We start from the raw sequence: 122,311 nt of genomic DNA, 5'->3' as shown, positions 1-122,311 counted from the left end.
CTGGCACCTGGTTCACACGGACCCTTCTCTGACCCCCCAAACCTCATGCTCCCCACTTGCCCTTATCGGCCTGCTCTCCCAAGAACAGCCCACTCGTCCTTTCCCCAGCCCTCTTCTGTTTCTTATGGGGCCATCTTGGCCTCACCATCCCCACATGTGCCGCTGTCAGGTTCATTGAAATACCTCAGATTTGTAATTGTTGATGTTTGAGTCTTCAGGAAGTATTTGCATCTCTGAAATCTTTTTTATATGTGTTTTGCTGACTTTTGTTTTTTTATTTTAAAATTTTTATTGTTGTTGTAGCACCAAAGAAATGAAAACAGATCACCCCCAAAGTCAAGCAAGTGATTGGGTACCCCGGCCCCTCTGGCCCTTCCCTCAAGCCCAGTGAGGAGGCGGGTGGAGGCAGGCAGGGGAGACGACTCAGGGATCGCGGGGGCGGGAAGGTGGAGTGGAGAGGCCTGCTCTCACGCTGGTTGGGCCCTGAAACCACACCAGTTCTGAAGACCGTTTTCTGCCACACCCCCACCCCCAGCTGACCAGGGAGGCAGCAGGACATCTCCCCATCACTCAGCATTCCCAGCTCAGGGCACAGGCAGGCTGGGGTCCTTGCTGACTTTGCCAGAGGTTGAGCCGCCCCAGGGTATGAGGAGATGAAGAACTCCACAGCTCCTCCTGAACCCTGGGCGGGAGCAGGCAGCTCCTGTGCTATAAAGAAAAGGCAGTTCTTATGTGCGGCTCACCTCAGTCGAGGAAGCCCTGGAATGTTCAGCAGAACACCACCACTGGGACATGGGGCTGTGGCAGTGGGAGACACCACACATGGCGTGTGTGTGTGTGGCGGCGCAGCTTGCATTCAGTCCTGTGTAGGAGAGGAAAGGGAATCAAAAGCTTGGGCACAAACAGATACCTCAGCCTGGTAAGCTGCAGCTCTGCTCAACTGCGTCTTCTCTCAGCCCTCCACACACGGTCACCCCCACTCCCACACTCACACACACACGCCCCCCATTTCCCGGGGGCTGACCTCGTCTAGCCTCAGCCCGCAGGGTGTGGGCAGAGAAGGGCATCTGGGACCTGGTGCCAGTGAGGAGCCCAGTTGGCTGGCACTGGGCCCATGTGAAGGTGTCTCAGACATTTGGCCAGTATGTCTTTCTCAGGGGTTTGGTCACAAAGGATGGACTCTTCCCATCCAGAGGATGCAGGGACAACACACTGTGTCCTTCTGGTCACTGGATCCTCTCGCTTTCCCCAGGCAGCTCGCCTGGCCACACCGTTGGAGTGGACCCTCACTGCCCTCAAGGACAACAGCAGGGTCTCACCCAGAGCGTGATGGGGGGTGCCAGCAGGTACCCCCAGGAGTGGGGCCTTGGCCCAAGCAGAGCTTTCCCTGAAGGTGCCATCAGCCAGGGCAGCTCTGTCCCCTCCCTGCTCCCCATCTTATGTGTATTCTAACCAGAAAAATGTGATAGCACATGGGTAGCCTAGGCAGTGAATAAATACCTCAGATGTCCTCCTGCAGCAAGTGTCTGTATATGTTGTGGTTATTTTCTATCTTACATGTTCTCGAATGTTTATATTTCAATAAACCTCTACCTCTTCACACAAGCAGGTCTCTCTCAGTTGCTTTGAGTGGCCCTTCCAGTGGACAGTACTGGGGAGAGGTGAGCTCCTTCAGAGTGAAAGGGGACTGAGTGAACTACTCCTGTCCCCTTGATTTGTCCTGAATCTTCTCCCATTCACTCACCCCTTCTTCAAAGGGAAGGCTCACTGAGCTCACTCTCAGCTTACCTTCTGTGTTAGCAGGGTTCTCCGGCATTACCTTATCATCAGAACTGACTCCAGTGATGTCACATCAGTGTCCTGGCAGGCACAGGGCCAGCGGGTCACCTTGATTGAGCCCCTGTTGAGCTCCTGCTGGGTCAGACGATAAGGGAGGACCCACAGGGTTATCTAGACGGAGATGGATTCTTTAGACTACAGCATCACTGGGACTGAACAGCAGGCTACCACTGGTGGGAGACAGAAGCTGCAGCAGCCACAGAACTTCTGGAAGGCTTTCCACAGGTGGTAACGTTAAAGCTGGAAGAGTCAGAGTTTGCACCTGGAGACGAGCAATTCTTGCAGAGGAATACATGCGTGCATACGTACATATGAATACATACGGAAATGCAGTGGCATCAAAGGACCTGGCATTGGGGAACTATGGCTGGTGCCTTGGGTCAGTGGGTGGAGGGGAGGGGAATTGGGAAAAGGTGGGGCCAGGATTAATGGATTTGGGGGCCATCCTCTGAGAATCAGGATGTATTTTCACCAGGGCATGGGCTTAGAAGCTTTTCTAGAAAGGTGATGCCAGGCGACCTGCTGGGCGTGGAACCCTGCGGCACTGCCAGTGGAGCTCAGGCCTATCCCCAGAGCCTTTCTCTACCATGATGCACACTCCTCTGGGCATACTCTGAAGATGTGCAGAGAGGCAGGCCTTGTGTGGACTGGTAATTGCCTCCGCCATCCTTGACAACGTACTGACGACACCTGTTTAGGTAACCACGTGAAGTCAGGCTAGCAGGGTTTCCTATCTGGCGTTTTTTATTTTGTGTGTGTGTGTATACATACATATATATGTGGTTTTGTTTTGTTTTTGAGACATTGTCTTGCTGTGTCATGCAGGCTGGAGTGCAGTGGCACAATTATAGCTCACTGCAGCCTCAAACTGGGCTCAGGCGGCACCCATTTCAGCCTCCCAGATAGCTGGGACTACAGGTGCATGCCACCACGCCTGGCTAATTTTTTCTTAAAAACTTTTTGAAGAGATGAGGTCTTGCCACGCTGCCCAAGCTGGTCTTGAACTCCTGGGCTGAAATGATCCTTCTGCTTCAGCATCCCAAAGTGTTGGGATTACAGGCGTGAACCACCACACCCAGCCTCTGGCATTTTGAAATGCTAGAAAAAGAGGGTGACATTGGGACAGTCTTGAGCGTCCATTGCTGATTTTTTTTAATCTTGTGAAAAAAAAATGGTACTATAGTACTTCACTGGTAACCACTCATTGGTATCACACTTCACAACTTCTGGCCACATGGAAATTAAAAGGACGCGTCTAGGAGGGAGCTGAGTGATGAAGAGCAGAACCAGGCCCAGAGGCATTTGAGATGGAAACAGCACGCGGTGGCTGGTGAGGCGGGGATCCTGGGAGACTTCTGGCAGAAGTGGCATCCAGTAGAAATGATGAATCTCCGATCCTTTTCAAATTAAGAAGAAAATATTGGAGAATATCTTGACCTTAAGAATTTCTCGGCCGGGCGCGGTGGCTCAAGCCTGTAATCCCAGCACTTTGGGAGGCCGAGACGGGCGGATCACGAGGTCAGGAGATCGAGACCATCCTGGCTAACATGGTGAAACCCCGTCTCTACTAAAAAAATACAAAAAACTAGCCGGGCGAAGTGGCAGGCGCCTGTGGTCCCAGCTACTCGGGAGGCTGAGGCAGGAGAATGGCGTGAACCCGGGAGGCGGAGCTTGCAGTGAGCTGAGATCCGGCCACCGCACTCCAGCCTGGGCGACAGAGCCAGACTCAGTCTCAAAAAAAAAAAAAAAAAAAAAAAAAGAATTTCTCAAGCTAGACCCTTCAATTAAATTAAAAGCTGGATTAAATGAGTGGCTGGGTGCGGTGGCTCATGCCTGTAATCCCAGCACTTTGGGAGGTCAACGCGGGAGGATCACTTGATGAGTCTGAAACCAGTCCTGACAACATAGCGAGACCCTCCTCTCTACACAACAAAATTTAAAAATTAGCCAGGTTGCCGGGCGCGGTGGCTCACGCCTGTAATCCCAGCACTTTGGGAGGCCGAGGCGGGTGGATCACGAGGTCAGGAGATCAAGACCATCCTGGCTAACACGGTGAAACCCCGTCTCTACTAAAAATACAAAAAATCAGCCGGGCGTGGTGGCGGGCGCCTGTAGTCCCAGCTACTCGGAGGCTGAGGCAGGAGAATGGCGTGAACCCGGGAGGCGGAGCTTGCAGTGAGCCAAGATGGTGCCACTGCACTCCAGCCTGGGCGACAAAGCGAGACTCCGTCTCAAAAAAATAAAAAAAATAAAAAAAATAAATTAGCCAGGCATACTGGTGTGCACCCAGCCCATAATGATTTCTTTTTAATGCTTATTCTTAAGACAAAAGCAAAAAGTAAGAGTTAGGGAGAGGGAGTAGAGTCACAAATAGATGTTTTGTCTAAGAAAATACAAATGGCTTGACCTCATTCGTGATCAGGGAAATGGGCAAGAAACCACCTCACACTACTGGATAGACACAAAAGTCATACTGTACCAGGTCCTGGCAAGGATGAGCAGCAGCAGGACCTCTCACACTCTTGGGCTAACCAATTTGGAAACCACTTTGGCATTACCTAGTAAAGCTGATCATGCACTTGGCCCTAGGGCCCTGTAATTTTACTCCTACTTTTGTGCCCCAAGAGATGGGCAGGAAGGTTCACACAGCACTGATGACTGCATAGTAGGTTGGCTGTGAAGCTACCAATTGAACCTGGTGTGGTGAGGTCCCACAGCTAGGGAGCGGAGGAGCTGGGGCTGTAGTTCAGTGGCTGCAGGGCCCAGAGCCTGTGCCCTGAACACAAGTGCTAAGCCCTCTATACAAGTTATCTCACTTCATACTCTACCCACAGCTCTAAAAGGCAGGTTTTTTTTTTTAATTATTTGATATAAAATTATAGAGACGAGGTCTCACTATGTTGCCCAGGCTGGTCTCAAACTCCCGGACTCAATCGATCATCTCGTTCCGGCTTCCCAAAATTCTGGGATTACAGGCGTGAGTCACCGCGCTCTGCCAAGCTAGTTGTTTTGTTCATTTTTCAGATGAAGAAACAGGAATAGAAATGTGCTGGAAGTCATATATCTAGTGAATGGCAAGGCTGGGGCGGGACTCCAAAGCGGGTGCTTTTAACCTCTCCCCCAAGTCCTCCCCTTCAGGGAGGGGAAGGGGCGAGGGAGGCAGAGGTTGTCTCCCTCTGCCTCCCTCCAAGAGGAGAGGTGCCTCTCCCTCTTGGGGACAACCTTGGTTGTCCCCAGGATCTCTGCTATGCTACGCTGCGCTCAGCCGAGGATCCCCGGACAGCCTCCAGAAGCTCCTAGAAAAGCTTGCCCGGGCCGGGGGCGGTGGCTCAAGCCTGTAATCCCAGCACTTCGGGAGGCCGAGACGGGCGGATCACGAGGTCAGCAAATCGAGACCACCCTGGCTAACACGGTGAAAACCCGTCTCTACTAAAAAATACAAAAAACTAGCCGGGCGAGGTGGCGGGCGCCTGTAGTCCCAGCTACTCGGGAGGCTGAGGCAGGAGAATGGCGTGAACCCGGGAGGCGGAGCTTGCAGTGAGCTGAGATCCCGCCACTGTACTCCAGCCTGGGCGACAGAGCGAGACTCCGTCTCAAAAAAAAAAAAAAGAAAGAAAAGCTTGCCCGGCTACAAGCCACAGGCCCCACCACGCCATTGGCCAGGATTGAGTCACGTGCCATCCCCAGAGCCAATGGGAGCGAGCGGGCAAGGTGACCGGGAATGACCTTCGACTGCCCGCGCTGCGCGGAGGGAAACCCACTACAGGCTGCGCCTCTCCCCCAGCGAGGGGGTACCCCTGGGTCCCTGGGAAACGGAATCGAGGGTCTTATGGAAGAGAAGGTTTGGAACCACCGCTGGAGGGAAGGGGAGAAGGAAGCAAGCAGGAGTTGCGGGAACAGGAAGGGACTAGGGATAGAAGCCGGGCTTGGAGACAGTGAGGCACGAACCCCGGCAGACACAGACACATACAAGGGGTGCCGATCTCCTCACTGGGCGGGGTGGGCAGGAAAAGGAGCAGAAGCTGGAGCTAGGGTGAGGGTTGCGGGCGGCGAGTGTATACCCGGCCTCAGGGAGGGGCTTCTAGGAGGACAGGGGTCTCCTTTGGAGCAGCACCTGGGACGTTTGCTTGGCAAGGTTTCTTTGTGCCAAGTAACCGAAGCCAGTCAGGCCAATGGCGGCAGAGAGGAAAGGGATTTATTATTGGAACCAGGGTGTGCGGAGGAGCCTTAGGGCAGCTGGACCTGTGTTGATGTCCCAAAGGGCCCGGAACCCGGGAAGCTCTGCCCGCGGAGGGTATTCCTCTCCTTCTGAAGACCACCTCAAAGCTCAACTTTACCACCCACGCATGAGACCGCCCTGGGCTGAACTAAAATCTCACCATCCCAATTCGAGTTTCTGGGAATTGTCAGCTCCATTCGCTCTCATTTAAATCCAGCTTTTTTCACGAGGTGAATAACAGGGCAGTTGACAGTTCCCAAGTTTTGTGTGTCCAGTCCAGTCCTGGAGGAACTCTTCTGCTCCAAGTCCAGCGATCCCAGGAGGGGGCCCACTGGTCCAGTACGGCTCAGTACCCAGCTCTGGATCCACAAGCTGAGGCTGGAAGGAGTGGTCATGAAGAACTCAGCATGAACGCAGCTGGGTACGAATTCCCAGAGGTGTCCTGTCCCTCCACGGTACCAAGGACCCCTCCTTTGAGAAACTGCTTCACTGAAGGCGCAGATGGAGGGAGGGGTGGGCAACAGAGTTGAGAAGGGTTCCGGGGACACATGGCTCAGCCGGAGGAAGCAGGCTGGGGAGGGGCATTCAGAATGGCCAGATGACCTCGAGGGGAATGCCAAGCCTCAGCCCACTTTGCCTGTGGCTCCTGAGGATGGTCATGCTGTCAAGCTCAGAACAGTTGAGAAACTACCTTTCTGGGGCAGATTAGGGGACCAGCGGGCTTAGTTGCTGGTTTGCTGTGTGACCTATGACAAATTCACTGGGCAGGCAGTCTGTGAAATGGGGACTCTAGTGTGATCAGAGACACAAGTGAATGAGAACTCTTTGAAATGTCTAAAGCACAGTGCCTAAGGCCTTCCCTGGCAAGACAAGGAGTCCCTGGTAGGCACTGTCCTATGGCATTAGGGCAGTAATTGGGCCAACCAAGCCTACAGGCCCGCAGCACCCCCTGTGGTGCTGGGCACTGCCTGCCCAACTCTACTCTTAGCCACAGGGTACCCTGGGAAAGTGTCAGGTGGTCTCATCCACCAAGAGTCATATAACATGGACATTTCAGGCCTGTGGCAGGGAGGGGACAAGGAGTGGTTTCTGCCAGGGAGGCCTCTCTGACTGCAGTTGCCTATGACAGGCTCCAGGTCTCAGGTCTCATAGAAATCCTGGCCTTGGGGGCTTAAGGCACAGCCAAAGGGGCCTCCCCTCTTCCCAAGTCTTTGCCCAGCCGCGATTGGCTAAGGCCTCTTTTTTTTTTATTTTGAGACAGAGTCTGGCTCTGTCCTCCAGGCTGGAGTGCAGTGGTGCGATCTTGGCTCACTGCAAGCTCCGCCTCCTGGGTTCACGCCATTCTCCTGCCTCAGCCACCCGAGTAGCTGGGACTACAGGCGCCCGCCACCACATCCGGCTAATTTTTTGTATTTTTAGTAGAGACGGGGTTTCACCGTGTTCACCAGGATGGTCTCCATCTCCTGACCTCGTGATCTGCTCGTCTCGGCCTCGGCCTCCCAAAGTGCTGGGATTACAGGCTTGAGCCACCGCGCCCGGCCTTTTTTTTTTTTTTTTTGAGAGAGTCTCACTCTCGCCCAGGCTGGAGTGCAGTGGTGTGATCTTGGCTCACTGCAACCTCTGCCTCCTGGGTTCAAGCGATTCTCCTGCCTCAGTCCCCTGAGTAGTTGGGATTACAGGCACGTGCCACCACACCCAGCTAATTTTGTATTTTTTAGTGGAAACAGGGTTTCCCCATGTTAACCAGGCTGGTCTTGAACTCCTGGCCTCAAGTCATCCACCTGCCTCAGCCTTCCAAAGTGCTGGGATTGCAGGTGTGAGCCACCGTGCCCAACTCACTGAGGCCTCTCAATTCAGCCTGTCTATGCCAGGACCCTTCAGCTCACTGGGCAGAGATGCAGGGCCTGACCTCAAGCTCTTGTGCTGCAGAGTGAGGCTGTGAATCTGCCCCTGGCTGACTCGGCACAGTCTACACTGCCTGGGCACTGCCCCTGGCTTCCAACTTTTCTCAGATGCCCTTCCTTGGGCTCCAGGGCTGTGGCTGGGATCTGGGGGCAGATAAGACAGAGGCTGATACCATGGGGGTCAGAGAAGCAGGGCAGGGGGTAGCTTCCGCTCTGTCCAGGGACAGGAAGGCCAGCTCAGGAATCCATTTAAAACCAGTAACAGCCTGAGCTGGAAGGGCCTTTCTAGCCTTCTATTTCCCCTCTACAATCTGCAGACGGGAAGGCCATGGGACAGAAAGGAACTGGGCAGAGGTCACTCCCCACCCCATCTAGAGGCTCCCCATATGCTACCTTTCAGGGGCTGTGAAGTGGAGATGGCTGGAGGCTCCTGTCCTCCTGGTGCTGCAGCCCTTGGTGCTCAGACCTGCAGCAGGTCCCACTCCCTGAGGACATAATTCTCAGCTTGAGAGTCAGAACTCTTAGGGTCTCCCAGACGCCATCGGTGGCTCTGACCCTCTTTTATGAAAGCCTCCAAAGAGCAGCTGAGGCAGAGGACAGCATCCCCCACCCTACTGAGCTCCTCATTGCAGGAGCTCAAAGACGATGACCTTGGTCAGAATGAAATGGTATTTAAGCATAAGCCAGTAGCTGTCGCCAGCCTGGGAATGTGCTGTATTGTCTGTCACTGGCAGCTCTGCATTACATCAAACTATTTCCTGAATATCCCAAGAAGTGCAAACAAAGCCTTGCAGATTGAACATTGCATAAAATAGGCTTTGTGCTGGGCACGATGGCTCATGCCTGTAATCCCGGCACTTTGGGAGGCCGAGGTGGGCGGATCACCTGAGGTCGGGAGTTCGAGACCAGCCTGACCAACAAGGAGAAACCCCATCGCTATTAAAAATACAAAACTAGCCGGGCGTGGTGTGCATGCCTGTAATCCCAGCTACTCAGGAGGCTGAGGCAGGAGAATCACTTGAACCCAGAAGACGGAGGTTGCAGTGAGCCAAGATCACGCCACTACACTCCAGCCTGGGGAAAAAAAGCAAAAAACCACATCACAAAAAAAAAAAAAAAAAAAAAAACACTTTGTGACTAAAGCCCATATGCAGCCACCCCTGGGCACATATATGTGATTTTATGACTTTGGTACTGACTCAGCCTAACTGGACCCCAGATACAGGAGAAACCAAGGAGGACGGAGAACATAGGCACGGTCCTCGGTGCACTGTGTCCCATGTCATCCTCACATCAATCCCACGTCATAGGTACTGTCTGTGTTCCCATGTTACAGAGAAGGATACTAAGGCTTAGCGAAGGCAAGACTTGCTCATGCTCGCCAAGCTCGGGAGTGGTGGAGAGTGAAGTGTAAGACTTCTCGGTTCTATGGCCACTCTCCTTCCATCCATTGCTCCAGGTCCAGGGGCCCATATGGCCTGATTCCCTGTGCCCCACAGCCTACCCTGCCATACCCCTCCTGCTGCTGCTTCCCCTGGCTTCCCCTCTTCAGAGAGAAGGCAGACCAGGAGATAGATCAGGCCTCAGGCTGCTGCTCAGTCCCACCCGTCCTAACCCCTGTGGGGATGAGATGGCAGCCTCCACAACATGTCCCTAAATGCCTCTGCCCCCCTGCCCCAGGTTCTCAGAGAAGAGGGAGAACTGTGGGGGCTGAGGAGTATCTGGGAGGGAGGGTGGGGTTTCTCCCCCCAGAGCCCCTCAGACGCAGGCACCCATCACCCTGCGGTCATTGCTTCTCTACCAGCTCCTGTTCAGCTGCTGCTGCTGCAGCCTCAGTTTCTCAGGGAGACTCTCCACCAGCTTGGAGGTGGGTGGGGGGAAACAGTGAGTACATTCCAGGCTGAGCCCTTCCCATGGGCAGCGAGGGCTTGGGAGGAACTTGAGTGACAAGAGTGTGAGGAAGGGAAGGTCAAGGCCATGGTAGGCACCATGTGGCGGGCACCAGGGATCAGGCATGGGGGAGCCTGTGGGAGCCAGTCAGAAGCACACTGCAGGGGGACAGCTGCTGAGCACCTGGTCCTGGACAGCCTCCAGGACCCACTGCTGAGCTCTCAGCTCGGAGTCTCAAGCTTCCAGCACACTGCAGACCTTCTCGAGCTCAGTCCGCATCTCAGCCAGCTGTAAACCCATCTGTAAAGAAGTCTGGGATGTAGGAGGGTGGGGCTGCAGCATGTCTGGATCTGGGGCCTCCCCAAGAACTTTACTCTCCCTTGGATTCAGAGCTCCAGCCTCACAGGGGCCTTTCTAGGGACTGTGCTTCGCCCCAAAGAGGCCCCCATGGCGGTATCAGGTGCAGTGCTGATGAAACAGCACCAGGGGAGGGGGCAAGAGGGCTCACCTTCCCCTCCAAGCTGTGCAAGTGACTGAAGTCCAGAACACTTGCCCTGAACCCCTAAATCCTTCACTTCCCTCTTACCCTGATTCCCGCAGCACTCCCCATACGGCTAGTACTGCCTAGCCCAGGAGCCCCTGAGCAGGCCTCACATTGCCCTCCATCTCCACATCCTTCCCAGGGTCACCGTACAGGTTCCCTGCACAGGGCTAGGCCCGCAGAGCCTTGCTCCCCAACGCACTTGTTTCATCACCTCCATTGCTGAGTCCACCCTGCCAAGGAGTGATGCCTAGTCCCCTCTCAGGGCCACGCTGAGGTTGTACGAGGACAGGGCAGCCGGGGTTCCAGGCCTGGGATGAATCTACGCTGAGTCCTCGGTGCTCAGTGGAGAACCCCCAACCCGATTCATTGGTTCCAACAAGCCAAGCTCCCTACACCATCCCCTGCCCTGCCCAGCCCAGGCCCTGTCTTCACTTCACATGGCCCCTGTCTCAGCTCCTCCAGCTCTTGGAAACAAGGGCCCAGTGTGGTCCCAGAGGGCCCAGTCCACATGGCAATGGGAGACCACAGCCAAGTTCTCTGCCTGGGAGGTCCCACTTCCATCCAGCCTGATCTCAGGGAAGGCAACCAGGGCTGCCCCACACTAGCTCTCACCGCTGGAGGGGGCTGTCCCAGCTCCACCCCAGTCTGCCCTTGAGCTCACCCATTGGCCTCTGGTAGAGTCCACACTGCAGACTCCAGTTCCTTGGCAGACCTGGGGTCCCACAGCTCCTGGGGTATGGGAGACAGAAACGATGCTGGGATGTGGCAGGGACAGTAGGACCCTGTCCCCTTGCCCCACCCCGTTCTGTGCATCATTAGCTCCACCAAGGCCACTGGGCAACTCAGCTGGGGCACAGGCACAGTTCTATAGAGCTGGGGAGACTGTGACGCAGGGACAGTGACCCAGTGAGTAAACTGAACAGGGTCATAGGATTACTGAGTGTCAGAGCTTCCAGAGTCCCCCAGGCACCACACCCAAAGTACAGATGGAACCTGAGCCCCAGAGCAGTGAGGGGCTTGGCTAAGGCCACTGGCCAGTTTGTGGCAGAGCTGGGACTGGAATCTCCATTGGTGTTTGTGGAACCCCTGTCGCTTGACCAGCCAGTGAGGATTCCCAGTGGCTCCACCCACAGGCTGTGGGGCCGGAGGTGTGTGGGTGGGGCTTGGCTGGTGCCCACTCAGGTAAATACCTGTGTAGTACCCAGGAGAAGCCACAGTGGGCTGGGTGGTGCAGGGGTGAGGTGAGACCCACCTTCCCTTTGCAGACTCTGGAGCCTGGCCTGGGGTCTCTGCTGGGGTCTGCCCTGTGGGAAGAAGGCAGGTGGCTGCCCTCCCTTCAGGCTGGCAGGATTGTCCAGATTCTTTGTGTGTGTGTGTGTGTGTGAGAGAGTTTTTGCTCTTTTTTGCCCCGGCTGGAGTGCAATGGCATGATCTCGGCTCACTGCAACCTCTGTCTCCAGGGTTCAAGTGATTCTCCTGCCTCAGCCTCCCAAGTAGCTGGGATTACAGGCACTTGCCACCACGCCTGGTTAATTTTTTGTATTTTTAGTAGAGACAGGGTTTCACCATGTTGGCCAGGATGGTCTCAGTCTCTTGACCTCGTGATCCACCCACCTCAGCCTCCCAAAGTGCTGGGATTATAGGGATGAGCCACCGCGCCCAGCCAGGATTGTCCAGATCCTTATGTACCTGTCCTTGGGTGGGCAGGCTCAGGCCACCCTGACCTGGGGGCACCCAACCCTCACCCCTAGCAGCTGGTGCTGAGGGTTCTGGTGCCAGTGGCAGCCAAAGTCCTGCTCCTGCCCACAGGCACCCAGCTCAGGCTGGAGGGCAAGGCCCTTTCTGTTCATGGACAGATGGGCCATAGTAGCCCTGGAGGCCCCACACCCCTGGGCCTGAGCACCCTGGTACTCAGGGCCAGGGTGGGGAGCTTGGGACCCATTAAACACACAGGAAGCTGAGGCCCCATGAGAAGAGCTGTGGCTGTGGTACAGCCCGGGCCTCCACTTTATTGCACAAGTCCCTGACTTCAGGCTTGGGGAGGGCTCTAGGGTCCTCAGGAGGGGTTCTTTGGGGGCCCTGACTGTAGGTGGGGCCACCTCACACCACCCCAAGCAGCCAGCTCCTGCCTACCTTTCGCCTCTGGATCCCAGCAGCCATCTGGTCGTTCTCCCTCTCCAGAGCCTGCATCCTGCTCCTGTGGCTGGCCAGGCAGGGGCAGGCTGCATTCCCATCTAGGGGCCCTGCTACCCCATCCTCTCATGCCTGCAGAAACCCTCACCCTGGTTCTTGGGTTTGGGCAGGTCCAGCCTGCAGAGGGGAGCGGATCTCCTCCTGGGCCCTGGCCTGCCCTCCCTGGCTGGCGTGTGGACTAGGGGCCTGGGGGCTCACTGGGTGGTGCCCACCCAGACTCACGGCAGCTCCTTCAGCACACACTCTGGCCTCTCTGCAGCTGCGTGAGGGTCCTGTGGTTACATGATGGGAAAAGCAAGAGGGAGCAGCTGGGGGCCTGAGGTCCCAAGTCACACCCAAACCAAACCACCCAGCCAGGAAGGTAGCAGGAAGCAAATTGGAGGCGTTCTGGGTTGAACTGCATCCCTTGCAACAACAAAAAAATATACTGACGTCCCCAATACCTCCTAATGAGACAGAATCGTTACAGAGGTAATCAGACTAAAATGAAGTCAATAGGCTGGGCTTTCATCCAAGGTGACCAGTGTCCTATACCAAGGGGAAATGTGGACACAGGCACACACACAGGGAGATGCCACACAGACATCCCTTGCCCAGGAGGAATGTCAAAGACTGCTGGCAAAGCACCAGAAGCTGGGGGCAAGGCCTACAACAGACCCTCCCTCACAGCCCTCAGGAGGAACCAACCCTGCCGACACCCTGACGTGAACTTCGGTCTCCAGAACCAAGAGACGATGAATGCCTGCCATTGAAGCTAGCATCTTCAGCACTTTATTACCACAGCCCTAGCAAACTCACAGAGGGTAAGTGGGATCCAGCCCCATGTGGCAGCTCTCTGGCCCCAAAAGGACCCTGATTTCGAGCAGAACTTTCTCCTCAAAGCGGCCACACCGCAGCACCAGGAAGTGTGCAATCAGTGGCTAATGCTTCATGACTGAATACCATGTGTTTTCACATGCTTGTCAAATGTCACCCTCTTAGGCACCCATTCAGGGAAGATAACTGTTATTTTCACTTTTACAGATAAGGCCCAGAGAGGCAGAGTAACTGCCCAAGGTCACACAGCTAGTATATTGTGGAGCCAAGATTTAAACCCACAATCTTAGCCACTAATCTGGGGACAGTGCAGACTACTGAATCCTGGGATTGAAGACAGACTGAGGTAGAGACCCAGAGAGGGTTGGGTGGAGGAGCTTGAAGCTGGGGATGGGACTGGAGGTGGAGTGTACCAGAGGCCCTGGGAGCACTGGGTGTCGAGCCCTCAAACCCCCTGGCCAGCCGGACGTTCATGTAATATGGCTTCGTCCAGACCCTATCCAGCTGCTGCCCCATCTCTGAGAGCCTCACCCTGCTGGAAGCGTGCTGCTAGTCTGGTCCATCAGCCACTCTACACAGGACCCCTGCCTAGGACCCAGGGTCTGCATTTTAGGCCATCCTCACTGGATAGGCCCAGAGCCCAGGGTCCCCACCTGCCGGTAGATGAATCCTGGGTTGGCCTTCTAGGGGTCCAGGGAGGGAGCAGAAATGGCCTGGGCAGTCTCTGAGGGGCTGGAAGGCCCTACACATGGGGCCCAAATTGGCACTGGCTTATGCATCATGTGCAGGCTAAGTGCATCTGGCTCACCTAGCACCACTTCCTGCTAGGAGACGAATCTGCCGAAGGCCCAGCCCTCTGTCACTCCACTACCTTCTCACTGACACCGTCCATTGCAGATCCTCAGACTTGACCAAAGAATATAGCTCATCCAGGCCCTGAGGATATATCCTCTGACCCTCAAGGGTCTGGTTTGAGAAATAGACAAAAAACAAAAACAAACAAACAAACAAACAAAAAACCTGAGCTTTTCTTCTGTACAAATATATAATGGCAGACTACACTTCTGATTTTAGGAACAGCCCCCTCTGAGCACAGCTGTGTACCTGTTTGAGCTACACTGATTTAGACCAACTCAGCCTTTTCTGAGGCCCAAGGCCAGCTAAACTTTCTCTCCTTTTCCTTCCACTGCGATCAGCACATCAGCTTCGGTCGGGGGTCTTGTGGCAGTGTGTGGATCCCACCTGGGGTCCTTAGAACACTACTTCCCTGTGGCTCCCAGGCACCTCATTGCAATCATAATGGCTAATGTCTGTCTCTCTCTCTGTGTCTGTGTGTGTGCATATCTGGGGGTGTCTGCACATGTCTGATGTATCTTGGGGGGGTATATGTGCATGCATGTCTGTGTGTCTGTCTGCCCATGCATACATACACTTGCCCAGGAGATTTACGGATGCTGACCAGGAGAAGGCAGCCACCAAGCTGGAGTTGAGTCAGATGGACAGGAGCTGGGACATCTAAACCCTAGATGTGGCCCCTGTCCCATGTCCATAGTAACCCCTGCACCCACTCTCCTCCTCATTTGGATCAGGGACTATTTACAACACTCCTCACCTGTCTCTCTGGGTGTATGCGCATGCAGTTTCCTCTTGCTGAAATGCCCTTCATTCCCTCTCTCCTCCTGGAAATGCCTGTCTATCCTGTGTGAGGGTTCAGAGGCTCAGAAACCCCTTCTCTGGGAGGGACTCTCCTATCTGCCACCCCTTAACCAACTCCCATTGTGCCTCTTCCCTCATCTGGCACATTAAATTATCATTGCTTACAAAATAGGCACAGTGGCTCATGCCTGTAGTCTCAGCACTTTGGGAGGCCAAGGTGGGAGAACTGCTTGAGGTCAGGAGTTCAAGACCAGCCTGGGCAATGTAGTGAGACCCCCCATCTCTACAAACAAAAACAAAAACAAACTTAGCCAGGCATGGTGATGCGTGCCTGCAGTCCCAGCTACCTGAGGCAGGAGGATCGCTTGAGTCCAGGAGTTCGAGGCTGCAGTGAGCTATGATTGCACCACTGCACTTCAGTCTGGGTGACAGAGACTGTGATGCAATCAATCAATCAATTATAAATCAACCAATAATAAATAAATAATTGCTTGCTCAATTACCGGGTGCCCGCAAACCATAAGCTGTTGAGGACAAGGAGTGATCTGATTTGACATTGCTTCTGCACACAGAAGAGGGCCAAGCATGTAGCAGATGCTCAATAAATGCATGCTGAACACATGGATGGAGAATGATGAGGCATGATGAGGAAGAGCCAGAAAATGGGAAGGAAGTATAGGATCAAGATGGGGGCATCCTAACGAGGGGGTAAGAGATTAGTTGGTTTGTATGGGAAAGACTGGGCAGTGGGGAAGACAATGGGGAGAACAGGGTTGTGGGGGATGGAGAAGAAGGAGAGAGACAGAGAGTGCCCACCTGGGGAGGCCAGGTCCCACTCTGCCTCTGGAGTCTCTGCAATTCCTCCTCTTTAAATTTCAGGGCAACTGCCACCTGGTGCCAGCGTGTCCTCCAGTACTCAGCCATCTCCTCATGAAGCCTGGGATGTGATTCTTGTGCTTCTAGCTGTTTCCTGAGGGGCACTGGTACCTCCGGGACCTGGAGTGTACTGGAAGAAATGGGGCAGTCCAGGTATAGCATGGACCCCAGATCACTCCCACCCCACTCCCTTTCAATGATTATTATGTCTTATGAGCTAGGACAGGGAGTGGGGCAGAGATGCCTCTTTCATGGCTCCCTGAACACACAGAACCCCTCTGTACTGGGCACTTCCACTCTCAAGCACCCTGACTTGCACCCAGCAGCTAAGGTCATCTCACCCCCACCTCCCACCTGCCCCTGGGCCAGCAGGAGGGGCTTGGCCATGTGTAGGCGAGACAGGACTTCTTGAAGCTGAAAGATTTCCCACCCCATAAGAGTCAGAATGTGAAAACCAGGAGCGCTGATACCTGGGGAAGGAAGACTGGCTCTGGTCAAGTGATTCCGCGTTTAGGGCTCTGGGCCATTCCCCCTCAGCCAGTTGGTGACAGAGGCTGGCCCACCGCCTGCTGAGAGGGCCATCTCACCCATGGTGAGAACAGAGCACCCACCCCAGCCTGGCTTGGACAGTCTGAGGATGGGCCCAAGCAGCCACCTACCAGACCTCTTGGCCCGGGGCCACACCCACTACTGCTAGCAGCACCACCTTCTCCAGAAGTAACCAGGTGCGCTCTGCCTCCAGGGCCTGCACACAGCCCCCCAACACCATCTGCTCTCCCTACAGATGCTGCAAATGCTCCAAGCAGGCCCCCAGTTGCTGGGAGCTCTGGCCCAGCTCTTCTGAGAGTCTCTTGTTCACCTGGGGAGACCTCTACCCCACCCAGTTGTGGCTCAGCCTCCACCAGGGTTGTGGGGCTCCAGCCTTTACTCATGCAGCCCCTTCTTCTCTTCAGAGGCCCCAAACTCCACTTCATCTGGGTCTCAGCCCTTCCAGGAGGCCTCTCTAACCACCCTAGCCCGCAGTCTCCTCTACACTCCAGGCGATGACTCTGAACCAGCGCCTGGCTGCACACTAGCAGGGGGGCCAGTTATGTGAGGACGAGGATGGTGCTCTCTGGAGTCTCACTGTGTGGACGCGCTGCTAGAATCTGTCTCTCCTTGTCATTCTCCTTTCCTCTGTGCCCCTAGATCCCCTCGCCCTACATTGGAATCCCCCAGGAATGGGGCCCAGGCTCCCTTGCCTCTGCCCCCTGGTACAGATGGGCATGGCCTGGATCAGCTAATGCCCAGATTCCCTTTCCTGTGGGGCTGCCCCTGCCAGCTGTCTTGACCAACCTCAGTGAGCATCAGTAACTGTTCCTGCAGATGGACTGTGTCCTGAGCCTGGGCAGGGGTCTCAGCTGCTGGCATGGAGACTCTGTCTGGGTCCCAAAGCTCCTGGGCCCTGCCTCCATCCCAGCTCTGCTCTTGGATCTGCAGGCCTGGCACCAGCATCTCCTGTGGATACACTTGGTCCAGAATCCTGGGGTCTCCTTCCAGCTTCCAGACCACACTGGGGTAGTCTAGGCAGACCCTTGATGCCTCAGGGCATGTTGTGGCAGGGTCCTGGCCCCAACTCAAGTTATGACTCTGAACAAGCTCTCCTCTGCCCTCTGGTCTCAGTTTCCCATCTGAACCAGGAGGGAAGTCACTGAATGATCCCAGGGTATTCCCAAATGTTGGAAGAGGATCCCTCTCTGGGCTGGACTAAGCCCCTGTGCTGCCCTCCTTCTCCAGATAATGCTCCAATAATGAGGACCAGAGAATAAAGTGTAGGGCAGGGTCAAAGGTATGGCAGGGCCAGTGCTCACGGCCTGCCATGCACCCACTTGGGGTATCCCCGGGCTGGGCTCTGGGCCAAGAGGCTGTTGGGTCATCTGGTCCAAACGCCGCTGGGCCTTTTCCACTTCTGTCTGCAGCAGCAGGATCCTGTGGGTAGAAGGGACTGTCTGCCTGTTCCCTGCCACCCTACCCCTCCCCCACAGCCCAGCCCCACTCACTTGTCTTCTATGTCCTGGTCTGGCCTCCTCCACTCAGCCTGTCCCTGGGATCCCTGCCTTTGGTGCCTCTCCTGCTCCAGGCAGGCCAGGGAGCACTCCACCTGCTGGGAGGAGGCTGAGTGGGAGGGTCAAAGGCAGCACAGAGCCTCGGATAGGTAGGCGTAGCTTCCCTGCCTCCCACCAGGCAGGGCAGTGTCTGCAGCCTCTGATAACACAGGCGGACTGGCAGCCAACAGCCCAGCTGACAGCCCAGCATGGACTCGTGCCCTGGGGCCCTGAGGGGCTGCTTTCGGCTGTTATCTATCAGGACACGCTCCAGCTGTGCATCCTCTGCTTCCAGCTGGGCCCGAGATACACTGCCTCTCCAGCTGCTCTCCAGCTGCTGACGGGTTTCAGGGTGGAGGCCAGCAGAACTGCTGTGGCATGCTAAAGGGCGGGCAGACATGAGGTTGTCAACTAGGTCCCAAGGGTCCCCCAGGCCTAGTAAGGGAGCAGTGGCTCCAGGAGGGCCAGCTGTGAGCTAAGACACGGAGTCACTGAAGGCTTGGGTAACTGGGCCATCACACGGTCCCTTTCCCTCACACGAGGTAGGGATGTCCCTACCCTCACACGAGGTAGGGATGCTGGTAATCTTCCCAAGAACCCTCAGCCTGCACAGTCATCTCCCCCTCTCTGGGGATCGCCTGTTTCACTTGGAGAGATTGCGCTTCTAAGGAAGCTCTTCAGTCTATGGAGCTAAAACCAGCCCCTCCCTCCCTCAGATTCTCCCTGGGGGGCCACAGGGACCCTGGCCCTTCCTTCACCTCCAGCGCTGTCCCTAGCCACCACGAGCATATGCCTCCCAGGCAACACCCTGCATCCTTCCAGGGGTACCATTCAGAGACATCTCTGTTCAACACCGCAGCCTTGCTGGGGACTCCATTTCCCTTCCTCTGGGTGCCCCAGACCCCGGCAGGCCTCCCTGAGAATATGGCACTAGATGTGGACACCGGCTCTGCGCATTCTGGAGCTTTCAGCCTGCTAAGGACATCTTGGTAGCTCAGGGGACCTCCTTTCAGCTACAGAAAGCCCAGGAAGAAGGAGTGGGGGAGGACAGGGCCTCACTTTCTGCTTTAGGACCAGCTGAGTCCCAGCTCATGCTCTCGCCTCTGCAGCACAAGGGCTTGCTCCGAAAGGGCCTCCAGCACTGCCCGAAGATGGTTGGCCAGCTCGGCCCTCTGCCGCCTGCTGCCAGCTGCTCCCACTGGTCCTTCTCTGACTGCCTCCAGTCCTGCTCGGGGGCCCTGTTGGAGCATCTGCCAGGGAGAGTGGAGCCAGACTTCAGCCCAGAGCCAAGGGAGCTGCCGTGCCCAACTTCCCTATGCTCACCTGCACCCTTCAGTGGGGCTTGGTGGGCAGACATGGTCCAATGCCCCAAAGAAATAGGAGCTCTCTGGCCGGGCGCGGTGGCTCAAGCCTGTAATCCCAGCACTTTGGGAGGCCGAGGCGGGTGGATCACGAGGTCAGGAGATCGAGACCATCCTGGCTAACATGGTGAAACCCCGTCTCTACTAAAAAATACAAAAAACTAGCCGGGCGAGGTGGCGGGCGCCTGTGGTCCCAGCTACTCGGGAGGCTGAGGCAGGAGAATGGCGTAAGCCCGGGAGGCGGAGCTTGCAGTGAGCCGAGATCGCGCCACTACACTCCAGCCTGGGCGACAGAGCGAGACTCCGTCTCAAAAAAAAAAAAAAAAAAGAAATAGGAGCTCTGGAGACAGCGGGCAGGGCTGGGCATCAAGTCCATAGGCTCTGCCTCAGTGGGCCCTGATAGCAGGACAGATCAGGGGCAGTCCTGGCTTCCCAAAGCACCAGGCTCTGAGGCCTCTTCTCAGACTCAGAATTGAGGCAGTGTGGCTGAGCACGCACTAAAACCCTTCAACCCTGATCCTCTGGCCCGAAAGTCTCCTGGTGATTGGAACTTCACTAAACACCAGCCTCAACTCCACTAAAGAGTTCTCAATTCCCTGTGGTTTCCATGAGCTGTGGGTGCTGCCAGGGGTGGCCACTTGCTAAATAAACACAAACCCCATTATCCTCACAGCAGCAGGTCTGGGGAGGTGGAGGAGGCACTCCTGAAGGGAAGCTGGTGCCCAAGTTTGGCAGGGAGTCCCGTGAGGAGCTGCAATTCCCACCCAACACTGTCTGCACCAGAGCCCCATTCCCCCTTCCAGTGTGGGAGTCTGGAAATGGCAGGGAAGCATTTGGGGGACCCCACAGTTTAGCTATGATGTGGGTGTCAGAGCCTTTAAGTCAAGTCACTGCTCAGGTACCTCTCTGCCTTCCATAGCTTCAGCTGTAAGATGGAGGCCCTGACGGATCTCTCACCCACCAGCTTGGTGAGGGAGGTCAGAGGGTAGACAGGGGCTGTTCTGCCAGTGTTGCCATCCCTACACCCCTCACCATCACCCTCCTCACCTCTAGGGTCTGGGCCCAAGTCCACTGCCTCCCGACTCCCAACCCTGGGCATGAGGCACCCTGCCCAGGCTCTGAAAGTACACAGGCGTTGTCTTCACCTAAGCAGTGGGTACACCTGGCACCTCTACCACCCCCACCCTGACCTCCCCACTCCTCACATTCCCAGGCCTTCTCCACTCAGGATGGCACCATCACCCACTAGGCCTTCTCCCCACTGGACAGCTTGACTCTCCTCTCCCCTTACTCCAGGCCCAGGCTCCTGCAGCCCCTCCAAAATTGCCTCCCCTCCAAAATATCACTGCCACACAAGGCTTCTCTAAGATGGACCATGAAGACTGGCCCTGCCCCCACCTCCCGTACTGGGCACAGTTCCCACAATGCCACTGTGCCTAGGCACTGTCTTGCCAGTCAGTAGTGACGGGTTTTCCATGGCAGCCCCCTGCCCTTAGTGAGAACCTGAGCTGTGCCCAGCTTGGTCTGGGAGGGGCTCATGGTCCACAGAATGGAGTGCACATGCAGGCCAGATTGTCCTGAGCAGGGGGGCAGGCCAGGGCAGCCCCAGGAAGGCTTTCCAGGGAGGTGACCCTGGGGCCAAGGCTCAGAGGTGAATCAACTGCCTCCAGAGAAGTCATAGTCAGATGAGGCAGACAGAGGAGAGAGTAAGGACAATAGGACAAGGAGGGCATCAGAGCAGCTGGGCCTGGCAGGCAGTGAGCTGAGCCCTAAGCTCGGTGGAAGTGGAGGTGGGGGGCAAAAGGGAGACCAAGAGGGGTGAGAAGAGCTGTGGGGTTTGGGAGGATGCAGGGCAGCGGCACCTCCCCAGGTGCCCTTGAGATATGCTGCAGTCCTCACCTCCACAAAGGCTGAGGACTGAGACAGGAGCTTGGGCCTGAGGGGCAGTGGAGGTGCAGCAAGCCTCTTCTGGGGTGGGGATGGGAGAGGAGGAGTTACCCAAACCTCACCTGGGGGCACATCTTTCTCCAAGTGTCTGAAAGCTGTGAAAGCCACAAAAGAATGAAACTCTAAGGGTAGAATGCCAGGCAGGATGGCCTCCAGGCTGCAAAGTGTGGAGAGGGAGAGAGCTGGGAGATAGCTTCTTTTCCACCTCAGAAAAAGAGAGTTGCTTCGTGACTGGGAGGCAGGGACTCCTGGATTCTTAATGGTAGGCAGTTTGGTAGGAAGGTGACTAACTTACCCCATCAGAGCCTGGAGCTCAGGGCAGGGCTGGGGACAGGAGCTTCTCTGAGAACATCCATTCCTCAGGGCTGGTATCCTGGAGCCATGGAAACTCAGGCAACACTAAGTGGTGGGAGGAGGAGACACCACAGAGGCCTCCCACCTCATCTGAGCTGATGAAACCCTGGGATGGAACCTGGCTAGTGTGGCTGAGGCCATGGGGACCAGGCAGGAATGGCATCTCAGACAGCCTGGGATTTTTCAAAATCTTCAGCTTTTGAGGTAGGACCTTATGGGGCAGGACCTCAGCAGCCTATCTGGGTCACCCACTGTACACCGAAGCGGCTCCTGACTTTCTTTTTTGAGATGGAGTTTCGCTGTTTTGCCCAGGCCGCAGTGAAGTGGCCTGATCTCGGCTCACTGCAATCTCTGCCCCCCGGGTTCAAGTGATTCTCCCACCTCAGCCTCCCCAGCAGCTGGGACTACAGGCGCGTGCCACCACGTCCAGCTAATTTTTGCATTTTTAGCAGAAATGGGGTTTCGCCATGTTAGCCGGGCTGGTCTCGAACTCCTGACCTCAGGTGATCCATCCACTTCAGCCTCCCAAAGTACTGGGATTACAGGCGTGAACAACCGCGCCTGGCAGATTTTTTTATTGTTTTTTGAGACAGGGTCTCGCTCTGTCGCCCAGGCTGGAGTGCGGTGGTGTGATCACAGCTCATTGCAATCTCAACCCCCTGAGATCAAGCGATCCTCCTGCTTCAGTCCGCTGCAAGGGGCTGGAACTACAGGCACGCGCCACCAAGTCCGGCTAATTTTTGTAATTTTTTGGAAGGGGACCTAGTTTTGAATTAGCGTCTATTGTTTACTTCCGGTAGCCGTGGTGGAGCTGGCAGAGATTTGGGGGATACTAAACACCCCTACAAATCATGCTGTGAGATCCCCCGTTTCAGGGAGAGCCGCTGGCGAAGGACTTGAAGCACAGTCGCAGCTTGGAAGGGGGGCCCCCCTGCGACAGCGTCCCGCGTCAGGGGCGGGCCCAGCCCCGCGGGGGAGTGGGTATGGGCTGGGCAGCGGCTGGCCGGCCGGTGGGGAGCCCCACGGTGGTGGGGAAACCCTTGGCGCCCCCGCGGAGCGGTCCCGAAGAGGGGGCGGTGCCTGGAGGGATGGTCCGCCCCGACTGAGGGTTTCTAGCCCTCGCGTGGCGTGGGGACAATTAGGCACCACGCCCCGTCGCTCCGCTGCACGACGCTCACGAGGCCGGGGACGCCACTCCCAGACCGGGAGGGACGCGCACGCTCACAGTGAGGTCTCTCAAAAGAGCCCCACCTCAGTTTTCTCATCTGCAAAGTGGGGCCTCGTAATCCTGCCCGACCTGGCGCAGGACAGTAGGTGTCAGGGATTTTGGTGACCTCACGCTCGAGGCCTCTGCAAAACGGGGCTGTCCAGTGGCCCGGAGATGCGGCTGGCGGGGGTTTTGTCTGGCGGGGGAGTCTTAACGGAGAGGCCACGCAGGCTGGCAGGAAGCTGCTCCACCCGAGGGGGCTCAAGGAGAGGGGACCTCCTCCCCGCCAGACCCCGGCCCCGCCGACAGGCCCCGCCAGAGTAGCTCTAGGGTGTCTTCCCAGCAACTGCCCCGCACGCACTGGCTAGCTGGGAGCCCCACCACGGCTTTCGAAAAACCCGCACACACCAAGACAATGTGTCGTTCGCTCGTTTCGCGCAAGCGGAGTCGCGTCCGCCTTCCCGAGCCCCAGCGCACAGACCTCAGGCCGCTCTCGCGCTCTCCGGGGCCCCGAGAACAATGCCCGTCCTCTCCGCGCGCAGAAGGGAGTTGGCGGACCACGCGGGGTCGGGGCGACGGAGCGGGCCCAGCCCCGCGGCCGGGTCGGGGCCCCACGTCTCGGCTCTGAGAGCCCAGCTGGCCCGGGCCGCGCACCTGTCAGGTCGGGGAACCTACGTGCGCCGCGACACGGCGGGAGGCGGGCCGGGCCGGGCCCGTCCCCTTGACCCTCCCGGAACTAGTCTCCGAGGCCGCGGCGCCCACCGGAGCGGAGAGGGCTGGTGTCCCGGAGCCTTCGAGTCGGGGGCTAGAGCGGCCAGGCCTCCGAGCCGGGTCGAGCCGGGGCTCGCGACGCCTGCGTCACGCGAGGGGGCGGGGCCGCCACGGGCGGAGGTCGCAGCCGGAAGCGGAAGAAGCGCTCGGAGCGGGGAGTGGGGCCTAGCTGCAGCCGGAGCCTGGGAGACGGTAAGTGTGGGCTGGGGCCCGCGGCGGCGACAGCGGTGGCGGCGGCCGGGGGTGAGTCGGCGGGGCAGGCGCGCTGGTGCCATTCGGTCTCGGCTTACTCCCTTTCTTTCTCCTCTTCGGCCCACCTCGGGCCGCGGCCTCGACCTCTCACCCCTGACCCGCTGCTTCTGCCCCGGAGGGCGGTCACTGCAGACCCTGACCTCGATTCCGCGGTGTTGAAGGCGGAGCCTGAACGGTCTCTGGGGCCGCTCAAGAGTCCAGTTTAGGCTTTGTGCCTGCCCGCGGAATGGGGTCGGGTCCGACGTGGAATAGCCAGAGACCCTTCAGACACCTCCCCTACCCCTGGCTTCAGACTTGGTCCACAGACGACTCCTCCCTTGGCGGCCTGGAGTTTGATTCTGGCCCAGTTCGGCTTTGCCTCTGCCCCCAGGTTTCCCCTCGGCGCCACTGGTGGCGGTTACAGGAGAGGGGACTCTGAGACCCCTGGGACCTGGCGCGGCAGGAAGGGACGCGAACTATAGCGCAGGCCCCCTTGTGTGTTTTGTTGTGGTGATGGAGCCGCTCCAGCCCGGGGGATGGGCTAGGCCAAGCTGACAGTACAAATCCCCTGGCTGCTCCTCCGTCCTGCCGGGAGTCTCTAGCTTTAGTTCCGGGTGTGGGTGCCCTGATGTGGAGCTGGGGTGGAAATTGCCTGAACCAGGCCCCCAGCAGAGGCGGAGTTGGCGGCCTTCCAGCTTCCCTCCTTGATGTCCTTGAAAAGAAGAAGCGTTTCACCCGTTGGTGGTGGAGGCTTGCTAGGTGGCAGGTTTGAGGTTGCAGTGGTAGGGCAGTGCCAGCCAAAAATAACCATGGGTGCTGGGGTGGCTGGAATCTGGGAGGGCAGCCGCTGACCTGGCTGGCTGCACTTCTAGTCAGCCCAGTTCTCTGGCCAGGAACAGCAAATGAGAAGCCGACAAGGCCTGTACTCAAAGTTGACATCCCTGGCTTGGTTTCCTTCACATCACCATTTTCCTTATTGTGCAGAGCAGAGCTTCCCAAAGCATAATTGTGGCCTTTAGCTGCTTTTTAAACAAGCTGTTTGCTGAGGTTTTAGAGAATCAGAAATAATTGAGAAATAGGCCCTAGAGCCCTGGCTGGAAGGATAATATCTGCTATTTCCAATATTTTACTTGCCTAGAATGTGTTAAAGGAAGGATACTCTTTATTACTGCTTTGTGTGCGGTACCTTATAACTCTCATACTTCTCAGCTCTTTTGCCAGGCTGGGAAATGTTATCTCCGTTTTCCAGGCATGCTAACCAAGGCCTAGAGTGCCTTGTCTAAGGTCATGAAGCTGGTATGTGACAGCACTAGGATTTAGTTTAGAGTTTTCTGCCAGAGCTCTCTCCTCCCAGTTTCCTTGGAAGGGACTTATAAAATGTCTGTAAGGCATTTAACACACCCCTGAAGTGTTACCTGGAACTTTTAAATGATTCATGAAAAGCTGCCACTAGTACCTCTGTGGGCACAAAGCTGTGCTAGGCATTTCACTTACAGGACAGACATATTTTATCCTCATAGAACCTTGTAAGAGATTACTATTCCCTTGATGCAAGAGGAAGCTGATGGTCAGAGTAGTGTAATAATTTGTTCAAAGGCACACAGCTAGAAGTAGCATGCCATGATTCAGATGGACATCTATAAGACTCTGAAATTGTGCTCTCCATTGATGTGAATATGTATGGACATAAGAATCTTCTAGGTCCCAGGAGGGAGTCTTTGACCTGGTGTGACCGTGACCATGTCCTCCAGTTCTGGTGTTTGTCTGCCCAGTGAGGATGGGCAGGATCATACTTGCCTTATGGCATGATATGTGCCCTGGCCAGTGGAGCATCTTCTGGGTCAATTAGTGGGATGTGAGTTACTGCTTTCATTCCATAACTTGGGCACCTGACCCAGAGTAATTGCAGGAAAACAGTGAAACATTAGTCAACTGATTACCAAAACAACAAATCTAAGCTTCTGGGGAGGTGATTTTACAAAATGTTTATCTCCAAAGACTTCCCAGGTAAATGGGGGAAGACATGTTAGCGGGGAGATGGAGGGCTTTCTTAGGGACACAGAGAGGCTCCCAGGGGTGTGGTCACATAGGCCTCACTGTCCTGCTCATGCATGGGGAGCTGTTCTATGCTGATCTCCTCTTGACGGACCCTGCTGATGAGATGGGGCAGCCTCAGTGGGTTTGTACAAAATGTGCTTGGCCAGGCAAGCTCAGGACTGACCATGACTGGAGGTTGGCTGTGGCCAAGTGTGAGTGTTGGGAAGAAGACTGGCTCCATGGAGGCAGTCGGGTTCATGTATGGGTGGAGCAGGTTGCTGGCCTCACATAGCCAGCTTTCTCCGCTGGTGGCGGATCCAGCCTGGCAATTTCATGTGGTGGATATAAGTCCTCACTGAACAGGGATAGTGAGGCAAGGCTCTTTTACCTGCCAGACGACTAACCCTCTGGCTATTCTGAGATAGGCGTAGGGTAGGATACTAGAGCCGGAGAGCTAGAAGAAGGGACAGTAATGGTACTGGAGGATAAAGGCAAGGCACCTGGCAGGGCACTGTGGTGGTGTAAAAGGGTACTAAATGGGCCTCTGGCAAGAAAGTTGGATACTCTGAGGACCTTGGCATCCTACCCAGTGCTGAGACCCAGGATGAGCCAGCAGGGGCTGGACAGACCCCCTGGGTCCACGTCTCCTTGGGTAGACCCTCAGGAGGGCTATGGAATGTTCCTGAGGCCTGTGTGCCTCTTTCTCCAAGGGCTGCTCTTCTCGTCTCTGTTGTGGCTCCTCATGCTCACTTGTGGTCCTTACTTCCTTGAATGGGGTCCAGTTCAGGGCCTCAGCCAGACAGCGTTCAGCTTCTCAAACTTGAGGTCTTTGAGCCCTCGCCTCCCGTGTGTTGGCTCCATGCCAACAGCCCTTTACCTGGCCTCTGGCTTTATAGAGCATTCACTTCACGGGACTCCCCAGGCAGGAGGGAATGGAGTGCAGGAGGCTCCCCTTTCTCCTGCCTTTGATCTCCCTGCGGTAGTGTTCACCGTCCCAGGGTTCCTGCCTCAGTCCCTGGCCCTGGCTCACCCAGTTCCCTGAGCACTCAGGCCACCAGGCCAGTGATGCTCTGCTGGGAGGCAGCTGTTTGTTTGTTCACTGGCAGAGAAGGTTGTTTCCCATTGTCTGCTGTTTGACCAGTGTGACCTCAGAGTTCTTCTTGCTTCATAAACCTCTGGGAGGGGCCACCTCCAAACAGAACAATGGGCCTCTTCAGGAGCAACCGGGAAGCCCCAGGCAGCCCCATGGCTGGAGGTGGCTGGCTGTGTATTTAGCAGGGCTTTCTGTTCCTCGTGGTCTAGATGCATCACTGTAAGCGATACCGCTCCCCTGAACCAGACCCGTACCTGAGCTACCGATGGAAGAGGAGGAGGTCCTACAGTCGGGAACATGAAGGGAGACTGCGATACCCGTCCCGAAGGGAGCCTCCCCCACGGAGATCTCGGTCCAGAAGGTGAGAGGAAACTAGATAGGAGGGAAAGTCTCCTTCTGTCAGCTGGGCTCAGCTGTGGCAACTCCAGACTCCTTGAGATGACTCCATCCCCACCCAGCTGTCCTTGGATCCCTGCCCTGTCCTGTTTGGGCTCCTCCACTAACCTCACCTGCATGCCTTGGCCTCAGCAGTAGCTGCCTTCCTTGTCGCCCAGTCTTTCTCTGTTTTGGAGTGCCTTTCTCCCTACACATTCCCCCATTTTCTAGGCTGGCAACTCTCCTGCTTAACCTCCTAAGCCTTCCTCGGTGAGGATTAGGAACATAACCTCACCCCTGGAAAGGTTGTTCCCTGGGCCTATCTCAGCCCCCAGGCCAAACTTAAGAGTTGCAGCAGACCACAGGGAACTCTGGAGGGTGTAGAACCCTTGGAGGCCCTCTACCATACTCCCCTTCCCCTGTACCCCTCCTCCTATGGCTGGAGGATGCTGCTGTTGGACAGGGCTCTGGAGGGCAGGCTTAGTACCTTTGCACCCTCCCCTCTCAGCCATTTCCCACCAGTCTGTATGCTTTTAGCACAGGCTGTCCCCCTTCAGCCCTTTACAGTGGCCCTACCACAGGTCTCTTGCCTGCTAACAGCAAGGACCCAGCTGACCAGCATCCCCATCCCCCTTTTGGCAGCCATGACCGCCTGCCCTACCAGAGGAGGTACCGGGAGCGCCGTGACAGCGATACATACCGGTGTGAAGAGCGGAGCCCATCCTTTGGAGAGGACTACTATGGATCTTCACGTTCTCGTCATCGTCGGCGATCGCGGGAGAGGGGGCCATACCGGACTCGCAAGCACGCCCACCACTGCCACAAACGCCGCACCAGGTCTTGTAGCAGCGCCTCCTCGGTGAGTGGTAGCCAGAGTGTGCTGGCTGGGGCTTAAAGGCCTCATCTCTTCCTAGCCTTCTCTCAGGCTGGCTGGTCCGGGTGAGTACTGCCAGCCCTGTGCACGTGCACTGGTGTGCGTGCATGTGTGTGTGTATGTGTTGTCTGGTCCAGGTGCAGGGCTGATCACAGGGTCCTGACCCCTGTGTCTTTTGGCCCCTTCCAGTGGCAACTATAGGAACTCTGGCTCCGATGCTGGCTGGCCTCTGGCCTGTCTATGTCTACACAGTGCTCTAGACACAGACCACGTGGTGCAAGTGGCTGGGGACACTTCTTAGGACACTTCTTAAGGATCCTAGTAGAGTGGCTGGTATGGTGGTCTGCAGCTATATGGCTTGGTCCTTCCCACCCAGAGACTGCCTCCTCGTGTAACTGAGTGCTCTGATGTGGACTGCATCCACCTCTGCGTCTCATCTGCATACCCCTTCCCAAAGGCCCCCAGTCTGGAGTGCCTCACAGGACGGGAGGATTTGCCTGTCAGCCAGCTCAGACTGGGAACTTCCCTTCTAATCTCCAGCCAGGCCCTCTCCAGCCGAACCTCTTTATGAGGGGCAGTCGCGGTTAGGAGGGGCAGGTGCCTGTGTGATGGGGCATGTGAAGAAATGGTGGAAAGGCTGCTGCCCCAGGCCTTGTCCAGTTGCAGGCCACATGCCCAGAGCGGGGCCTGGCCAGTATTCCTAGCACGGAGGGTTGTAAGGTCTCTGGAGCCCTCACTGCGCTCAGTTCCCTGGGGAAGGAAAGCCGGTTGTGTATTTCTGAGGTTACGTGCGGTCTTCTCTTCTCCCCCATCCCTCTTCCCTGCCTCCCCCCTGCCGGCCTTGAGGCCCCTGAGGAGCGGTGGAGAGGCCAGGCGTCTTCTCTGCCCAGCTCTTTCTGTGACTTCTTTGAGTGGCCACAGGTTGAGGGTTGACTGTGCGGGCGATTGCAGCATGGCCCTTTGGCCTCTTTGCACACTGCCACATGCTGCCACAGGATGGCAGTGCAGGTCTGGCTCTGCTTCTCTGTTTGGTGCCCTCTTATCGATCGTCGTGAGGCTTGGGATGGGCCTAGATTGTGAGCAGCACAGGTGCCAAGGCCAGGGCAGGAGCTGGCATGGGGCCTGTGTGGGCCATTGTGGTAGGAAGCCTTGCAGTTGACCGGCCCAGAGGATCCAAGGCTGCTTTCCTGCTTGAGGCTGGTGGCAGGAGGGCTGCTGACGGAAGGCTGTTTCTGGTAGTGATGGTGAAGTCTGGCCAAGGATGCCGTCTGGAGGCAGGTAGCAGCTTGGCTCTGAGTGGCAGCTGTCAGGCATGTGCAAGTCTGCGTGGGCGAACAGAGGCAGGCAAGGACAGGCTGGGCATTCTGCAGCTGAAGCCGGAGCAGCCGCTGACCAGTCTGGATGGTTGGACCCAGGCGGGACCAGCTGCCTTCTTGCGCCACCGTTCTCACTGCATCTTCCGCTCTGGCCAAAGCCACATGGGAGGGCCTGGGAGGGAGAGACTCGGAGGAGGAGGAGGAGGGAGTCGGGGCGATGGCTCTCCTCACAGCGTGGCCCTCAGCAGCAGAGGCAGGTCGTCTTCCTGAGCGTTTGTGGCGCTCCTCTTAGAGATAATGTCCGAGTTTTCTTTACATACCTGTAGCTGTTTTTACTTTTCTGTTTTTGAAGTCAGTTTGTGTCTTGACGTGTCCCTTGCAATATCCCTATCGTTATATATGCTGTGTGCCTTATGAAATGCTGGGATCTGGAAAATCCAACCAACCAACCCACCGGCTCCTCACCGTCTCCACCTCTGCCTTTGACTGACACCTCAATCTGTCAATCGGAACCGCCTACCATGCGATTGGTCGGATGGCGTTTCGGGGGGCGGTGCATGCAGAGAAGCCAACAGAGCAGTAAGCGCAGCAGCCGGAGTGTGGAAGATGACAAGGAGGGTCACCTGGTGTGCCGGATCGGCGATTGGCTCCAAGAGCGATGTACAGCCACCTTTCGTAAAACTTTACCTCTCTACTTTCTACCCCCCTTGTTAGATGAGACCTCTCCTGCCTGGAGGGGCCTCTAGTGCGCGTGGTGCCTTAGCGGGGCCACCAGTAATTGCCTGAATGACACAGACACTAGCAACTTCCATTTTAAAGAGTGTAGCAGTGAGAGAGAAACCTTTTTTGTTTTTGAGAATTTGAATGCTGTGAACTTGCAGGAGCTGCCAACTCCCTGCCCTCCAGATTCTCATGCCCAATTTCTTTTCTCTCCTAGATGAGATTGTGGGGAACCTGGGTGAAGGCACCTTTGGCAAGGTGGTGGAGTGCTTGGACCATGCCAGGTGAGCGAGCTGGGGCAGTACAGCTGGCTCTGGATGTGATCTTCCTGGGAAGAGCTGGCCTGAGTTCTTGAGGGTGGCAGCTATCAGAGCTTAACTTTTTTCTTTTTGAAGGGTGGCATCAAAGTAGGGTTCTGACCTGTCCATGTTGGGGTTTTGCTGATCCCCTGTAATAAGGGAGAAATTCTTGGGTCCTGCAGGTATGTGGCAACACTGCCCAAGAATTGTTGCTCAGTGAAAGGTTCTGCTCTAATCTCTCTACTTCTCCAGGACTGTAGTGGTGGATATCAGAACAAGACCAAGGCCCCAGGTCCCCTATGGCTTGGAGCTGCCTCTATAGCTCCCCTATGGCTTGGAGCTGTGATAACTTTTAGGTTCTTGGCCTGGCAAGGGGCTAGGAGTACCACCAAGCCCAGCCCTAAGGGCATAAGTCCCATCCCCTGAGGGTCTGCCTTTGAGGCTGTGCAGATCTTAGTCGAGAGAAACATGACCCTGGGCTTTCTCACCAAGCAGGCCGCTGCCTTCTTCAGTGTGGCTAGGGTAGTGTGCGGTCTCTGCTGAGTGTGCCCAGGAGAGTGGGGTATACCTATGTGTGTCATGCTGCACCTCACTCTCTCCCAAGCCCAACAGTGCAGTAGTTTTGTTCCTTCACCATTCCACAAGACTGGAACATTTGCTTCCTCTCATATAGGTCTGGGTTGGGGAGGCCACCTCCAGGGAGTCAGTTGCCTCCCTGCTGTAGGCTCTCTAGTTGGTTTGGCACTTCAGCTACAAAGTGCTCGTGTCCTCATTGGAGCCGCGTGCCACCCGTATGTGGCCCTCTCGCTGTTGCAGAGATGAATAAACATATTCAGGGTTTGCCTGCATCATACTCCAGTTAACGGCAGAGTTGGCCACCACTGCGCTGTAGTGCTCCTACATTAAATGGGGTACTCAGGTCATTCAGACCCAGGCATCCAGCCTTTCCTGTGGCCACAAGGTAGACTGAGAGGAAGTTTCCATTTGCTCCAAGTTTCCATGCAAATGCCTGTATGACTCAGTGCGGCCCAAGAGGTTAGGGTTGGGACCAGTGGGTGGAGGGACATGCACAGCTATACCATGGCCAGGTGGAGACATGGCAGACTCAAGTAGGCGGTCTGGGCTGCTCCTCTCTGAGGAGCTGGAGGGAAAATGAGCCTCTGGAGTTACTAGGGGGCAGGTGGAGGGTCTGGGGAACCTTTACTTTCACTCAAAGGACTCAAAGGGAGCCAGGGCCAGTGGGGGTTGTCATGCGGAGGCAGAATTCAGCTCAGTGAAAGGCAGGGTCTTATTGTAAGAGCCATGCAACTCTGGCAGGGCTGCCTTGGAAGTGATGAGCTCCCTGTGCTGAGGACTGGGATGCCACGGAGGGACCCTGTTTCAGGAGGAGGCCGGAGTGCATGACCTTTCCCCTGAGAATCTGGGAAAATAGGATAGGGAAAGAAAAGCAGGGGATTCTCTAGAAGATCCCTTTACCCTGGGCCTGTGAGCCTTAGGCACCACCGTCAGCCTCCCTGAGGCCTCAGACATGCCCTTCCAGGCTAGGGCTGTCTCACTCAAGTTCCCCACTGGACATCTGAATTCTAGCGGTCCTTTCCTGACAGGGCCTGGCAGCCAGACCTCAGCAGGTTTCCTTCTCTGCTGGCTCCCTGCAGATGGCCTCCTGGGGTGGGGTTGGGGGTGGGAAGCACAGAGCAGGGACTGTTAAAATCTTCTCTGGACACTTAAGAAGGGTTCCTGGCATTTTGTGGTCACTGATAAACGCTGTGGCAGGTAGGTGCGGCGGTAAAAGGAGTGGCCCTGGACCCCACAGTGAGAGGTACCCTTGCTGGTACCCCTACCTCTTGCCAGATCTTTACTCGATCCTGGCACCCCCATCCCTGTTGGCTCAGACTTGCAGACAAGCTCAGGAAAGTCAAGAGGTGCTGCAGGAGGGCCCTGGGTGGGATAGCCTGGCCAGGGTTGGGGCTGCCTGGCCTATAGGTTAGGTCACTATGTGAGCTCTTGGGCTGGCGCTGGGTAAGCAGGATTGGCCTCTACTCTCCCACACTCCTTTGGGAGCTGGCAGTGGCCGAGAACATAAAAGCCTAAGGCTGGCATGGATGCCAAGAGCATTAACTCACAGATGTCAGGGAGCTTGCTGTTGGGTGGGCAAAGGTCTGGTGTTGCATGGGGCAGGCTGGGCATCCAGTATCTGCTTTCTTCAGTGCAGGCTGCTCCTGGAGCAGTGTTTGTTGGGAGTTGCTGGATTGGGGTGGTGGGTGGGGGAAGGACTGGGCAGCTGCTGATGAGAACCTCTGTTTCCTTCCCGGGTACCAGAGGGAAGTCTCAGGTTGCCCTGAAGATCATCCGCAATGTGGGCAAGTACCGGGAGGCTGCCCGGCTAGAAATCAACGTGCTCAAAAAAATCAAGGAGAAGGACAAAGAAAACAAGTTGTGAGTGTCTGCAAGGAGTGGGAGGGAAGCCTTCAGTGGGGCTGCTGGACCCCCAGGGGCTTAGTAGTGTCGCTTCACCTGTCTGCACTGTGCCTTCTCCCCACACTCAGAGCCAGGGGAGTGTGGCAAAGGTCTTGCTGGAAGCCTTTAGACTGCAGTCCAGGCTCCACCTCAGCTGGCTCTGTGGCCCGAGGCAGGCCTCCCAGGCCTGCATTTGTGAATTGGGGAGCTCACTGGGTTATGTTTGGCGTAAGACAAGATAAAAACATGAAGCCATTTGGGGCTTTCACATAGTAGGAGATACCCAAAGGAGGGCCTTTCTGTGGCAAACACACTGAGCACTCTCCTTCACACATTGTGCTGAGTCTGGGCAGATGGGTGAATCCAGCACACCCTCACGAAGCTCAGCAGAGTGGGCAGGTCGAGAAAAGCAGCACCAGTCCTGCAGAGTGCACTAGCACTTTCCATGTCTCCCTCAGCAACTCTGAGGCAGGGCTTCTCCCACATCGTAAGTAGGGAAGCTTAGAGGGCTTGGACCAGAACTCTCGACATCTCCCCTACCCACTGCAGGAAGCTTAATCCTTGCCCAGAGCTCATTTGGGGATTGGGTGATGGCTGGTGGGGAGAAGTGCTCTTGCTGTGGTTCTCTTGCACTGTGTGTATCTGTGTTCTGGTGTGTGACCCGGTGGCCTAGGAGAGAGTTGGGAACTGTCTTCATCTGTGAGAGGGGGTGAGGCAGGCCCCCAGCACACAGCCTGAGCCCTGCCCATCTTCCTCCTCCAGCCTGTGCGTCTTGATGTCTGACTGGTTCAACTTCCATGGTCATATGTGCATCGCCTTTGAGCTCCTGGGCAAGAACACCTTTGAGTTCCTGAAGGAGAATAACTTCCAGCCTTACCCCCTACCACATGTCCGGCACATGGCCTACCAGCTCTGCCATGCCCTTAGATGTAAGTGTCCACCCTCAAAAGAAGCATGGGCAGCCACATGCCTACAGCCAAGTCATCTGGTTACTTGTCCCCATTCATTCCAGCACGTTACTAACCATTCTCCTGGGCCTGAGGGACACCAGATCCCCTTTGGCGGAAAGGCCTGTCTTCAGGTGGGAATCTCAGTGTGAGAATGGAAAGGTTAGGGCTCCCTCCAGGGACCGCCGGACCAGCCTCTCTACCCCCAGGCACTCAGGAAGAAAACAGAAAAGAACTGCTCCAGAATTGGCCTAACCACCAACCCCACCTCCCTGCTTCATGCATGGGGTAAAAAGGTAGAAGCCTGACCTGACAGGGCCACAGGTCCTGCCCACATGGAGACCCTCTGTGCAACCCTGACTTGTCATCTCCCTGCCAGCCTTGAAAAGCATTTGGTGGTGCCAGGGCTCAGCACTGTAGGATTTGCAGTGGTTGCAGCAGTACAGAAAGGCTCCTTGGTGAAGTTGGTAGACCTTGAGCTAGAATATAGAATAGCTCAAGGTAACCCTGCATCGCTCCCCTACCCTGAGCACTGCTACTTCGTGATAGGCTGCAGGCCACTGGGGTGGGAAGCCCCACATGGATGAGAAGACGGGTGTCTTCCTCCTCCCACAGAATTTGCAAGATGGGACAGGGACAAGGTTTCCAAGCAAGGGGAACAGCTTGGTGAGGCCTGGAGCCTGTTATGGGCTGAGAATTGGCTCCAGTGGAATAGGCTATCATTGGGGAGTCGTGGGCCACACAGTTGTGAGGGTCTTGAGTGCCAGATGGGAGCCTTGAGCTGAAAAGTGACTACAAGCAGGAAGCCACTGTCAGAAGGGGCTGGACGGGAAAGGCTTCCCTGCTCATGACTAGCGATGAGAGGCGGGGCTGGCTTCCTGGGTATGCAACCTATGCACTCAGTCACACAGGACCCTGTGCTTGATTCTTAGTAACTTGAACAGGGGACCTGCATTTTCATTTTGCAAAGGGCCCTGCAAATTATGTAGCTGGTGCGGGGAAGAGGGAACCAACTCAAGGCTGTTGCTGTAGCTTTGGTGAGAGACAGGTGAGGAGGCCTGGTCTCTGCAGAGGAGAGGTGGAGGGAGGTTTTTCAAATGGCAAATTTCTTTCCCACCCCCCTGCTAAAGTATCAGAACCCTCCAAGGCCTCAAGTACAGAGAACTCTTGAGAGAGAGGCCAGCACAGAGGCAGGCTGCAGTCCAGCTCCCTGCTGAGGTGGGGGTGTGAGGAGCTCTGGCAGTTGCTGGCATTGGAGGAGGGGTCTGGCCTAGCGCTGGCAGGAGAGCCAGCTTCTCATTTGCCTACTTCCCCTTCTTTCCCTGCTCCCTTAGTTCTGCATGAGAATCAGCTGACCCATACAGACTTGAAGCCAGAGAACATCCTGTTTGTGAATTCTGAGTTTGAAACCCTCTACAATGAACACAAGGTATTGGTGGGGGTAAGGGTGAGGCCCTGCTCCAGGGGTGGGTTACCCACTGGTGTGGACTCCTGACCTGGCAGGCCTGCCTTGCTTTTCAGAGCTGTGAGGAGAAGTCAGTGAAGAACACCAGCATCCGAGTGGCTGACTTTGGCAGTGCCACCTTTGACCATGAGCATCACACAACCATTGTGGCCACCCGTCACTATCGCCCACCTGAGGTGATCCTTGGTGAGTGACTGTATGGCCTGTGACCTCGTCACACTGGACTGTTGGGAGGGTATAAACAGAGGCAGTGGCATGCCTGGCAGTCTCTGCCACCCAGGGCAGGCAGAGTTTCTCAGACCAAGACGCCAGTGTCATGAGACACAAGTGACTGACCTGGTTTTATCTGTCAGCCTTACTGAGAGGGCCTTGTAATGGGATTTGGGCAAGAGTCCTGCCAGCCAGTGTGGTGGCTGCTCTGTGACCTCCAGGCTGGAAGCATAGGGCCAGATCTCACAGCCTCTCCCCATCTTGGCTTTCAGAGCTGGGCTGGGCACAGCCCTGTGACGTCTGGAGCATTGGCTGCATTCTCTTTGAGTACTACCGGGGCTTCACACTCTTCCAGGTACAGCCACCCCACATCGCTCCCCTACCCTGAGCACTGCTACTGTGATAGGCTGCAGGCCACTGGGGTGGGAAGCCCCACCTGGATGAGAAGACAGGTGTCTTCCTCCTGCCATTAGTCATCATGTGAGATTCAGAGTCTTAAGGATGTAGATGCTAAAGGGAGTGCACAAGTCAGGGGAGCTAGAACACTCAGAGTAGTCTTATGCTAGGCCGTCGAGGATGGAGGATGGGCAGGAGGTGACCTGACCTTCTAGATAAAAGGCACAGATGAATAAAGGCATCAGGATGGGCTGGGACAGGGCATGTTCTGGGCAGGGAGCGAAGAGCTAACCAGAGGGAAATGCAGCCACAGCCCAGTCTACCTCCACCCACAAGGGCTGAGGAGCCTGAGCCTGAGCACAGGCTGGCAGGAGAAGCTGGGGCTGCCACTTCATTGGTAGGTTTGCATCTCCGGGGGCAGTGAGGGCACTTGCCCATCTTTCTTGTTCCTTATTCTCCTTGAAGGGGCCAGAGCTAGGACTGACCCCCTTGCACTGTCCCTAATCTTCCACAGACCCACGAAAACCGAGAGCATCTGGTGATGATGGAGAAGATCCTAGGGCCCATCCCATCACACATGATCCACCGTACCAGGTAAGGACCCCAGTAGCCCCCCTCAGGGTTGGTATAGGGGCCTTTCTCTTCTTGGCTGTGGGTCAGCAGGGTACTGGATGTGGTGAGTCTTTGTTGGACAGTCCATGGGTCCCAAAAACCTTCCCTGTGTGCCCCTGCAAACCTGTTGCCCTGGTTCTGCTGCTGTCTTGGGAGCTGCTCTTCCCCACCTCCCACCAGAGGCTTGTCCCCCTTCTACTCCCACACTTGACTCCACCCCCTTAATTTTCAGGAAGCAGAAATATTTCTACAAAGGGGGCCTAGTTTGGGATGAGAACAGCTCTGATGGCCGGTATGTGAAGGAGAACTGCAAACCTCTGAAGGTCAGTTTCTGGCTACCCCCAGCTCAACTCATGCCAAGGAGAGACCCCAGGCACTGGGCAGACATACAGCAGAGACAGGCCAGGCCACTAAAGGCTGCCTCCTCGATCCAGCTCTATGGGAGGCGGCACCCAAGACTGCTGGATGCTGGCAGTGGGGCTTCTTGCATACTGTCCCAGAGGGGCCCTTGGCCCTACCCCTTCCCCATAGGGTGGCTATGAATGTAACTGGGGAACACCGGAAGAGCCAGATGTCAGAAACCCTGCTGCTTCCTGTCCCTCTCTCTCCGCGAAATTTTGGGAAGGACTAGGCAGGACTGAGGTGAGGGGGAGGGAAGACCTAGACATGGCCAGGAAGCCAACTGCATTTGGTCTGTGTCAACTGCATTTGGTGCTCGGGCAAGTCAATTTCGCAGAGGTGATCTCTACCCACTTGTCAGGACTTTGCATGTGGGGGCAGAGGCATCAATCCAGCAAGACATCTAGTAGCCTGGCAAGTTCCGAGCAAAACGTTAAACACAGGCATGAAAGGAAAGGAGCTGCTCATTGTCCAGGAGGGCGGAAGTAGAGTCCTCCAAGGAGGCAACACTGCCTCCTCCATCCAGTCCAGCAAGGCGTCCCAGAGGCAAGGGGACCTGCTGTGGCTTCCCACGATCCTGCCGTCACACTGAGGCACCTTGTGTCCCTGAGCAGAGTTATATGCTCCAAGACTCCCTGGAGCACGTGCAGCTGTTTGACCTGATGAGGAGGATGTTAGAATTTGACCCTGCCCAGCGCATCACACTGGCCGAGGCCCTGCTGCACCCCTTCTTTGCTGGCCTGACCCCTGAGGAGCGGTCCTTCCACACCAGCCGCAACCCAAGCAGATGACAGGCGCAGGCCACGGCATGAGGAGATGGAGGGCGGGACTGGGCCGCCCAGCCCCTTGACTCCAGCCTTGACCACCAGGCCCCAGGCCAGAGCCACCCAATGAACAGTGCAATGTGAAGGAAGGCAGGAGCCTGCAGGGGAGCAGACTTGGTGCCCAGCTGCCAGAAAGCACAGATTTGACCCAAGCTATTTATATGTTGTAAAGTTATAATAAAGTGTTTCTTACTGTTTGTAACCCCTGGTACCAGTGTGTCCATCTCCAGGCTCCTTGCCTTCCCCTTACCTGACCTTATTAATAAAGTCTTTCTTAGCAGTTCAGCTTGTGGAGAGCTAAGTGTGAACTGGGCCAGGCACAGAAGAGCTAGGCAGGGGTAAGACCAGAAGTGGGGATGTCCTGAGCCCAGGCTGCTGAGCAGTCCTAGACGGCACCTCTGCCCTGCTGGCTCCTGTACCTCTCAGCCCCAGAGAACGTAATGGAATCAGCCCACTGTGACTAGCCAGGTGGGGTCTGATCTTCCGCAGCCTGCCAGTCCCATTACTGGCTGGGACTTTAGGCTGTATGTGCCCAACAACTATGGTCTACTGAGGGCAGGAGACAAGTGGGGCGGGTTCCTAGGCTGGAACAGGCAGCACCTCATGACAGCCTACAGAGCAATTCACACGCCACAGGACTCAGTCATTCAGCTTTATTTCAGTGCTGGTTTTTGGTTCCCTAAGAGCTGCACGAGTGCTAGGTTTCACCACGTGACTGGGGGCCCCTTGGGAACTAGGTACTATGGGCAGGATGCCCCTGAAAAGAACTGAAGATGGAGGAATCATACTTAATACCTCTGGGGAAGGCCCAGGCTAAGGATGAGGGCAAGGACCAGTCCCAGTGCCCCCTGGGGAGAGAAGAGGGAGAAGCTTGGGCACAAACTCCCAGTGGCCCCGCAAGGCTATCATCCCTGGATCTTGCTGGAGTGGGCAGTCTCCTGGGCCAGGGTTCTTGTAGCTTGTTTCTCACTGTACCTAATCAGGGGGCCTAACTGCATTAACAGGCAGCCAGAACCTGCCTACCAAAATGCCTGTAACCTAGACTGCTCTTCGGATTGTGGCCAAGAGAGGGCTCCGGCTTGGGAGCTGCTTGGCCCTGAGAGTGAGCAGAGGCTCAGAGAATACATAGCACAAGGGTTACAGTCCCTGGCCTCTTCCCATTGCTGGAGACAATTTAAGACTGAAGGGAAGATGAGAGGAGGGGCCAGCCCTCTACCCTGGCTCATCTGCTTCTGGCTATGCTCCTACAAGGAAAGTGGTAACAGCCTGAAACCCATGGTACCAGGGCCTACCCTGTGTCCACAATCCTCAGTAAGCCCTTCTGCCCACCCATCCACCCGCTCAGCCAGTCTGGGCAGACACAGCAGAAGCAGCCTGAAGCCCTGAAGCAGGCTTAAACACAGGTTCTTGGCAGGAATCCCTGCCAGGGTTCCAGGCATAGATCCTGTTCTACCAGCCTCCAGGGCCTAGGGCTTAGCACCTTAGGATTTGAGCATCAGTGTGTTCCTATGGTTGGAACCCACACCAGCTAGCTCATCCAGAACTAGCCTCATTTTGCCATCTTTGAGACAGGGTGCTGGCCCCAAGCCTGTTCATCTAGACTGGACAACTGTAAAGGGTTCAAGGCCCAGATGTTTTAAGAGCTGGGGTGGAGCTCAAGCAGGGGAGCCCATGTGCCCTGCTCTGGGATGACAGCTGCAAAGGACCATTTCAGGGGAAGGGCAGAGGGGACGAAAGAGTAGGTGGGGCATGTATGTGCGGGCAAAGGGCTGGAGGAGTGGTGGCCTAGGACAGAAGCACCAGGAAGCCTCTTCTGGCTCAGCACCAGGCTCCCCCAGGGATATCCCCATCTGAGGGGTCTGGCCCCAGACTAGGCAAAGGCTCAGCCTGCTCAGTTTTGGGGGTGGGGGCGGGCACTGCTGGCAAGATGGGCACTGTGGTTCTACAGTAATATAACCTTATACTACCTGTGCTGAAGACGACAGAACATAAAATCCCAATACAGTAACACCATCCTAATGCCGCCCCCTTCCCTACCTCTGAGTGATGGAGGGAAAAGGAGGGAGAGATCCTTGGAAAAATCAGCATAAAACTTGGATCAGCTCAGGAGTAAGGGTCAAAACCCCCCAAATCAACTTGTGAGGCTAGGGGAAGGCCTGGTCTGTCACAGCCCTGGAAATGAATGGAGAGTGCAGGTCTGCCCTCTGGTGGACAGCTGCCACGCAGCTGGTTCTACAGAGGAAGGGCTGTCTGCATGGGGAAAGCAAGGGAGACACAAAGCCACAAGCTCTGAAACAGAGCAGGTCCAGGCCCCCAAACAGGACCTGGCCCACTCCTCAATGCATGTGCCCAGGCCCAGTGGCTGTAAACCTGAAACACAGTCTTAGAGAGCTGCCTACGGCTGTAAACAAAGGCCCACCTGGCCGTGCAGGGGGCTGAGGAGCTGCTGCACGCTCAGCCTGCCGCCCAGCCCGGAACCCAGTGGGAAAGACTTCCCTGGCTAAGAGCAAGTGACAGGTCAGTTTTAAGTAAGTTCTGTTCTCTCACAGAAGAAACAAACCCAAAAGGGAAAAAACTTTAACAAGGTCCATGAAGCTTCATATCCTTAAGGCGTTCGTTATCAGAGCAGCAGGGGACAGCAGGGTCCTGCCTGCGCAGGAACCCTCTAGGCAGAGTGCAGTGGGATAACAAACTTGCAGCCAAAGGGCGAGTGGTAGTTGATGCCCACCTCCTGGAAGACCTGCTGGGGAATGCCAATGTCGCACAAATAGATACGGCCTGCGTGTTCCCCCAGTGGCAAAGGCAGGCCCAGTGCCAGTGACCATTTGGCATCAATGCCCTGTTCGACTTCATGCACGGGAGGGTCTATGCTGAGTACTGGTGCCCGGTTCTGGTTGGCCCAGGCCACAGCAGCCTTGTACCAGGGTTGATCCCGCAGAAAGACGTTCTCAGGGCAATCCAGGCAGTTGATGACCAGGTCCACAGGGCTAGTGGGCAGATCTGCAGGTGGAAAGAGTGCCATCTGAAAATCCCTATAAGCAGAGAGCAGCCCAGGCTGGGACTAGGGCCCAGGTCGTCCCAAGGGTATCTCTGTTTTCCAGACACCACTCCGATGCCTCTCCAAAGGCTGGCCTTCTTAAAGCTGGGCCAGGGCACAGGCCCTAGGAGTTGCAAGCTGGCTGGGCTGAATGCTAGGGACCAAGTTGCATGTCAGCCCAGCAGACCACTGCCCTCCTGGAGTTCTCAGGATGAACCACTGTCCTGCTCAGTGTGCAGAGCTTCTCAGGGCACAAAGCCCTCACCTCCTTTGCCTTCTCAGGCACGCCTCTGTTATATTCAACTAATGCCCTGGGCACCTTATGACCTCTGGGAAGGCAGAGTCCACTGTCAAGGTGGCTGTCACAGGGAAGCCCCACTCAGGCCCAGCAAAAACAGGAATTGATTGCTATCTGCTGACTGACCCAAGAAGGGTGAGCAGGTGAGAGCATGCTTATTCTATTCCGGTTGGCCTACTCATTCTACTCTAGCAAGCCTGTCCTCTCTCGTACTCATTATCTCATAGGAATGGGTTCCCCACTCAGCCCAACCTTAATTAAGAATTAAGAGAGAACCTCTCCCAGGCTCCTCTGCTCTAACCAGGCCTCTGGAACAGTATTAGAAAGGGATGTCTCACCAAGTATATAGATCCTGTACTGGCCTAAGAGGTTAAACTGAGAATAGCAGAAATCAGACCAAACTTAATTGTTGTTCAGACTTGTGTCTGGGAGCAGCTGGGATAGGAAAACCTTTGGGCAGCAAGAGGAAGAACTGCCTAGAAGGGGGCATCATGTTAAAAATTACAAGAAGGGGAACCCATACCAGGCCCCCTTCCCAGCTCTCAGCCTAGAGTAATATCATTTCTTAGCTAGAGACCCACAACTTCCCTGCTTAGAATGTGCCGTTGGGGGCAGTCCCTGTGGGTGATGAGGCTCTCAAGAGTGAGAGTGGCATCCTATCTTCTGTGTGCCCACAGGAGCCTGGCCTGAGACTTAGGAGACAAAGGTTCTGGTCCAGGCTTTGCCCTTGACTCACCATCTGACCTCTGGTGAAGTCCTTTCTCTGGGCCATATTTGCTCTCTCCAGTTCTTCCCCCTGCCATTCTCATTTAAACCCATTCCAATCAGACTCTATCCCTACCACTCCACGTGAGACTACACTCGTCAAGCTCACCAGGAGCCTCCACAGAGATGCTAAATCCAGTGGTCGATTCTGTCTTCCTTTGACCTTAACCTAGAGCGTGGCTTGCTGACACAGCTGATGACATGCTCCTTTCTTCACTTGGCTTTCAGCTACCATACTCTCCTGGTTTTCTTTCGCCCTCACTGACCATTCCAGTCCCATCTCCTTGGTTAGGCTCTTTACTCCCTGACTTCTAAATAAAGAGCTCAGTTTTCCAACTTCTGTATCTACTCTCTTCCTATGTGACAGCATATCCAGGCTCCTCATGGCTTAAATATTCCCTATGGCTTGTAACTCTAGGCTGAATCCTTTCACTTCAGATTCATATAACTCCTTCCCTATCAACATTTCCACCTGCATATCCAATAGGTGTCTCAAGCTGAGCTTCTGCTGTTCCTCCCCAAATCTTCTCCATCAAGCTTTCCCATCTCAGTGATTGCACCTCAGTTACTGAGGCAAAAAACCTTGGAGCCATTCCCAAGTCTCTTTTTCCCACCCCCATACATCCAATCTGTGGATTCTATCTCCAAAACTGATTTAGAAACTACCTTCACCACCTTTGGCACTACCACTCTGTCTTAGCCACCATAATCTCTCTCTCCCATAATCACAACAGCATCCTGACACCTCTGTGTACTCCTCTGTGTAGTCTACTCTCAAATAGCACCCAGAATGATCATCTGGAACCTAAATTTGATTATATCATTTCCCTACTTATTCCTTCAATGATGCCCATCTCACCAGAGTAAAAGCCCAAATCCTTGTAGTCATCCCCAAGGCCCATCATGACCTGACCCTGAAATGTCCAAGTCTCCTACTCTCTACCCAGTCCTCCAACATGCCTCCTTTCCCTGCTTTACTTTTATTCATATCTCTTACTACAACTACACGAGTATGTTACATACTGTTTGTACCTCCTAACCAGAATATAAGCTCCATGGAAGAATGGATTTTAAAATATCTGTTGCCATATCCCTAGCATCAGGAAGAGTGCCTGTTCAACAAATATTTGTGGAATGGACCAATGGGTCCCCAGCTTTTCATCTGAGTAGTGGGAGAGGGAGAAGAGTAAGGGGATGGAAAGTAGTATATTACTGTTCTAAGACTCCTTAGAGGCAGAGCACCATCCTTACACACATGGTGCCTTTCCACCTGTCGCCACTGGGTGGCATGACGAGACCATCAAACTGCTAAGGAGGGAGGAGGCCTTCAGCCCAGCCCTGCATAAGTGCTCACCTTTGAGGCTAGACACTTGTTGGCCTTGGGTCTTGCTGAAGAGCGACAGCTCGTTGGTGATAGATTCCAACATCTTGACAAAATTGGGCAGGAAAAGGATGACCTGGACATCATGGTTGGCTAGGTGCCTTCCACAGCTGATACCCTGAGCCCCCTTCACATGAGGTCCACACAGTAGAGCCACTGTAGGCCTCTGGTGAACATTTTTGGGATTCAATCTGGAAAAGAAGGTGAAGAAGCAGTATCAGCTACAGACTTGCCAATCCCTTGCACCCTATACCAGACAATTGCCTGTAGCACCTATTGGTCTCAGATCTCTTACCCACTGCTCACCAAGTCCCAGGCTCCAGAGGGGGACAAAATCCACTGCAGGCCAGGTCTATAGGGTGGCATTCCCGTTGTCCCAAACCCCAGCCCCACGTCATTGCTGGGTCCTCCCACTAAGTGGTTCACCCAGATCCTGCGCCACACAACGCTGTTGCCAGAACACTGCTTTGCTGACCCATGAACACTCAGTAGTTCCTCTGCAGCCTTCTCTGCTCTTCAACAACGTGTCTGCTTCACTCCAGCAGTGCTGGTCTCATTCTCTCCTGCACTTGTAAGGCTCTTTCCTGCTTATGCTGAAACTACGGCCCCTGCCCAGAAAGCCTTTCACATTCCAAACTCTGACCCGCCTTTTCTTAGAGATCCAGCTTAAGGCTTACCTCTGCTGGGATGACTCTGGCTCATGACTTTACCTCTCCTCAACTCCCTAATAAGCTCACAGCAAGTACCATAGCCCTCAATTCTCCTCAATCAGTTGCCAATCCAAGTTCTCTTTACTGAGCTTAGTAGCTTACTGAAGCTAATGAAAGCAATGCTGCAGGCATTAACAGTACCTATTTCATAAGATGCTGTGTGGATATTGGATGCCCAGCACTTAGCAGTGCCTAACACAAAGAAGGTACTCAATCAGTGCTGACCATGGAGGAGGCAGCAGGCTAAGGGTTACCTGGCCTCCTATGCTAGCAGCTGCCTTGGATGAAGTAGTCACTTCCAGTTTTCTGCTATTCAAAGCTCAGACTCCTTTGGACTCAGAGAAGTCACAAATAAGGAGATAAAGAGGATTAGCCCCGGAGCTGTGCCGAACTCATAGGCAGCACAGCTGGCTCACGGGGCGGCAAGGCAGGGAGGAGATGGACGGCAGGGCCATAGGTCCCTGCCTAGTGGTGGAGCAATGATTGTCACTTACCGGTTTCCCAAAGGGAGAAAGATGACAAGATGTTGTCAACAAGCTAAGAGGAGCTTCGTAACTGCCCCCATTCCCAGACACATTTTGGAGAATTTAATAATCTACTCTACCTTCTAGACACCAAACCATTCGCCTTTCCATTTCTGCATTTAGAGGAAATATGATGAGAACTGCTCCCTTCAGAGGATGCTGCAGAGTTGTGGAATCTGACTCACTTTGTTCCCTAAAAGGGTTCTTCCTCTCAGGGAGAACCTGTCCCACCCTCAATCAAAAGAAGCAGAGCACATCATTCACACACCCAGCGGCAAGGCGAAGAGTATATGGGCACTGGAAATGGACCTATGTGGATTAGAGGCCTGGCTGGACTGTGTACCAGCAGTATCATGTGGGCAAGTCCCTCAGTTCTCTGAGCCACAGTGTTCTCATCCAAAAACACAGGGCTATTATTTAGCTTTGAGGCGAAGTTATGAGGACCACATTAAATTATGCTGTGAAAGCACTGTGGAACACTGCATGGCACTTGATATACATTAAACTTCAAGATTACTAACTACAGGTTTGTTTTCTCAACATCAGCAACTGCTACAAAGGACAGGAGATAGACCTTTGGACAGTTCAGACACTAAGAGAAAAGACTGGCACAAGAACAGCCAGCCCCGAGAAGCTGGCTAGAGAGGAGTGTGATTTGGTAAGGACATTCAGCTCCTGCCCCAAAACTACTGTTCCTGGGAAGCCACTTAATGGTCTCAAAGTGCCCCCAACAGTGGCTCTGGGAGGAGGTGCAGGAGACACCCGACCCATGGGCCTGATGCTCTTTCAGAGGGTACCTCACACTACCCCTTCCTACAGGCATTTCCCTGACTCTTCCCTGGCACAGGAGAGCCCAAAGATCTAACAGCTAGGAAGCAGGCCTAAATCAAGGGACAAGGAAAAACTAACACTCCAACCCCCAACTCAAATAGGATGAGGGAGATGGAAATCTTACATCTGGGTTGGACTAAGCCTGCTTGAATCAAGATCACTTCAGAATCAGGAGATGCCTTCCATCCAAACACATTATCAGGCCCAGAGAATGAAAAGAGGCTGGAGTGAGGAGCTACAGGATTTATCTGCAATATCAGTTTTCTGGCAAGGACTCCCAAACACCATGGCTGGAAGCACAAGCCAAGGACCAGGTTCCATTTCGCAAATAGGGAAGAGGCCCTGTGGGAAGCAACATCCTATCATGTAAGGCTTTGGATCTGTGAGTGCTGCTCAGGGAAAAGAGGCTTTCCTTGCCCCACTGAACCCAGATCTGCCCTGCTCCTTGGAAGCCACCTCCCCACTCCAGACACCAGTCTCCCACAAGGTTGCCCACATCCGCCTCTTTACTGACAAAGCCAATAGGCACTTGTCAACTCTAATTTTGATTCATCTCTCAGCAGTACCACTGCCAGCCATTCCTTTTGACTTCAAATACTATTTCCTTGGTTCTTACACGCTACCCTCTTGGTTTCTTACCTCTCTTGCTTTCTTCTTCATCCTCCTAACTGTGCCCTACATGCCGATGTTCCCCAGAATCCCACCCTAGGCCCTTTCTTTTCACACCTTCTCACATGATCTCATCTACTCTTACACCATCTACAAGCTGACAACTCTCAAATCTCTAGCATCAGCTCAGACCCTTTTCTGAACTTCAGACTTTTCTTTTTTTTTTTTTTTTCTGAGATGGAGTCTTGCTCTTGTTGCCCAGGCTGGAGTGCAGTGGTGTGATCTCGGCTCACTGCAACCTTCTCCTCCCAGGTTCAAGCAATTCTCCTGCCTCAGCCTCATTAGTAGCTGGGACTATAGGCACCTGCCATCACGCCTAGCTAATTTTTATATTTTTAGTAGAGATCACCGTTTCACCATGTTGGCCAGGCTGGTTTTGAACTCCTGACCTCAAGTGATCTGCCCACCTTGGCTTCCCAAAGTGCAGGGATTACAGGTGTGAGCCACCATGCCTGGCCTAAATTTCAGATCCTTATAGCTAAGAGACTATTTGGATATCTTACAGGTATTCCAAACGCAACACATCCAAAACAAAACCCACAATCTCTCTCAAACCTGCTCTTCTTCCCATGTTTCCTATCACAGTGAATGTGTACCATCATCCAATCACATGTCCAGGCTAGAAAGCTTGAAGTTCACTGATTTCTGACACTATACTTTCCATCACCTCTAAAATCCATTCAATTACCTTGTCCTGCTGAATTTACCTTAACAACAAACCCTCATCTGTCCACTTCTCTTTCTTTTTTTAAAAGAGACAAGGTCATATAAAAAAAAAAAGAGAGAGAGAGAGAGAGACAGATAAGGTCTCACTATGTTGCCCAGGCTGGCCTCAAACTCCTGGGCTCAAGCAATCCTCCCACCCCAGCCTCTGGAGTAGCTGGGATATAGGCATGCATCACCAAACCTATTTGTACACTTTTCTGATCCCTGCTTCCCTAGTTGGGCCACCATCATTTGGGCCCTGGCTCAGTTTTCTAAGTGTTGCAGTCTTCTACCTGATCTCACTGCCTTCAGTCTTGCCTCCACTGAATCTACTGTCCTCATTGTAGCTAAAAATCATCTTTTTAAAACACAAGACTAACCATGTCATAGCTCTACTGAAATCTCTTCAGCAGCTCCCTACCACTCAGCTATACTGAGGCCCTACTTTCCAGCGACAGAGTAACTTACAGATTGCCAACAATTCCATGGTCTCCTGATTCTCTCTGCCCTTGGCACATGCTACTTCCTGTACTTAGAATACCTTCTTCTTGGCCAGGTGCGATGGCTCACACCTGTAATTCCAGCACTTTGGGAGGCAGAGGCGCGCAGATTACCTGAGGCCAAAAGTTTGGGACCAGCCTGGACAACATGGCGAAACCCTGTCTCTATCAAAAACACAAAAAAATTAGCCGTGCATGGTGGCACATGCCTGCAATCTCAGCTACTTCGTAAGGCTGAGGTGGGAGAATCAATCAAACTCGGGAGGTGGAAGTTGCAGTGAGCTGAGATTGTGCCACTGTGCTCCAGCCTGGGTGACAGAGTAAGAACCTATCTTAAAAAAAAAAAGAATGCCTTCCTCTTTCTTGCTTGCCCCTGCTAATCACCCCTTGTTCATCAGGGCTCCGCTTGGATGCCAGTGCTCCAGAAGCGTGACTGGTTTCTCCAGCCTGCGGCAATAATATGGCTTACTGGAGAATTTTGTTCCCTCTACCACAGCACTAGACTTTCTAAGAGACCTCACTGGGCTACTGGAGGAAAGGTGCAGTATTTTATTCTTCGTGTCCCCAGTGTCTAGCAGGAGGTCTGGCACCTGGTATCAGTCTGTCCACAAATAAGGCACTGCCCTTGATATATGAGCATAAGGGGCAGGTGGGAAGGTGCCAAACTCCAGCTCCCCTACTCAGTTGTCAGTGTGGTTCTGGAAGTTCTCAGATATGGAGACTGATTTGCATCCCAGCCACGTAAAGTAAATGATGAGTGCCAAAGGCCAGGTCTCCGAAGGTTCCTAGAAGGAAGGCTTCTGATAGTTAGCAGGAGTCTCAGGCCAGATGGCGGCTATCAGGAAACAGAGGGTCAAAAGGCAGTTTGCCAGAAGAAGAATGAGGACATCTAGGAGATGGGTCTAAGGAGGGGCAAAGAAACCTCGCAGCATCCAGGAAAGTGACTTCAGAGAGATACTCCCATCAGATGGGCAGAAAACTGCCTAATGAACTCGTCTGTGTGTATGGGAGGCACTGTGATGGTGGCCAAGCAGAGCATCCTCACTCCACATTGAGTCCCTGCCAGTTTACAGGCATTTACCTGTTGGGTCCTCCGAGGAGGGTCAGTGCCATCTGACTGGCACACACACCTGTCATCTCCAGTCTCCGCTCCAGGGTCAGCCCATGCTTCTCAGCCACGGACAACAGCTTTTTATGTAGCTCATAGGAAACACTTGGGACAACCAGGCCAGAGTCTGCAGTTCAAAAGGAGAAGAGAAAGGGAAAGTGACTACAGAAACCAGGTCCAAACTGGGTATACTCTATCCAAGATTCTGCAAATGCCAACATTTTGCCATGGACCACCCTCTGGCCCATCCTGTTCATCTTCCAGGACTAAGGCACACTCTGAGTAGTGAATGGTGAACCAAGTAACAACTTGTTCCAGGTCACCACAGAGTGGGGACAAACTTAAGCTCCCTTAGCAGTTTAGCTTTAGACCACGAAAGCCAAATCTACCAGGATATATTTAGTGCTATCGAGACCAGCACACAGCCGGTAATAGCAACCTATCAGGCACAAGAGAAGAGAACATGATTTTCCCAAAGTGGGGGAAATGCCATCTTGGGCAGCAGGGTTTCCTCACAAGCAGGTGCCTTGTCCTTCCTGAGAAGTGGAACAGACACAGACACTAGCTAACCCTGATGGCCCTCTGGTCCCTGCTGTTCTCCTCAACTGTAGGGCAGGAGGACTTGTTCCATCTGCTTCCCTCTTCCTCTTCCTTCTCTATTCTATTTACCCTTCCTCTTTGATTAAGAAACTCAGCTAGCAAAGTTGTTTTCTCAAATAATTTGTCATTTTCTCCCCATCTGAGTTGAGTGTAACCCAATACTCACAAAACAGGGAAGGAGTACAAGTTAAGTAAGCTATGGCTGGCTTTAAGCTACTTTCACCATTAAAAAAGGGCAACTTTTACAAAAGTTGGGGAGAATTAGTCACTGAAAGTACACTATGGAAAATACTTGGCTTTTCAAGGCTCAAAGCCAATATCTACAGCAGCTGATGTATGTGAATAAGTCCATAATATTATTATATGCACCAGTGTCAACATACCAGGAAAGAAACAGCAAACCCAAAAATTGTGATCTGCAATGGACAGCTCTTACCTTGACAACCAAGGTATTGCTCTCTCCAAGAAGCCAATGCTGTCTTACAAATGCCAAAGCCACTGGGCTGAGCAGCAGACCCTTTCCCAAAGAGCCCCATTTGGCTTCACTGGCCAATGGACCAACAAATGCAGATTCTAATTAGCAAGTCACTGTGGGACTGCATGTCACTAGCTTTGTCCAGCTAGATCAGATACCTTTTTAGATCCTGTGTCCTCAATTATACTGGACTGTCAACTGCCTGAGGTAAGGAAATTAATCTTTTACTACTTCAGCCTTCGCCTTCTCAACTTGTTCCATGTACACTTATCAACAAAGCTGAGTTCTTATCAGGTACTCAGACATACAAATTATGCAAAACTAGTGCCATTTCTGGTCTGGTCTAACTCTAAGGTAGAAGAGTTAGGGAATAAAAGTTAATAAATTTTTCAGTACATTTATCTCATTGCATCGTTCCAGAGTCCTGTCTAGAAAAATCTGTTTTCTTCACTGGTCATGTCAGGAGAAATCTCTTGAGGTTCTATCAGGTCCAGTCCTACCTGCATAGATTCTTAAAACCACACAGAATGAGGCTATAGCTTCATGTTTTAGCAACAGGAAACCAAGCACAAAGACTGAACCTATAGGACCCAGGTCTGTATCCTCTCAGGGAAGGCAGAATAATGTCATGTAATGATGATGATAAAAAATGTCTAACATATCAAATAAACACTATCCTGTTGGCTAACTGAGCCCCTCTACCTGTCCAAGTCCTATTCCTGGGCTGGAGAGAGGCAACAAACAGTGCCATTAGGAGCACTGAGTCTCTCCTCCCACCTCTTTCTGAAATGTCAGTCATTGGTATCTCAGGTGCCAGTGCTGGAGGCTGCAGTCTGACCTTGCATGTCAACAGCTGATTAAAACAGCCATTTTTATGGCCTGCTTCAGACACGCACATATTATCAGAACTAATTAGGCTGAACAATTTTCAAAAGTCCTAAGCCACTAACAACTCAAACCTATCAGACAAGTCACGCACCTGACTACTTCAAACACCCTCTTTACCTGCAGAGTCACGCAAGGCAGAGCTTTCACTCATCTATGCATTCCTTCACCTATTTATCAGAACTCTTTCTGTTAGATTTGAAATGGGTCAGGGCAGTGAGTCTTGGGCCTGCTACTCCACAAATCAAGCATTCTTTCTGGGTCTGGCTCTTGTGCTATGTGTACAGGCAGGCAGCCCCTCCCCTGCCCCCTCATTCTGAGGGCTCTCTGGGAGCAGGCAGAAGCATTTTCTGCTAGCTGTTCCCTCACAGTGTTTAAGAGTACAAAACTTAATGGTACAGGAGAGGAGACACCGGCTGGCTAGATGCTGCTGCTGGAAGCTGTGAGTCGCTTACCATCTCCTCACTTATCTGTGTTGGGGGAAGGGGCACTGTTGTTGAATCAGCATATTTTTGCAGCCTAGAGAAAGACAAAGCCAAGAGCCTTTCTGCTCAGAGTCTGGCAGTTACAAGGTCTAGAACTCTACTCTGACTTTCCTCTGAAAGGAACGTACAAACACCACAAAATGTTCCTTTTAAACGTTTATACGCGTAAGTCCAACGAGTTGGACTGGCTTATCAGAAACAGACCAAGGGAATAAAATAAATTCCAAAGGAAAGGAACTAAGAACATAGCGTGTAAATTGCAAACAACAACACTGCTACTGCCAAAGCCTGAACATGGGCCAAGTCTAATTATGTTTGAGTTGGAAGGTAGATCTTTATTGTTCAGGATTCAAGGCAGTAAAATCAGTTGGTAAGGTTTCTTTGAGTATTAATATGTATTTTATAGCTGCTGGTGAAACAAGAAAGGAAGAGATAATTATAACCAGTTCGTGACAAGCACTTCTTAGGATCTGATTGACCTTAGGGTATCAAGGAAGACAACAAGTACACTCAGTACAGGCCAGGAAAGAAAACTCCTCCTTGCACACCTGCTTTCTACTGCAAGAGGCTGAGGCTGTCTCTTCGGACCATGGAACGCAGTGGTCCAGCATGCATGTGCTGGCTGCAGTCTGCCCCTTGTCAGGTCATCACTTTGGCACTGCTCATTCCAGCACACAGCATTTCAGGCCTTTCCCTCCCTTATGGACACATATGCATGTCCACACTCCCCCCTACACAGACACCCTTCAGTACCATGTCCAAGGTTCCTATCTCCTTCAGACCTGCCCAGTCTTTCTGTTGTGTAACAAGGCTCCCACAACAAAGTGTTATCTCAGATCTAACTCAATCCTCTCACTGATTGGCCCTTTAATTGGAAAGGCTGCATGTGTCCCAAGTCTTATCAATAAGGAGCACAGCTCATTTATAGGCATGGGATTTCTCCAGGACTATGACTTCTGATTCTATTCTGTGGCAGTCACAAAACTGAGTGCTGATGTCACACTCGTTCCTTTAGGGATATAAATCCACTGGTAAATTTACACCCCCTGACCAGCAATGTATAGACAGTCCCTGGAGATCTACACTAAAGCTACCACAAACTGGTAGTAATGCAATTTAGTGTCAAGTGTTCTCTGAAGGAAGGATTTGTTATAAGAAACCTAACTACACATTCACAATACTCTTTATTATGACCCACAAGACCTGCTGTGATCTGGCAACCTTTACCAGATACCCAAGCTGCACCCCAGACACCTTGGCCACCTTCTGGTTCCTAAATTCTCCAAGTTCCTTCTGGCCTCAAGAGACAGTTTCCTTCACATGCTTTCTCTATCCCAGCACTTTATTCTCTCTTCTGGGGCTCTATTCTCTCTTCCAGTGCTATCCCTACACAGCGGGCTCCTCATCTGTCAGGTCAGCGCGCTGCTTACTTCTCTTCATTGTATTCAATACATCTGACTCCACTCTTAAGTGGGAGTTGAACAATGCGAACACATGGACACAGGAAGGGGAACATCACACACTGGGGCCTGTCGGGGGGTGGGCGAGGGATAGCATTAAGAGAAATACCTAATGTAGATGACAGGTTGATGGGTGCAGCAAACCACCCATGGCACATGTGTATACCTATGTAACAAACCTGCACATTCTGCACATGTATCTCAGAACTTAAAGTATATATATATATATATATACACACACACACACATACATCTGACTCTTTCCCCACCTCTTCCCTTCCCCACTTACAACTAGACCACCCCCGTGTCCACACTGGACCTCATTCCTTCATACTGGAACAAGCTTTGAACTTTAAGAGGCAAAGAACTGCTCAACAAGAAACTTACTAATTATGAAGGGAAAAATTCTCTTTATGAAGAAGAAATCTGGTGGTCAACACCTTACCAAGTGGTCAAACAGCCCCAGTGATGGGACAAGGAGATACAATGTACTCCCTGATGTGACTCCTTGAGAAAGACACAGCCCTACCAAAATCCTAGAAAACATGTTTAACATGAATCAGATAAAGGGAAACAAACAATACATCAAAACTACGAGACATTCTGCAAATCAACTGGCCTAGATTCTTCACTAATATCAATATCACAAAGGACAACAAAAGTTGCAGGAACTGTTCTAGTTTAAAGGAAACAGAAGAAATATGACAGCTGAATGTAGTGTGCAATGGATGATTAAAAATACAGCTATAAAGGATATTACTGGGATAACTGGAAAGTTCTGCATACGGAGTATATTAGATAATACTTTTGTAATAATTTCAATTTTGCTGAGAGCAATCTTGTAGTGTGCTTGTGTAGAGCAATATATATATATATCACACTGAATTTATGTGCTGTGGAAGTATTTAGGGATGAAATCTAATGATGAGTACAACTAAATCTCAAATGGTTCAGAAATATGTGTGTGCTCGTATGTATTTATTTTATATAAAACAAATGTGTCAAAATGTTAACTGGTGAATTTAAATGAGGGGTATATGGTTGTTTGTTATACTAGTCTAGTAATTTTTCTGTAAGCCTGAAATACTACTGAGGATAAAGAAAAATCTGTTGCCAAGGCTGCTACAGAACACAGTGTCTGCATATTAAATTAGAAAAAATGACCTCCCTAGTCCTTTCCAGACTTTTTTTTTTTTTTTTTTTTTTTTAAAAAAGACACAGTCTCTTTCTGTCACCCAGGCTGGAGTACAGTGGCGCCATCTTGGTTTACTGCAACCTCCATCTCCTGGGTTCAAGTGATTCTCCTGCCTCAACCTCCCAAGTAGCTGGGACTACAGGCATGTGCCACAACGGATAGCTAATTTTTATATTTTTAGTAGAGACAGGGTTTCACCATGTTGGTCAGGCTGGTCTCAAACTCCTGACCTCAAGTGATCTGTCTGCCTCAGCCTGATTGCTGAATTTCAAGACGATGGTATATACATAGAAATCAAACTTCTTTCTCACTCTATTTAGGCACCTGTGGCTCTGGAATGGCAAGAGGGCATATATTAGCAAAGCAGTCACATTAGCAGGGACCAGTGCATTTCTGGAATGACCAATGGGCAGTTTCATAAAAACTCAGATGTCAGGCTGTAATGCACTAGGCTCCAGATACTCTAGCCCTTGGTTTGAGCTTAAACTCTTGGAAAACATGTAAGAAGCACAATGGTTCATTACTGTGCTAGGAGTCCAGTCAAAACACCTATCTTAACAGTACTGCTCTAAAACCTCATGAGATCACCAATGATCACAACCAAGCCCTTCAAGTCTATGACAACCATCCACCTGATTACCCAGGTCCAGGAACTCTGAAGGATTCCAAGGTAAAGAAAAGGACTGATAAATTCTTCCACTTCTGGCACTGAAAGATCTGCTACAGCCTGATGTTCCCCAACTCAACCAAGTCACTGTTAAGTAAGTCTGCCTGCCGGAGACACAAATTCAGAAACTAGGCTCATTAGCTCTGTTCAGTGAAAAGTTGTGACACTTCATAGAGGAGCACAGGATTATCCAGTGCAGGTGTTCTGTCCAGAACACCACCCAGAATTTATTTCCTGATGTCTCCCAGTGGTTCTCCCTCAGAATGACATCCTTGTGGCACCTGATCTAATCCATACACATATAGTCGGGGAATGAAGTTGGGGAGGGGGTTATGGGGAGACAAGGCAGGACCCTGCATGGGTTGGGTCTATGGGTGAGAAGGCAATGAGATGCTGACCAGCTCCATGGTGGCAGACACTTGATTCTCTTAATGGGAAGAATTCTCTGCAAGAGTACAACAGCTGCCAAAGGAGACCTCATTACCTCCAGGGTAAAATTCTTCAGTGGCACTTCTAAACTCCAAGATTTATTTCTTCCTGAATTCCTTTTGAACACACATGCAAAAAAATCAAAACAGATTTCTTGACTACCTATTTTTGGGGAGATAAAAACACTGCTGGTCTTGAAAGCCTTAGACTACTTCTAGAGGGACTCTTGGTGACAAGAAGCAGAGGAAGGCAGCTACGGCTCAGAGGCAGGAATGGAATGCCAGCTGTGAAAGAGACAACTGCTAGCCTGGAATTTTCTGAAAGCCAAACTTGTCCTGAGAGCTAGATACATCCCCACTAAGACTCAAAGACTTAGCCATCCAGGGTGAGAAGAGTACAGTCACAAAGCATCAGGAACAAATCACTTGTGACTTCACCAGCTGCCTCCCTTCCTAGCAGATACCAGAACTGCCTTTTCCAAAAGAAATGTGTATTGGTAAGAGGTGCTCGAGCTCAGACCACAGCACCTCACTCAAGCTTAACTGGATCCTTTTTAAGACAATAAATAGGAACTCTAGTTCAGGTCATCCTCACATACTTGCTGTTCCCTAAATCTCGGCACACAGTGTGGAGGTGGATCATCCTTCAGGCAAAGCTGCAGAGATGCCTGCACCAAGAGCACCCTACTGCCTCCCATCTGGGCTTTTATATACTTGAGGACAGAAGAGGCTGCACAGTAGAAAACAAATGGTGGAGGTTAAAGAAGTCTACCCAAAAGGAAAGGCTCATGAATAAAGAATTTATTACAACAGAGGGAAGGAAGAATTCTAGTCATTTTTTTAAAAAGTGGAGATAGGATCTTGCTATGTTGCCCAGGCTGGTCTCGAACCCCTGGCCTCAAGCAATCCCCCAACCTGTACCTCCTGAGTTGCTGGGACCACAGGCACATACCATCACACCCTGGCTAATTTTTTATTTTTATTTTTTGTAGAGACGAGGTCTCATCATGTTGCTTAGGCTGGGCTCAAGCGAGCCAGCCTCCTGCCTCAGTCTCCCAAAGTGTTGGGATTACAGGTGTGAGCCATGGCAGCCGACTACACTTCTGTTATTAGTATATTTACATATTTGGTTTGGTTATACTCAGAGGCCCTAAGGTGATGAACTATGACTTACCCAGAGTATCTAAAACAGTGTCTGGCACATAGTAGGTATTCTACAAATGTTGATGCTTTGAAATAATCTTACTGAGGTGGCCTTTGCAAATTCACATTTGAAGTCAAATATTTACTGAATAATAATTACAAATTGGGTATTGTGCTAGCTACATTTCCACACAATCTCATTTAATCCATAGTATTAGCCCACTTTATAGATAAGGAAACCAGCTTAGTAGCCTCTCTTTGGCTACACAACTTTTAACTTCTTATTAAAGCTCTTAATAACCAATAACTCCCACATCTCCCTATCCCTCATTGTAACAACTCTCACCTTTGCTTTCTCTGGGCTCAGGCACAAAGCACTGCAGAAGGGGGAAAAAAAGCGGGGGGGGGGGGGGGTCACAAAACCATGTAGGTTTGGCCCACTACAAATTCATGCAATCTAATGATAACTTGACTCGCTGCCATTCTTCCTGCCTCATGGGTTCAATACCTCCAAATCCTCCTGTTCACTCAACTCTATTTTCAATCATCATAGCCTATCAACTTGCCCTCTGTCGCTTCTCTCAAATCTCTGTGTTCCTTTCCATTCAATGGTCCAAATCCCTAGTATGTAAATTATATCATGAGCATGACTGGTCCTGCTCTGGTCTCTTCTCTCCCCTCTCGTTCCACCTAGAATCCTACCACAAGACCAGTCTTCCTAAAAGAGATTTGGTTCATGTCATTTTCCTATCCAAAAGCCTTCAGTTGTTCCCTATGACTACAGGACAAGGATAGTACTGGCACACAAGGCCCTCTGTGCTCTGGTCCAAAGCTGTATTTTAGTTCCTTCCAATCCCCAGCACAAACTCTCTGCCCTGGCCAAGCCAGCTAATGACCAGTCTCCCACACAGCCCTTTACTCATACTATTCACCTGCACCTGCCTAGCCTACCCACGAATATCCTCCTCTTTCTCTCTGCCTGGTGAAATCCTGCCCATGTTTCAAGGCTTCCATCATGAAGCCTTCCTTGATGCAACCTACAGGACCTCTCCTGCCTCTCAACACCTAGTGGCACTTAATGTCCACATTTTCACTGGACTCTGGGCATATATGGAATCTTTCCATCTCCTATTATATTTTCGTAACTTAAAGGCAAGCATGTCTTAGAGTCAGTTACATATAATAAACATAATAAACACAGTGTTTTGACTGACCCAAACTGTCTTAAAATATTTCCTTTAGAATATCATGAGTGTTAGGCTGGGCATGGTGGCTCATGCCTGTAATCCCAGCACTTTGGGAGGCCAAGGTGGGCAGATCACCTGAGATCAGGAATTCGAGACCAGCCTGGCCAAAATGGTGAAACCTCATCTCTACTAAAAATACAGAAATTTGCCAGGTGTGGTGGTGTACGCCTGTAATCCCAGCTACATGGGAGGCTAACGCAGGAGAATCACTCGAACTCAGGTGGTGGAGTTTGCAGTGAGCCGAGATCGCGCCACTGCACTCCAGCCTGGGTGACAGAGAGAGACTCCATCTCAAAAAAAAAAAAAAAAAAAAGATTTTTCTCTGAAGCCTTACCACTTTCCTAAGCAGTATTCTCTGGGGAGTTCTCACCACTGAACATAGAGTGCTCACACACATCTAGTGTTTTATATTTAAACTTAACACATGCACATAGAATCAGTCTTCAAAGAATTTCAAATTACAAGTCTGGATCTAGAAAGACCCTGGCCAATCCAGAGTGTGATCACTGGACACCATTATTTAGCAGGGCAGGGCCAAGCTAGAGAAATGTCTGATGATCCGTGACTGCTGGAGACAGAGGCCCTGCCAAAGAACCTGAAAGGACTTTCCAGAGAGAAAAAATTGGGGTTAAACAAAGAGCTAAATTTAGTTGCTTCCTGAATGTGTTTTCCCAATCAACAGACCTAAAACAACACTGTACCCCATCACAACACACACAGCTGGCAAAGAGTACTGCCAAGAGGAGTAAAAGCAATTAGTGAAAAATAGCTTATGTACTTGGTTGATACCACTTAGCATGAAGTCAATATATAGGGCACCAGCAGCAAGCTATCAGAATCCTAAATCCCAAGCCATCACCAAATGAGCAATAAACATGTTCTTTTGCTACAGTGGGGATTAGTAGAAAAGTACTTGGTATTCTAGGATATGAATGCCACAAGGCCAGACTGTGGGAGCTCTCCAAGTTACTTCTGTAAACTGATGGTCTATTCCTGAGACAGTACAGTACTAAAGAAAAGACTACAGAGATGTCCCTCAACTTAAAATGGGTGTTATCCCAATAAACCCGTCGTAAATTGAAAATATCTAAGTTGAAAATGCATTTAATACACCTAACCTACCAAACAAACACCATAGTTCAGCCTAGCCTACCTTAAACCTGCCCAGACCACTTACATTAGCCTACAGTTGGACAAAATCATCTGGCAAAACAGTACACTGTAGAATACTGGTTGTTTACTCTCATGGCTGCATGGCTGACTACTGTGGCTCCTGCTGCTGCCCAGCATTGGAGAATATCATACCTGCATATTGCTAGCTCAGGAAAAGATGTCAGTTCATAATTTGAACTACAGTTTCTTTCTTTTTTTTTTTTTTAGACAGAGTCTCAGTCTGTCGCCAGGGCTGGAGTGCAGTGGCATGATCTCGACTCATTCCAACCTCCACTTCCTGGGTTCAAGCGATTCTCCTGCCTCAGCTTCCCAAGTAGCTGGGATTACAGGCGCCTGCCATTACCAGCTAATTTTTTGTATTTTTAGTAGAGACGGGGTTTCACCATATTGGCCAGGCTACTCTTGAACTCCTGACCTCGTGATTCACCTGCCTCGGCCTCCCAAAGTGCTGGGATTACAGGTGTGAGCCACCCCGCCCGGCCTGAACTACAGTTTCTACTGAATAAGTATTGCTTTCACATCATCCTAGAGTCAAAAAATAAGTCTAACCATTGTAAGTTGAGGGATCATCTGTAGTCTATTTGCCATTAAATTGCCCTTCTCTTCTTATATTTTTGCTCATTTTTTATTCACATTTAGAAGAGAAAAGAAGATGTGATAGGTAAGGTTTTCGTGGGTTTTTTTTGAGACAGGGTCTGGCTCTGTCATCCAGGCTGCAATACAGTGGCATGACTTTGGCTCATTGCAGCCTCAACCTCATGGGCTCAAACGATACTCCTACCTCAGCCTCCTGAGTAGCTGGGACTATAGGCACATGCCACTGTGCCCAGTTAATGTTTTCTATTTTTTTGTAGAGACAGGGTCTCACTTTGTTGCCCAAGCTGGTCTTGAACTCCTGAGTTCAAGCAATCCTCCCACCTTGGCCTCCCAAAGTGCTGCGATTACAGGAGTGAGTCACTGCATATGGCCAATGGAAAAGCCTTTACCAGCCGGGCACGGTGGCTCACGCCTATAATCCCAGCACTTTGGGAGGCCGAGGCGGGTGAATCACGAGGTCAGGAGTTCAAGAGCAGCCTGACCAATATGGTGAAACTTCATCTCTACTAAAAATACAAAAATTAGCTAGGCATGGTGATCCCGGCTACTCACAAGGCTGAGGCAGGAGAATTGCTTGAACCCGGGAGGTGGAGGTTGCAGTGCGCTGAGAGCTGAGATCATGCCACTACACTCCAGCCTGGATGACAGAGCAAGACTCTGTCTTTTAAAGAAAAAAAAAAAAAAAGGCTTTACCTCTCTGGGCCTCATGTCCTCATCTGTAAAATGAGAAAATTATACTAGGTGATCAACTAACACTAACATTTTATGGTCTTAGACTGTTTCCCTATATAATCTAGTTTGCCTTTTTTCACCCAAACATTTGGATAGCAGATCCAATGGAGAAAGATCAATGGAGAAACTGCATTGACTGACTGCCCCTCAGTGAAAACCTGCTTGAGGATTGTGCCTTGGAACTGGAACACAGAGAAAAAACCCCTGTAGAAGAAGCTCTCAGTAAGATAACTGCCTGCTTGCTCTATTTCCAGCACAGACACTGCTTGGCAAAAGGGCTTCATTTTCACTCCTTGTCAATGTTAAGAACAAAGAGAAAAACCAGATGGCATAAAGTTGCTGGGCTTCTTTCCCCCTCATTGAACCAGTGGAGTGCAACTGGTCACTACATACCACAAGACGCCACACCCAAGTTTATGGCTAAGGACCAGCACATGTGGTTTGTAGTACGTTTATTGATAGGAAAACAGTTTTATATGACAGAACTTTTCACTTCAGTCATTAAAAACAAAAGAGGTGTGAAGATCAAGTTGGGGAGCCAGAGTGTGCAGTAGGAAAAAATTTCTACCTCTGCTTTTGTTCACGTTAGTAAGTATTTTCTCAGGCTCTGTTAGATCTGAGAATCCTCCCTGATTCTCACTGTTATTCTCACTCTTAGCCACTTGACTCCAGGGCAGATCATAATCTTCCCAAGTTCAAAAAATCCTGAAGTGTAGGGCCGGGTGCGGTGGCTCATGCCTATAATCCCAGCACTTTGGAAGGCCAAGGTGGGTGGATCATGAGGTCAGGAGTTCAAGACCAGCCTGGCCAATATGGTGAACCCCATCGCTACTAAAAATACAAAAAAATTAGCTGGGCATGGTGGTCCCAGCTACTCGGGAGGTTGAGGCAGGAGAATCGCTTGAACCTGGGAGGTGGAGGTTGCAGTGAGCCGAGATCGCGCCATTGCACTCCAGTTGGGGCAACAGAGTGAGACTTCATCTCAAAAAAAAAAAAAAAAAAAAAAAAAATCCTGCAGTGTAAATAGTTTCAGGGAAATCACACACTGCATAATCCAACAGCCTCAGCAGTAGCACTTGGACTACAGATACAGAGAGCTAGCAGCAGGAGCAGCTTTTTTTTTTCACAAAGATGGCAGTAAAAAAAGGAAGCAGTCAGAGGAGGATAGTTGGCTGATCTGGAGGAATACCAAACTTAACAGATGATAACTGCCTTTGAAAGGCTTAAAACCTAGCAATTTAAATTAAACCCGATTCCGAGCTAGGCTGTTTGCCTTTACACAGGTGTTAAAAATGAAAGGACTTTGGCAAGTTACACTGTCACTGTCACTGCCACTTAAGGACACCACCTTAGTAAACAGGCATGCCTACCAGAATCTGCCAGCAAAGACTGACATAATTCAGCAGTCTTGGTTTTTTTTTAGCAGTCTTTCTTAGCCTGACAGTTGGCCTATTTTTTTTTCACATGGAAAGCACAAGCAAGCTACTATACTCAGCAAAACCAAATACAACAGAGTCTTACTATTACCTATAAAAAAAGCCATGTCTGACTTTGCTCCAAATGCAATTAGCCACATCCACTGTTCTCCTTATAGCAGCTACCAGCATTCAAGATTTATATTCCTTATATTCCAAACTTTAAACCAAAATAAAAATATTATACTCAATTCCTTCTCTACTTACTAAAATGATTATGACTTCCCCTTTAGCTCTTAGATCATTCAATAACAACAATTTTCAAACCATATTCCAAGAAGCCCAGTTGGTAATGTGGTTTGGTGGGAAGGGATGGGACAGGGATGTGGTGAATTACCTCTCTCACAGCTGCTTTAATCTGTTTTCTATGCCATGGGTTTGAAGAAAAGGTTCTAACGCTAAAACAAGAAACAATAATCACTGAGGTAACAGAACTAGATTGTCATCTACAGTGGCCTACATAAGGTACTATACTGTTACATGAAATTAGCCAACTTCCAATATCCTGGGCTAATAGGAGATAAGAACAGCATAGTAAAGAAATGTAATTTATTAAAACTCTATTTTTAGCCAGTGATTCCAATCATCCATCTTAAACTGTTTTTTGCAACAACAAACACTTAGTAAAACAGAGTTGAAGTCTGGTGAAATATATGGGCAGTAACAGGGAAGCCAAAGTAAAAACAGATCTGAATATTTGAATCTACATAGCAGGTCCTCTGCCTGTAATTGTTACTCACAACATACTAAGTAAGTAGTAGGTCAGATCCTGCCAGATACAGGATATACACAGACATCTAGAGAAATTACCCCCTAACCATGGCAGAATGCTGTTATTGGCTGCAGTCCCCAAGAGACAATAATACTGGGCCAGCCACCAAGCCACTTAAATGAATTCCTAGTGTGAGATTCTGACTCAGAAGCCAGGTCTTTCTGTTTTAAGCACAAGAGAAAGGCAACAGCAACGAGCAGGATGTGGGACCTGGTGCGACTCACCCGTACAGAACTCCTTGCTCACGTTGTGGGGCACTGTGATCCGTCGGTAGACAATGGGCTCTGACTCCAAGATGTTCTCATCATGGCGGTACCGAGTTGGCCTTTCATTTGGGATGCCCCGGGAACGGGTACCACTTCTCCTTTCATAGGTATCAATCTCCTCAAACACAGCTGCCTTGTCAAAAAGAGCCAAGTTTCCTTCAAAATCAAAATCTGTGTCTGGGATCTCCTCAATATCATCCCCGAAGCACTCGTCATCTTTATTCTTCATCTGGCCATTCTTTAAACCACTCTTCTTTGGAGTTGCCTGATTTGGGTGCCTGCTACTAGATGACCCTGGAGAAAAAATAGGGACTAAAGTCAGTGTATCCACAGAAAGCACTAAGTGAAAGTGGAAAATACAGTACATCAGTCCTTTGTGGAGAGCGTTACAGGAACCAATGTGAAAATGGTAAAGGTAAGTATTGCAAAATCATATTAAGTAGCACAAACAACAAATCTCATTTGGAATAATAGGTTTCAAACATCACCCAATCTGGGCACGGTGGCTCACGCCTATAATCCCACGTTAGGAGGCTGAGGCAGGAGGATTGCTTGTGCCTAGGAGTTCAAGGCTGCAGTGAGCTATGATCACGACACTGCACCCCAGCCTGGGCAACAGAGCAAGAACCTGTCTCAAAACACACACACACACACACACACACAACAACAACAACAATAAATATTACACCCAAGTAACTTGTTAATGAATATGAACTAAGGAGTACTCCTGGAAATCTTAACCAGTTATCCCCTTTATAAGGAAACTGGTAATGACAAAAGCTTTTCTGACAACTTACTATTAGCAAACAAGAGGAAGAGTAAGAACATAGCATGGTGGTTTTGATACAATGATAGAGGCAGGAGGCAGAGAAATTCTAGAGGCAGGTCCCTGGCGAAGCCCCACCTTCGAAGCTGAAAAGCGTGAGATTGTGGCTCAAAGTGAGAACTTATATCCCTGTTTTCCTACCAGAATGTTGCCTTTTCTTAAACCACCCATGGCCCTGCACCACCCTATCCTGTGCCTATAAAGACCCCAGACTCAGTCAGCAGAGATGAGAAACAGCCGGACGTTGGAGACTACGGCTGGATGTCAGAGAAGTGGCTTGACTTCAGAGGAACAGCTTGACTGTGTAACTGTGGAGAAGAATCCGGCTGGAGACAGCCAGACTTCAGGGGAAAATTACCTATCCACCACCCACTGTCCCCTTTTCAGCTCCCCTTCCCACATAAATAAAAATAAAATCACCCACATTTACCATCCTTTAATTCGTTCATGTGACCTCATTTTTCCTGGACACTGGACAAAAGCTCAGAAGCCATGAGTACAGATACAAAAGGCTGTCACATTGGCCCTTTGCCCTCACTGGCAGAGGGCAGCTGCAGGCCCACTGAGCTGTTAACACTTAAGCCATCTGCAGATGGCAGAGCTAAAAGAGCACCATAACACATCCTCTAGGGCTTCAGGAGTTACAGGCACCCCAACGTAGGTGCTGCCACATGGCCTGCACTGAGTTCGCTCCTGCTGGTGCCCAAGAGCGTTCGTTCTGGCTCCTGCACCTGCTCATCTGTGCACTCACTCCCACAATGGGTAGAACACAGCGGGTCTGAGTGGAGTTTGATCCCACTGGCACTGAAACAGCCGGTTCCAGGGCTTGTGCACTCCAGTTCCTGCCTCATTCACTCGCACACTCCCTTCAGCAAGGAGTTGAGAGCAGTGGGCGGAGTAAATGAGGTACCCCGTCATGAGTTCCATGAATAGGTCAGGGAAGGGAAATATCCTGCTTCAGTTTGAGTCTGAACGTCTGGCAGTTGTTTAAGGGAGAAATACCCCCAGACTAAAAGAAGGCCTGGTCTTCTTTTAGCTTGCAGGAAAATACTATTCAGCTAGTCCTTAATTCTATGCTTACCCAGCAAGCAATCTTCTGATTTTTAATTTGGCCTTAGGCTAGATGCCAGCAGTTGGGAATCCCTGGTTTGTTCAAGAAATTCTACATTCTGAGCCAGGTATACACCTACCAATACAAATTGCTATACTGACTTACAAACCTTTCTTTAGACCTTTCGGTTAATGTGATCTCTTTTCTCAGAATTTTCTCTCTTCTGGGTAAGCAGTTTCTGAATTACCAAATAATGAGGGTCCATACCGAGCTGATCCTGTAGAGGCCACACTAATGCACATCCACAACACAGTAGCCAGCCACACCCTGTCTCTGACACCCTATTTGGCTACCACACATCAGTCAACAACTACTCTAGCAGCCAAGGCAGAAGGTCCCACAGAATTCTCCAAACCACCCACCCCCAGAGAATCAAGCTCTGGTCTCCATCTGACTACCCTGAAAGAGTGGATCAGGTGACTGGTATGCTAGACTGAACCTCTATCACAGTCTAAATAAATGGAAGGAGGGGTTTCACCATGTTGGTCAGGCTGGTCTGGAACTTCTGACCTCAGGTGATCTGTCCGCCTCGGCCTCCCAAAGTGCTAGGATTACAGGTGTGAGTTACCACCCCCGGCTGTGTGTACATTTTCTAGACATTATCCTCTGTGTTCTTTTAACTTTGCCTAGACCATGACTGTGTGCCAATAAAACTTTATTTACAAAAACAGGCAGTGGGTTGGATTTGGCCCATGGGCTACAGTTTGCAGACTTTTGATGCAGAGTACACATTTAGGGTGAAGTTAATTCCTAATAGTTAATGTGGATTCATGTTTGGAATGACCTTCTTGATACTTTTTAATTTGGGAGACCATCTTCATAGATTTGATTAATTTTTGACAACCTCATTCTAGCTAAAGAAGGCCTATAAGAGGAATAGGGAAAGTGTTCTGCCATTTTCTTGTTTACTTATGATTACATTAGTATTATCGTTACTTAACATATAGTTTCTTTATGAGAATCTTTTTAAGCCACATATACATTTTTATATGATTTAGTTAAAAATTGGCATGGTTGTAGAGTGTGAATGCACTTAATGCCACTGAACTGTACACTTAAAAATGGTTAAAATGGTAAATTTTTTTTTTTTTTTTTTTTTTTTTGAGACTGAGTCTGGCTCTGTCCCCCAGGCTGGAGTGCGGTGGCCGGATCTCAGCTCACTGCAAGCTCCGCCTCCCGGGTTCACGCCATTCTCCTGCCTCAGCCTCCCGAGTAGCTGGGACCACAGGCGCCCGCCACTTCGCCCGGCTAGTTTTTTGTATTTTTTAGTAGAGACGGGGTTTCACCTTGTTAGCCAGGATGGTCTCGATCTCCTGACCTCGTGATCCGCCCGTCTCGGCCTCCCAAAGTGCTGGGATTACAGGCTTGAGCCACCGCGCCCGGCCGGTAAATTTTATGTAATGTATATTTTACTGCAATTTTTAAAAAATGATGTATACCCACGAGCATGGATAGACTTCTTGTTATAGAAAGTCATATTTTCCTCAGATATCTCAAATACAGGCAGCAATTGGCTGGCATGGAACTTCATAAGGGTGCTAGTTTTCATCAATACATTAAAATTCATAAAGTTTAATTTCTACTGTTTTTAGTTAAAATAAAAAATAGAATATTCAGTATCTTCTTCCTACGTCCTGGTGAATCATTCCGTCCACACCTGGGGAAACACATACCCACTGAAGAGTGACCACTGGGCAAGAGACCTATTTCTAATAGGATGTTTTGATTTAATACTGAGGCAGTACATTGATAATCCTTATTCTCTTATTCTTCCCTTGTCTGTGTATATTGCTACTGGTGTTATCCTGACCTTATATTTTCATACCCATTCTTTCTTCCTGATTCAGCTCTGCTTTCTCATCCCATCTCTATTAAACACACAAAAAAATTCACTGGGCATGGTGGCACACACCTGTAATCCCAGCTACTCGGGAGGCTGAGGCACGAGAATCGCTTGAACCCGGGAGGTGGAGCTTGCAGTGAGCCAAGATTTCACCACTGCACTCCAGCCTGGGTGACAGGGCGAGCCTCTGTCTCAAAAAAAAAAAAAAAAAAAAGAAAAGAAAAAACAAAAAATGTACACACAATGCAAAAATGAAAAACGATTCAGTACAGCACAATGGTCAAATAAATAATTCAAAGGTAATAGGAAATGAGTATTCCTTTTTAAAAATAATGTTTGTTAACAGATGTTCATACCAGATAATGCACAAAATATGTAGAAAATTCTAAATATTCACATAATATTTTGATTTTTCTTTTAGTAAAAAATTTGCATCCATCTTATGAAGTTTTATATCCTGCTTTCTTGCTCAGGAGCATCCTTGAGTTTCATGAAAAAATTCTTCAAAGACTGTATCTTACTTTTTATAACTGCATAAATCATAGATCATACCATATTGATATACAGCACATAGATCATACCTACTGATTAACTCTTAAGTTATTTCTCATTTTTGCTGTTACAGACTCAGCCCAAACACACTATCTTTGATTACTCTTGCTAAAAAAAATCACTCCCATCTGACCACTTACAACACTGTGGGTACCACTGACCTAGCACTTATGCCATATTACCAACTTTGTTCTGTAGTTAATCTGTGTTCTTGCTCTAACTTCCCAAGGAGTTTATAAGCCAACAGAGGACAGGAATGATGTCATTCACACGTGTCACCCAACACTGTGCCGGGTTCAGTGTAAGTACACAAAACTCCGCTGAATTAAGACATAAAAACAGTTACATATATATTTTAAAAAAGCAAACACTAGCCAATCAAAAGTTAAAAGTCTAAAAAGAGGTTATAAAAAAAGGGCAACTTGACATTAACTACAAGAAAAAGCAATAAAAATCATGCCAACTTTGTTGCATGACTGAAAAGGCCAGGAAGATAAAGTTGTTGACAATAATATAATACAAAAGAGTTATGAAGCAAGGGCTTCAGTGGAAAAAGTTCAGTCATGTCCAATATGACTGACAATGAACTATCCTGGAACTATTACAATGACTGATGAAAATAAGCAGTTGATCAATGAAGGAGAACACAGGGTTAAGGAAGCAAAATGGGAAATCATTTCCATTCAGATAAAACCCAAAGCTCCTGAAACCAGGTGACCAAGAATAAAGCTCAGAGGAAACAGGATACAGATACTGCTAAAGAGGAACAGGTAGAGGCACAAAAACAGTCATAGGAGAAAACAGGAAAGAATCTAGAATCCAAAGACCCAAATACTCTGAAGGCAGGTCAGACTTCCCAAATGACACTGGTAGAAGGTCAGTTATCCTGGAACTAAAGTTTGAAAAGCATGAGCTGGCCTGGCAAGGTGGCTCACACCTGTAATCCCAGCACTGTGGGAGGCCAAGGTGGTGGATCGCCTGAGCTCAGGAGTTCGAGACCAACCTGGCCAACATGGGGAAACCTGTCTCTACTAAAAACATAAAAATTAGCTGGGCGTGGTGGCACATGCCTGTAATCCCAGCTACTCCAGAAGCTGAGGCAGGAGAATCACTTGAAACCGGGAGGCAGAGGTTGCAGTGAGCCGAAATTGCGCCACTGCACTCCAGCCTGGGTGACAGAGCAAGACTCCGTCTCAAAAAAATAAAATAAAATAAAACATAAAGAAAAAGAAAAAGAAAAGCACGAGTTGCTTCTCTAACCACTAGCCCAGTATTTGTTAGCCCTAAACAGTGCACTAACCACTGAACACCAATATGAATGTTTGAAAGCACAAGCTGAGCATCCCTAATCCAAACATCCAAAATCCAAAAATTTCTGAGTGCCAACGTGGTGTTCAAAGAAAATGCTGATTGGAGCATTTTGGATTTCTGGATTAGGGATGCTCAACTGGTATGTATTCCAGAAATACTCCAAAATACTTTTTAAATAATCCAAAATCTGAAACACTTCTGCTCCCTAGCATTTTGCATAAGAGATACCCAACCTTTATTTGGGGGGAGAGAGTGCAGCGTAGAAAGAAAACTTTTGCTCAGTTTCAAAAAATAAAAAATAAAAATAAAAAGCTAAAAAATAGTACCCACTTCATATCCTGCCACATGAGGAGGAGCTACTGAAATGCAAAGTAGAAAAGTAAAGAAAACAAACATGACTAGCTGTAAAGTTCGCTCAAAGCATGTTGACAAAGTGCCCCACTATAAAGACTAATAGGGTTCACAATGGGAGACGCCCTAATTCTGCCCTAATGATGCTGGGCACTGGTCACCGTTTTTTGGCTCAGCTGTAGGATTCTACAAACATAACTTTTCAGATGTTTTCCTGTACTCCTCTAAATGCAGAGTTGATTCATTCGAGACATAGACACTAAGGACCAGCTATGTTTTAAACACTGTCAGGAAAGCAGAGTGTGAAAAACATTTCCCAAGAGGAAATACTGACATCACAGGTCAGTAAGAGAATATAAAATAAATGCAAGGCAGGCTAATGTGCTCAGTTGTCTCTTATTCTTCCCTTTCCTCTTACTTTAATACAAATATTAGGAAGTCCTGAGTGAATAAGCTGTCTCAGTACTTGGCTAACTCAGCCCAAAGGGCCTGGCTCTGCATTAAACTGGCCTTTGGCCACTGCAAGAGAAAAACACTTCCATTGGAAAAGATAAACAGTCTTCCCAGATTTCTTTACCTTTCAATTACAAGGGCCATGCAAGTATTAAGACTGCAGGGGTCGGGCGCGTTGGCTCACGCCTGTAATCCCAACACTTTGGGAGGCCAAGGCGGGTGGATCACGAGGTCAGGAGATCGAGACCATCCTAGTTAACACGGTGAAACCCCGTCTCTACTAAAAATACAAAAAAATTAGCCAGGCGTGGTGGCGGGCGCCTGTAGTCCCAGTTACTTGGGAGGCTGAGGCAGGAGAATGGCTTGAACCCGGGAGGCGGAGCTTGCAGTGAGCCGAGATTGTGCCACTGCACTCCAGCCTGGGTGACAGAGTGAGACTACGTCTCCAAGAAAAAAAAAAAAAAAAAAAAAAGACTGCAGGCTGGCCGCCTTCCTGTGCCGTTTTTCTGCCAGCCTTTGGCACAGAGGCCCTTTGGCCAGGACAACCTGTAACAAACCCATTGTTGTGTAACCCTCAATGCCACTTATTTATTGGTTTTTGTCACACACACACTGTAAGGGGGAACTTTGTCCTGCACTTACCACACTAAAGGGTACCTGAATGTTAAACTACAAACGTTTTACTGCCAGATTCAACAGGCATCATGAGAAGGTGCCTGAGAATATATGGGACCTTCTTCTTAACTCTCAAATTCTAGGCCTTGGGTTTTCAAGTCTATTAGATATATGAAGCACATCCAAGGAAGTTTAAAAGTCAAGAAGACCTCACTAGGACCATGAAAACTTGGCAAAATTCACTTCCTGCCTCAGGTGGCGGGATGACTGTTAAAATGAACAGACTGTTAAAGCCCAACCATATTGCAATAAGATAATATTGACCTTCTTTCCATTTAAAAGGTTCAATACCATTTCTCATTTCTCTCCACCTCCAGTAACAAAGAGAAAAATGGAAATCAGCGCTAAACAGAGGCAATGTCATGCCTATAGGACCACCTCTCTCTAAATATAAATGAGCTAAAGGCCAGCTATATACTTCGTTTGTTTTGAGATGCAGTTTCACTCTTGTTGCCTAGGCTGGAGTGCAATGGCACGATCTCGGCTCATTGCAGCCTCCACCTCCCGGGTTCAAGCAATTCTCCTGCCTCAGCCTCCCGAGTAGCTGGGATTACAGGCATGTACCACCAGGCCCAGCTAATTTTTTGTATTTTTAGTAGAGACAGGGTTTCATCATGTTGGCCAGGCTGGTCTCAAACTCCTGATCTCAGGCGATCCGCCCACCTCAAGTCTCCCAAAGTGCTGGGATTAGAGGCATGAGCCACCAGGCCCGGCCTCAGCTACCTACTTTCATGTTCTACAGGCAAAAGAGCCTTAACTTAACTGTAAAATTTTTATTCAAATGCATGTTACCAATGACTATTCAAGTTCATAGACTAAGATTTCAGAGAGGGATGCCTTTCATCTGCCCCTCATGGTCACCATTTTTAACTGTGACATGGGATTTGATAAATATGAATTATACCCATACACAGAGCTGCATCCTAAACAAGGCTTGGTTTCCCTCTGCTCCCTGGGACTGATGTTATATCTATTTGACAAACATTCTGAATGGTCACAGAAAAACTATTCTTTATATGATTCTTTAAGCCCACTCCCACCCCAAGAGAAGAGATTAAAATCTGCTTGTGCTAAATTATCAATGTTGGATTAGGTAACTATTATAAACCAACAAATTCCTCAACTCCTTATTGCAATCTTGAAAGAACACTTAAAAGCCGGAAATGAAGACAGATTACATTTCCTTCTTTCTTTTCTTTCTTTTTGTTTTTTTTCCTGAGACAGAGTTTTGCTTTGTTGCCCAGGCTGGAGGGCAGTGGCACAATCTCAGCTTACTGCAACCTCCACCTCCCAGGTTCAGGCAATTCTTATGCCTCAGCCTCCTGAGTAACTGGCATTACAGGCGCCCACCACCACGCCCAGCTATTTTTTGTATTTTTGCAGAGACAGGGTTTCACCATGTTGCCCAGGCTAGTCTCAAACTCCTGAGCTCAAGCAACCTGCCCATCCTGGCCTCCCAAAGTGTTAAGATTACAGGTGTGAGCCACCACACCCGGCCGACAGATATTTATATAGCTTCATCAATCTACTAGTCTCAACGTCAACGTACATAAACTGGAGAAAATTCTAAGGCAGACCTTTCTACTTACAGGGCTCAATGAGTGGAAAAATAATTATAACTCTACCTTCTTTCAGCAACCTATTCTGAGCCATGTCTCATTACCAAATTCCCAGGCCATAAACATTTTCCAAACTAATCTGGATTCTAAATAAGTTCCTTGAAAAATAGTAACATTTTACTGCCCTACGATCCCTTTACCTTACTTATGTACAGTTAACAATCTAGAAAAAGGAAACTGACAAAACAGCAAAAGCAGAATAACCAAAACCTGGAAGCCACCAAGATGCCCTGCAATAGGTGAATGGAACTGATACATCCACAAAATGGAACGTTATCCATCAATTAAAGAAATGAGCTATCAAGCCACAAAAAGACATGAATGAATCTTAAATGCATCTTGCTAAGTGAAAGAAGCCAGTCTGAAAGGGCAATATACTGTATAATTTTAATTATGCGATATTCTGGAAAATGCAAAACTGCAGAGATGGGATAATAAAAAAATCAGTAGTTGCCGGGGGAAGTGGGGACAGCTGAACAGGTGAGGCACAAGAGATTGTTTAGGACAATGCACTATTCTGTTTAACACTGTAATGACAGATACACGATGCTGTATTTGTCAAAACCCACAGAGCTTTACAGCACAAAGAGTGAGCCTTAGTGTATGCAAATTTTAAAAAATCATTTAAGAGGTTAGGAGACCCCAGGATGGAATGCAGAATGTGACAAAACAAATTAACTGTAATATGAATATATGAAACAAGTCAATGAAGGAAATGGGAGACCTAAATAACTCTAGAAATGAATGGAGTCAGATGAAAGGCAAAAGAAACAGTACGTAAGTGCCATATTCTATTTGACAGTCTCCCACAGGAATGGGGATACGAGTTAATAATTCTGACACCACTATACATGTATACTGGAATTGAATAATTATGTAAAGAATGAATGACAATAGCAGACAGGTTTCTCACTGTTGGAGTGAGAAGTAACAGACAAGCAAAAGGAGAAGACTAGAAGGATCCATGTGGTAATGGATTAAAGTTGGAGACATCAGTATGAACTCAGTATAGTAAAATATACATAGTTACATATAGAAATATTTAAATATATATATATACTGGTTAAATATACACATATATATTTTCTTTTCTGTGAACTCTGCAGAGAAGTATATACACATATTTTCTTGCTGTCAGCTATAAGGGTGACACCCAGGAGCAATGAGCATACCTAGTGAAGAAGGAAGAAAGGAGAATTGGGGAGGAGGGGCGGGAGGGAGGGGGAGAGAGGAGGAGGAGGAGGAAGAGGAGGAAGAGGAGGAAGAGGAGGAGGAGGAGCAGCAGCAGCAGCAGTAGTGGCAGTAACAAGCATCTTTCAGTGTCAGAAACTACCTAAGTACTAAAAACAAAAACAAAAACAAAAAAATTCCACTGGAGTATATCAAAGGGACATGAGATCCAAGTGAAAGATTGGAGACTAGCCAAAACTGAAATAATTTGAGTAACAAAATAAAGTAATATTGAATTATAAGCCGAAGTATAAAATAAATACCCATGAGTACATGCTGATATAAATAAATGACTGAACACATAAACAAATGGGGGAGAAGAGAGGAATCTCTGGAATAAAAGAATTTCAAGTAATGTCTGAAGACGCTGTGTCCTCAAGGAGAGGGAACACAACTCCTTACTCTCTGGGTGTGGGCTGCACATAATGATTTCCTTCCAAAGAGTACATATGTAACGGGGAAGAAAGAGTCACTTTACAGAGGAGAAACTAGATATATACTACTTTAGCCAGGTGATTAAGGTGAACATCAAAAGTTATAAACCATAGTGACAATATATACACTTGACACAAAATGATGAAAATGGTACTTTACCTCTGTTGTCTTCCACCCCCAAACATACAACCCCAGTCTAATCATGAGAAAAACATCAACTACCAAGTGAGGGACATTCTACAAAATACCTGACCAGTATTCATCAAAATGTCTAGGTCATCAAAAACAAGGAAGGTCTGAGAAACTGTAAGAGCCAAGCAGAGACATGACTACCAAATGTGATGTGATATACTGGACAGGATCCTGGAACAAGGGCATCAGGTAAAAACTAAGGCAATCTGAATAAAATATGGACTTTGTTTAATGATAATGCATCAACACCGGTTCAATAATCATAACAAATGTACCATACCAATGTAAGATGTTAATAACAGGGAGAAAAATATGTAGGAAAAAATAATACGAATTGCTAATAAGGGTCATCTTCAAGTGCATGGAAGATTATAAACTGCCTATATGAACTTCTAACAAATCAACAATTTCTGGTAAAAGAAAAAAGATTTTCAGACTGGGCAACATAGTGAGACCTTATCTCTACTAAAAATAAAAAAACTAGCCAGGCATGGTGGCACACATCTGTAGTCCCAGCTACTTAGGAGGCTGAGGTGGGAGGATTGTTTGAGCCCAGGAGTTCAAGGTTGTAGTGAGCTGTGATCGTATCACTGCATTCCAGCCTGAGTGTCAAGGCAAGACCCTATCTCAACAGGACAGGACAGGACAGGACAGGACAGGATAGAATAGAATAGAATGCAAGCAAAATAGAGAAGGTTAAAGTCCAAATGGAAAGAATAATTTTCTATCCAAGTATTCTACAATTTTTCTAAGGATACAGAACTCACAAGTGAATTTCAGTCTCATATTTGCAAACATCATCATTTCAGATAGTTGTTTCTTATGCACCAAAGGAAACTACCTTGAAACTGTACATTACATACATTAAAAAATTTTTTTAGGCCAGGCACGGTGGCTCACACCTGTAATCCCAGCACTTTTGGAGGCCGAGGCAGGCGGACCACCTGAGGTCAGGAGTTCGAAATTAGCTTGGGCAACATGGCAAAAGCCCATCTCTACTAAAAATACAAAAATTAGCCAGGGAGCCTGGTACGGTGGCTCATACCTGTAATCTCAGCACTTTGGGAGGCCGAGGTGGGCGGATCACCTGAGGTCGGGAGTTTGAGACCAGCCTGACCAACATGGAGCCCCATCTCTATTAAAAATACAAAATTAGCCAGACGTGGTGGCGCATGCCTGTAATCCCAGCTACTCGGGAGGCTGAGGCAGGAGAATCATTTGAACCCAGGAGGCGGAGGTTGCTGCGAGCCGAGATCGTGCCATTGCACTCCAGCCTGAGCAACAAGAGCGAAACTCCATCTCAGAAAAAAAAAACAACTAGCCGGGCATGGCAGCAAGTGCCTGTAGTACCAGCTCCTAGGGAGGCTGAGGCAGGAGAATCACCTGAATATGGGAAGTGGAGGTTGCAGTGAGCTGAGATCACACCACTGCACTCCAGCCTGGGCAACAGAGTGAGACTCCATCTCAAAAAAAAATGTTGGCCCCTGACACAGGTGTCACACCACAAGCTATTAATAGAATTCACCCAGCACACTAAAACCTTACTACAATGCCACCAGGACCACAGTGTGAGGAGCAACAATGGTAGCAAGAAGTATCTGGAATTTTATGTAATAAACTTTCTGAGTGGGGTCTAGACAGACATAACTCACTCTAAATTGTGCCTTTTAGAAGGTAATGCCATAGCATGACTCTAGCTTATAATTTTAAATGAGTTAATGAATACTCATTTAAAATTTCTTTTGGTTGTTCGTTTTGAGACAGAGTCTCACTCTGTCACCCAGGCTGAAGTGCAGTGGCATGATCTTGGCTAATCACAACCTCCGCCTCCCTGGCGCAAGCCATCCTTCCACCTCAGCCTCCTGAGTAGCTGGGACCACAGGTGCACGCCGCCATGCCCAGCTAATGTTTTTGTATTTTTTTTTCGTAGAGATGGGGTTTTGCCATGTTGCTCAGGCTGGTCTCGAACTCCGGGGCTCAAGCGATCCGCCTGCCTCAGTCTCCTGAAGTGTTGGGATTACAGGTGTGAGCCACTGCACCCAGTCTCTCACTTAAAGTTTCTAATACATTCTGCTACCATCTCTGAGTACAAAGCCATCTAAGTAAAATGAGAATAGTTTGCCATTTGGAAATAATTTTTTAAAACAACATTCATATTAATTTAAGGAGCATAACAGATTCCAGTGAATGTTATGATTCACTATCGTAACATTATTCTAGTAAATACGTTGGAGAAGAACAGTTCTAGTGAATTAACTATGGTTTTGGAAGGCAGCTATGCTCACCACCATACCACTAACATAACTATGGTTTCATTTTATATTATTTATTTTATTTTTGAGACAGAGTCTTGCTCTATCGCCCAGGCTGGAGTGGCACAATCTCAGCTCACTGCAACCTCTGCCTCCTGGGTTCAAGGGATTCTCCTGCCTCAACCTCCAAAGTAGCTGAGATTACAAGCATGTGCCTCCACGCCCAGCTAATTTTTGTATTTTTAGCAGAGACGAGGTTTCACCATGTTGGCCAGGCTGGCCTCAAACACCTGACCTCAGGTGATCTGCCCGCCCAAAGTGCTAGGATTACAGGTGTGAGCCACCGTGCCTGGCCACAGCTATGGTTTTATAATCAGCAAATGGCATTTAATAATGGGTTAGTATCAAACAAAACTGGGCAGCAACACAGACCAATGCACATTCTTCTTGATGTGTCAGTAGGAACAAATACAGCAAAATAAAAATTGTCACTCTGCTAGAAAATGAAAGATCACAGAGATGTTTGGATCAGTCCTCTCCTCTTTTCTGAGGATGAGTCTCAAATCACAGAAAGAGAAGTTACTCAAGAATCCTCTGGAACAGCCCAAGTGCAGGTTCAACTCAGACACTACTACCAACATCAGTAAGAGGATTTAAGGTTTTTTTTCCTTTTTTAGAGACAGAATCTTGCTATTTTGCCCAGACTAGCCTTGAACTGAGCTCAAACAATCCTCCTGCCTCAACCTCTCAAGTAGCTGGGACTACAGATGTATGTCACCACACCCAGTACTTACTGGATTTAAAACATCACTGTTAGTCTCAGTAAACTCTGGGCGGACTTTTCCCGAAGGAAGTGGTAAGAGAGGGCAGGAAGCTCACAGGCATCCCTAACACCTTATTTCCTTTCCCTTAACATCTTGAGGAACTAGGCCTGGAGGAAGAGAACCATGCTGTATTTTTGCGAAGCTCAGCCAGCATCCATTTTATTGGAGTAATAAAGGATTTATTTAAAGAGCAGCAGTGCTTATAGCTTATAGCCCTGAAACACTAGATTGAGAAGAAGTATCAACTTGACCCTACTTACAGGAGTTGTGCCGACGACGGAAACTTTTGGACTGACTCAAGGATTCCATGTGCCTGTCGACATAGCTCTTTGAACACTGTTGCTGCTGGGGGGAAACGGCAACATCCTGGCTCTTCACATCTGTTCTCTTAGGGATATTCTGAGGGGCACTGCTGGAAGAGGTTGGCTTCTTGACCAACTTGCCTGTGCCATTCTGACTGATGCCCACTTGGCAGCCAACACCAGAAGGGCCTAATTCTGTCTGATGAACGTCTCCAAAATGTTGGTTGTCTCCAGGTCCTGGTATCTCCAGAATTTTTAACTCCGTAATGTCACCTGCCCTGAAATACACAAAAAAGCCAAGTCTCAAAATTATAATAGTGGTAAGAATGACGAAACTGAGCTCATTAGCAAACAGCTACCCCTTTGCAGGACTGCATTTTAATGAGTTATCAGAGGCTAGGAAAGGGGGCTGTGTGCTTAAGGACAGGGGTCAGCCACCAACTGTCCAAGTGACACAATGCTGGCCTTTAAAAAGAGGCTATTGATAACAACAAAACTATATTAATCTTACATTCCCACAATGTTTAATGGCTTTTTTTTCATTCATTCACTCCCTTGCTCATTCAACAGGCATAAATATAAAATACTATATGGTAAGCCCTCCACTAGGAACTATTTTGATCTGGTATATAGAGATGAAAACCACTATGTGACCACAGGAACTCAGTCTGATCAGTAGAAAAGACAAGTACATATTCAATCAAAAGTGTTACATGGGCTGGGCACAATGGCTCATGCCTATAATCCCAGCACTCTGGAAGGCCGAGGCAGACGAATCACTTGAGGCGTTCGAGACCAGCCTGGTCAACATGGCAAAACCCTGTCTCTACTAAAAATAGAAACAATTAGTTGGGTGTGATGGTGCACACCTGTAATCCTAGCTACCCAGGAGGCTGAGGCATGAGAATCGTTTCACCCTGGGAGGCAAAGGTTACAGTGAGCAGAGTGCACCACTGCACTCCAGCCTGGGCAACAAAGTGAGACTCTGTCTAAAAAAAAAAAAAAATTTTTAAGTGTTAAATGTTATGACAGGGGTGTGCATAGGAGACTAGAGAGCCTAAAAGCAAAATATTTAAGTTAGTCTGGTGGAGATGAATGTAATACTTAAGCTAAATCTGGCCAGGACAGGTGGAAGGAGAGGCTAAGCAAAGAACAGTAGGGAGAAAGGCATCTCAGGTAGGGACTCAGAGACTAAGGAAATGTAGAAAATATGGCCTATGTGAGAAACTGCAAATGTTATGGTGATACTAAAGGGAAGGATGCTTGTGGAAGGCCATCAGGAAGTAAGGCTGCAGAGGTAACCAGGGACCACATCATGATCACAATGGATTTTCCCAGTGGCTATAGGGAAGGAGAAGAAACAAGAGGCAGTGGTACCAGTTAGAAGACCAAGCAAGAAATAAGAGGGGATGAACCAAGCAAGTGGTAATTGCAAAGGGAAAAGGGAGAAGGGATCAAGAGACATTTCAAATCCATAGGATTTTGGCAACTAAGTGAACACGAGGATTAAAGAGAAAAAAGAGTTTATTATGACTCCTAAGTTTCTAACGTGAGGGAAAGGTGTTATTAATCATAAATAATGGGTATGCCCTTGGAAAAAGAAATCTACAGGAAGACATAACAAGATTAGCTCCGAATATCTTGCATTTAAGATACCTTGTGGGATATCCAATGGAAATGACCAGCAGATGACGTGTCTGTCTCATAATGGGCCTAAGTTAAAGATTTCAGGTCTCATTAATGTATAAGGTACACATGAGATTGTCTAGAGAATAAAAGCTGAGAAAAGAACCAAAGATAAAATGCTGAGTAATTCAATCTTAACAGGTGAGAAGAAGAAAACGAACATAAAAGTAAAGGAATGGAGGAATATGTGGAATACATGCAAAGAAAAACCAGAAGTGACAGGGAAACTAAAGGAGAATACTGTACTTCAGAAGTTACGGAGCACTGGCTGAGCGTGGTGGCTCACGCCTGTAATCCCAGCACTTTGGGAGGCCGAGGTGGGCGGATCACTTCAGGTCAGGAGTTCGAGACCAGCCTGGCTAACATGATGAAACCCAATCTCTACTAAAAATACAAAAAATTAGCCGGGGGTGGTGGCAAGCGCCTGTAATCCTAGTTACTCTGGAGGCTGAGGTGGGAGAATTGCTGGAACCCGGGAGGCGGAGGTTGCAGTGAGTTGAGATCATGCCACTGCACTCCAGCCTGGGAAACAGAGTGAGACTCCATCTCAAAAAAAAAAAAAAAAAAAGTTAGGGAGCATTGTATTTTTATTTATTTTTTTAGAGACAGGGTCTTGTTCTATCACCCAGGCTGGAGTGCAGTGGTGCTATCATGGCTCACTGCGACCTCCAACTCCTAGGTTCAAGTGATCTTCCTGTCTCAGCCTCAGGAGTAGCTGGGATTACAGGCACATGCCACCACACTCAGCTAAGCTTTTAAATTTTTCTTTTGTAAAGATGAGGTCTCTGTTGACCAGCCAGTTTTGAAATCCTGGGCTCAAGTGATTCTCCTGCCTTGGCCTCCCAAAGTGCTGGCATTACAGTCATAAGCCACTACAGCCATGAGGGAGCATTCAAATCAGATTGGGATTGAGATACTGTCAGTAAATTTGGCCATTAGGTTATTTGTAACCTTGGCAAAAGCTAATTCAGCAAGATGATAAAGTTAGAAAAAAAGATAATGGTAGGGTAAAGAGGGTCTAGAGAATGAAGCCACAAAATATAGAGAAAGCAGACTATTCGGCTCTGACAAGGATGATGGGTTCAAGGGAAGGGAAATGACACAATACCTAGTGGCAAATGCAAGGTCTAAGGGAGAAGGTTGTTTTTAATACAGGGGAGGCCAAGGAATGAATATCGGAATGCAAAGAGGAAATAAACAGTATAGGCCGGGCATGGTGGTTCACACCTGAAATCCCAGCACTTTAGGAGACCATGACGGGCAGATCACTTGAGGCCAGTAGTTCGAGACCAGCCTGGCCAACATGGTGAAACCCCATCTCTACTAAAAATACAAAAAGCGGCCATATGCCAAGAGAATGCTAGCAATCAGACCTAGGTTCATGCTCCACAGACCACCAGATTGGATTCAGAAGAGTCAGTCAGGACACTCACCTGAAGGTGACTTCTGGAACAAGACACTTCACTCCATTATGGAAAGGCCGGGTGAGAGAAATGGTCTGGCTGACCTGATCCACAGCTGACACTCTTCCCTGATAGACACCCAAGCTATCTCCACAATTGATGGACACAATACTTCCCAGCCAATCTGTAGCCATGTTTCAGATGTGAGACCACTGTGAAGAGAAGGAACTATTCAGTGTGCCTTGGTGAAAAGACAAACTTTTAATTAAATTCAGCAAATACATCAGGCTCTGTACCAAGTGTTGGTTAATAAAACATATTCTATCACATTGTTAACTAAGGTAATAAACCATTAAAAAATTTAAAAACTTTTTCAGGAGTATACATATTAATAAGTAATATTATTTAATACATATAAAGATCTTACAATTGCTTTAAAGCACATACATTGGATAAAGATAATATTTATTACACATCAAATCACACAAACTATAATCTGTTTATATTGTGTTTTAATAAATCTGCTGCCAAAATGCTTTCAAAGAGAGTATGTTACTGAGAAATAATATACTAAAAAAACAAATACTGGTAATGCCACTGTTGCTGATAATAATAATAAACTCTGGGTAGTTGCCTTTTGTTCTGTTTTTTTTTTTGAAACGGAGTTTCACTCTTGTTGCCCAGGCTGGAGAGCAATGGCGCGATCTCGGCTCAACACAACCTCTGCCTCCCGGGTTCAAGCGATTCTCCTGCCTCAGCCTCCCAAGTAGCTGGGATCACAGGCATGGGTCACCACACCCGGCAAATTTTGTATTTTTATTTTTAGTAGAGACGGAGTTTCTCCATGTTGGTCAGGCTGGTCTAAAACTCCCGACCTCAGGTGATCTGCCTGCCTAGGCTGGTCTAAAACTCCCGACCTCAGGTGATCTGCCTGCCTCGGCCTCCCAAAGGGCTGGGATTACAGGAGTGAGCCACTGCGTCTGGCTTTTTTTTTTTTTTTTTTTTTTGACACAGAGTCTCACTCTGTTACCTAGCCTGGAGTGCAGTGGTGCCATCATAGCTCACTGCAGCCTCAACCTCCCAGGCCCAACCAATCAATCCTCCCACCTCAGCCTCCTGAGTAGCTACGACTAGAGTCCTGTGCTACCAATCCCAGCTAATTTAAATTTTTTTGTAGAGACAAGGTCTTGCTATGTTGCCCAGGCAGTCTCAAACTCCTGGCCTGAAGCAATCCCCCCACCTCGGCCTTCCAAAGTGCTGGAATTACAGACATGAACCACTGCGCTTGGCCTAAAAAAAATTTTTAAAGCCAATTGAAGGTACTACATAACACTAAACCTAACAACTACAGAATATATATCCTTTTCAAGTCTATACAGAATGTTCACACATATATGTTGGGCCTTAAACAAGTATGAATAAAGTTAAAAAGACTGAGATCACATAAAATATATTCTCTACCCACAACAGAATTAAATTTGAAATTGATAAAAATAGATATTTAGAATATTCCCAAATATCTGGAAATTAAGCAAGACATTTCCAAATAACCTATGGGTAAAAGAAATCAAAAGGGCAGTCAGAAAATGGTTTGAACTCAATGATAATGAAAACACAATCTCAACTTTTGTATGACGTGCTTAATACAGTGCGTAAAAGGGGGAATGTATAACTTTAAGTGCTTGTATTAGGAAAGAAAGGTCTAAAATCAGTTATCTGAGATTCCATCTTAAGTATTAGTAAAAAAAGAACAGATTAACCTGCTGTTATAGAAAGGAAATCAAGAGCAGAAACCAGTGAAACAAGAAACAACTAAGAAAAATAAAACAAAAATTAGCTCTTTGAAAATATTAAACAAGTTGGTAAATGCCTAATAAAGAAAAAAGATAAACACATTTTATTAATATCAGAAATGAACAAAGAGACATCACAGACATTAAAAAATAACCTTACACCAGTAAATCTGACAACTAGACGAAATGGGGAAATTCTTAGACAAAAGTTATCAAAACTGATACAAGAAATAAAAAATCTGAGTAGCTGCATGTCTATTTTAAAAACTGAATTTATCAAGAGAATAAGACAAGACACAAACTAAGAGAAAATATTTGCAAAAGACATATTTGATAAAGATCTGTTATCCATAACATACCAAGAACTCTTAAAACTCAACAATAAGAAAATGAACAACCTGATGAAAAAATGAGCAAGAGACCCGAAAGGATACTTCACTAAAGAAGACATGGACATGGCAGGCAAGCATATGAAAAGATGCTCTACATCACATCACTAGGGAATTAATGGAAATTAAAACAACAATGAGATGCTACTACACACCTGTCAGAATGGCCAAAATCCAAAACACTGGCAACACCAAATGCTGATGAGGATGTGGAGCAACAAAAACCATCATTCATTGCTGAGAGGAACGCAAAATGATGCAGCCAATGATGAGTATGCATTTTTTTCTTTTTTTTTTTTTCTTTCTTTTTTTTTTGAGATGGAGTCTCACTCTGTTGCCCAGGCTAGAACACAGTGGCACAATCTTGGCTCACTGCAACCTCCACCTCCCAGGTTCAAGCAGTTCTCCTGCCTCAACCTCCTGAGTAGCTGGGATTACAGGCATGCACCACCACGCCTGGCTAATTTTTGTATTTTTAGTAGAGATGGGGTTTCACCATGTTGGTCAGGCTGGTCTCGAACTCCTGACCTTGTGATCCACCTGCCTCAGTCTCCCAAAGTGCTGGGATTACAGGCGTGAGCCACCGTGCCCGGCCTCTTTTATTTATTTACTTATTTATTTTGAGACTGAGTCTCGCTCTACCGCCCAGGCTGGAGTGCAGTGGCACGATCTCAGCTCATTGCAGCCTCTGCCTCCCAGGTTCAAGCAATCCTCCTGCCTCAGCCTTCCAAGTAATTGGAACTACAGGCACGTGCCACCACACACCAAGCTAATTTTTTTTTTTTTTTTTTTTTCCAGTAGAGACGGGGTTTCCCCATGTTGCCCAGGCTGGTCTCAAACTCCTGACCTCAAGTGATCCGCCTGCCTCGGCCTCCTAAGAGATGGGTTTACAGGCATGAGCCACCGCGCCTAGCCTGAATATGCATATTAATAAGGTAGTTTCTCACAAAACTAAATATACCATCTGATCCAGCAATCACTCTCCTTGGTATTTACCCAGATGAACTGAAAATTTATGTCCACCATAAATCTGCACGTGGATGTTTACAGCAGCTTTATTCAAACCTGCTCAAATCTGGAAGCAATCAAGACATCCTTCAGTAGATGAATGGATGAATGAACTATGGCACATCCAGACAATAGAATATGATTCAGCACAAAAAAGAAATGAGCTATCAAGCCATGAAAAGACATGGAGGAAACTTAAGAGCACATTGCTAAGTGAAAGAAGCCAAAGTGAAATGGATACACACATTCTATGATTCCAGCTAAAAGGTTTTCTGGAAAAGGCAAAACTATGGAGACAGTAAAAGGAGCAGTGGACACCAGTGGCTGGTGGGGTGGGGGTGGGAGGTGAATAGGCAGAACACAAGAGAATTTTTAGGGCAGTGAAACTATTCTGTTTGATGCTATAATGGTAGACACGTGTCACTTCAAAACTCACAGAATGTACAACACCAAGAGTGAACCCTAATGTTAACTATGGACTCTGGATGACAATGATGTGTCAGTGTAGATTCACCAATTGTAACGAACACAACTGTGGTGGTGTTGACAGCAGAGGTGGCTTACTGGGGGGCAACAGTGAGATATATGGGAACCCTCTGTACTTTGGGCTCGATTTTCCCCTGAAACTAAAACTGCTCTAAAAAATAAAGTCTATTTAATAGAAAAAAACAAATTGATTATGTAACTTAAAACCTTCTTACAAAGAAAAATCCAGGCCTAGATGGCTTTACTGGCGGTTTTTCTTTTTAACCAAATCTGAACTAGATAGCTTTACTAGTTAATTTTATCAAACATTTTAAGAAAAAAATAATGTCAATCTCATAGCCGGGCGCAGTGGCTCAAGCCTGTAATCCCAGCACTTTGGGAGGCCGAGACGGGCGGATCACGAGGTCAGGAGATCGAGACCACCCTGGCTAACACAGTGAAACCCCGTCTCTACTAAAAAATACAAAAAACTAGCCGGGCGAGGTGGTGGGTGCGGGCGCCTGTAGTCCCAGCTACTCGGGAGGCTGAGGCAGGAGAATGGCATAAACCCGGGAGGCGGAGCTTGCAGTGAGCTGAGATCCAGCCACTGCACTCCAGCCTGGGCGACAGAGTAAGACTCCGTCTCAAAAAAAAAAAAAAAAAAAAAAAGAAAACACAGGAGAATGAGGCTGGACACAATGGCTCACGCCTGTAATCCAAGCACTTTGGGAGACTGAGGCAGGTGGATCACTTGAGGTCAGCAGTTTGTGACCAGCCTGGCCAACATCGTGAAACCCCGTCTCTACTAAAAATACAAAAACTAGCCAGGCGTGCTGGCACACGCCTGTAATCCCAGCTACTCAGGAGGCTGAGGCAGGAGAATCACTTGAATCCAGGAGGCAGAGGTTGCAGTGACCCGAGATCACACCACCGCACTCCAGCTTGGGCAACAGAGCAACACTCCGTCTCAAAAAAAAAAAAAAAGGCTGGGCACAGTGGCTCACACCTGTAATCCCAGCACTTTGGGAGGCTCAGGACGGTAGATCACTTGAGTTCAGGAGTTCAAGACCAGCCTGGTCAACATGGTGAAACCCCATCGCTACTAAAAATAACAACAACAAAATAATTAGCCAGGTGTGGTGGTACACACCTGTAATCCCAGCTACTCAAGAGGCAGAGGCAGGAGAATGGCTTGAACCCAGAAGCGGAGGTTGCAGTGAGCAAAGATCACACCACTGCATCCTAGCCCAGGTGACAGAGCAAGACTCTGTCTCAAAAATAAAAATTAAAAAAAAGAAAGAAACATTTCCCAATTTGTTCAATGTAGCTAGCATAACTCTGAAGTGAAAGCCTCCCCACAAAGGTTTTATAAGAAAAGATCAACATCCTGCACAAATATAGACCAAAAACCTTCAACAAGATATTAAATCAAATCCAGCAATAAATTTTAAAAGTCTAATATATCACGTATATTTAGGTCTCTACTCCTAGAATGCAAAATTGGTTTGGTATTTTAAAAACTGATCAATTTTAAATCATTTTAACAGAATGAGAAAATCATATAACTTTATCACATCAATAAATACAGAAATATTCTCTTGATACCAAGACCTGACAACAATAGTACAAAAACAAAACTACAGAATACTATCCCCCACGAATGTAAACATAAAATTCCTTATCGAAATATCACCCAACAATTCAACAATAATGATCCAGGCTCAGTGGCTCACACCTGTAGTCCCAAGACTTTGGGAGGCCAACGTGGAAGGACTGCTTGAGGCCAGGAGTTTGAAACCAGCCTGGGCAACATAGTGAGACCTTATTTCTACAAAAAAAACAAAAAAACAAAAAAACAAAAAAACCCAAAAAAAACCAGGTGTGGTGGTGCATACCAGTAATCTCAGCTACTTGGGAGGTTGAGGCAGGAGGGGAGCTTGGGCCCATGAGTCAGTAGATGGAGTGAGCTATGATCACACCACTGCACTCCAGCCTGGGCAACAAAACAAGACACTATCTCTAAAAATAAAAATAAAAAACAAAACAATAAACATACAGAATTATACACCACACCCGGCCAGGTGCGGTGGCTCACGCCTGTAATCCCAGCACTTTGGGAGGCCAAGGCAGGCGGATCCCGAGGTCAGGAGATCAAGACCATCCTAGCTAATATGATGAAACCCCATCCCTACTAAAAATACAAAAAATTAGTCAGGCATGGTAGCATGTACCTGTAGTCCCAGCTACTCTAGAGGCAGAGGCAGGAGAATGGTGTGAACCCAGGAGGCGGACCTTGCAGTGAGCCATGATCATGCACTGCACTCCAGTCTGGGCGACAGAGCGAGACTCTGTCTCAAAAAAAAAAAGAATGATATACCACACCCAGGTGGAGTTTATTGCAAGGATGCAATGCTGACTCAATATCAGAAAGTCAATCAATATAATCTACCGTATCAACAGGGTAAATAAGAAAAACACATGTTCATAGCAACCGACACAGAAAATGCATCTGACAAAATTCAACACCCATTCATTCTTTTTAAAAAAGTCTCCCAGAAAAACGGGAATAGAGAGGAACTTCATTAATCTGGTAAAGGCATCTAAAAAGCCCCTACAGCTAACATTATATTAAATGGTGAAAGACTGAATGCTTTCCCTTTAAGAACATGAACAAAGCAAGGATACCCACTCTCACTCAACACAGCTCTAGAAGTTCTTGCAATAACGCAAGAAACAGATAAAAAAAAAAAAAAAAAAAAAGGCATATGGTTTGGAAAGGAAAAAACAAAACTGTCACCATCTGCAGATGACATAACTGTCTACGCAGAAATTCCCCATAATCTACAAAAAGTCTTAGAACAAGTGAGTTCAGCAAGATTGTAGGATACAAGATAAACATACAAAAGCTAATCTTATTTCAGTATATTGGCAATGAACACATGGGCAATGAAATTTAAAATACAATACCATTTACAATTGCTCAAAAAATAAAGGACTAGGCCGGGCGCGGTGGCTCAAGCCTGTAATCCCAGCACTTTGGGAGGCCGAGACGGGTGGATCACGAGGTCAGGAGATCGAGACCATCCTGGCTAACATGGTGAAACCCCGTCTCCACTAAAAAAATACAAAAACCTAGCCGGGCGAGGTGGCGGGCGCCTGTAGTCCCAGCTACTCGGGAGGCTGAGGCAGGAGAATGGCATGAACCCGGGAGGCGGAGCTTGCAGTGAGCTGAGATCTGGCCACTGCACTCCAGCCTGGGCGACAGAGCGAGACTCTGTCTCAAAAAAAAAAATAAAAAAAATAAAAAATAAATAAAGGACTAGGTGTAAATCTAAAAAACAAAGGGTACATGATTTGTATACTGAAAATATGCAGCACTGAGGAAAAAATCAAAATGCTAAATATAACAGATATAACATGTTCATGGATTAAAAGACTCAACATAAAGTATGTAAATTCTCCCCAAATTGGTATAAAGGATCAATGCCATTCTTATCAAAATCCCAGCAAGATTTGTAGACACAGACAAAGTTATTCTAAAATTTACATGGAAAGGCAAAGAAACTAAAATAGCTAAATCACTTGTTTTGTTTTGTTTTTTTTTGCGACGGAGTCTCACTCTGTCGCCCAGGCTGGAGTGCAGTGGCACAATCTTGGCTCACTGCAGCCTCCACCTCCCAGGTTCAAGCAATTTTCTGCTTCACCCTGCTGAGTAGCTGGCATTACAGGCGCCCGCCACCACGCCCAGCTAATTTTTGTATTTTTAGTAGAGAAGGGATTTCACCATCTTGGCCAGGCTGGTCTTGAACTCCTGACCCGTGATCCACCCACCTCAGCCTCCCAAAGTGCTGGGATTACAGGATTACCACACCCGGGTGCTAAATCAATTTTTTAAAAGAAAGTGGGAACAATCAGTCTACCTGATTTTAAGACTTACACAATTACAATAATCAAGATTATGTAGAGGGACAGACATGTAAATCGATAAAATAGAAGGCAGAACACAGAAACAGACTCACAAAAATATGCCCAACTGATTTTTGACAAAGTGCAAAAACAATTCAATGCAGGCAGCATAGTTTTTACAACAATAGCGCTGGAGCAAATGGAAATCCATCAGCAAAAAAATGAACCTCAAACTAAGTTTCACACTTTATACAAAAATTTACTCAAAATGGATCATGAACTTAAATGTAAAACATCAAACTAAAACTTTTATAAAAAAACATAAGAGAAACCCTCAAGATCTAGGGCTAGGCAAAGAGTTCTTAGACTTGACACCAAAAGCTCAATGCATAAAAAGGAAAGCTGATCAACTAGACATCTTGAAAATTAAAAATTTTTATTCCACAAAAGACAGGTTACAGACTGGGAGAAAATACTTGTGAACCACCTATCTGACAATGACAAAAGAGTAGTATCTAAGATATATATACCTTTCAAAATGGCTAAAATATAGTGATAACACCAAGTGCTAGTAAGAATGTGGAAAAAATGGATCACTCGTACATTGCTAGTCCAAATACTGAATAGTACAGCCACTCTGGAAAACATCCTGGCAGGTTATTAAAAAAATTAAACATGCAATAATCAGCCAGGTATGGTGGCACACACCTGTAATCCCAGCTACTTGAGGGGCTAAGGCATGAGAATCGCTTGAACCTGGGAGGTGGAAGTTGCAGTAAGCCATGATTGCACCACTGCACTCTAGCCTGAGCAAGAGACTGTCTCAAAAAAAAAAAAAAAAAAAACAACAACCCCAAGGCTGGGTGCAGTGGCTCACGCCTGTAATCTCAGCACTTTGGGAGGCCAAGACAGGCGGATCACAAGGTCAGGAGATCGAGACAATCCTGGCTAACACGGTGAAACCCTGTCTCTACTATACATACAAAAAAATTAGCCGGGCATGGTAGCGGGTGCCTGTAGTCCCAATTACTCGAGAGGTTGAGGCAGGACAATGGCGTGAACCCAGGAGGCGGAGCTTGCAGTGAGCCAAGATGGTGCCACTGCACTCCAGCCTGGGCGACAAAGACTCTGTCTCAAAAAAAAAAAAAAAAAAAAAACACCCAAAAAACTAAACCTGCAACTACAATATGATCCAGCAGTTGCACTCTTGGTCATTTATCCCAGAGAAAGGAAGACCTAGGTTCACACAAAAACCTGTACACGGGCTGGGCGTGGTGGCTCATGCCTGTAATCCCAGTACTTTGGGAGGCTGAGGCAGGCAGATCACCTGAGGCCGCGAGTTTGATACCACCCTGACCAACATGGAGAAACCCCGTCTCTATTAAAAACACAAAATCAGCCGGGCATGGTGGCACATGCCTGTAATCCCAGCTACTTGGGAGGCTGAGGCAGGAGAATCGCTTGAACCCAGGAGGCAGAGGTTGTGGTGAGCTGAGATCGCACCATTGCACTCCATTCTGGGCAACAAGAGCGAAACTCCGTCTCAAAAATTTAAAAAAAAAAAAAATACCCTGTACACAAGTGTTCAGATCACACTTACTCAAAAAAGCTACAAACTGGAAACAACCCAGATGACCTCAATGGGTGAATAAACAAAGAGTGGTACATCCATACCACGGGGCAAAAAGTAAAAATGCCAACCCCAAAAGGTTGTGCTCTGTATGATTCCATTTGTGTAACATTCTTGAAATGACAAAGCTATAGAAATGGAGAACAGGGCCGGGCATGGTGGCTGAGGAGAGCAGATCACCTGAGGTCAGGAGTTCAAAACCAACCTGGCCAACATGGCGAAGCCCCATCTCTACCAAAAATACAAAAATTAGCCGGGCGTGGTGGCGAGCGCCTATAGTCCCAGCTACTCGGGAGGCTGAGGCAGGAGAATCACTTGAACCTGGGAGGCAGAAGTCGCAGTGAGGTCATGACAATGTACTCCAGCCTGGGCAACAGAGTGGCAACATGAGGGACTCTTGTAGTAATGGAACTATTTTACATTTTGACCATATCAATGTCAGTATCCTAGTAGTGATACTGTATTATAGTTTTGCAAGATGTTACCAACAGGGAAAACTGGGTGGGGCATAAGGAATCTCTCTGTATTATTTCTTACAATGGCATGTGAATCTACAACTATCTCAGAAGTTTAATTAAAAAAAAAATCAATGCCTTCCATCACATTAACAAAATAAGTGATGAAATCATGTATAATCATATCAATAAATGCAGAAAGATAATTGGACAAAATTTAACAATCATTTACTATATTTAAAAAGGGGCGGGAAAGCTGGCATCTATGAAACAATTGCAGCTAACATCATACTTAATGGTGAAATAGGCCAGGCATGGTGGCTCACACCTGTAATCTCAGCACTTTCAGAGGCTGAGGCAGGAAGATCACTGAGCTCAGGAGTGTATGTTCATGTCTAAATGTCTTGGCTCTTTGTGAAAATGGTTCTAAAAAATACAGTATTCTTAAGCATACTCTATGCAAGATCCTATATAAGATATGAAACCTAACACTTCCCCATTCACACAAGGAAGTCAGGAAATAGCTAGCAGATATATATAAATACACGTTAAGCACAAAGTGAAACACTGGGTCAATGTTTTCACATTAAAAAAAAAAAACGAGCACTTGAAGCTGTTTCAAATACTAATTTCAGACATAAAGGGGCAAAAAAGGATATAAAGCAACCTTCTGGTAAAAGAGTATATCCCGACTGAGTGTGGTGGCTCACGTTTGTAATTCCAGCAGTTTGGGATGACGAGGCAGGTGGATCACATGAGGTCACCAGTTCGAGACCAGCCTGACCAACATGATGAAACCCTGTATCTACTAAAAATACAAAATTGGCTGGGCACAGTGGCTCACGCCTGTAATCCCAGCACTTTAGAGGGCTGAGGCGGGCAGATCACAAGGTCAGGAGTTCGAGACCAGCCTGACCAAAGAGGTGAAACCCCGTCTCTACTAAAAATACAAAAATTAGCCAACTGTGGTGGCGTGTACCTGTAATCCCAGCTACTCAGGAGGCTGAAGCAGGAGAACTGCTTGAACCCGGGAGGCGGAGGATGCAGTGGGCTGAGATCGTGCCATTGCACTCCAGCCTGGGCAACAAGAATGAGACTCAGTCTCAAAAAAAAAAATTAGCTGGGCATGGTGGCGCATTCCTGTAATCCCAGCTACTTGGGAGGCTGAGGCAGGGGAATCACTTGAAATTGGGAGGCGAAGGTTGCAGTGAGCTGAGATCACGCCATTGCACTCCAGCCTGGGCAACAAGAACGAGACTCCATCTCAAAAAAAATTAAATAGGCCAGGCGCGGTGGCTCATGCCTATAATTCCAGCACTTTCGGAGGCCGAGGTGGGTGGATCACCTGAGGTGAGGAATTCGAGACCAGCCTGGCCAACATGGTGAAACCCCATTTCTACTAAAAATACAAAAATTAGCCGGGTGTGGTGGTAGGTGCCTGTAATTCCAGCTACTCAGGAGGCTGAGGTGGGAAAACCACTTGCACCCAAGAGGTGGAGGATATAGTGAGCCAAAATTGCGCCACTGCACTCCAGCCTGGGTAACAAGAGCAAGACTTTGTCTCAAAATAAATAAATAAATGAAGGGAAAAGGGCAAAAAAGCATATAAAGCACTCCTCTGGGCCAGCTGCAGTGGCTCATGCCTATAATTCCAGCACTTTCAGAGGCTGAGGTGGGTGGATCACGAGGTCAGGAGTTTGAGACCAGCCTGGCTGACATGGTGAAATCCCATCTCTACTAAAAATACAAAAATTAGCCAGTCATGGTGGCGTGCACCTGTAATCCCAGCTACTCGGGAGGCTGAGGCAGGAGAACCGCTTGAACCCAAGAGGTGGAGGCTGCAGTGAGCTGAGACCACACCACTGCACTCTAGCCAGGGCAACAGAGCAAGACTCCGTCTAGAAAAAAATAAAAAATAAATAAAAATAAAGCACTCCTGGCTGGGCATGGTAGCTCACAGTTTTAATTCCAGGAGTTGGGGAAGCCAAGGCAGGAAGATCACCTGTGTCCAGGAGTTCAAGACCAGCCTGGGCAACACAGCAAGACCCTGTCTCAAAAAAAAAAAAAAAGGTATGCCCCTTCAGAAACACGAAGTCTTAAAGAGTCCAGCTCTAGAGATTAATCAAACTCTAGATAGTTCTCTAGTGATCTAACCGAGCAAATATCATAAAACTATGCAGACAGAACCAAAGATTAAAAGAACAATAAATTAGCAGCCTCATCCAAGGCTTTTTTTCTTTTTGTTACATTTTATTATATAATGAGACGGAGGCTTGCTCTGTCACCCAGGCTGGAGTGCAGTGGCACAATCTTGGCTCACTGCAACTTCCGCCTCCCAGGTTCAAGCGATTCTCCTGCCTCAGCCTCCTGAGTAGCTGGGACTATAGGCGCCCGCCACCACGCCCAGGTAATTTTTGTATTTTTAGTAGAGATAGGGTTTTGCCATGTTGGCCAGACTGGTCTCGGACCTCTGACCTCAGGTGATCTGTTCACCTCAGCCTCCGTGCTGGGATTACAGGCATGAGCCACTGTGCCTGGCCCTTGGGTAAATTTTCAATGCAACACAATTTCAACAATGATGATGGTAAAAAGGCACAAAATGCACATATTTTAGACTTTTTTCCCTTCCTGATCAACCTTTGTCTAATGTCACAAAAGCATGAGTTTCCTTTCCTATCATTTATAATCCATCATAATTCTACTCAGATGCAGAATAAAAAGCACCAGAAATTAACCAGAGATGAAAAGGCTTTATTCTTTATTTAACATATATCTTTAAGACACTCATGTTGTACATTCAAGTTTATATTACGGTAATAGTAACTGAATAGAATTTTTAATACTTAGAAAATGTGGATACTCATTCATAAGTGTTCTTCTATGTAGTCAATATTAATAGAAACTTTTAAAAATGTAACCACTGAAAGTGTAACAAACTGCCCTTTCCTCAGACACTTCACTTGGTAAAATACATGAATGCATTATTCAAAACTCCTCAAACAGGTTTATTCTATAAAGAAAATTATGTTATTTACAGAAAACAGTAAATCGAAAACAAGTACAGTACCCATCAACTGTGTTCCTAATCAGACTAGGGAAGGGGCTCCATCAATTATAGAGCTAACACCTCCATGTCATAAGATGTACAGGAGATATAGGAGCTACAAGGAACCAATCTTGTTTTTTATTTCCTACTTTTCTATCAAGGTATAACATATACAGTAAGTCAGTCTACATATTTTAAGTGTACACCTCCATGAAATTTTACATATCAATTCACCCATGTGACCACCACTCAAAACAAGGCAGACAATTTCCAACACCTCAAAAGGCTCCACTGTGTCCTCCTACAGGTAGTTATTATTCTGACATCTATCATGAAAGATTATTTGAGCCTAATTTTGAGCTTCATATAAACAGAATCATAAAGGTTCTCTTTTTAGAGTGTTTGTCTTCTGTTGCTCAAAAGTACATCTGTGAGGCTAGGCACAGTGGCTGACACCTGTAATCCCAGCACTTTGGGAGGCCAGGGAGGGTGGATCACTTGAGGTCAAGAGTTCAAGACCATCTAGCCAACAGGGCAAAACCCTGTCTCTACTAAAAATACAAAAAATTAGCTAGGCGTGGTGACACATGCCTGTAATCCCAGCTACTTAGGAGGCAGAGGCACAAGAATCGCTTGAACTGGGGAGGCAGAGGTTGCAGTGAGCCAAGATCCTGCTACTGCACTCCAGTATGGGTGACAGAGTGAGACGCCCCAAAAAAAAAAAAAAGTACCTTTGTGGCCGGGCGCGGTGGCTCAAGCCTGTAATCCCAGCACTTTTGGGAGGCCGACGATGGATCACAAGGTCAGAGATCGAGACCATCCTGGCTAACACGTGAAACCCCGCCTCTAGTAAAAATACAAAACTAGCTGGCGCAGGAAGGGCCCCTGTAGTCCCAGCTAATTAGGAGGCTGAGGCAGGAGAATGGCGTGAACCCGGGAGGCGGAGCTGCAGTGAGCTGAGATCCGCCACTGCACCTGCAGCCTGGGCGGGCAGAGCCGGTGACCTCGGCCTCAAAAAAAAAAAAAAAAAGTACCTTTGTGAGATTCATCCCCATTGTTGCATGTATCAGAAGTGCGTTATTTTTCATGGCTGTGCTGCTTTCTGTAAGTATGCCTCAATGTATTTATCCATTCTACTGCTGATACACAGTTGGGTTATTTCTAGTTCTGACTTATTATGATATTCTTATACCGCATACAGTATATTTTTGCGATGATAAATGCATCCATTTCTACTGGGCATATAACACAGGAAGTCATATTATACTTATGACTTTATTAGGAACTGCCAAACAGTTTTCCAAAGTGGTTGTACCATTTTATATTACATCTACATTTACACAACCCACCATACGTCAGTTTCTTTTGCTCATCTTGCCAAAACTTGGTACTATGGTTCTCTTTAACTTATTCTGGTGGGGTGCAATGGTTTTGATATTTTCTTAAACATACTTCTTATGTACTCTTGCTTCATTGATACTGTTTTTCTCCCAATAAATTATTCCTAAAATTGTAATGACTACTGAATTCAGAAATGTTGTGATTTACTATTCAGTCAAGAACTTGCTACCAAAGTTCATTTAGTCTTATTTGTCTTCCTTCTGCCTCCATTTCTTAAACACCTCCAGGTAAGAACACTTTAATTCATTTATCACTTTGTTCTTATACAAATAAACAAGTTGCCAATTACAAATCTAGCTACTTTGGAATATCCTTCATCTCATTAATACATTGCTACTTCTTGTGTAAGTTTGCTGACAGGATTTGACATACAATTTAAAAAAATACATCTTCCCTGTAAAGCCTATTCGTGACAATAAATCCTTCAAACAATTCCACTTCTAAAAAGAATTCTTCTGTATAGTATTCAACAATGTTAAATATTTCAAAAAAATGCAATGTTGGTGCAGCTAGCTAACCAACACTTACTTTGCCACCTTGTTATTAAAATCTATCGTAACAATCTGTGTAGCTAGGAAGGGAGCCACAAATGTCACATAATCAGGATTTTCCATATTACTTTTAATCATGGGATTATTTTGCTCAAATGCTGAACTATCAGGATTTCCAGACTACTGAATGCCAGATAAGTAATGGGAGTTTATCATTACTCTGATAAGCCTTTGGATAACAAAGTCAGGTAGTGCTAAACACTCTTCCATCTATTATATTACTGAGGCAGCTGCCCAAATGATCTATAAATTACAAATAAACAAGTTGCCAATTACAAATCTAGCTACTTCATCTCTGTGCCACATCAGACAACTCATAGCATTCAGATCCAACGAACAACCCTTGGTCTGCTAAAAACAATTGTAATTAACAGCTGTGGATGAGTGAGTGTTAGTTATAGATTTCTGAAAAACTAGGAATTGTTCCACACAACAGGAAAGGTGTTTGTTGAATCAAAATCTTGGGAATGGCAGAGATCTTAAAAGAAAATATGCAACCAAGCATGATGGCTCAGGCCCTACATCCCAGCACTTTGGCAGGCTGAGGCAACAGGATCACTTGAGGCCAGGAGTTTCAGAGCAGCCTGGGCAACATAGCAAGACTGTTTCCACCCCCATCCCCACCTCGCCTCAGAAAAAGAAATCCAGCACAACCCTAGTACTAAACCCATATCTTCCATAAAAGGCAGCATGGTGAAAAGAGAATAAAATTCTGAAATCACGTTGGGTGTGGTGGCTCACGCCTCAGGTGGTTGCAATCCTAGCACTTTGGGAAGCCAAGGAGGGCTGACCGCTTGAGCCTAGGAGTTCAAAGCCAGCCTGGGCAACATGGCAAAACCCTGTCTCTAGAAAAAAATACAAAAAATTAGTCAGAAGTGGTGAGAGGCGGAGGTTGCAGTGAGCCAAGATTGCACCACTGCACTCCAGCCTGGGTGGCAGAGCTGGCAGACCTGTCTCCAAAAAAAAAAAAAAGAAAGAAAAAGAAAAAAATGAAATCAGGTATCACAGACCCTGGTTCACTTTTTTTTTTTTTTTTTTGAGACTGTCGCTCAGGCTCGAGTGCAGTGGCGTGATCCTGGCTCACTGCAACCTCTGCCTCCCAGGTTCAAGCAATTCTGCTGCCTCAGCCTCCCAAGTAGCTGAGACAACAGGCGCCCACCACCACACCCGGCTAATTTTTTGTATTTTTAGTAGAGATGGGGTTTCACCGTGTTAGCCAGGATGGTCTCGATCTCCTGACCTCGTGATCCGCCCGCCTCAGCCTCCCAAAGTGCTGGGATTACAGACGTGAGCCACTGCACCCTGGCCGCCCCGGTTCACTTCTGTACTTCCTTACTAACCAGCATTACGACCTGGGCAAATTACCTAATCTGAGTCTCAACTGCCTCATCTGTAGGGAATTATGCCAATTATACCCCTATCTCATAGAACCACTATATGAATTATTTTAAGATTAAGATACCATATGGATTATTTTAAGATTAAATGAGATAATCCATATAGTGTCTACCACATAAAAAAAATTAGTTCAAATGTCTCCTTTTGCCAGAAAGAATACCGCTCACAGTTGAGATCCGGCCACTGCACTCCAGCCTGGGCGACAGAGCGAGACTCCGTCTCAGAAAAAAAAAAAAAAAGAATACCGTTCACATAGGGAACCTAAGTTACGGCCCTGGAAAATTACACTGTGAGGGGCACCTCACTTCTCACCCAAACAAAATGACAAAAATACATGAATTCCCTCTACAACATCTTGGAAATCAAGTCCTGGTCTTTAAACTGGAATACACATATCCCTAGGGGGTACATAAAGATATGCAAGCAAGGGAATCGATTTCCACACTACTGTCATAATCCTGATTTGTGTGGATAACTAGATGATCAATTTTAAATTTTCAAGCATAAAATTTATTACTTTAGGATGGGTAGGAAAACTACAGCCCTAAGCAGAGCTGGTCTGCTACCAATAAAGTTTTATTGGAACACAACTACACACAAATACTTGCGTATCATCTACGGCTGTTTTCTGTTTTTTGGGGGTTTTTTTTGAGATGCAGTCTTGCTATATCACCCAGGCTGGAGTGCAGTGGAGCGATCTCGGCTCACTGCAACCTCCACCTCCCAGGTTCAAGCGATTCTCCTGCCTCAGCCTCCCAAGTAGCTGGGACTACAGGTGCCTGCCACCACTCCCAGCTAACTTTTGTATTTTTAGTAGAGACTGGGTCTGGCCTCAGCCTCCCGAATAGCTGGGACTACAGGCACCCACCACCACACCTGGCTTTTTTTTTTTTTTTTTTTGAGATGAAGTCTCGCTCTGTCAACCAGACTGGAGTGCAGTGGTGTGATCTCAGCTCACTGCAAGCTCCACCTCCCGGGTGCACGCTATTCTCCTGCCTCAGCCTCCCGAGTAGCTGGGACTACAGGCGCCCGCCACCACGCCTGGCTAATTTTTTTTGTATTTTTTAGTAGAGACGGGATTTCACCGTGTTAGCCAGGATGGTCTCGATCTCCTGACCCCGAGATCCACCTGCCTTGGCCTCCCAAAGCGCTGGGATTACAGGCGTGAGCCACTGCGCCCGGCCATATATTGTCTATGGCTGTTTTCTCACTACAGTGATAGTTGAGCAGTAATCACAGAAACCACTTGGCGCATAAAGTCTTTCATCTGGTCTTTTGCAGCAAGTTGACTTTTGCTTTAGGATAAAATTCTGTGGGAAAAGTGGAATGGATACAAGTTCAAAAAGAAAAAGGAAAAATATGTAATGGACAAACTCCCAAAATGATAAAAATGACCAAAACTAACTCAACTAACTGTATTACGAAATTGAATTAGTAAATCTTCCCAGAGAGAAAAACCCAGGGCCATAGGACTTCACTGGTAAATTCTATGAAACATGTAAGAAATAATACCAATCCTACACAAACTCTTTCAGAAAACAGAGGAGGAAGGAACACTTCTCAATTCATTTTATGAGGTCATAATTACTCTGCTACTAAGGCCAAAGATGACATAAAAAAAAGGAAACCTCAGACCAAAATCCATCATGAACATAGTCACAAAAATTCTTAACAAAATGTTAGCAAATTGAATCCATTTACATGTAAAAAGTAGTAGATACATGACTAAGTAGGGTTCATTTCACAAATGCAAGATGGGCTTAAAGTCTGAAAATCAAGTAATGTAACAAGCTATGTTATATATTTCTTAGTCTGTTTCAAAAGTTTAGTTGTATGTTTTTAAAACATCAAATTGATACTGTATTTAGGTAATTTTATTATTTATTTTTAAGAAGTCAATATTTACTTGTCAGAAATTACATCCTAAACTATTTAAAATTAAATACTTACACTATTTAAATCTACGATGAAAAGTTTCAGGTGCCAACTTAGAAGTATATAAGATCTAACAGATTCCCCAGTCTTTCAGACATTCTCAAGAAGAAGTTTTAAGACCAATAACCCGGCCTATACCTGAAAGTCTGAAATGACAAGGAGAAAAACAATCACTCATGCTAAAGCAACACCACCGTATCTTCAGACTTTTGACTTCTGCCCATAAATTTACTCTTAGCACATCTAGATCCAAACCTAATATTCCAGGTACAAGCCTACCAGTGATGCAACCTTTCTCATTCTACATTTTGTATTTTCCTAATACAATATACTAATGCAGGTCACATCAGTTCTTCTCACAGCCTTCTTAACCACACCACTGACTGGTGATTAAAACACCAAATCTTTTTATTACAGGAACTCCTGTGAGGTTACATCTCCACCTTCCCCCAATAGGTATAGTTGATTTTTTTTTTGGACCCAAGCACAATTTCTCAACATTTATACAAGCTTCTTCCATTTCATTAAACAGCACTGAGTAAATATATTGAGATCTCTTCCCATTCTGGCAATCATCAACCAAATGACTCTTTCTTTACTTCATAAAGGCACCAAATCCAATAAGCAAACCTTCTAGATAAGGTTTCAAATACATGAATTGTATAAAGTGATGAAACCCCAGTTCAGATCACCAGAATTCCAGCTGCAAGTAGTGCTCACAAATCAAATCTCCATACACAGATGCTCAAACTCATGACTCCATCTAATTCTACCACAATCTGGCAAATTCCTCCATCTCACCCACTCGGTTATCATAAGACTTAGTAAGACCAGGCGCAGTGGCTCACACCTGTAATCCCAGCACTTTGGGAGGCTGAGGTGGGTGGATCACCTGAGGTCAGGAGTTCGAGACCAGCCTGGCCAACATGGTGAAACCCCATCTCTACTAAAAATACAAAAATTAGCCAGGCATGGTGACGCATGCCTGTAATCCCAGGTACTTGGAAGACTGAGGCAGGAGAATTGCTTGAACCTAGGAGGGGGAAGTTACAGTAAGCAGAGATTGCGCCACTGTACTCTGTCCAACCTGGGCAATGGAATGAGACTCCATCTCAAAAAAAAAAAAAAAAAAAACTTCATAAATGCCTTGCTAAAATTCTGACACACTATCATTATGGTCACTATACTCCTTTGAGACACAATTTGGATGTCCTGTCCTGCTGTTCTGGCTGAATTTAGGAGAACTCTAGTAAGCCCTTCTCTGAATAAGAAAAGAAAAATGAGGCTGGGCGCAGTGGCTCAAGCCTGTAATCTCAGCACTTTGGGAGGCCAAGACGGGCGGATCACGAGGTCAGGAGATCAAGACCATCCTGGCTAACAGGGTGAAACTCCGTCTCTACTAAAAAATACAAAAAAAACTAGCCGGGTGAGGTGGCAGGCGCCTGCAGTCCCAGCTACTTGGGAGGCAGAGGCAAGAGAATGGCGTAAACCCGGGAGGCCGAGCTTGCAGTGAGCTGAGAGCCGGCCACTGCATCTCAGCCTGGGCGACAGAGCGAGACTCCGTCTCAAAAAAAAAAAAAAAAAAAGAAAGAAAAATGATACTGTATTAATTACAGAATCTCACAAATGGCAAAGATTTTAAGCATTTTCTAATGTTATTTTTCTTAGAGACAGAGTCTTGCTATGTTGCCCAGGCTGGCCTTAAGCAATCCTCCCACCACTGCACTCGGCCCTAGTCTAATATTTTTCTTCTCTTTTCTTTTTTTTAGACAGAGTTTAGCTCTTGTTGCTCAGGCTGGAGTGCAATAGCACTATCTTGGCTCACTGCAACCTCTGCCTCCTGGATTCAAGAGTTTCTCCTGCCTCAGCCTCCCAAGTAGCTGGGATTACAGGTACCCACCATCACACTCAGCTAAGTTTTATATTTTTAGTAGAGACAGGGTTTCACCATGTTGGCCAGACTGGTCTCCAACTTCTGACCTCAGGTGATCCACCCGCCTCAGTCTCCCAAAGTGCTGGGATTACTGGCGTGAGCCACAGTGCCCGCCCTTAATATTTTTCAAACTATACCTCACGACCTATTAGGGCTCAGACACAATTTAGTGCGTTGCAACCAATTTTTTTTTAGAATGCATCTTCTGTAGAAAGGGTAAGTAAACTTTTCATCGGTGGGTGGGGCTGTGTGTGTGTGTAGACACTGAGTGTGCAGGGGCACAATGAGTAATGTCATGATGTAAAATATATCTAACTGCAGGTCACAGGTCAAAAATTTTGAGACACTTTTCTAGCCCCATAACCCTATGCCAAGGAAGCTCTACCAAGAATTTGGTAATAAACAAAAAGTCATGTTTTTACAACCATTTTTACATCATACAGAGAAACCAGCTAAGAGAATTTTGTGCTCAGTACACCTAATCTGCCATTCATTAAAAAAAAAAAAAAAGATTAGGATCCATCTGGGTGTCCAGCTGAAATACTAAACTGCTTGGAGACAGCCATTTCTGTTTTGGTGGGGTGAAGACCTGTATTTGAGACAGCAGACTGAAATCGGTTTGGTCTGTGGCTAGGGAAGAAAAGAAAAACCATTCTGGGTCGTGAGTTCCTTATCTGTAACCACAGGAGAAGATTGTTGGCTTGGTCAGTTGATTTTCAACTAATATCCCAATTGCAGAGTTAGGCGAAGCAATTGCTATTGGGAGATTAATTGAAAATCAATTGACCAAGCCAACAAGGGCTATGCCTCCCACAAACCAAAACACTTTAGCCACTCAACAAGTCAAGTATTGATAAATACAATCAATATCACACAAAGAGTACTGATAAGAACCATAGACTTGCACCAAAGGCAGAAATGAATCCAGGGATAACTTCCTGGGATTCAGAAGATGTGACCTGGTAAGTATAAATTTCTCAGGCATCCTCTTTTTCTACCCTCCAGTTCACCTCTGTCCTCAAGCTATTAGTCATGGATGTGGCACTGGCGTTCTTCTCTGCCACCATATCTCATTATGCAAAGGGAAACTGAGGCATGAAGAAATGAGTGAGCCAATGAACTACAGCAGCAACCAACAAGGCTGGACTAAGGGCCCAAGCAGCTAATGCCTCACGCCTCACACAATCCCCGTACTATTTAGAATCCTGCAGTCCTCAGCCTCCCACCTCAAACCAAACTCCTGCGGCCGCCCATAGTACCTGGCCCCCTGCGAACCCGATGAAGCACCCAGCCCTTGCCTGCCTTCCTCTATAAAGGTCTATGAGGCCTGGAACTCCGAAGCCTAAAGCAAGCCCGGTATCCCCCTCCCACGAGCGTCCACACACCAGCAGCCTCTTCCCTTCGCTCCCACCTCCGCCCCGACGGGCCTGGAGCTCCTCCGCACACCACACCAAGCCGACCACGCAATACCAGAGGACCCACAGAAGAACTCTCTCCACGCCCACCCCTACAGCTTCGGCCGTCACCGCCGCCGCCGCCGCCGCCGGAAGCGCCCCCACGTCTCCACGCCACCGCCGTGAGGTCACTTCCGGCGCGACACCTTGGAATCCAGGGCAAGCAACTGAGGGGCGTGGCGCCCGGGAAATTTAAGAGGTTGGAAGAACGTCCCTTCGGCCTTACAGAATTGCGCTTGGGTAGCCATTTTGCTTTCCACGCTTACTTAAGTCCTATGCCATCTTGGCTGAAATCGGGGCTCTACCCACGACTCCTCGGCCTCGATGCCCGGGCCCCGTGTTGCAGGCTCGATGCAAAGCGCCCGCTTCCCCTCCTGTTCCCCCAGCGCCAATCGCAGAGCTGGAGCGGAGGACTTTCAGGGAGGCCCCCTCCGTGCTATACCGCAGCTGTGGGACTCAATAAGTGGGACAACCCCCTGATGGATTAAAGAAAACAAGATATTCCTGCCGTGGTCGATCTTCAAAGCGTTATCAGCTTCAGCCCATTTGGGACTTAGAATAGCCAGTCCATGCTTGACTGCTCTCCCTTCCCCCATATTCAGTACACGGGAAAGTACTGCTCTTCTACCCTTGGCATTTTAGAGTCTTGATTTGTGGGGAGAGGGGAAAGCATGTGTTTGGGGCCAAGACAGTGTAATGAGGAATATTGCACAGCCTTGAAGCCTGACACCTGGTTTGGGAACCACTACTTGGGCGAGTAGCATAGAGTAGGGTAGCAGTTCCAAACCTAGCTCTACAAAATCAGTTGAAGAACTTTGTAAAATTTCCACTTTCTAGGGGACTACTTCGCCCTCCCCATCCATCACCAGAGATTCCCTAGGTCAGAAGGGGTCTTTGTCTTTTACTGTTATTAACCAACACTTCTAGAGCAGTTTTTGGTTCAGGGCAAAATTGAACAGAAAGTAGAGAGTTCCCATATATCCCCTGTACACATAGGCACACACACACACAACTTGTCCCCTTATGGACATCTTGTGCTACAGTGGTACATTTGGTAACAATTGGTGACCCTACTTTGACACATCATTATCACCCAGAGTCCATAGTTTACAATAGCATTTTCTCTCGGTGTTGCACATTCTGTGGGTTTTGACAAATATATAATGACATGTATCCACCATTATGGTATCATCCACGATAGTTTCACTGCCCTGAAAATCCTCTGTCCTCTGCCTATTCATCCTTCTCAGTCCCCTGACCACTGGCAACCACTGCTCCTTTTACTGTCTCCATAGTTTTGCCTTTTCCAGAATCGCATATAGTTGGAATCATACAGTATGCAGCCTTTTCACATCGGCTTCTTTCACTTAGTAATATGCTTTTAAAGTTCTTCCATGTCTCTTCATGGCTTGATAGCTCATTTCTTTTTTGTGCTGAATAATAATATTCCATCGTCTGGATGTGCTACGACTTATCCATTCACCTGCTGAAAGACATCTTGGTAGCTTCCAAGTTTGGGCAATTATGAATAAAGCCCCTTTACATCATGTGCAGATTTTTGTGTAGACATGAGTTTTCAGTTCATCTGAGTAAATCCCAAGGAGTGCAACTGCTGGATTGGATGGTATATTTAGTTTTGTGAGAAACTACCAAACCGTTTTTCAAAGTGGCTGCATCATTTTTTGCATTCCCACCGGCAGTGAATGATGGTTTCTGTGCTCCACATCCTTGTCAGCATTTTGTGGTGTCAGTAGTTTGGATTTTGGCCGTTCAAATAAATGTGTAGTAGTATCTTATTGTTTTATATGCAATGCCCTAATGACATATGCTATTGAACATCTTTTCATATACTTACTTGCCATGTGTATATCTTCTTTGATGAAGTGTTTGTTCAGGTATTTTGCCCATTTTTACATTGTGTTATTTTCCTGTTGCGATTTAAGAGTTCTAGGTATATTGTAGATAACAGTCCTTTATCAGATATGTCTTTTATAATATTTTCTCCTAGTCTGTGGCTTGTCTTCTCATTCTTTTGAAGAGCAGAAGTTTTAAATTTTAATGAAGTCCAGCTTATGAATTATATTTTTCACAGATTATGCTATTGATATTGCCCTAAAAAGTCATTGCCATTCCCAAGATCAGTTAAGTTTTCTCCTATGTTGTCTTCCAGGAGTTTTATAGTGTTCATTTTCAATTTAGGTCTACAATCCATGTAGAAGGTGCAATGTCTTTTTTTTTTTTTTGAGAGTCTCACTCTGTCGCAGAGACTGGAGTACAGTGGCACAATCCCAGCTCACTGCAACGTCCGTCTCCTGGGTTCAAGCAGTTCTCCTATCTCAGCCTCCCGAGAAGCTGAGATTACAGGCACCCACCACCATGCCTGGCTAATTTTTGTATTTTTAGTAGAGACAGGGTTTCACTGTGTTGGCCAGGCTGGTCTCAAACTCCTGGCCTCAAGTGATCCACCCGCCTCGGCCTTCCAAAGTGCTGGGATTACAGGCATGAGCTACCACGCCCGACCTGATACCTTTTTATGTGTGTGAAAGTTCAGTTATTCAGCATAATTTGTTGAAAAACCTATCTTTGCTCCATTGTATTGCTTTAACTCCTCTGTCAAAGATCAGTTGGCTATATTTATGAGTCTACTTCTGGGTTGTTTATTCTTTCACCAGTATCACGTTGTTGTTATTACTGTAGTTTATAGTAAGTCTTGAATTTGGCTAGTATCAGTCCTCCAACTTTGTTCTCCTTTAATAGTGAGTTGGCTCTTCTGGGTCTTTTGTCTCTCCATATCAATTCTACAATCAGTTTGTCGACATCCACAAAAATAACATGCTGATACTTGGATTGGGATTGCGTTGAATCTATAGATCAGGTTTGGAAGAACAGACATTTTAACTGTATTGTCTTCCTATCTGTGAACATGAAATATTTCTCAATTTATATAATTCTTTGATATCTTTGATCAGAGTTTTGTAGTATTACTCATATAGCTCTTGTATATGTTTTGCTGTGTAGATTTATACCCTGATAACCTTTTTTTTTTTTTTTTTTTTTTGAGACAGAGTTTCACTCTTGTTCCCCAGGCTGGAGTGCAATGGCATGATCTTGGCTCACCGCAACCTCTGCCTCCTGGGTTCAAGCAATTCTCCTGCCTCAGCCTTCCGAGTACCTGGGATTACAGACATGCACCACCACACCCAGCTAATTTTGTATTTTTAGTAGAGATGGGGTTTCTCCATGTTGGTCAGGCTGGTCTTGAACTCCCAACCTCAGGTGACCTGCCTGCCTCAGCCTCCCAAAGTGCTGGGATTACAGGTGTGAGCCACCATGCCCAGCCTACGTTTTGTTTCTCAAATCTGCTCTTTCTGAAGTTAGTATACCTACTCCTGCTTTCTTTTTTTTTTTTTTTTGAGATGGAGTCTCGCTGTGTCGCCCAGGCTGGAGTGCAGTGGCCAGATCTCAGCTCACTGCAAGCTCCGCGTCCCGGGTTTTTACGCCATTCTCCTGCCTCAGCCTCCCGAGTAGCCGGGACTACAGGCGCCTGCCACCTCGCCCGGCTAGTTTTTCGTATTTTTTTTTTTTTTAGTAGAGACGGGGTTTCACCGTGTTAGCCAGGATGGTCTCGAACTCCTGACCTCGTGATCCGCCCGTCTCGGCCTCCCAAAGTGCTGGGATTACAGGCTTGAGCCACCGCGCCCGGCCTCCTGCTTTCTTTTGATTAGTGTTATCTATGATATATCCTTCTCCATCACTTTACTTTTAATCTATATATGTCTTTATATTTAAAATGTGTTTCTTGTAGACAACATATAGTTGGGTCTTGTTTTTCATTCATACTCTGTCTTTTGATTGGTCTATTTAGAACCTCTGTCTTTTGATTGGTCTATTTAGACCACTGATGCTTAAAGTGATTAATGATCTAGTTGAATTAATGTCTACTATATTTGTTACTGTTTTCTTTCTTTTTTTTGTTGTTCTTGTTTGTTTGTTTGTTTTTTGAGACACAGTTTTGCTCTGTTGCCAAGGCTGGAGTGCAATGGCATGTTCTCAGCTCACAGCAACCTCCACCTCCTGAATTCAAGCGATTCTTCCGCCTCAGCCTCCCAAGTAGCTGAGATTACGTGCTCATGCCACCAAACCTGGCTAATTTTTGTATTTTTAGTAGAAATAGGGTTTCACCATATTGGGCAGGGTGGTCTTGAACTCCTGACCTCAAGTGATCCACCAGTCTTGGCCTCCCAAAGTCCTGGGATTACAGGTGTGAGCCACCATACCTGGCCCTTTTTTTTTTTTTTTTTTGAGTTGGAGTCTCACTCTGTCACCCAGGCTAGAGTACAATGGTATGATCGTGGCTCACTGCAGCCTTAAAATCCTGGGCTTAAGCGATCCTCCCACTTCCCAAGTAGTGGTACTATACGTGCCCACCTCCACACTTGGCTAAACTTTTTTTTTTTTTTTTGAGACAGAGTCTTGCTCTGGCACCCAGGCTAGAGTGCAGTGATGCCATCTCTATGGAGTGGAACCCCATCTCACTGCAAGCTCTGCCTCCCAGGTTCACGCCAGTCTCCTGCCTCAGCCCCCAGAGTAGCTGGGACTACAGGCACCCACCACCATGCCCGGCTAATTTTTTTTATATTTTTAGTAGAGACGGGGTTTCACCGTGTTAGCCAGGAAGGTCTCGATCTCCTGACCTCGTTATCTGCCCACCTCGGCCTCCCAAAGTGCTGGGATTACAGGCGTGAGCCACTGTGCCCTGCCTGCTAAGCTTCTTTATTTGTTTGTTTGTTTTGTAGCGACAGAGTCTCACTATGTTGTCCAGGCTGCTCTTCAATTCTTGGTGTTAAGTGATCCTCCTGCCTCAGCCTCCGAAAGTATTGGAATTGAGGTGTGAGCCATGGCACCTGGCCTTGTTACTGTTTTCTATTTGTTACCCTTATTTTTTATCTATATTTGTTTTCTACACATTTTCTGCCTTTGGGGTGTGTGTGTGTGTGTGTGTGTGTGTGTGTGTGATGGAGTCTTGCTCTTGTCCCCTAAACTGGAGTGCAGTGGTGCCGTCTTGGCTCACTGCAACCTCTGCCTCCCTGGTTCAAGCGATTTTCCTGCCTCAGCCTCCCAGCAGCTGGGACTACAGGAATGCGCCACCACACCCGGCTAATTTTTGTGTTTTTCATAGAGATGGGGATTCACCATGTTGGCCAGGCTGATCTTGAACTCCTGACCTCAGGTGATCCACCTGCCTCAGCCTCCCAAATTGCTGGGATTACAGGTGTGAGCCACCACACCCGGACACCTTTTGGGGTTTTAATTGAGAATTTTATATGATTCTCTTTTCTCACCTTTATTAACATACCAGTTATTCTTTTGTCTTTGTTTTGTTTTGTTTTAGTGGTTGCCCAAGAATTTGCAAATATGCAATTTACATTTTCAAATAATCCAATTGCACATTCAAATAACACTATACTACCTCATGGACATTGCAAGTACCTTATAATAACAAAATATTCCTAATTATTCCATCTTGTCCCTGCTATCATTGTTGTCATTCTTTCCACTTATACACAAGCATATATATTAACTTTACCAGGGTTTCTTAGTTTTCTCTTCACCTTAGGTGGGACAGGATGGCTAAAGAGGCTAAAGTTTGGTATTTTTCTTTCCCCAGCAGGGTTAGGCTTTAATAAAACCTCAGTAGATTAGGCTCCTACCACTTCAGGCCTTTCTTCCAGAGACTCTGATTCACCTAGTCTAGGGTACAAGCCAGGGATATGTATTTTTAAAAGCTCTTCAGATTACCTGGGTGTGGGGGCTCACACCTGTAGTCCCAGCTACTTGGGGGGCTGAGGCAGGAGGATAACTTTAGCCCAGGAGGCAGAGGTTGCAGTGAGGCGAGATCGTGCCACTGCACTCCAGCCTGGGCAACAGAGTAAGACCCTGTCTTAAAAAAAAAAAAAAGAAAGAAAGAAAAAGAAAAAGAAAGAGCTAGCTCCTCAGAGAATTCAGATGCTTGTGGCCAGAAGCAGAAGACCACACTTTTGGAGCTGCACCAAACTCTTTGCTTAACATTACAAGGGAAAGCATCATATCGCCACCATTCCCTCCCGAAGACTCTCAACACCACCCCATGCCTCATTCACACATGAAAATCTGGAGGTTCATTGCTCCAGTGTCTAATTTGATTCTTTTCTTCCCCACATTTTTCCCTGGGCTCTCATCACTCCCACACTAATGCATATCTAGTTTTACACAAGAGGATGTTTTCGCAACAGAATCTAGAACTTGATGTGTTTGTTAATTATACAACAAATTCAAATTAAAGATCAACATCATACAAAATTAGGGACACATGGGTCATGCTATAACATTTTCCAGATACCTTGTCTTTTCTACAGTCACCAGCAATAGTGTATTAAAACTGAATACAAGTTGGGACAAGAAATATACATCACATGCCTGGAACATCTTGTCATATAAGACAGCAAAGAAACCATCACACTAAAAGATTTTCGTTAAAAGAACTTGGACGTCAACTTGAAGAGGCCTTCACTGGTCAAAAGTAGGACAATTTGAGCATAAATAAGGGCAATAGAAATGGATCAAATATATTTAAATCTGTGTGCCACTAATGATAATTTCTTTTCTTTTCTTTTTTTATTTTTTTTTTTTTTTTTTTTGAGGTGGAGTCTCACTCTGTCGTCCAGGCTGGAGTGCAGTGGTGAGATCTCGGCTCACTGCAACCTCCGCCTTCCAGGTTCAAGCGATTCTCCTGTCTCAGCCTCTCTCCCAAGTAGCTGCCCGCCTCAACCTCCCAGAGTGCTGGAATTACAGGCATAAGCCACCACACCACACCCAGCCTTTTTTTTTTTTTTTTTTTTTAGACGGAGTTTTGCTCTTGTTGCCCAGGCTGGAGTGCAATGGTGCAATCTTGGCTCATTGCAACCTCCGCCTCCTGGGTTTAAGCGATTCTCCTGCCTCAGCCTACCAAGTAGCTGGGATTATGGTATTGCGCCACCACACCAGCTAATTTTGTATTTTTAGTAGAGACAGGGTTTCTCCATGTTGTTCAGGCTGATCTTGAACTCCCGACCTCAGGTGATCTACTCGCCTCGGCCTCCCAAAGTGCTGGAATTACAGGTGTGAGCCACTGCACCCGGCCTGATAATTTCAAGAAACTTAATTGGAAACATATACTTAACCATATACCCAACAATCCCAACTTAACCATATACCCCAATCCAAATAATCCTAGTTGTTTATTCAAGTGAAATTAAAACCGATGTTAACATAAAAACCTATACGTGAATGTATATAGCAGCTTTATTAATAATTACCAAAAATTGGAAACAACGTAAATATCCCACAATTGGGGAGTGGATAATCTGTGATACATCCATACAATGGCACTAAAAGTGAAAAAATTATGAATGTATACAACAACATGGATAATTTCAAATGCATTACACCAAGTGAAAGACAATATACTGTATATTTCTATTTATTTTCGTGGGTTTTTTTGTTTTGTTTTGTTTTGTTTGAGATGGAGTCTCACTCTTGTTCCCCAGGATGGAGTACAATGGCACAATCTCATCTCACTGCAACATCCACCTCCCAGCTTCAATCAATTATCCTGCCTCGGCCTCCTGAGTAGCTGGGACTACAGGCACCCGCCACCACACCCGGTTAATTTTTTGTATTTTTGGTAGAGACGGGGTTTCACCATGATGGCCAGGGTGGGCTCGAACTCCTGACCTCAGGTGATCCACCTGCCTCAGCCTCCCATAATGCTGGGATTATAGGCGTGAGCCACCACGCCCAGCCGAGTCTCACGGTCTTGCCCAGGCTGCAGTGCAGTGGCTGGATCTCGGCTGACTGCAACCTCTGCCTCCCAGGTTCAAGTAATTCTCCCACCTCAACCTCCCAAGTCGCTGGGACTACAGGCACACGCCATCACGCCTGGCTAATTTTTGTATTTTTTGGTAGAGACGGGCTTACTTACAGTTACTTGGGAGGCTGAGACGGGGGAATCACTTGAACCTGGAAGGCAGAGGTTGCAGTGAACTGAGATTATGCCACTTCACTCCAGCCTGGGTGATGGAGCGAGACTCCATCTCAAAGAAAAAAAAAAAGTATCTACTTCACCCCATATGTATAGCTGAAGGCTTAGCAAGTTAATGCTGAAGCTAACATTAGAACTCAGGTCTCTATTACATATATCTAGGGGAAACATATGTTCCAGTTTGGATGGAACAGTCCCCGTTCATGCCTGTTACCTTATTGTAATTATTAATAGCACATGCTTTTATTCTCAAATATGTTGAGAAAAATTTGATTAAAAGTGATAACTTTTTGGCCGGGCGCAGTGGCTCATGCCTATAATCCTAGCACTTTGGGAGGCCGAGGCGGGTGGATCACGAGGTCAGAAGTTCAAGACCAGCCTGGCCAAGATGGTGAAACCCCGTCTCTACTAAAAATACAAAACAATTAGCCAGGCGTGGTGGCATGCACCTGTAATCCCACCTAGTCTGGAGGCTAAGGCAGAGAATTGCTTAAACCTGGAGGGGTGGAGGTTGCAGTGAGCCAAGATCGCGCCACTGCACTCCAGCCTAGGCGACAGAGCGAGACTCCATCTCAAAAAAAAAAAAAAAGTGATAACTTTTTATAGTCACCCTACTTATATGGCATAGGTTTTGAGGCTAGGCAAGCATTCTTGGTTACACTTAAGATCATTTTTGTTTTATATTATCTCAAAGATTTAAGTCTCTTACATTCTCAAATGTCACTTTATAAATGAAGTAATGTACATACATGAAAGCAGACCCCAGACTATAAAGTGCTAAACAAAGGTTAGGATTAAAAAGAATAATAACCTTTTAGGCAACAGTTTCTTAAATATGACACCAAAAGCACAAACAAAGCAATAAAAAAAAAAACTGTACTTCATCAAAATTAAAAACTTTTGTTCATTAAGAGATATATCAAGAAAGTGAAAAGACAACCTACAGAATGATAGAAAATATTTACAAATAATATATCTGATAACGGTCTGGTATTCAGAATATGTAAAGAACTTTCTCTTGGTCAATAAAGGGTTTAAAGAAATAAAAACAAGAAATAACAAAAAAGAACTCTCAACAACAAAAAGATAAACAACTCAGTCTTAAAATGAGCAAAGTACTTAACAGACATGTCTCCAAAGAAGATGCATGAATGGCCAACAAGTACATAAAATGACACTCAACATCAGTAGTCATTAGGGAAATGAAAATGAAAACCACAATGAGGCCAAGCACTATGGTTCGTGCTTGTAATCCCAGCACTTAGGGAGAATGAGGCAGGAGGATGGCTTAAAGCCAGAAGTTCAAGGCCAACCTGGGCAACAAAGTGATACCCTGTCTCTACAAAAATTTAAAAAATTGGCCTGTGGGTCAGGTGCAGTGGCTCACTCCTGTAATCCCAGCACTTCGGGAGGCTGAGGCAGGCAGATCACTTGAGGTTAGGAGTTGAAGACCAGCCTGGCCAACATGGTGAAACTCCGTGCCTACTAAAACAAAAATTTGTTGGGCATGGTGGCGTGTGCCTGTAGTCCCAGCTACTGGGAGGCTGAGGCACGAGAATCGCTTGAACCTGGAAGGCAGAGATTACAGTGAGCCGAGATGGCACCACTGCTCTCCAGCCTGGGCAACAGAGCAAGACTCTGTCTTAAAAAAAAAAAAATTTATCCTGTGCAGTGATGTACGCCTATAGGCCCACTTACTTGGGAGGCTGAGGCAGGATGATCCCTTGAACCCCAAGAGTTCGAGGCTGCAGTGAGCTATGTTCATGCCACTGCACTCCAGCCTGGGTGACAGAGGGAACCCAGTCTCTAAAATGAAACACAGCCAAAAAAAAAAAAAAATCCCAAAACAATGAGATGCTACTTCACACCCATTAGGATGGCTATAATTTTTAAAAAGGAAAATAAATGTTGGCAAAAATGTGGAGAAATTGGAACCCTTGTATATTGCTGGTGGAAATGGAAAATGGGACAGCCACTATAGAAAACGGTTTGAGAGTTCCTCAATAAGTTAAATGTAGAATTATCATGTGACCCAGCAATTCCACTTCTAAGCATACATCTAAGAGAATTGAAAACAAGTATTCAAATAAAAACGTATACATGAATGTGTATACAAAATGTGGTCTCACCATATAATGAAATTATTCAGTCATAAAAAGGAATGAGGCTGGGTGCTGTGGCTCTTGGGAGGCTGAGGCGGGTAGATTGCCTGAGGTCAGGAGTTCGAGACCAGCCTTGTCAACATGGCAAAACCCCATCTCTACTAAAAATACAAAAATTAGCCGGGCATGATGGTGCATGCCCATAGTCCCAGCTACTCAGGGGCTGAAGCAGGAGAATCACTTGAACCCCCAAGGTGGAGGTTGCAGTGAGCCAAAATTGCACGACTGCACTCCAGCCTGGGTGATAGAGCAAGACTCAGTCTTGAAATAAAATAAAAAAATAGAAAGGAATGAAGTACTGTTACATGGCAAAACATGGATGAACCTTGAAAACATTATTCTAACTGAAAGAAGTCAGTCACAAAAGGCCACATATTGTATGATTCCATTTATATAAGACATTCAGAATAGGCAAATCTATAGAGATCCCATTAAGCAGTCACTTCCTGTTCCCCTTCCCCTTAGATCCTGGGAACCACTACTTTACTTTCTGTCTCTATGTTTATCCATTCATCTGTTGATGGACATTTAAGTTGTTTTCATCTTTGCCTACTGTAAACTGAGCTGCTATGAACATTTGTGTACAAAATTTTCTTTGAACGTATGCTTTCCATTCTCTTGGTATATACCTAGAAGTGAAATTGCTGGGTCATATGGTAATTCTAAGTTTAACTTTTTGAGGAACTGCCCAGTGTTTTCCACAAAGGCTACATCATTTTACATTCCTACCAGCAATGCATGAAGATTCGATGTTCTCCACATTCTTGTCAGCATTATTTTCATTTTTAAAAATTATAGCTATCCAAAGGGGCGTGAAGTTGTATCTCATTGTGGTTTTCATTTTCTTGTTTCTTTTTTTTATTCTTTTTGAGATGGAGTCTCACTCTGTCGCCCAGATTTTGACTCATTGCAACCTCCACCTCCCAGGTTCAAGCGATTCTCCTGCCTCAGCCTCCCAAGTAGCTGGGATTACAGGTGCCCGCCACCACACCCAGCTAATTTTTGTATTTTTAGTAGAGATGGGGTTTCACCATGTTGGCCAGGCTAGACTCGAACTCCTGACCTCATGATCCACCTACCTTGGCCTCCCAAAGTGCTGGGATTACAGGTGTGAGCCACCGCACCCCACCTTCATTTCCTTAATGATTAATGGCAAGCATCTTTTCATGTGCTCTTTGTCCATGTCTTCTTTGGAGACATGTTTATCAAGTCCTTTGCTCATTTTAAATTGGGTTGTTTGTCTTTTTGTTATTGAGTTGGATTTTTGTTTTGTTTTTTGAAGCAAGGTCTCGCTCTGTCCCCCAGGCTGGAGTGCAGTGGCTCGATCTCAGCTCACTGCAGCCTTGACCTTTGGGACTCGAGAGATCCTCCCACCTCAACCTCCCGAGTAGCTGGGACTACAGACAGGTATCACCATGGCTGGCTAATTTTTGTATTTTTTTGTAGAGACGGGGTTTCATTATGTTGCCCAGGTTGGTCTTGAACTCCTGGGCTCAAGCTCCCTGCCTACCTTGGCCTCCAAAAGTGCTGGGATTAGAGGTGTGAGCCACTTCGCCAAGCCTGTTTTGCGGGGGGAGGGGAGAAAGATGATGAAAACGTTCTGGAATCGAATAGTGCTGATGACTGCACAACATTGTGAATATACTAAAAATCATGGAATTGTACACTTTAAAATGGTTAAAAGGGTGGATTTTATATAACGTGAATTTTACTTCAATAAATAAAAATTTAAAGAATAATATACTTAATGAATAATGAATATTCAGTTCTTTTTTAAAAAATGTTAGTTCTGCAGCCAGGTGCAGTGGCTCACATCTCTCATCTCAGCACTTTGGGAAACCGAAGCAGGAGGATTGCTTGAGGCCAGGAGTTTGAGACCAGCCTGGGCAACAAAGCAAGACCCCATCTCTAGAAAAAAAAAAAAATTAATTAGCCAGACATGATGACATGGGCCTGTAGTCCCAGCTACTCAGGAGGCTAAGGCGAGAGGATTGCTTGAGCCCAGGAGTTCAAGGTTACAGTGAGCTATGATATGGCCACTGCACTATAGCTTTGGCAACAGAGTGAGACCCTGTCTCTAAATAATCATAATAATGTTATCTCACTGTTAGCATTATTATTGCAATTATTTTTGTTTGCAAGGCCAGAAACTCTCTTCACCATTCATCAATTTTTGTCATGGAAGACAATGGTGAAATGGGATTCATCTAATAGAAACTTGTCTCACCATCAGACTTGTTGCAATTTCCCCATTCTGTTAATCAAGAACTCCCCAAGTAAATTAATCCAGATTTGCTAGCAGGTAGCTTTGTGTTTTGGCTACAGTCATCTGAGAATAGCTTTCCCTTTTGACCTCATTTTGTTGAGATCAGTTTAGGCATGAAACAGTAGTCAGGTGCAGTAAGTGGGGATTCTGAATCCCAGCAGATGAGGCTAGATGAGGACCTGACCTCAAGGATTCTTGTTTGTTTCCTCCACCCATCCACAACAGCACACCTCTCTCCCTTATGCCCTCCCTCCTGCTGCACCCCTCCCACAACATCCTGTAATCCTTGCTTCTTCCTTGGCCTGCTTTCTCATGCTCCATTGTCTATGTCTAAACTAGAGAGAATTCTCTTAATTAAAACTGGAGCAGGGATGGATATTGAACATAAAGAACAGGATGGGGAGGGAGAGTGGGCTGGTACGGTGGCTCACACCTGTAATCCCAGCATTTCAGGAGGCCGAGGCAGACAGATCACTTGAGCTCAGGAGTTTGAGACCAGCCTGGGCAACATAGCAAGACCGCATATCTACAAAAAATACAAAAATTAGCCAGTGTGGTGGCATGCGCCTGTGGTCCCAGCTACTTGGGAGGCTGAGGTGGGAGGGTTGCTTGAGCCCAGGAGGTCGAGGTTGCAGTGAACCAAAATCAGCCACTGCATTCCAACCTGGGTAATGGAGCAAGACCCTGTCTCAAAAAAAAAAAAAAATTAAAAATTAAAAATTAAGAAAAAAAAAAGAACAAGGGGGAATCCAGAATGATGCTAGTTAACAGAGGCATGTGTGTTGCCTATTTGAAAAGACATCTGAGGCTGGATTATCATGCCTGTAATCCCAGCACTTTGGGAGGCTGAGGCGGGCAGATCACCTGAGGTCAGGAGTTTGAGACCAGCCTGGCCAACATGGGGAAAACCCATCTCTACTAAAAATACAAAAATTAGCTGGGCGTGGTGGCATGCACCTGTTATCCCAGCTACTCAGGAGGCTGAGGCAGGAGAACCACTTGAACCCAGAAGGCGCAGGTTGTAGTGAACGGAGATCACACCATTGCACTCCAGCCTGGGCAACAAGAGTGAAACTCCATCTCAAAAAAAAAAAAAAAAAGACATCTGAGAAGAGAACGGACAGCTGTGACTGCTTTGGCAGCAGCCTTGCCTCAGGTATGTGGCCCCTCCCAGCTCCAGCCGCTTGACCTCTGCTGTCTGCCCCCTCCCCTTCCCCTCCTGGGATACACACTTAGAGAGCGACTGGTTCAGCAACAATTAGCCTTTTCAGAACTGCCAGTGAGTTGCCACTTCTTACTGCTGTGCTGGGGCTTTCAACAGTCTCAGGAGTGCCAGCTTCCCCATCTCCTCTCAGCTTCACAGGCAAGCCTGAGGGGCTACATGAAGACAAGTGGCTCCTGGTTTTCCTTACCTGGACCTGCAAGACAACTATTAAGATATTCAGGAGAGGTGATCTTGCTGTGCAGGCACAGAACTGGACCAGACACAAGCTCAGATGGTGGAGGAGAGGGGAGAAGCTTCCGGGGTCATCGTGGGAAATAGCATGGAGCATGGGCTCCCTTCTAGGTTCTGTGTACTCCTGGGGACCTAGAAGCCAGTTGTCATTGCCAAGCATCACAAAGGTTAGACCACTGTGCAGGGTGTTTAGGAGTCCAGGGCACTTCTGTGTGTTACCTACAACCCAAATGAATGAAAATTGCAAGGTGTATACTTTTTTGCTGCCTTGTTCTCTGAGGGACCCCTCTGCCTCCACTACCACACACTTCAATCTTACATCCTGAAATATCTGACATCTGACATTCCCCCTGCAAGAGAAGTACAGAGAAAAGTGGTAAGTGAATGAATTATTTTGCATGCTGGGTAAAAAGCACTTAAACAAACTGTGATTAAACCCAAAAATATTTCACAAGACTTGTTTCACAATTTTTCTGCATTTAAAATAAAGTAGATTAAGTCTTCCTATGACTCAATCTTCATAAGACTCAGTCTTCACAGATCGCACCAGGAGATGCTCTGGAAAAGTTTTGACATGGAGATTGACATCTTTATTCATACCTAATCCAGTCCTTGGAAATAATAAACAGAGATATAAACAGGAGACAAATACATTTATCCAGGGAAGCAAAACAGTATTCTCAAAGTCACCCAATCAACCAAGACAGTTTCTAGTGAATAACTGATTCATCAGCAAGTCTTTTCTTCTTCTCCTTCTCCTTCTTTTTTCTTCTTTCTTTTTTAAGACAGGGTTTTCCTCCGCTTTCCAGGTGGGAGTGCAGTCATGATCATGGCTTATTGCAGACTTGACCTCCTAAGCTCAAGCGATCCTCCTGCCTCATTTTTTTATTTTTATTTTTTTGTAGAGATAGTCTCACTATGTTGCCCAGGGAGTCTCACTATGTTGTCCAGGCTGGTCTCAAACTCCTGGACTCAAGCAATTCTCCTGCCTCAGCCTCCCAAAGTGCTGAGATTACAAGCATGAGCCATCACACCCAACAATCAACAAGTCTTTATGTAATGCCTAATATGTGCTCAGTCCCAGTGCTAGAAGCTGGGATGGAGGAAACAAAGAAATTGACCTGCCCCATTTAAGTCTCATGTATGGTTCAAAAATTGTATGAACTATACATGTTCAAACCATACATGGTTCAAAAATTAAATAAAAGAACCTGACAGGCTCTGAAGAAGCTTATGGCTCATCCATGGAAACTAAATTAACACAGGGTATCAATTGTCCATTGCTTTGTAACAACTACCCCAAAATTTAGTGGCTTAAAATAACAACCATGTATTGAGCTCACTAGTCTATGGCTTAGGTGGGTATACTGCTGATTGGGCTGGGCCTGGCTGATCTTGGCTGGACTCACTCAAGGAAGTTGGCTAGAGCCTGGCTGGTCTATGGTGGCCTCAACCAGGGCAATTCCTCTCTATTTCATATGGTCTTTTATCTTCCAGCAGGCTCCCTGGGTTTGTTGTTGTGGTCGTGGCAGGATTCCAAGAGACAGTAAAGGTGGACAAGGTCTCTTGAGACCTGGCCTCAAAACTAGCATGCCATTACCTCCAATGCATTGGACTGATCAAAGCAAGTCACCAGGCCAGACCAGATTCAAGGAGGGAGAAGACAGACCATGCATTTTCACAAGAGGAGATGTAAAGTCACTTTGTAAAGGGAATAAATACAGGAAGGAAATAAAATTGGGCCACAATGACACAGGAAGTAACAAGAAAAACCAGCAAGTGGCTAAAGGCCACTCTGTGCTGGGAAGAAGTTGACCAGGTCCCAGGGCTAGAACCCAGGCCAGGCTTCTTGTCAGAAGTCAGGGTAGCAAACCACTCATACTGCTCCCAGTCCCTCTGGGAAATAGTTAACATTTGTTGTAGGCCAACAGCCAGTGTGAGTTTCAAGAAGGCTTTTAAAGGTGGGTGGTGGTGGAGGTGGTGCCCAGGCTTGGAATGAGAGATCCAGCATCTCCTTCAGAGCTCTCTGTGTCCTTGGCTCCTTAAACAAGCTAGATAGTCACTCCTATGACTCCCATTTTCCAGAGGAAATTGAGGCCCTGTATGGAAGCTGCCAAACTCTTTTTGAGTCACTGAGGGACCACTTAGATACTCTCCCCTTGGTGGAGGCCTATGGCCTTCCTAGATTAACCATAACAGCCTATGCAGCCTGATCTCACGTTGACTCTTCTTCTTCCTTTCATCCTTTGACTATGATTTGGCTAGGAATGGATGCAGATTTATTCTGATGGAGCAGGCTTTTAGTAAATAAACAAATGAGGAAAATGGGTGCATTTTCTGCCCTTCAAACTGTGTGGCATCTCACAAAGCAAAATATGAAGTCACTTTGGATTGTTTTGTTTACTGTCCAGTGTTTGACATTATTATGTTTAATAAAATGTAATACTCCATGATTTGTACTATTGAAAAGGGAAGGGAGGTGATGAGGGCGAATACATCCACTTTTTTTTTTTTTTTTGGTCACCCAGGCTAGACTGCAGTGGTGCAATCTCAGCTCACTGCAACCTCTGCCTCCTGGGTTCACGTGATTCTTCTGCCTCAGCCTTCTGAGTAGCTGGGACTACAGATGCCCAGTGCCATGCCTGGCTAATTTTTGTATTTTTAGTAGAGACGGGGTTTCACCATGTTGGCCAGGCTGGTCTCGAACTCCTGACCTCAAGTGATCTGCCTGCCTCGGCCTCCCAAAGTGCTGGGATTACAGGCGTGAGCCACCACACCTGGCCAGGTCTACATTTTTCAGAGTCCCCAGCCTCTTCACCAACCTGCCTCCTCACCCCTCGTCTAAGTCTCCTTTCCATTCAGAGCCTCACTCTAGGCCCACTTCATTTGTGAGGCCCTCATGACTGGACTCCTTTGTGCTTGCAGCCCTAGATGCACAGCCCACTCCCCTTTCACTCACTGACACCTGCTGCTTGGTCATCCTTGCATGAGTGTGAATTGTAACTACAAGGAAACAATGCAATATTTTAATGCACAAAGAAGACTTATTAGTCCAAGAGGGTCCAAATCAGTAGGCTTGTTATATGTCTTGGATTTCATCAACCTTGAATTTACTGAGGGCACCTCTGGAACTGCTCTTCAAGGATGGACTTCTGAGTCCATTTCTGAGCCACACAAGAATATCACTTATACCTCAGGCTTTCATTCCAGACTTTCGGTAATGTTTCTCCAACTTATTTACCTACTTGATTACCAATATTATAAGGCAAGGTGCAGAGGCTCAAGTCTATAATCGCAGCACTTTGGGAGGCCAAGGCAGGAGGATTACATGAGCCCAGGAGTTCAAGGTTAGCTTGGGCAATATTTCAAGACCCCGTTTCTACAAAAAATTTAGTTAGCTGGGTGTGGTGGCTTGCACTTGTAGTCCCAGCTACTCAGGGGACTAAGGCGGGAGGATTACTTAGTCCAGGAGTTTGAGGCTGCAGTGAAGCTCTGTTCGCACCTCTGTGCTCCAGCCTGGGTGAGAGAGTGAGGCTCTGTCTCTAAAAAAAATTAAAAATTTAAATTAAATGTGACATAACCAGTTGACACATTGTTTTTTTGTTTTGTTTTGTTTTGTTTTGAGATGGAGTTTCGCTGTTGTTGCCCAGGCTGGAGTGCAAAAGCATAATCTCAGCTAACTGCAACCTCTGCCTCCCGGGTTCAAGTGATTCTCCTGCCTCAGCCTCCTGAGTAGCTGGGATTACAGGTGCCTGCCACCACCCCTGGCTAATTTTGTATTTTTAGTAGAGACGGGGTTTCACCATGTCGGCCAGTCTGGTCTCGAACTCCTGACCTCAAGTGATCCACCCACCTCAGCCTCCCAAAGTGCTAGGATTACAGGTGTGAGCCACTGCGCCTGGCAGGAAGCAAAAAAAAAAAAAAAAAATTAAATTAAAGATGTCTCACCATGGACCAGGCATGGGGGCTCACTCCTGTGATCCCAGCATTTTGGGAGGCCGAGGTAGGAGGATTGCTTGAAGCCAGGAGTCCAAGACCAGTCTGGGCAACATAGCAAGACCTCACTATATGAAAGAAAAAATTTTTTTCACCATTATGTTAGCTGTAGGTGGTTAGACTGAGAAATTTCCCTTCTATATTTAGTTTGCTGAGAATTTTTATAATAAGTATTAAATTTTATCAAATGCGTTTTCTTTATCTATTAAAATGAGCAAATGGTTTTTCTCTTTTACTCTATTAAAATGGAGAATTACATCAATTGATTTTCTTTTTCCTTTTTTTTTTTGGAGACAGAGTCTCGCTCTAGCTCTATCCCCCAGGCTGGAGTGCAGTGGTGCCATCTCAGCTCACTGTAATTTCCACTTCCCGGGTTGAAGTGATTCTCCTGCCTCAGCCTCCCCAACACCCAGCTAAGTTTTGTATTTTTAGTAGAGACGGGGTTTCACCATGTTGGCAGGCTGGTCTTGAACTCCTGACCTCAGGTGATCCGCCTGCCTCTGCCTTGAAAAGTGCTGGGATTATAGACGCAAGCCACTGTGCCTGGCTGATTTTCAAATGTTAAACCAACCTTGCATTTTTAAGATAATCCTGCTTGATCATGATGTGTCTCTATGTCTGGGTCTTGATCCATTTCCCTGTGTGTCTTATATGTTGTTAGATTCTGTTGGCTAATACTTCTGTTGAGGTTTTTTATTTTTGTTTTTGTTTTTAGAGACAGAATCTTGCCATGTTGCCCAGGCTGGTCTCGAACTCCTGGGCTCAAGCAATCCTCCCACCTCAGCCTCCCAAAGTGCTGGGATTACAGATGTGAGCCACTGTGCCCGGCCCCTTTTAATAGCATTTTTGTCAGGCTTTGGTATTAGAATTATAATGACCTCATAAAATAAGCTGAGAATTGTTTCCTCCTCTTTTTCTGAAAAAGTTTAGAAGGGTGTTGTTATTTCTTCCTTAAATATCTGATAGGATTTACCTATGAAATTATGTGGGCCTGAAGTTTTCTTGCTGGGAAGGTTTTGATAACAAATTCAATGTCTTTAATAGATATAAGACTATTCAGGTTTTCTGTTTAATTTTGAGCCAGTTTTGGTAAGTTATATATAGTTTTAATTTGTCCATCTCACCAAAGTTGTCAAAATTTTTAGCATAATGTTAATAATATTCCCTTTTCTTTTCTTTTTTTAAGGCAGGCTGGCGTGCAGTGGCATGATCGTAGTTCACTGTGGCCTTGAATTCTGGGGCTCAAGTGATCCTCCGCCTCAGCCTCCTAAGTAGCTGGGACTACAGGTGTGCACCACTACACCCAGCTCATTAAAAAAAGAAAATTGTAGAGACAAAGTCTTACTTTGTTGCCCAGACTGGTCTTGAATTCCTGGCTTCAAGTGACCCTCTCGCTTTGGCCTTCCAAAGTGCTGGGATCATAGACGTGAGCCACTGTACCCGGCCACTTTTTATCTTTTCAATGTAAGTAGGATTTATAGTAATAATCCTTTCTTTTTCTATTATTTATTTATTCATTTATTTATTTTGAGATGGAGTTTCGCTTTTTGCCCAGGCTGGAGTGCAATGACACAATCTCGGCTCACCGCAACTTCTGCCTCCTGGGTTCAAGCGATTCTCCTGCCTCAGCCTCCCAAGTAGCTGGGATTACAGGCATGCGCCACCACCCCGGCTAATTTTGTATTTTTAGTAGAGACGGGGTTTCTCCATGTTGGTCAGGCTGGTCTTGAACTCCTGACCTCAGGTGATCCACCCACCTCGGCCTCCCAAAGTGCTGGGATTTCAGGCGTGAGCCACTGTGCCCGCCAGTAATAATCCTTCCATACTGGATATTGGTAGCTTGTGTTCTTTCTCTTGCTCGATCATTTTTGCTAAGGGTTTATCGATTTTGTTGATCTTTTCACAAAATCAGATTTTGGCTTTGTTAATTTTCTCTATTGTTTTAATGGGTTTTTTTATTTCATTGAGTTTTGCTCTTTATTTCATTTCTTCTACTTACTTTGGGTACACTTTGCTCTTCTCTTCATAGCTTCTTAGGGTGGACCCATAGGTCATTGATCTTATACTTTTATTCTTTTGTAATATTCACATTTAAAGCTATAAATCTCTTTTTTCAGCCTTATTGATGTATAACTGATAAATGCAAATTCTATGTATCCAAGGTGTACAACATGATGGTTTGATGTATGTTTACATTGTATAATGATTACCATAATCGAATTAACTAACACCTCCTTCACCACACATGGTTACCATTTTGGGCAGAGAGGTGAGGACACTTACCTGCTCTCTTAGCAAATTTCAAGTAAACAATACAGTATTATTAACTGTGGTTGCCATACCATACATTAGATTCTCAGAACTTATTCATCTTATAACTGAAAGTTTGTACTCCTTGACTGTCTCCCCATTTCCTCCACCCCACAGCAACCCGGTAACCATCATTCTTCTCTCGGCTTGTATGAGTGTTTTTTGGATTCCACATGTAAGTGAGATCATGCAGGTTTGTCTCTCTTTGCCTGGCTTATTTCTCTTAGCATCATGTCATCCAGGTTCATCCACATTGTAGCAAATGGCATGATTTCCTTCTTTTTTATGGCTAAATATATTTATTTGTGCATATATGTATATGTTTTTCTTTTGTGTATGTGTGTTAACTTAAAAAGATTTGTTTCTAGCTTTATTGGGTATTATTGACAATGAAAGTGGATAATTTTAAGGTATACAATGTGGCATTTTGTGAAATGGTTACCACAATTAAGTTAGTTAACACACTTGTCACCTCACCTAGTTGCTTTTGTTCTGGTTTGGTTTGGTTTCTGGTGACAACATTTTAGCAAATTTCAAGTATATAATTCAGTATTGTTAGCTATTGTTACCATGCTGTATGCTAGATCCCCTGAACTTATTCATCTTATAACTAAAAGTTTGTAGCCTTTGACCAACATCTACCTTTTTCTCCCACCACACTGGCCCTGGTAACCACCATTCTACTTTCTGTTTCTATGAGTTCAACCTTTTTTTTTGAGATGGAATCTTACTCTGTTGCCCAGGCTGGAGTGCAATGGCACGATCTTGGCTCACTGCAACCTCCGCCTCCCGGATTCAAGCAGTTCTCCTGCCTTAGCCTCCCAAGTAGCTGGGATTACAGATGTGTGCCCCACGCCTGGCTAATTTTTTGTATTTTCAGTAGAGATGGAGTTTCACCCTGTTGGCCAGCCTGATCTCAAACTCCTGACCTCAGGTCGTCCACCTGCCTTGGCTTCCCAAAGTGCTGCGATTACAGGTATGAGCCACCGTGCCCAGCCTCCTTTAGCCTTTCTAATAAAGCAATGCAGACCTACTGACAACTACTTTTCTTAATTTTCTTTCATCTGAAAATGTTTATTTCACTTTTCATCCTGAATGATATTTTTGCTGGGATATAGAATTCTGGGTTGACAGGATTTTTTTCCTTTCAAAACTTTAGATGTTGTTCTACTATCTTCTTTCCTTCATCATTACTGACAAAACGTCAACAATAATTTAAATATTTGTTTCCCTGTATGTAATGTTTCATTTTTCTCTGGATACTTTCAAAATTTGTTCTGTATATTTGTTGTTTAGCAGTTTTATTTGTCACCTGGACATGATTATCTTTTTTTTTTTTTTGAAACAGAGTCTTGCTCTGTCACCTAGGCTAGAGTGTAGTGGCACTATCTCGGCTCACTGCAACCTCTGACTCCCGGGTTTAAGCAATTCTCTTGCCTCAGCCTCCCAAGTAGCTGGGATTTACAGGCATGCGCCACCACGCCCGACTAATTTTTGTACTTTTAGTAGAGATGGGGTCTTACCATGTTGGCCAGGCTGGTCTTGAACTCCTGACCTCAAGTGATCTGCCCACCTTGGCCTCCCAAAGT

At 47.6% G+C, this 122,311-nt stretch overlaps 3 protein-coding genes across 22 annotated transcripts; 1 reads left to right on the top strand and 2 right to left on the bottom strand.

Moving 5' to 3' along the window:
• Positions 1-2,967: 2,967 nt before the first annotated feature.
• LOC108586766 lies at positions 2,968-23,456 on the bottom strand. 14 transcript variants are annotated; one of them, XM_031668473.1, is made up of 6 exons: positions 19,081-19,496; positions 17,977-18,091; positions 15,878-16,067; positions 11,058-11,125; positions 6,219-6,436; positions 2,968-3,236 (listed from the first exon to the last, which is right to left on the bottom strand). In XM_031668473.1, the coding sequence occupies exons 1-5, from the start codon at positions 19,376-19,378 to the stop codon at positions 6,262-6,264; spliced, it is 846 nt and encodes a 281-aa protein (XP_031524333.1). In that variant the 5' UTR covers positions 19,379-19,496; the 3' UTR covers positions 2,968-3,236; positions 6,219-6,261. The 14 variants fall into 14 exon arrangements, 6 of the variants coding, with proteins under 6 accessions (XP_031524333.1, XP_031524334.1, XP_031524336.1 ...); XM_031668476.1 differs by lacking the exon at positions 2,968-3,236 and adding an exon at positions 21,625-22,048 and having other exon boundaries at positions 6,013-6,436; positions 19,081-19,271; XM_031668472.1 differs by lacking the exon at positions 2,968-3,236 and having other exon boundaries at positions 6,013-6,436.
• On the top strand, positions 22,694-38,196 carry CLK3 (CDC like kinase 3). Of its 3 annotated transcripts, none has more exons than XM_009210626.4 (13): positions 22,694-23,853; positions 27,232-27,383; positions 28,040-28,256; positions 30,151-30,247; positions 30,525-30,591; positions 32,926-33,042; positions 33,826-33,992; positions 35,345-35,439; positions 35,532-35,661; positions 35,958-36,040; positions 36,596-36,675; positions 36,926-37,016; positions 37,454-38,118. In XM_009210626.4, exons 1-13 carry the CDS (start codon positions 23,410-23,412, stop codon positions 37,682-37,684), a joined length of 1,971 nt encoding a protein of 656 aa, XP_009208890.1. In that variant the 5' UTR covers positions 22,694-23,409; the 3' UTR covers positions 37,685-38,118. The 3 variants fall into 3 exon arrangements, with proteins under 3 accessions (XP_009208890.1, XP_031524331.1, XP_003901250.1); XM_003901201.4 differs by having other exon boundaries at positions 22,938-23,853; positions 37,707-38,196; XM_031668471.1 differs by lacking the exon at positions 35,958-36,040 and having other exon boundaries at positions 37,707-38,196.
• Positions 38,197-38,554: 358 nt separating this feature from the next.
• EDC3 (enhancer of mRNA decapping 3) lies at positions 38,555-100,972 on the bottom strand. 5 transcript variants are annotated; one of them, XM_009210631.4, is made up of 8 exons: positions 100,431-100,972; positions 97,102-97,232; positions 79,140-79,321; positions 75,979-76,298; positions 62,003-62,338; positions 48,418-48,571; positions 43,371-43,588; positions 38,563-40,916 (listed from the first exon to the last, which is right to left on the bottom strand). In XM_009210631.4, the coding sequence occupies exons 3-8, from the start codon at positions 79,301-79,303 to the stop codon at positions 40,582-40,584; spliced, it is 1,527 nt and encodes a 508-aa protein (XP_009208895.1). In that variant the 5' UTR covers positions 79,304-79,321; positions 97,102-97,232; positions 100,431-100,972; the 3' UTR covers positions 38,563-40,581. The 5 variants fall into 5 exon arrangements, with proteins under 5 accessions (XP_021796413.1, XP_003901251.1, XP_009208895.1 ...); XM_021940719.2 differs by lacking the exon at positions 97,102-97,232 and adding an exon at positions 81,447-81,528; XM_003901202.4 differs by lacking the exon at positions 97,102-97,232 and having other exon boundaries at positions 38,556-40,916.
• Positions 100,973-122,311: the final 21,339 nt, after the last annotated feature.

Source organism: Papio anubis, chromosome 7, assembly GCF_008728515.1.
Source record: "Papio anubis isolate 15944 chromosome 7, Panubis1.0, whole genome shotgun sequence".
Classification (NCBI taxonomy): Eukaryota; Metazoa; Chordata; class Mammalia; order Primates; family Cercopithecidae; genus Papio; species Papio anubis.
This window is presented reverse-complemented; position numbering and strand designations above follow the sequence as displayed.

What these genes read in the sequence shown, in the direction of transcription:
- CLK3 (XM_009210626.4), top strand. Translation starts at nt 23,410, where the DNA reads ATGCCCGTCCTCTCCGCGCGCAGAAGGGAGTTGGCGGACCACGCGGGG. An exon ending in CCCACCTGAGGTGATCCTTG is followed by an intron (nt 35,662 to 35,957) that starts GTGAGTGACTGT and finishes CTTGGCTTTCAG; the next exon opens with AGCTGGGCTGGGCACAGCCC. An exon ending in AGAACTGCAAACCTCTGAAG is followed by an intron (nt 37,017 to 37,453) that starts GTCAGTTTCTGG and finishes CCCACTTGTCAG; the next exon opens with GACTTTGCATGTGGGGGCAG.
- LOC108586766 (XM_031668473.1), bottom strand. Translation starts at nt 19,378, where the DNA reads ATGTCTGCCCACCAAGCCCCACTGAAGGGTGCAGGTGAGCATAGGGAA. An exon ending in AGCTGGTCCTAAAGCAGAAA is followed by an intron (nt 18,092 to 19,080) that starts GTGAGGCCCTGT and finishes CCTCCCACTCAG; the next exon opens with CCTCCTCCCAGCAGGTGGAG. An exon ending in ACTCTACCAGAGGCCAATGG is followed by an intron (nt 6,437 to 11,057) that starts GTGAGCTCAAGG and finishes CACTCCTTCCAG; the next exon opens with CCTCAGCTTGTGGATCCAGA.
- EDC3 (XM_003901202.4), bottom strand. Translation starts at nt 79,303, where the DNA reads ATGGCTACAGATTGGCTGGGAAGTATTGTGTCCATCAATTGTGGAGAT. An exon ending in CCGTCGTCGGCACAACTCCT is followed by an intron (nt 62,339 to 75,978) that starts GTAAGTAGGGTC and finishes TTTTTTCTCCAG; the next exon opens with GGTCATCTAGTAGCAGGCAC. An exon ending in GAGCAAGGAGTTCTGTACGG is followed by an intron (nt 48,572 to 62,002) that starts GTGAGTCGCACC and finishes TTTGAACTGCAG; the next exon opens with ACTCTGGCCTGGTTGTCCCA.